The 113,049-nt window shown below is 38.6% G+C and overlaps 6 protein-coding genes across 11 annotated transcripts; 4 read left to right on the top strand and 2 right to left on the bottom strand.

Annotated features, from left to right (window-relative positions):
• The first annotated feature begins 19,569 nt into the window (after nucleotides 1-19,569).
• Nucleotides 19,570-40,280, top strand: LOC112570499. Its single transcript, XM_025248937.1, has 10 exons — nucleotides 19,570-19,851; nucleotides 23,408-23,574; nucleotides 24,901-24,956; nucleotides 28,779-28,868; nucleotides 30,115-30,297; nucleotides 32,987-33,201; nucleotides 33,745-33,851; nucleotides 35,208-35,367; nucleotides 35,605-37,526; nucleotides 37,975-40,280. The coding sequence occupies exons 1-10, from the start codon at nucleotides 19,805-19,807 to the stop codon at nucleotides 38,004-38,006; spliced, it is 2,979 nt and encodes a 992-aa protein (XP_025104722.1). The 5' UTR covers nucleotides 19,570-19,804; the 3' UTR covers nucleotides 38,007-40,280.
• Nucleotides 40,281-40,543: 263 nt separating this feature from the next.
• Nucleotides 40,544-61,299, bottom strand: LOC112570500 (transcriptional adapter 2-beta-like). Its single transcript, XM_025248938.1, has 17 exons — nucleotides 61,049-61,299; nucleotides 60,857-60,916; nucleotides 58,930-59,030; nucleotides 57,718-57,758; nucleotides 56,889-56,939; nucleotides 56,637-56,693; nucleotides 55,409-55,512; nucleotides 51,619-51,691; nucleotides 51,068-51,227; nucleotides 50,786-50,865; nucleotides 50,427-50,498; nucleotides 49,662-49,726; nucleotides 48,089-48,138; nucleotides 47,667-47,707; nucleotides 46,904-46,995; nucleotides 45,814-45,876; nucleotides 40,544-44,836 (listed from the first exon to the last, which is right to left on the bottom strand). The coding sequence occupies exons 1-17, from the start codon at nucleotides 61,139-61,141 to the stop codon at nucleotides 44,714-44,716; spliced, it is 1,326 nt and encodes a 441-aa protein (XP_025104723.1). The 5' UTR covers nucleotides 61,142-61,299; the 3' UTR covers nucleotides 40,544-44,713.
• A 2,360-nt stretch (nucleotides 61,300-63,659) lies between these two features.
• On the top strand, nucleotides 63,660-73,623 carry LOC112570498. Its single transcript, XM_025248936.1, has 6 exons — nucleotides 63,660-64,279; nucleotides 65,446-65,602; nucleotides 66,579-66,749; nucleotides 71,727-71,842; nucleotides 72,905-73,022; nucleotides 73,343-73,623. Exons 1-6 carry the CDS (start codon nucleotides 63,999-64,001, stop codon nucleotides 73,427-73,429), a joined length of 930 nt encoding a protein of 309 aa, XP_025104721.1. The 5' UTR covers nucleotides 63,660-63,998; the 3' UTR covers nucleotides 73,430-73,623.
• A 4,987-nt stretch (nucleotides 73,624-78,610) lies between these two features.
• LOC112570496 lies at nucleotides 78,611-87,202 on the top strand. Its single transcript, XM_025248935.1, has 6 exons — nucleotides 78,611-79,495; nucleotides 84,718-84,874; nucleotides 85,186-85,356; nucleotides 85,565-85,677; nucleotides 86,204-86,320; nucleotides 86,508-87,202. Exons 1-5 carry the CDS (start codon nucleotides 79,155-79,157, stop codon nucleotides 86,277-86,279), a joined length of 858 nt encoding a protein of 285 aa, XP_025104720.1. The 5' UTR covers nucleotides 78,611-79,154; the 3' UTR covers nucleotides 86,280-86,320; nucleotides 86,508-87,202.
• Nucleotides 87,203-88,120: 918 nt separating this feature from the next.
• Nucleotides 88,121-95,999, bottom strand: LOC112570495. 3 transcript variants are annotated; one of them, XM_025248932.1, is made up of 11 exons: nucleotides 95,864-95,999; nucleotides 95,007-95,334; nucleotides 94,228-94,403; nucleotides 93,101-93,131; nucleotides 92,651-92,737; nucleotides 92,177-92,297; nucleotides 91,861-91,891; nucleotides 91,443-91,551; nucleotides 90,925-91,059; nucleotides 90,671-90,748; nucleotides 88,121-89,884 (listed from the first exon to the last, which is right to left on the bottom strand). In XM_025248932.1, the coding sequence occupies exons 2-11, from the start codon at nucleotides 95,275-95,277 to the stop codon at nucleotides 89,682-89,684; spliced, it is 1,242 nt and encodes a 413-aa protein (XP_025104717.1). In that variant the 5' UTR covers nucleotides 95,278-95,334; nucleotides 95,864-95,999; the 3' UTR covers nucleotides 88,121-89,681. The 3 variants fall into 3 exon arrangements, with proteins under 3 accessions (XP_025104717.1, XP_025104719.1, XP_025104718.1); XM_025248934.1 differs by having other exon boundaries at nucleotides 94,228-94,344; XM_025248933.1 differs by lacking the exon at nucleotides 95,864-95,999 and adding an exon at nucleotides 95,714-95,826.
• On the top strand, nucleotides 95,977-110,762 carry LOC112570494 (phospholipase D3-like). Of its 4 annotated transcripts, none has more exons than XM_025248931.1 (10): nucleotides 95,977-96,006; nucleotides 97,122-97,344; nucleotides 99,329-99,512; nucleotides 99,864-99,972; nucleotides 100,131-100,264; nucleotides 105,274-105,474; nucleotides 105,881-106,017; nucleotides 106,479-106,641; nucleotides 108,165-108,267; nucleotides 108,526-110,762. In XM_025248931.1, exons 2-10 carry the CDS (start codon nucleotides 97,136-97,138, stop codon nucleotides 108,729-108,731), a joined length of 1,446 nt encoding a protein of 481 aa, XP_025104716.1. In that variant the 5' UTR covers nucleotides 95,977-96,006; nucleotides 97,122-97,135; the 3' UTR covers nucleotides 108,732-110,762. The 4 variants fall into 4 exon arrangements, with proteins under 4 accessions (XP_025104716.1, XP_025104713.1, XP_025104714.1 ...); XM_025248928.1 differs by lacking the exon at nucleotides 95,977-96,006 and adding an exon at nucleotides 96,116-96,283; XM_025248929.1 differs by lacking the exon at nucleotides 95,977-96,006 and adding an exon at nucleotides 96,165-96,283 and having other exon boundaries at nucleotides 97,025-97,344.
• Nucleotides 110,763-113,049: the final 2,287 nt, after the last annotated feature.

The following is a 113,049-nucleotide window of genomic DNA, read 5'->3' as shown; positions in this document are numbered from 1 at the left end:
ATCTGTTAAAAAAATTCGATGGTTAACTCGTTAACATCTTAATACTGTACATGCAAATTTTGAGTTTCACTTTTTATTAAAAAGTTGTCAGTGTGTTCGAACACGTGCGCTCAGCTTAATTTACTCCATTACGTTAATTGCAGTGTGTGTGAAATTTATTTTTAGAAAATTATATGCTATTAAACACTAGCTTCTTTTCTATACAACAGCACGTCCAAAATAAAAGTAGGAAATATGGGTTGCAGTTTCTAGTTTTCTTTAATTTCTTAAAAGAGTCAACGTGTTTAAAAGGGAGGTAATCTGAACACTCTCCCTGGCATTTTTTTTAATGTTTGCCAGGTTGATGGCTTTTACATGTTCTGCGTTGTGTCTTGGCTAGAAGGTGAGAAAACCTTTACCATGATTACTGATGACTGCAGGCAGCAATGGACAGATGTATCAAAACATTTGAAGATTTCGCGATTTAAACAAAAATGACAAATCGAGTTTAGAGAAATCTCTTTTTTGTCTAATCGCTTCTTTGTTAATGGAAGATTTCCCCATTTTCATAAGATTCGACTGATATTCTGCAGGGTTATTGTTCGGAGGGTGAGTGGACAGCCGAGTGATTAGAGCTCTAACCTCAGAACTGACAGGCGCGTAGATTCGATACCCGTGTAGCGCAGCTCACTGACCTCAGTCGACTGATTCTGTTTTACGCCGTGCCAGGAACTAAGGCGACTCGTCGACCCAGCTGACAAAAATGGGTACCTGACTCGAAAGAGGGTAGAGTAAGGTAAAGCAATGAGGGAGAGGAGCTGGCCCCGAGAAAAGGTCCCGAGAAAGCACTCTTATTGCCTGCACAGGTTCAATATACACTACCTTGAAACAGTTTTGTCAGATGCAGAAGATCAAATGTCGAGTGTCCCAAGATGTGTCCTTTGTGTTAGCCGATGATAATGAATAGATAATATTTTAAATTTTGTCCATGTGTGTGAGTGAAAAAAGTGGCTAATTTACAAAATGGATGTCTGCATACTGAGTTATTTACATACTTCTGTTTCTTCTTCTTTGGGCTCTTTATGTACGTATCGTAAAAAAATGTATTGTTTTACTCCTTACGGCTGGCCTAGAGAAACTTCTCGGTTCAGCGTTTGTCATTTGATGACCTTTTCACGGTGCTTCAAGGAAAACACAGAGCACAGGAGGGCAAAAACTAAAGGTTTGACATTCCTGTTTGAGAGTTTCCTAGAGTGCGAGATAAGACGATGACATTCAGGTGGTGTGACCAGACCTAACTAATTTCAACCAATTATACGACTGCAAGCTTGCTGGCATGCATGCATGTGTTTGCTAGTTTGTAGCGAGTGACGATTGCCTGAAGCAATGTCTCCTTCATGCACTACAGACCCTCGCGCTTGCACTGCTTCACGTGTGACCGTACTTCCCTCCCGGCAACGACGTCGATATTCTCAGAAAGGAAATGAAGAATAGTTAACTGTAACAGTCGCTGGATGAACTATACAAGAGTGACAAAGCAGACAGTTATGCTTATCAGGATACAGACAGTGGCTATATGGTATGGGTGTGGATAATTCCGTATATTTGTCAACATTTTGTATATCCTCTTCTCTCTCTCACACACTCACACAGAGCGCTGGCTTCTCTCTCTTGATCAAGTCTCGATCGATAGAGAGATAACAGCTTCTTGAATGTCATCATTCATACTGACGTCATCGATGTCAGTCAGGGGCTAGAGTCATCTATCTGTCTGAAGATATCTCATCATTAATGTCACATGAGACAATCCTGTGCGCGTTGTCTCTAAGAGTGCTATGAATAAAAAAAATGCTTTGGAAGAGATCAACATTTTGAGGCTATGGATTTTCCTCAGAAGTATGCACATATGTCACTTCTGATAGGTTATCAGTCAAGCTTTGGCCCTGGAAGACAAGAGCGGGTGACAAACTGCCTTATTTCCTATGGCAAAAGTAATATCCTTTTGTGTTGGGACCTAAAACACTGCGTGTTAGATGGAGTAACAGAGAAATAGATGTACACAACAAATAACATGACAGAAAAAACTTTATGTGAGGAAATACTTATGTTTGTTGGGGGTGTGTGGGGAGGTAGCGTTCTTAAGAAAGTATTTAATGCAACTAGTCCTGTCATGGTAGACAATACTGATGTTCAATAAGCTGCCTTTGTAGCTTAATTTTAGACTTAAACTTTTATAAATTCTGAAAACATTTAACTTCTATTTTTAAAGGGAGCAATCTGGTCTGAGAGGCTGGAATTAAAAGTCTGAGAAGTCTGTGTAATCTTGAGTGATGATTACAGATAACACATTAAGGGCTTTTAAAATGTGGCAATCAATCTAACCGATGGTTCTGATGTATGTGTAACAGTTAATCTACTATTTGCTAAGGTAAATATCCTCGAATACAAGAGTGTATGCGCGCGCGTGCGTGTGTGAGACATTGCTGACTAACTGCGCTGTGCAATCTTTTCATTCACCTGCCATGCAGCGCAGCTGTGAACTCCATTTGATAAGCATATGAATACATACAAACAGTAGTATGGTAAAGAATATTTCAGTCGATAATGCATTTGCTTGAATGTAAGTCTCGCACGAAATTTTCTGCCCTGAACACAGCTTACTGCTAATAACCTGTACCAGAAGGTTATTATTGTAAACATATTACTTGTAAACATGAAGAATTACACTGAGAACGCCCTAGTCATGCTAAAGGTAAGAAGCTACGTAAACACAAAAGAAAAAAATATCTATAATCTGAGAAAGTAAATTTCTTCTCTTTGAAATAAGATGAAAATATCGATTAACCATTTGGTCAGCCCGCTTTTGCGTCACAGAGGAAAGGTAACCGGAAAAAAAGTCTAAAGAAATATGCAGTTTTCGTTTATTTTGGTCGTTTCAGACCTTAGTTGTCATATCTTGCGGAGTGGTGTGTATCAGTTGTATGAGAAATCAACAGATAGATGGCAGGCTGTTGGTACCACGCCCATTTTCTAAGACCAGTAGAGTTGCAAGGCAAAATAGGTGAAGCCGCCAAGGCAGGGAGGTAGGTCACATCACAGTCTTGTGTGCCTCACTGCTTGACAGAGAGCTTTTCTAGAAACTTCCAAAGATTTTTTTTTTCTAAATGCCAAAGAGTTTCGGAAAGTGTGATTGTACGATTTGGCCTTTCTGTGTCGTTTTTCTGTTTTTAAATCAGACTGACATGGCGCTCTGCATTTCGATCTGATGCGGTCGTATCAGCCTTTAAACTTATATGTTCTTTATTAAGATAAAGAAAATCAAGAAATATATTCAATTCTTCTGCTTTTTTTTTTTTTTTTTTACTTTATAGTCGATGTCTTTTGGATTTAACGCTAAAGCGTTGGAGCTAGAACTAGGTGCTGTGATAAACCCCTTGGAGGTAAGACTTTCCAGGAAAATAAATTTTGAATCCTAACAAAATATGAGAAAAGACATGTTTTATTTACTAAATCAAGATACCAGACTGATTGTTTTGACTTTTATTTCTTTTTGTGAAAATAGGACAGTTAAACAGATCGGTCATTTTAAATCTCTTAATAGTACTTCTTGTTAATTTCAGAATGAAAGAAATATTGTTGTCAAGAATTTAGAAGGAAAATTTGTCACGTTAGTGTCTATGTCCATTTATATCTGTTCGTTTTAAGTATCATGATGGTTAAAATTCAAGTGTATTTCTTGAATTCGTCCTTCCATAGATCGCTGGATAACCACCTAGCGTCTGTTTCGTGCATCATGTCCCCCGTTTCTTGACTGATGCAAAAAATAAATAAATAAATAAAAATTAGAGTTTCTTCAATTTGTGTGGCTTCCCCTGACACAGAAGCTCCTAACTTCTACCAGCTTCTCAACATCGCTTTTCTACCAGGCGATCTCTTTACAAGGCTGGCTACTTGGCCATGATAATGATAGTTTTAATTGCTGGCTCGGCGTAAAACACCAGTCATCCCTTCCCACACCCACCAAACATCTTGTACCCGGCGTCCCTTTTGCTGGCAGAGTTCTACCTTTCAAAACAAATTCGACTCACGACTGGCGATTCAAAGAATTCTCGTTTTGCTTCATTGACTTATGCAAAAATCTTATAAACCTTGAAATCTGAAATGGATTATCGAAAAAGAGATGCTTTGTATAAACACTTGATTACAAGACAGGCATTCTGTAGTTGCACCTCACATAACTGTAACTACCTCAGCATTCTATAGTTACACCTTACATAACTGGACGAGGCTCAACAGCTTTACGCATTTGATTAAAATCTCGTGTTTTTTTGTTTTTTTTTTTTCTTTTTGGGCGAGACGATTGAGGAAGAAATCCCGTCAGCCATCGACAGGAGAGGAATTGTGTTGTTGTTGACAGAGCTAGGTGCTTGTAGACATTTGCATCCCATAGTCCACTGGGGATGCAGCACACATTGCAGATCGAGTTCAGAGCACCTTAGAGACAGGTTGTCAAGAAAGATGGCTAAATGTGGCTTTCGATATTTTGAACTGACCGCACGAATGGGATCCGATCATGCCAGGATGTCGCGCTGTAACAAGCATTAGACGAGCCGGTGACAGTGGCGCCCTCTTGCAGTGCGATCAAAGACAGTTATGAGAGGTAGACCATACAGAATGCTGTACGTGTGTGTGTGTTGAGGATGTTATGACTGTATTGACAGGAAAGCTTTGTGTGTGTGTTATATAAATGCGTTGTATTATTATGGTTATTTTTTTAGTAAACACAGCAGTTTCTGCCTCTCTTTTTCTCTGTAGGACGGTCTGGTGAAGGTTGGCTGTCCTGGGTTCAGCTCTCGTCTCGGGCACGTTGTTCTTTCTCTGCATATGGCATTTGTTTACAGGGCTGGCTGCCTTGCCATGATTTAGCCTTAGCTGCTGGCTCGGCGTAAAATACCAATCCCACCCTCCACTTCTCTGTCACTTGATCAGTCAGTCCTTCGTCTTTCGGTCAGTCGGCCAGTCAGTCAATGAGCCAGTCTTCCTATCTGCGTCCTTGCCTCTCTCTCTCTGACCTGAGAGCAACAATGGGAAAAGTTGCAGATGACCCTTCTGCCGTTGCCACTAGCAGCGACTGACGTCAAAGGGCGGTTGTACCTGTGCCACAGGAAACCTGCTTTTTTGCGCGAGCTCTGACGGCGACACATATCATTGATGAAACATTTGGGGTTTTTCTTTGTTTGTTTATTTGTTCGGTCATACTGGAGTATGTTGCATGAAATCCCTCTGACAGGGCAACATTTTTCCTTTTCCTGTTGTGAAAAATGTCAACTTTTAAAGATTTGTTAGTTTAAAGAGACTCATGTTTCCCACATGTCATCCATTTGCAAGAAAAAAAATGTTTGTGTGTGGTGCATGCATTTAACTGCCGGTTAGTGTGTAGTCTTTTGTGAGCAGTACATTAAGCTCTCATTCACACGGGGAAATGTGCTTTACAGATTCAGTTAATAATTCAGTTATTACTATTGAAAAAGGAACTTTCAATTCTCATTTTTAATTTGGCGTTTTGTTGCATACCAAATATACAAGCTATTTTCTATTGAATAAACATCAGCAAATGAGCGATCTTTGAGTATCTTTGAAAGTTTTCTTGCTTTCTTAATTAAGGACAGAAGATCAATACGTTTGCGTGTGGCATCAGTTATGGAAGGAAGGATATAACCGAGATCCGAATTCTTCTCAGAAATCTTTAAATGTCCTTAAATAAATGGGTTAGAGTGTTAAGTATCGAGCAGAACACATTGAGAAGGGAGCTTAGGAAGAGAAGAATAACTAACGCTTTTAATGCAACATTCAAGACTAGATAGACAGGAAAGGGTGTCATTAGTTTCAGGTCTGTACACTGGAGAAAGCAGGTTATATCTTCTTGTCTTTTGAAGGAAATCGTAAATATTCTTCTCTCTCCAAATCTCGTTCCTTCTGTCTCATTCTCTCTCTCTTTCACACAAACACACATACAGAGTGGAGTTGATGGGTAAACTTTTTTTTTAATTTCCCTTTGCGGTCCTGGAGAGTAGACATTATATTTAGCGAATTTTTATAAATATATATTATAGTGTATGTGTGTGTGTGAGTGAGAGAGAGAGAATGGCTGAATCAGAAATGAATGTGTTGATTAGACAAAGACATGCATACAGACATATTTCTTTTACTGCCACAACTTCCTGAGATTTTAAGGTTTCTTCCAAGTTAAGAGAGGGGCAATAAATAGTAGATGATGGTGATGATCCATTGACTGGTACCAGCTGACGACTAGCTGGTAGCAAAGGAATATTTCCAGTGTGCAAGTGTCTATCTCAGAAATACCTTGCTTTCTGTGAGAGCACACTGAGCTCAGAAGAAAAGATTAAACAGTTCAAATGTGCTATCGTATCCACACTAAAGCTGCTCGAATATACTATTTAAGATAAGAACATGTGACTAAAAATAAGGATGATAACCGATATGAGCAGCTAGCTATCAGAGCCAGCCCGACAGAATCTTGAATTCTGTTGGAATCATCTGGAAGACCGATGAGTTGGTCAATATTTTACTGTGATTATAGCTCTCTTTCCAATGCAAGAAAACAAAAGAAGGCATCCGAGTTTCGATTAAATTCACTCAATTTTTTTCTAAGTTTGCCAAGAAACTTTTTTTTTTTTTTTTGCATGCAGGATGCCCGAGTTGAAGGAACTTTCTAATGTTGCACTGATGTGCCAAAGAAGTACTCTCTAGCGTTCGGCTGCCACGGTGATGCTTTTGAAACCTTATTGAGGTGACAGTCAATTGATTGACATGTAAGGCAGAGAACTCTCAAACTTGCCGACATCCGTTTCCTGTTTACCGTGTCCTAGCATACCCCTCACTTCCGGCTTCATCACTAGACTGTTTTACTTGCTGGGCTCCAGCAAGTGTCTGCTATAGGAGATGACATGCTGAAAGGTGATGATGGAGTGGAAACTTTGCCCGTCTCAGAGAGGGTCTGAAAAGATGTCTGAAGAGCTTTCGGGTGGAACACCCAGACATTCTTCTGATAAATTCTCGCAGTAAGGTGCCGTGTTCTAGGCCATCTGATGCCGTTGGTGCAAGAATGATGAAAATGGGGGGAGGAAGGGCGATATTGACAACCAGTATTCCTCGGTTTGGATTCCTTTGAAGGGTATATTATTTTACTGAGCCGAAATATTATTTTATTGTGCAAAACTTAACTGGGAAAGTGCATACAGAATATAATTCTTTAAGTTAAAGTATAATTTAAAAAATACTTTATTATGTAAAACTTCATGTACTAGTCGTATACTTGTTCCTTCCTGTTTCTGCTTCTGTTGAGGTACTATTGGATTATTGTTTATTTATTGGAGAACTGTGGTGAAAATGTGGAGACGAAATTAGGCAATAAAAGGGAATCATTGTAAAGGCGGCGGTACAAAAAAGTATTAAAAGCCAAACCGGATTTATCTTTGGTGTTTAAAAAAAAAAAAACGAAATATGAAGTAAGCCGAGCGTAAACGATTGTGCATGAGTGTTTAACAGAATAACTTTCTAAATGTTTGCTCTTTCTTTTTAGTTGCTCCTTCTCTGTCTTTCTTTCTTTGGACAACACACAAACAGATGCATGCATTCATAAATGAGCAGAACAACGCGTAAAACGTTTTCATACACACGTGCGCGCACTCAACGTGAGAAAACAACAAAGAAATAGTAAAATAAATCAAAAGAACAATATAAGATTTGATCACAGCCTCCATGACTTGGGGTGAAAATCTAAATCAGTTTCCCGACATGGCCAGGTATGAATTTATGAGTCCAGATATACTGTTGGGTCTTCACAGAGCTACCGTAACACTCGAAGGTGAGAGCCACGGGAGGAATTTTATGCACGCACTTCTTTCTTATCCCACCGACCTCATCCTGTGTAGCAGCACAGAGTACAACCGACATTATTCACGATGCTGTTAGCTGTTGATTTATCGTGCAATAAATACAAGCTCTTTTGATCGGGAGTGGCTCGACATAGAGGATGTGCCCGAGTCCCTCAGTGCAACATAAGGCTGTAGACCATTCTTGGCTCTCTTTATGTAACGGTTTGCAGGTGTACCCTGTGAACCTGTAGACGTCATTCGTGGTACTGATGTTTACTACAGGGTTAGAGGTTGGAAGGAAAACGTTTGAAACGTTTAGCAGTCATAAAACTTGCGAAAATCTTTTGAGTGTTTTGAGACATATTCATTGTTAAGTCCAAGAAAAAAAAAATCAAGCACTAAGCATTCTTCATATAATGGTTATGGTTATCCGCGAAGACATCTATGGATATTACGTTCACATTTACCCCGCACTCCGGTCCATCTTCGCTCAAAATTTATACTTATTTTCTTATAAGGCAACAGAATTTAAGAAATTTAAAATTATTGAACATTCAGCTGTTCTGAAGCATAGAAATTGCCGTGTTCTACTGCTTTATGTCATTGATATTTACGTAACATCTATCTACCTTTCCTCTCATCCACCCACCTGAAAGTCCACCCACTTGCCCATCTACCAATTTATCTACCTACTTTTCGACCTATCTGTTTACTACCAAACCACCTGACTGTCAGTTCATTCTTTCGCACGTCTGCACGTATGTATACCTATGTTGATAAATCCGCTAACCTTACATTTGCCTTGGTTGGTTGATTGCTTTAGCGAAAAATCAGCAAAATGTGATTTCTCACTATTATAAGGAGAGAGGAGCCGGAAAAAACCCCGATGGTCGGCCCTGCGAGGTTGTACGAAGACTCGTCCTGCCAAGTAATCCACAACGGTAAACTCACTAAGCCTTTTGTAATGAAGACTGGCGTGAGACAGGGTTGCATATTATTTCCAAAAATGTCCCTGTTGATCATAGACTGGATTATGCGTAAGACGACCTAAACGACAACATCGGTATCCAATGGACCTTCACCAACAGCTAGAGGACCTCAAAAGCCTCATCAACAAGGCCAGGCATGCTTTCAACAGCCTACGACCCATGTGGAACTCCCGAGCATTATTCTTCCGCAGTAAGACCCGCATCTTCAACACCAATACGAAGGCAGTCCTACTGTAATGTTCTGAAACATAGGGATAGATAAACACCGTCAACAACAAGCTCCAGACCTTTACCAACCGATGCCTATGCCATATTCTGGGAACAAGGTGGCATGAAAAGATCTCCCACAGCAGCCTATGCCATATCCTGGGCATTAGGTGCCCCGAAAAGATCTCCAATATCAACCTGGGGGAAAAACCCAACTCAAATCCCACTAGTCAAGAACCCAAAAAGCGCAGATGTGGCTGGATACGACACACCCTGCGTAAGCCAGCTGACACCGTTGTCAAGCAGGCACTTGACTGGAATTTTCCCCAGGGAAAGAGGAGAGTTTGTAGGCCAAAGCCGACTTGGTAAAAAACACTAGAGAGGATGCCGGAACCACATGGACCCTCTGCCCCCAAAAAGGGTCTGCTGGAGAGACTTTGTTGCGGCCCTGTTTTTTGGGTAGTAGCAAGGAATAAACTCAAACTAAACGGCCCTGCGAACAGGTGTCACATAGAGTGAGTGTTCCGAGACGAGATCTGAACCCAAGGCCTCTATCTGCAGTGGTGACAAGGGAGTGTTTGAACCCCTACACCAACGCTTCCCACTTATTTGCTTCTCTGTGTCTGTTCATGTCAGTCTCTATACAGACTACGGATTTTATCCGACAAGTAGTTTCTGCTGCATAATTTTATTCTCAATACATTACTTTCAGGGCCGAACGATCACGCTAACTTTACTTTTTTTCTTAAATTAATTTCTTTCAAAGTGACAAACTTCTTGTTTCTACGAGCGCTTACATACATTTACCTAAATCCCTACAGCCAATTAGAAGGGAATAACACTTTCATCTTTGCCGTCTATTACACTCCCTTAGTGTGCCAGTGACTGAAACAGGATTTTTAAGGTATGGCGGTGATTGTGTATTAAATGCATTCATTTCATGAGTCATTATGCTTGATAACATCAGTGAACACCATGAACACAGTCGCCCGGACGTAATTTCATACTCGTTACCGCGATCACACCCCCTTGCGCGTGAGGTCATCCTCTACAACTGGTTTAGTCAATAGAATTTACCAGGTTACGCTGACGTTTCTTAATTTATATCCTATTTTGGCTTTCTGTTTCATTCAAGTTTTCTGCTGTGTAATTCATGTCTATACTTTAGCTCAGCAGCCTGGAATAAAGACTGTTAGGATTGTAAATTGGAGGACAGCTTCCTGTGCGTTCACATCAGTGATCATTAAAGACAGAAAATTTGTAGATGGGTGTAAATATACCCAGCTTTTTTGTGGTGTTTCGAAGGGGAAACTGGATTTTATTAAAATTTCTTTCGTCATTTATATCTTTAGATATCTTTTCACATAGGTCCCGACGTGTTTCTGTGATCAGCCATGGGAATGTGAATGTAGGTTCTCGAAACTCAAATGCCACTATAAATAAATTTCTGGACATTTCTTGAATTTTCCACCCAGTCGTTGTACTGTTTACCATTTTTGACATGTAATCCACACTTTCTTTCTCTCCACACTTTCTATTCACTGTTGAAATGTAGCATGTGCAGAACTTGTTTTTATTAGGGTATCATGATCGTGCTGACAAGTGCACAAATGATGGAATAGATAGCGTAGCAGATACTATCTTTAAATAAAAAGATAAACCAGGGTAAACATTTATCTTTCTTTTCCCGACATTCCTTATCCTGCCATTTCAGCCCCCACAGCACTCTAAATTATGAATCTGTCCATCATAAAACACAAAGCCTCAAAGATCATCACACATCGAGGTCCTTGTCGTCGTGGCGCCGTGATTAACACCTAAACACCCGACCAGGCTTTAATTTTACGAATGATCTCATCCGTCTGTCTCTTACAATTATTCACCACACATACACCCACAACTTTCATTTCTCATAAAAACTCGTCTTGTTTATATATATATATACACACAATGAAATAATAAATAGCAGCAGTCTTGTACAAAACGGCGTAACCTGTTACATATAAATTAATTTTTTTTAAATATCCTGTCCTGTTTTCATTGACTGATCGGCTTGACCAAAAAATATTAAAATATTCACCGTTGTTTTTAAATTAATAAATATTTTTGAACATTTCAAATAGATTACGCAAAGACATGACAAGTCTTTGGTGCTGGAATAGTTTATGAACTGGAAAGAGTAACGAAATATCCTTAAACAATTCTCTTCATTGCCTGGGTGACATATGTATGCAAATACACAAAGATTTATTTATTTCCGCCCTTTACGCGTGGATGTTCCGTAGTTACCATGTGGTACGTAATGTCAAAGCAAAATCGTCGTCAAGCTTTGTCGATCATTACGTGACGTAGCTCCCTGTGGCTTTCCTTATGTGAGATTCTGTCGATCATTACGTGACGTAGCTCCCTGTGACAATCCTTATATGAGATTCTGTCGATCATTACGTGACGTAGCTCCCTGTGGCTTTCCTTATGTGAGATTCTGTCGATCATTACGTGACGTAGCTCCCTGTGACAATCCTTATATGAGATTCTGTCGATCATTACGTGACGTAGCTCCCTGTGGCTTTCCTTATACGAGATTCTGTGCAGCTCATCGATGGTATCGTACAATTCATCTGTTTCTTAATATGAATTTTGTAATTCGGTAATTTTTTAACAATGTGTCTGCCTATCGAGCTCTGGTGGATTATTCTGTCGACCTCTTATAATATATCATGTTTATAAGAATTAGGAAGTTTTTATTCCCAAACCTTTTAAGTTAGAACTACTTTTTGCCGTGATATAGCCATAGTTGCTAGCACGACATAAAAAACAGTCAAACAAACAAACAAACAAACAAATGTCGACCTATTCGTTCCACTATACGTCTGTTACTTCTTTTTCATCCTTAAGGTCACCAGCCCCTTCCCTTCTCCCTTTTATCACCTGTCTCATTTCCTCCTTCTGTCTTGAGTGCCCCCTCCAACTGCTTCTCTTGCGCTTGATTTTACGGCAGCACGTAAGTTTACAGACGTATTTGTTTTCAAAACAGTCAACGTTGAGCCGTAGGCACTACGTGACCTAATCTTGAAGTTTGTTACTGACGTAAGGACTTGCGTCAGTTGGAGGTGGATATATGCTGGTCGTGGCTCGTTGGTATAACTCTTCTGTGAATACACCTATATCATTCTCAGTCTGCTGATGTCATGGCGTGAAGAGCCGCAAAGACAGATAAACAGGCAGCGCAAACAAACATACTACGTGACAACCAAACTAATGCAAACTGTCAACTGCTTGTTTGTTTTCTTGTCTGCTGTCTATTTATCTAAGGTCTCCCTCTGTCTGTCTGTCAGTCTGTCGGTCTGTTTGTTTGGTGGTGCACAAATGTTATTCTAGCTACAAATATACATTTTATTTTATATTAATGTTTATCTCAATTTCTAGGATAGTTTTAAGTCTGTTTTAGATACAAGTTCTAATCCTGACGAATAAGTTTACACTGATATAAGTGTTTATGATAAACTGAAAACCATCAAAGAACGAAAAACCAGCAGCTGCTATGTTGTCCAACGAAGAGAAGTGGCTCACAATGACTAGCCAGGTAGCAGGCAGGTTTGTGCTGATGGAAGCATCTACATGACTCAGTATGTGATGTTGCTGTGCAAGGAAGATACCCAGCCGCCACTTCCAAGACCTTCATGTATCGACCATAGGAAAGAAGACAGCACCCATGTTGGGTGTGGCCATTTCAGGGCTTCTGCACAACCTCTTCCCAGACGTAGCACAAATTTTCAAAGTGCAAATTAATTTCGCTGACTGTGTGCATCTTAAGCTGTTGCCTGTAGCATCGACTTTACCTTAGCTTCACGCGCCATTTCGCTGGAGGTTGGCTGGAGAATTCCTTCGTGCAGTTCGCCATTTATTGACATCGAGTGTGGGCTTTTTCTTGTTCAGATACAACGGGTAGGCAAGCAGGCAGAGAGAGAGAGACAGAGAGACCTGTATTACGAAACACAAAGAAACTGCAGAGCCAGAGAAACTTTGTCGTCGCTATTTTTCGTTTTACCTTAAAAGGCTTTCACCGGGAACATCCTTCTTTCTTAAAAAACCTTTTTCCTGTCGACCAAGATTTAAACTTCACTTAAGAAAGGTAGTTGAATTTACTATGAAACGATCTTTATAGATGGTAATAAATATGTGTGTGTTCAATTATTAGAGACATTCCCTCTAAAGGTCTAATTTGAACATAACAGTTTTGTTTCAACAATACTAAAAAAGAGAAGGAACATATATAACAAGCTATGTCAGAGGTCCGTTCGGAGAATTGAACTGAATGCATCTTCAAGTGCCATAGATTTTATGCTAAAATTTATCTGGATGCTGAACTTTTCATGAACCTCGATTTGTTTGTGGCGTCAAGTGGTAATCAGGTGTTACAGTTTCACCCACGTGTTTCTCGCCGTTTTTAACTTGCATCTTGAGGGCGGCTTTGTCATCCGAACACGAATATGCTATAAGTTTATATTAGCTGTTGTTGATGCCTATCGTAGTTTGAGTGGCTTTGCGTGCCTCTAAGGGCCTACATTCATTTATTTTTGCTTGCCTGTCTCAGCATTTTATCTAATCACAGTAGCAAACATTCGCAGGGCTGAGGATCTGTATTATATCTTCCTGAAAACTTAAAGGGTGACTCACTGGACCACAGAGATGCACGTGAGATTAGGTCAAGATTGGCCCAGGAATTGCGAATTCCTTGCGAGCTGCCTTTGCCGATGCTTGGACCAATCGTGTTGAATATTGCATGTTTTCTGGACAGCTTGACTTTAATTAGTTTGTTTCATAAACATTTACGTGTGGTTTTTCGAACTGTAAGGCTTTTATCCTCTCTTTCCGCGCAGATTATCAGTATTGTTCATCTGGACACCGGATTCTCCCGGCGGCTTGGGTCGCACGTGTGCAACTAAACGAGCATCGTCTATCTTTACAAGAATTTCTTCCGAGACTGATAGCATCTGATTCAAAACAGAAAAGTTAGGCTTGTCTACAAGTCGCACGACCCTCCATAACAGAAAAGTAAAAAGCCTGGGTTGTAAAGCAACCCTGCACAGTAACTGCACTCCTGATAGAGTTTTCAGTTCCGTTTCACATTTATAAAGCTGACAGAAGTTGTGTGAGGATTTTAGAGGACTTCTAGGTATGCTCACTGCCCCAAGTCGGATACATGATGCCTGCCTGTGGTGATAATGTCAAGTTTTGCAAACACAGGTTCTGTTGTATCTGGTGCTGAGGAGATTTCTCCGTTTCTCTTCAACTGCGTGGCTCTTGTTCATCTCAGCTTCACAGGTGGCGCGACAGTGCTTTCGTAACTGTCTCGATTTAGCTTTTTATGGCTGTAATGGATAAAATCTTGCTCAGGAGATTTTTTTTTCCTTTTCCAGACGTCACGAGCACGTGTACCTTCTTTAGCTTCTGTACAGAAGAGTGCTACGGCTACAGGTGCGGGTACACGTGTGTGTATGTGTGCATGCTTGCTTGCCTCAGTCATTTAGTCATTCAGTCAGTTCATCTATCAAGCCATGGCATGGCCAAGAACCGCACAGCTGTGCCATGCCGATTGTTCTGCTATTGCATAAAACAAGCAAGGACATTTTTCTCACTCCATGCACCATATCTAACAGCGTCTGCTTTTTGTTTGATAACAATGGTGGCTGACCTACGTACATCACGTGACTTACTTATATGAAGACTGTCGTTTCCTTTGGTACACATACAACGTCCAATGACTTTGTCTTTACACCTGTTTGCAGGGCTGCCCGTCAGAGCTTTTCTCCAGGTATTCCGCTATTCCACGTTCCTTAATCCTCCCTTTCCCCTTAGAATGCCAGTTCACCTGTAGGTGGAAGCACTTTCCCGCTAAAGTAACCAGAATATTAAATAGAAGAATGATCAAGTATCTGCGCATTGACATTTTGTAGAAGAAATGTCTGAAAATAAAAGTGAATGTTAATGCCGACAAAGTAACGCGTTTTGCTTGAGGCGCCCAATGTGTGATGAGAATTTTCACCTCCATTAGTCACAATATTTTTGTTTACTATATTTACTATATTTAAAATTCACGAGAAACGAGGTCGGGCATTTTAAACTGAGTTTGCATGTAGTATGCTCACAAATATTTCTGCAACACTTTATTTCGTAGTAGTCACAGACGTTTAGATACTTCACACGTATCGCGCATACATTACATCACAACCGGAAGAGGTCTACCCTACAAACTAGGGGGACGGTTACATGCATATATACCTCTTCGAAATCGTTCTTAGCGTCTATAACGAGCGAACTCGTTGAAACAGAGAGCTCTGAATCGAGGTAAATAGTGTTTTACGGCGAACAAACAACGAAAACTGTTTCATACAGCATAAAGTCAGCCATCCACCTATAAACGTCCGTGGTTTAACCGTTGTGCCACCTGAGCATCTCTCTCCTGTCAAAGGAGGAAAGGAAACTCAAACAGCAGTTAAAAAAAAAAAGAATTATCTATTTTTTTCCTTGTGAGTAATAGAAACAGGATTTCAAATAATTTAAAATTTCTTTCTTTCTTGTGCGTGCCACCAGGAATGTCACTAGGTTCACGGGAAAGGATCGCCATATAAAGAATCAATAACGCGTATAGAATAAATAGATCGACTCTAGATTAACAACCGAACTTAAAAAAAATTTTTTATATGGGGTCTTGTTTATAGGATCGTCAGATTAAGTAAAGCATAGTCTTCGAGCTCCACGGGTACACGTACCTCCACGACACCGCACTTGCTTTCACAAGTGATCGTCAAGACCAAAAGAGGTGTGAGACAGGAAAAAAAAACTTCTTCAGCAGATTGTAAAAAGATGAGGTGGTGCCGCCAGGTCTTTATGTTGGAATTTAAGGGTTAATCTCGAGAGAAAGTGCTTGAAGAGCCTACGAATTAGACGAAAGGACCTGGAGCCACCTGGACCAGGGCTAAAAAAAAAAAAGTCTTAACTAATATTGTGTATCTTCATAACAACCATGATTCTGAAGTCTGTGCAAATATTTTTCTCATTAAAGTTGCGATACTAAAAGTCCCCACATGTGTTATCGCCATTAACATCAAGTTTTCAAGACAGCCACGCAAGGAAATGGATATGGGAGGGAGGATACTGAAATGAAAGCTGCTGGAGAGACAGTGGCAAATGTCCACTTACTGACAATAAAAGAACACATCCAATGCTGGCTTTTTTCTTTCCAGGGGGACCGGAAAGGAAGATGTTAGTGATCCTCTCCGCTTGTATTTGTCATTTTAAACTCATTTGATTGAGTAAATCCATTTCCTGTTTAGTTAAATCAGCCTGTAGTGGGCTCTAAAGCAATGTGTTTTAGCTTTCTTCGGCTATGCGGGCACTCCTTAAAGAAATTGTTTTTCTTCTTTTGACGCAGGAGGCCTTTGTAATGTATGGGTTGGTGCTTTAACCAAGTAGACATCTTTCAAAAGTGCTCTGTGGGGTTTCCTTGTTATTTTTGTAAACATGTATAATAAATACTTTTAGGATAAGCATTATTATGGGCGTAGGTCCTGCCTCATCGTCTCTTGTTAATATTGCGAACGCCTGCGTAGAAAAAAAATGTCAGAAAATGACAGATGCTGCATTATAGTTGACATCTAATGGATGGCAAATGTTTTGAAGAAAACGAAAACACGGTGTATTTAACATTATTCTACTGTATACAAGCTTAAAAATAGTCACAGTTTTTTTTTAAATATTTGAAAACCGTTAACTGCTGAACACCATGGCAGAAACGGATCTCCTGCGGATACCTTGTTTAGTAATAGCTATTCACTTAGACGAAAAAATATTTCATTTCTCTTGCGCCAACAAAGGGGCTGAGTGGTGGAGCTGTTTGACTATTAGATAGACAGAAAATTGAAGCAGCCAGGCAGGAAGTTTGAAAAGGAAGAGGTGTTAGGTGTGTCTGAAATAACTGTATAAAGTATTGCTAGGGACTTGATTACCACCATCTACCGAGATAACAAGTCCGTGATTACAATCAACCAACAGCGCCAGTTGTTATCAACATATGCATTGTTCTCCGACTGCTGATTGCGTGGTTGGATAAACAATGATGTTGCTGATTAAGCCTTTCGTTTGTAAGCACAGAATATAATCTGACAAAAGAACACTATGAAATCCACCAATTTCTTTTTGCTGAAGTTTCATATATACTTTTGATGTCATGTCTGTTTTCTTGTGTGGTGTTTTATGATAATGCTTTAAAACTTCTTTTAAAAAAGTCCAAATATACAAGTACACTCGTACGAAACACATAATAAACACACTCACACTGACTGGTTTCCTTTCTGTAACCGAACCGCACATCAGAAAAATACAGAGAACTCTTTAATTTTCTTTAATTTCTTCTGGTATCAGAAACAGAAACTGATTAGAGAAGACTGATTCAAGCTCGGGACACTGTCACTGAAACTGCATTAGTAATACATCTGTGCAATTGATATAACTTTTTATCACGATGTGTAGTTTGTATCTCACCTGCGAAATATTCAGCACATAACTGTTCAGAATGTCCAGGTGTATTTTCGGTGATAATAACTAATAAATATAGATCAAGGAAGCCAGCTTGTAATTAATACTCTTAATTCCTACTTCCCAAGTTTTTTCCCCCACTACTGTTTATTTTCTTTGTATGAGGAGGGTGGGTGAGAAATCAAAGAATGGATTTACCAATCAAAATCCCTTATTGACGTTCGTCTGTATGTCTTTCTCTTCATCGTTTAAAGTTTTATATTAAAACAAAAAGGAGCGTTGTTCTCCATATATCTATCTTTCGTCTTCTGGGGCTTTCCCTAGTTCTCCATCGATAACCTTCGCCGTGATATAGCCGTAGTTGTTGACACGGTGTAAAACTTAACCAACCAATCTACTCTCGATAACGAATCCTGTCCAAACAAAACATTTTGCGTCATATTTTGCATAGTATGTGAACTGAAATGAGCTAAACACAGAACCAGAAAACCTTTCCATAAGAACTGACATTGTTTAAAGACAGTCACTGCGGTGACATCTGTTCTTGCTTCTAGGAAATAATTGATGGAATACCAATGTCAAGACATGCGATCAAGTCATAATAATTGTTTGTAGGGTTTCACTGACAGTGACCGTCAGTTTTGATAGGTGATACAGTGCATTCTGCTCATAATCACACAAATCTGAAGTTGTTGATAACCGCATGTTTGTACTAAAGCTTGCTGCGTAAAACGGAATTCAACAGGACCATAAGCTTGCTATGCTTGGAATTTGCAAGTAGTAATCAAAGTGCACATGAAGGAGTACAATGTATTCTTCTCGGCCTCTTCTGTCTGACATTATATCCTTTTGTGTCTGTAATTTGATTTCTTTTTTACCATTTAAGTTCTTATCTCGTTCTTCTTCCTTTTCTGACCTCTTTACATATCTCTCTGCCCCTTCTGCACTCAAGGATGAAAGGAATGGGTGGGGCACGAAAGGCGTCAACTATGAAACAATTTAGAATTCGAATTGTCTTGGTAATGTGTTTATAAACTTAACAAGTCTGGACTGGAAAGAACTGAAAGTAGAAAGCTTTATAATAGCATGTCAATGTAGCTGATTAAAGCTGATTGGTTGTGAAGATCCACAGTGAAACAGACTGGCGTTTAAATAACAGCGTATGCGAAAAGAGTTTAAAAAACCCCAAATACGTCTGTAGTAATGCGAGGACACTACTGATATTGCATCGTAGAAATGCCATGTGTATCTGGATGTGTTCATAATCCGTTACTCAGATGACACGGTTCTCTGACAAAATCGGTTAGTCATTACGAGACACGAACCTTGCAAGGCCAGCGGTTTTTTCTACAGGAAACCCTGAATACCCTCACCTACATCGGTCCTGCCACCCGAAATAATCAGCCCTGAGACAGATATTTGTTAAAGTTTGCCGACCCTCTGAGGGAACACACCCCGGGTAGATTTCACACTAGTGACGCAGATTGCATGTGACGCTGACGGCTGGCGCCGAGGAAGGAAACACTTGCGGTAACCGCTGGCTGGCTGGCTCAAACTTTCAGCGCTACTATCTCAGCATCACTAGCCCGTCTCGGTGCGCCTATACAGTTTTTTTTTTTTTAATCTTTCCATTTCTTACCGCCATTTTTATTATCGCTGTACGTCATCCTAAGCTTCCAAATATTTTTCTAAATCATTTCCTTCATCTGCCCCACAATGGCGTGAGGAATCAGCGCTACTCTTGTGGTGGACCTGAATATTGGCACAGAATAAAGAAGGCGACCATTTTTGTTCGAAGCGCCGCGCGCTAGCGCTTTCTGACGTCAGCTGTCACCATGGTAGAGCGCGCTGTCATCGTCCCCCTTGTTCGCCCGCGACACACGTCTGCTGGAGGCTGCCTCGACCTGGCTCAGCCAATCGGCGTCGACACGTGATCGGGCGGCGTTGAAATAGTGCAGGTAATGATGTCATAGTTCAGAAGCCGACTTTTCCCGTGGAAGCTCACACAAGGCGGCTGGTCCGTCTTGTTTTCCCCCCCAAAGGAATATACCTCCCTAGATTTGTAGACTTTCCCCAAATATTTTGTGTAACCCTTTTTCGCCGCCATCACGATTGATCACGAGAAGAATCATCTTTTGCCGCGTCTACAGCTACTGTCGCCACCACGATCGAGTGTCCTAGGTCCCAGAAAACATGCCGCCAAGTCCCGTGGAAGAGCTGGCTCTCTTGGATTTGGACAGGTATGTCTTGACATTTTCTTTGTATCGGAGGCTCACCTGTGCCTTCAGTCATTACAAGTAGTTGGTCATCTGTTGACTGTCAACACCTGTAACTTGTTTGTCTGTAGTGTAGAGCTGTGAGCGATGTGTCGCGGGTTGTTACCTTGTTGTCTCACCCAACAAGAAACGGAGTTTATTGATCTTTGTGCCTTAGAGTGATGTTGGTCTGGCGGAGCGGCCACGCCCACGGTTTTCCGCTTCTCGACATTGATTGCGGATGTGGACAGGCAATGGTGACAGCATCGTCTGTTCATACCGTTTTCAGAAGCCTTACTAGGAACTTTAGCGTAGAGAATACAATATCAAGCTGGCCAGGAAAACATTCAAGCAGACGGTTAGAAATTTAAAGAAAAACTTTTTTTACAAACTACAAAAAAACTTATCAAACAAAAACACTTTGTTTCTTTTGGTTTTTAATCAACATCTTTGCCGTCTGAAAGTTCTGTCTGGCTATTTCAGCATAGTCATTAAAATTTGGTATTACTTCTGCTTTGTTTCCTGTAGTACTTACGTTTGTTTTTTTTTTCTCTCTCTCTCACTTTCCGCCTTCCTGCCTCTGTGTGTGTAGAGAGGGAAGGCTGGAGGGGTAGAGGGCATCCAGGCTGACACGGACTTTCAAATGTGTACATGTATACTTCCTTGTCATCAGTTCCCAGCCAAGCCCGTAATCAGCGACGAGCTTATCAGTCATGCTGTCTATTTTAGGACTTGCAGCTCACTAGGTGTGTTCTGTGCTCGCGCTGCTCCATTTGCAAACTCCTGACAGCCTCGACTTGAAACTTGACACCACTGCAATACACAAACATCCTTTACTTCTGCTTTTCCTTTTTTATTGTAGCTACTGACTCGTCTCCTTGCGGGTGACTCCCTCGACATGTAGTTGCTGAAATGTGTGTGGGGAGAAAATAGGACATGAAAAGAATCAGCAGTGTACTATTTAACATGTACATAAATACACACAAACAAATCTGAAATAGGACTGTGGTGTTTACTTAATGTTGTGTACAGTAATATTGTATTATTTTCATCTACGGCGAAATCGCGTAGTGCCTGAGATGTCTGCCCTCAGCATTTTACTAGAAGGAGCCCTGAGGTAAAATTTAGTGAAGAATAAGCTGGGCGCCGCTTTTCATGTTTAAACCCCACTCTTGACAGGAGGCTCTGTCCTGCCTTGCAAAATGATCTTTTAAAACAAGATGTACCTGTCTCTCACTTTTTTTTTCTTTCGCCGCTCTGTGTATGTCACCTTGAGAAGTTGTTGGGCTGGTTCACACCAACACACGCATGAGTATGCTAACTAGTATTGGCTACAACCAGGCAAATATGCTTGAATTAGCCAAAACAGGTTTTAAAAGGTTTGTTTACTGTTAAAAGTATTATGTATGAGCAAAATGAAAATCAAGTAATTAAATAGGCGGAAGATTTGTTTACAATAAAACACACTGTTGTTATTCCGGATATTGGCAAAATGTGACCCATAACGCACAACACTGCCACACAGTTAATACAACGCCTGCTCAGAACTTGTCTATAAATTGTGATATATTTTAATCCAGAATTATCCATGCCAGTTCTGTTTATTCTTCTGCCAGCGCTTTCACCAATGGACCGAAAATAAATTTCAAATGCCATCATTATTTTTTTGTGAGGTATTCATAAATGATAGCGATTTAAAATAAAACAAACAGCGCTCCAGGTGAATGATTGTGGAAAGCAGAGTATAAACGCACACCTAAAGTGTCACAGATCTGTTGCTAGAGGTTTTAACGGGGCTTCACGGTGCCTCCCGTTGTGTGGTACGGACCCTGTAAACTTGATAGGCCTGATGGATTACTTCGATACAAAAAGTTTACTGGACCCTGCGTTTTCACCGCACGCACAAACACATATACATAGACTACAGACAGGTTTTCTTTAGCGCAGCTGTATAGATTGAAATCGTTCTTCAGGATGAGATTTGTACTAGCAGATAAGAGGGGAATAGGGCAGGACAGATGGAGTTGGTGCTGGGGGGAAAAAACAACAAACGGACGGCCACATAACACAGGTGTTTGCGACTGGCACCATTCCCACCATGATCTCGCCACCAGTGTGCGTCCTTGTGAGCGACATCTGTGGGACGTCCAGTGTCATCACCACTCTCTGCCATAAACGAAATAAACTGCTGAACTGGATAAATTTATAACTGACTTATTAGCTTGTATCATGCTTAACTTTCGCTCTCTGAAGTATTTCATCTCAAATACCCAAGCCTTTAGGCTGAATATCGTTAATTCCGAAAAGGTCTTGAAAGTAAGTTCCATTTATAAGAAATGATACAAACATTTCCAATCATATTTTTTACCTTCCAGTCTTTCTAAAGCCACGGTTCTCAAACTGTGGTACGAAGGTATGACGGGCGGTACACGAGCACCACGTATTAGACCAATAAATATATTTGTAGAGGGTAGGGTTGGGATGTGGTACTCGGTCAATTCGAATTTTCGAAAGTGGTTCTCGTCTGGAAAAGTTTGAAAACCGTCTTTGCGAGAACCAAAGGGTCGGTTTGTCTCATTCAGTTTTACGTCAGCTGAGACCGTTAATGTTGATGTTGTAGTGCAAATTCAAAAATGTCTATTGTTTACGATGATATGTCTTTTCTAACGTTGAATTTTAGTATCTAAAAGAAAATTGCGTGGGTCACAACAAACAATTTGTCGTACATGGCAAAATTTCTTTTACAACTATCTGGAATTACAAACGAAAAATTTTTAAATGACAATAAAGGCTTTCTGAATAATTAAATATATTTTATGTCCACACGGAAAACTAATGTTTAGTAGTCCTTTTCTTGTATTGCGCTGTCTAAAATCTGATTTAAACTGCTATAACCGACCACACAGAGAGACAAAATTGAATTATTTTATGAAGGAAATGTTTTATTATATGTGGTTGATTAATTTGCTCAGAAATGTTTCTCATATGTTTTTATTTTATGGCATACTTTGTCAAATATGTTTTAGGAAATAACAAATGTTTTAGACATTTCTTTTATCAATTTTTCCCGTGCTTGCTGAAATCTTTATGACATAAACTGCAGTCTACTACATAAAGCATTACATTCACAGTCACACATTTAACACAGTTGAACGAACAGACACACAGAATCACATTGCCAAATACGCACAGATGTGCACAATTCGCGTGAAAAGGGTATTGTACTTAAATTTATGTGTATCAAAAAAAAAAATTGAGCCACCTTTTGTAACCAAAGGGCGGTGCTGCTCAGGTGCTTTCTTCAAATTTCACCTAAAAAAGACATACCCGGTGACATTTGAGACTGCTTCATATCCACCGGTAGATGCTTCATATCCCCACAGGAGACAGCAAGAATAAAATAGTTTGTGGCCACATTAAAGAAGATAAGTAGGACGCCGTTTGAATAAAACAGAGGAGTGAGAGATTTTATGCGCCATAAAACCGCCCTTTGTGTGTAGGGAAGAGAAGACGATGTAAAGCAGGAGACATTTTGTTGCAGATCCAACAAAGGAGCATCCAAGCAGCGGCGGGATCAAATAAATGCTGAGATAGCCACCATGAGAGACCTCCTTCCTCTGGCTGAGTCCGCCCGTCAGCGGCTTTCGCAGTTGCAGATAATGTCGCTGTCTTGCGTCTACATCAGGAAATGCAACGTCTTGCAGAAACGTAGGTGTACATACGACAACATCGTCTTGTATACTTCTTCTAGCAAAACATCTCTATACAAATTAATAAAAAAAAACTAAGCAGTGTTGCTTTGGGGCAAAGGAAAACAAACTACAGTGTACCTGTACCTCTGCTACATTGTACGGGAGCAACATTGTAATTCAAGACGATACCAGTTAGAGAGAGGTGGAGCGAGCAAGTGGCAGTTATGTAGAGAGAGAGAGCGTTGAAGGAATGAGAGATCAAGTGAGCGAGAGAGCTAGTACAGTATTTTTTTTTTAATCTCCCCCAGCTCAGTCCTTTCACTAAAAATGTTTGTGCCCTCGTTGACAAACAGGAGCTTTTCAACCTGTCGGCCATCATGAGTACAGGTGTTTCAATATTTCCCTAGTCTGACGTCTCGCATTAATAAGCCTGACTCAAGAAAAAAAAAAAAAAAGACAAACGATGGCAATAACATCACAAGACACAGTGTAAAAATGAACCCACCCGGGCTAGTATTGTATATAAACAGGTATATAGGTTTCTGTACCCAGAACAGGCAGTGTGGTTTTGTCTCAAAAGAAACATTTTTACATTACATAAACCCTACTTGTTAATGTTTACACTGCTTACAAAACAGCTTTAGCTGTTAGCTTTGTTAACATTGGATAGGATATTTTAACTACATTGTTTATGTATTTATGAATTATTTGATAATATCATCTTTGAGTTTTTTTTTCTTCCTCGTCATCTCATTGCTTCTCTTTCTCTGAATAAAATGGGTCAACAACGTATCATAGGAAGAAAAAGAAAGAAAAAAAAGGACTAAAACCGTTTCCACAGAGAATACAATGATAAGTTCCTTTCAAGTTCCCGAGCAACTGTTGCTTATATATGATGGGATTGATTATTACTTTTCAGAATGCTCAATGCTGTTAAACATTTTCCGGTTGAAGTTGATAGCAGATATATTTTATGGACGAGCAATAGAAAGAGCAACAATTAATATATGATTGCAACTCGAGCTAGCCAGATTATTATCTTTTGCTGGGTGACAGACGGGGTGGAGCTGGGATGGGGGTGGAGGAAAACTCATTGCAACCAGATGATAAAAGCTGTACAGATTGATATAAAGCCAACTTGCTCGAGGCTTTGATATAGTGATAATAACCAGATCGAATGGTCAGACTCTTTGTGCGAACTGTGATAAGCTCGATTTTATGTTGTGTTAGCTTCTCGATCTCTTGCCATATCGCAACACCCTAGTATTTGCTATTGCAGTCATGCCTTATTATTTCTGTCACGATGAAATATTGATATCACAAACATGTATTTTTTTTCCAGTTTTCAGATCTGCTGCTACCAACAAAGACATCCCAAACACTTGTGACTTTTTTCAGGTGAGAGGATCTCCCCAAGCCCACCTCTCTCCATCTCTTCCACACACACTGTCTTTACTGTATCCACACTCCGCCAACAGAGACCGACAGAGATAGGGAGCGGAACTCGGACATGAACTCTAAACTAATCAGACAGTAAATCACTTGTCTTGTAAATCATGTTCGGGTCTTGTCCAACTGGTTTGTCCTTACACGCGCTCTTCATCCTGCTCTTTTCGCCATGTATTGTATTTGACCAGGAAAATGTTGCAGGACATTATTTAAAGGTTTTTGTGTTCATACATTTGAAAGAACAATACACATGGGATTATCATCTTTGATAAATATCTGATATAGTAACTAGTTTGTTTCGATTAGGTACAGAAATAGTGAAAGTAGAGGAAACAAAGCAAAGGCAAAAATAATTATTGTTTTTCAGCATATATCTCCTGCCTTTTTGTATGTCTTATCAAAGTCGTTCCTGGTAATAAAACTAAAGAAAATAATTAAGAAACACAAACGCACCTACTAACAGTAAACTATGCACAGTTGGGAGAAATAATACGCGCAGTTAATGCCAAACGAGCCTTTTTAAGTAGGATGGGAGGATAACAGATCTTATTTATGCATGAATAAGCATGCTGTGAGGACAGGCTTTTGCACCTGAGAACGGCTTGGGCATAAAATGTTATTGCAGCCGTTACCGCTATGTACTAGCCTGGAAGGGGTGAGGACATGGGAACTGAGCAGGTGACGAATAAGACTGACGGGAAGGGAAAGGGTAGAAGGCTTGGAGGATGGGGGTAGGGTGGGGTGAGGGTGGGGGATGACTTTTAGCCCTCGCAAAGGTAGGGAGAGGGCGCTCGCCATGGCAGCGGATCTAAATTTAACAGCAATTTGACGTCACAGTTTGCTCGACTGGCCTCGAGGGGTGTCAACCGAGGAAATTAAAGAGAGAAGGTGACGAGAATTTTGAAACAGTGAAAAAGGAAGGGGTTAGGACTAAGGAGGAAACAGCGTTTTAAACTACTACCTTTAACATTTGCAACTAGCCCTGTCGCCATATCCGTCAGGTGTGGCTTTCTTGCTTCTCTCATACCTTGCTCTCTCTCTCTCACTCACACACACGCACGCACATTGTAGATAAACCCTCCTGAAGAGTAAATACAGGACTTGCGTAGCTTTCCATACGAGTCCTTCCTTGTGTATACAGGGAAGCCGCACCATTCCACCAACAGTCTTCCAGCCTGTTAACGTTTGGCCATTTTGCAAAACGTTCAAATGTTGTTCACGTGTTAGTCGGGATACATTTAAATTACGGTCACAGGTTTGAGCGATTACCCTCTGACGTTTGTCCAGTAGATTAATCCCCCAACACTCTCCTCCCAGGCATCTTGTGTCCTCCTGTACACGGGTCACAGTGCTTTCCACTGCCTCCGGCGCATGCGCAGCATGTAAGGCTTCAGTCGCAGTGTTGCACCGTGAGATGGAAATTGTGGTTTAACAATAACATCTGACCGGCTGCAGGAAAAGTTTATTCATTTTCCCGTCTAAATTCGCTGCTGACGATTTTTTTTCTCCCACATCCTCTTCAACCTGTATGAGAAGCTGTGAGGAAAATATTTCGAACAAGATAAAATCACGTTTTTGTTGCAGGTGGTCAGGCTAGTAACTCGATCGCAACCTCTTTCGCTTTCCTAGGTATAACTGGCAAAGCACTCTAATATGCAGCTTTGTGCTCGAAAAGGCCTTCACACCTTCTAGGTTCCCAGTTATTCCCCACGTTTACAACATCTTGAACAACAACTTTCCCCCACACCTTCCCACCAACACACACGAGGAAACAGAACTGAGATATTACAAGACTGACGATTAGAAGACAGATACCCCAGACCCTCCGCCCGACCCACCCGACACGTGTATTTAAATCTTGGTGCCTGCTACAGTCTGTTTGGTGTATTACGATCGGGCTCCCTGCTGTCGCCTTCACCGAGATTTATCCTGTTCAGAAAATATAATGGGGTGATTTACTGTGACAGGGCATTGCGTTACTGTTTATTCATAGACCTGCGGTCGAAAGAAATGAAGGGATAGAGACTGAGAGAGGGAGCGGGAGAGATTCTAATTTTGTTCTATTTCTACCTAAATTTTATTCAACCTAAGAATTAGTGTAATGTAATGCTGCAACTTAAACCCGAGTGCTTAACAATTAAAGATTTTTTCCTTAGGAAATTCAGCCTCAGATATTTCCCCTTTTAGCCATCTTCTTTCTTCACAACATTGGTAATAAACTCTCTGTACAGGTGACAATGGTTAAGGTTGGTGTTTGAACACATTGTCCAAGTAACAGAAACTTTCTTTGTTTTTAAATGATGCTCGAGTTCTCACCTGTGTTTTGTGGTTTTAACCAACAGTTCTCAGAGACAATCACACACACTCCTGCACGCGCAAATAATGCCCCATAAAGACGAACACCTGTGTTGCGCAAAAAGCGACAAAGCGGTTTTGTCTGACGGTTTTCCCAACGCTTCGTCTGACGTCAGCACGGCGTGAGCAGTTGACGCCGTGTGTTAATGCATTTGTCCGCCAGCGCCGCCCATGAATGAGCAGCAAGGTGAATTGTGCAAGACACACCGTAACAGGATATACACGCTAGCTCCATGCTTTATGGAAGTTTCTTTTGTACATCATTGGTGATAAGACGCTTATTTATCCGTGGAAAGACTTGAGCTAGGAGAGGTTAGTTTTCTGGGAATCATCAAAGTTATTAGAGGATACGGGGTTATGGGATATCAAGCTTACCAGAAATACACAAAGCTTCAAAAATTACACGTTTGGTTTAGTTTTATCTCATTCCCCTGTCGCAAGCACACTGTCTCTCGCAAACACGCGTAGTGTGTATGTGGATTGCGTGGGTTTGAACCCAAACTTCTCGGAATCACGAGATCAGACGCGCGTGTTCGAGCGGACGTGAGTCGCTGTTTGTACATCACAACACTCGAAAGTAGGTCACCAGATAGGTCTGCTTATGAGTCATGAGTACTTTCAAGGTTTAGTCATAGTGCATCTTCAATACAAAGATGGCATTTTCCTTTCGAAGTCGGTGTGGGTTTGCCATATTCTAAAAAATTATACTTAATAAGATTTGACCCTTGATTATAATTCAAAAATCAAAACCATTCAGGACCTGGACACTGGCACGTATACACATGTCCTGAGATGGAGGAGAGAGAGAGTGTGTCCGTAAGTCCTGTAGTCCTCAAGGGTCAGCTGAATAACATCCTTATATATATATTATGGTCCCGAGCTATCGATGGCGTTAAACGGGCGAAACGGAGAACAATGCGAGACTTGATATACATAGAAGGGGGTTTCTTACAAGATTATAAAAAGAAAACATACTTAAGTACTGTTTTTAAAAAATGCTGTTTGAATGACTTGGTAGAATTCAGACAGAAGCCGGATGTGAACATTGTGTATGTGATAATGATGACATATGACTGTGGCTCCCTGTAAAGCTATGATGTGTCCACTATATGATATTTCTGATTTCGCAGTAGGATATTTTACTAGTAGTTGTAGTGCGTCTTCCTCTATCCTTCCTCAGACTTAAGTCTTGTTCTCTGCATATTCCTGCTTCTAATATGCTGATATGAGGTAACGTAGGTAAATATTAACGGCAGGTGTTTGTACTAGTATACTGAATAGATTGTCTTTACCTGCACAACTCTTCCAGAAAATAGCATCCTAATTCTTCTTCCATGCCACTGTTCATCTGTCAAATTTATAGTAACCTCTACCTTGTTCTGTTTCTTCTTTAACGTCTTCTGTCTCTTGTTGCAGGCGCTGACGGGATTTTTGTTGATAACCACTCGAGAGGGGAAGTTGGTTTACATTTCGGAAAATGTCACAGACTACCTGGGACACTCGATGGTACGCTGGGCTGCATTAATTTTTATTTACTTGTATTATCACTTCGCAGCACCCTATAACTACAGTGCAGGAGCCTGCGCCATGAAAAGTAGTCCCGCAATTTAAAAAAAAAAAGTTTTTCATCGCTGCTTTGAAAGCTGCTCTGCTGCAGGGGCGGGAGATGCGTGGCCTAGATAATGCACAGCTCACGCTAACAGAATTTACTGGCTTAGTAACTGTGGGTAGTCGCAATCTTTCTTTTGTTTTGCCTTAAAGTGCAGTGCTACAGTCAAGAGAAGAAAGAAATGTGTAGATACACAATAAAAATCAGGCACAATGTAACAGTGCGTTTTCATGGCCTCCGCACTATAGGCCTAGAACTAATCTGAAATAAAACGAAAGGGAATCGGGGGAGGGGGAGAACTAGAGAGACAGAGAGAGAGAGCGCTTGCACCGTTAACGCACACAAAACCGGTTTTATTCTAACAACGAAAGCCTTTCAGGCGAGCGCAGTGTTGGGTCTCGTACGATCTGGTTACGGCTGACATTTGCTGCTGTCACCCATCCGCCTGATGGCGGCAGCTAGCGGTTATTAACACCCTTAGAAACCTTTGTGTTCCAGCATCACGTAATTGTTCTAACATTTCGGGCACTCCGTCTATCGGGAAACGGCCCCAAGTATTTTTTTCTGCCCCAAATTGTTTATAGCACGCACGTTTAGAAGCAAAATTCGTGAGGACGTATTTTTCATCGCTGTTTGCCATGGTTTTTTTTTTTGACCGCCTGTAGCCCTAACTATATAATTGTACAAGCATCAAAGCAGGTCATCTTTCTTCTCCAGGCTGAAATATTTTTTCAGCAACTTTTTCATATCCTGTCATTTTCCCCCTTTTTGGTCCATTTTATCTGAGCAGTTGTCCGAAAGTTGGCGATGTTTGCTTTAGATTAAAGTGTACTTTAATTCAATGATGTATTAAACATGAAAATGTCTTATTTTAAGATGGAATTTTGAAAACGCGTACGTCTACCTATTCCGGAATAACTTATCTGTTTAATAGTTGATTTTCACTTATTTGATATTGAAACAAGAAAGTGAAAAAAAATCTTACCAATATACCCAGTATATTAACTGTAATAGAGTTAAAGAAAATGGTTGCAGAGTGGGTAATTTCTGCTTGTTATAAAGATATATTAGCGGACTAACACCGCCATGTTTGCTTTAGGAATAAGAGGCAATTGTCCAGATGTGCTTGGTGTACCTGTTCAGGTGGACATGAAGACTCAAGGCGACAGTCTGTACGACATAGTGGACAAGCGCGATCACGGCACTGTGCAGGCACAGCTGCTGCAAGGCGGGGCGGACTTGGATGTCACGCGGGACGTGGCCTTCTTCTGTCGCATGAACATGTCTCGCACTCTCAAGCGCCAGTCAGGCTTTGGAGACGTTAAGGTGAGTGAGATCCGATGCCTCAGTCTTGGTGTAACCCTTATTGCAAGCTTATCAGTCTTCGGAACGTTTAACACACAACTTTTAAAACAAAACTGCCGAAATAAGAGATTCGACTTCAGAAGGTGCAGTGTGCAGCTCTGAAAGGGATGCTTGTCTTTCAGTGTGCAAACATGCATGAAAAAAACGAAACACTTGTCTTAGACCTATGAAATGAAACAGTGGGTTTTAAAAACAAATGGATAGTGAATAAAAAGGAACGCTCATAAAACTGCTTCGTTAATGCCGTTAGTGATGGTGACATAGTACACATGTCTCATTGAATAAACTTTTTAGACGCAGTAAAATCAGGTATGTCTGGAGAGATTTTGTATTGCAAAAGTTTATTATCAATTAGCTTTCACTTGTCATGTCATTGACACTCTTTTGGTCTTGAGGAAAGTAAGTATTGTCTATGTAATGTTCTCATGAAAATTCTTTAGAATACCCAAGTAGTTCCTTAATCTTTTTTAAATATTTTATATATAAATCCATTCCCACCAGTCAGTGCACAATCTATGTGTGCAGCTAAGAGGTACGAGTGGACCCTCGCACGCACAACACACATGTTAAGCCTAAATAATAATAAAAAAGCAAGCCATGTATGTCAACTGTAGGTGTGTCCTCTCTCTACACTGCTGCCATACGCTGTTGCCCTTCACAAACAGCAATAAGAGCCTCCAAAAAGTCTACTGTCAACGATTCCCTCCTTTCAGTGAGTCAGCCTCTGTGTAGGTCACTCAGTGGAAACTCGTCCACACTAGGCACTGCCTATCACAAACCAACAAATCTGCCTTTTCGAATTATCTAAGTCAGTCTAATTAGGCTGGTGCTTTCACTTGTGTGCAATTCTTTCTGTCTTCGTTCTTTGCTTAAGAGTGAAAATAAGCACGTGATGCCTGATTAATTTCATTGCTATATCACGTTTTCTTTCCGTTGTACTTATTCTACATGTCAGCGTTCATTCAAATAAGATACTTTAAATAATAAACCAGTGCAAGAGAGAGCTTTGCTGTTACACGATTTATTTCATCCTTTGAAAAAAAGTGTGCCTCTTGGAGTGAAAAAAGGATAAAAGAAACGGGTGGGTATTGTAGCAGAATAACATACCCCAAAGTTTTGGAAACAACAGTCCCTCCTATATCCTGTTAAGGGGAAGATCTAGTCTTGTCAAGCTGTGACAGAGAAACCATTTACGGAGATTTACAGGTAGAAACATATGCAACAGTAAAAACTCAGTGTTGCCTATATTTTAGTACTTGTTTTTACAGAGACAATGGCTCATGAATTTGTAATGTCACACATGAAGACGGCAGAAGTCGGTGACATCTGTTTTAATGCTCCATGGTGGAGATAAAAAGGCGGACAGAATTTTAATGACTGGCGAAAAGCCAGACGAGTCTGACTCATTGCTCTGTCTCTCTTTCGCTCTTTCTCTCGTTCACACAAAAGAGCGCGCACACGCGCAAACACATCTCACACATGATGGTTAAAGTACACCTGTGTAGAGCAAGGGAGGTAAACTGCGGATAAACAGTCTCTTATTGACAGCCGCTGCCTAAATGTATTTTTGTGAGTGTGAAGGGTGCTCTGACCTGGGTCGTGGTTGTTTTTTGTTTTTTTAAAGAGTTCGTTTGTCTTCACTTTGGAATTGGACCTGGAGTTTCTCTGCCGCTCGTTACATTGTATCTGTTCTCTCCCTTGTGTGATGGGCTTTGCGAACAAAGAATAATTGTCCCGGCTTTGAATTCTAATACAATAGAGTGGAACAGCTAGCAGAACCCGGCCAACCTTAATTAACCCTTTTTGCACTGCGTGAAGAATCTTCAGCATCGCTAGAGGCAGGAGATATTTGCCTTTCAGATTCTGCAGCATGCCGTTCCCCCCTTCTTTGCTGTTCCTGTCTCTGTCACGGCGACTTTTCGGCCTTCCAATGAAATTTCAAAATCAAATCCGGAAATCTCTGCCATACAATTAATTCTTCACAAAGATGTCATTTTGTACAAAAATTCTTAGCACGCACGGTTAGGAACGGTGTTGATGCGGATTGGCCATTTGAGAGAGGGAGAACGGTTTTTGTCGTCATGAAATGATTTCGGATCATGAGCTGCCATAGGACTACTCCACATTTAAAGAAATGAGGGTGGGAGCAGAATCAAACGGGATTGACAGTGCAAGATCCAGGTCCACCGAACACGTGCCGTAGTTTGCAGGCTTCTCGCAAGAAAAGAAAACAAACCCCGAAGGCTGCTAACACACAATAGGAATCTAAACAGATACTACAAAACCGTGGGAAGGTTTTGCATCATGTAAACTTCCCCCTCCTTCGCTTGAGGACACGCGTGGCGATAATAATCGTTTGAACAAGAAAGTCCAAAATCTGAATTAAAGCAGCATTACCATAAAGACAGATGTTGAAACCCCTGTCTGCTATTATCCATGGAGGAACAAATGCACCATACTAAAAAGTTACAGCATCTTTTGGAATTTTTCATTCCTTCAATATTTAACTTGACTTACACATTTTTATTATTATTATAACATGAGAGGATGGTGTTTGAGAGACTTTTCACTTTTGTTTCGGAGGCTTGGTAATCATGCTGGGCTAAAAAAAAAACATGTCAGTGAGATTGTTCTCTTACTGTTCGATCAGGTTATACATGTGCGGGGTCACTTCATTCCACTTTCGGACCCCGACACTGACAGCAGCGACCAGCAGCAACAGCAACAACAGCAGAAATATGTCTTCATGGCGACCTGCTCTCCTCTCATCACACCAGAGATGAAGGAGAACCTGGTGCAGAGCAACACCATGGTCTTCAAGACCGTGCACCAGCTTGACATGACTTTTCTGGAGGTCACAAAAACGTAAGTTTAGTCTGGCATCCAATCGTCTTGACCTCTGAACTTGTTTTAGTTGCTTCGATCTGTTTATTATCTACATTGCTGTTTCACTTCACATTTTAAAAGTCTTCTTGCATAGAATTTATTATTTTTTTGTTTTTGTTGATGTCAGAATTATTTTTTTAATTTTCGTTTATTGGTCATTTAATCAATTATTTTAAAAAATTTTATCTGACTAAATACTAAGCACAGATTTTAAAGATCAAGGGGAGAAAACCTTTGTTGACATCAACGCCAGAGTTACTGTACTTGTCACGAAGGTCCATACAAAAGCACACATCACCCTCACATCGCATAGGAAAACAAAAGCACACATTTTGTAGAAAAGTATGAAAAACACTGACAAAACACACAGTCTTCCTTCTTTCTCCTGGAAAGTTATACACTCACTCATTATTGGAAATCGCATTTTTGGCTATTATTTGAGAAAGGGACTTATTTATACACTTGATAATATATTTGTTTACAAATGACGATTGTATTTGACGTTTCGCATTCCTTTTGCAGAGCCGAATACCACCTTGGATGCTCCACAGAGGAGATTTGCAGAAAATCTTGGTACTCCATGCTGCATCCAGAGGACATTCATAACGCCCGCGAGAAACACATCCTTCGTAAGTCTTATTTTCTCAGAAGGTTGGCATCTTGGTGATATTAGCGTTCGTCATTACAGGCGCGCTTTGTTTAAGTTTTATTAGTTTAATTTTAAAAAAAAAAGTAATGCAGCAGTGCAATAACCCCACTAAGTCTACCGAAAATGCCCGGCTGTAGAACATCCTTTTATGCTTTTCACCATTCGGGAATAAGCGTGAGGCTTGTTGGCATTACATAGTGCTCCTTTATTCATGCGGCTACATATCAACCTACATAATGTGCAACCAGAAACGAAAGAAGCTGGGCGCGATTGCACACCCACACTGTGGGAAGCAAACGATAAATTATTAATCACAAACGAATTAATTTTTTAAAAAAGATTAAAGTGCTAGCGGTTTTATTTCTCGATAGCTACATTTCTGTTTTAAAATATTTTTCGCGACGTCAGATTTTGAGAAGTTCAGGCTGGTGCCTTTAAGTGCATGCGTGCGTGCGTGTGTGGTGGCGATGCAGACGAGAAAAATGAAAGCTTCCGTTCCCAGCAATGTCACCATGTTCCATGTTACTAGTCAAAGCCGATGAGTAGGACCCGGTAGAAAAGCAGCACGCGCAAGAGTGTATCATATTCTGTCGCTTCACAACGGAGGGAGGTGTGTGTGTGGGGAGGGAGGGTAACACATGGGGTGGTTGAGGTGGGGGGAGCGTCAAAAGTTCCTGCGATCGCAACCGGATAACTCGTGGTCCTCAGGGGGTTATTAATGTCGCAAACCAAAGTGTCGGGTGCTTCAAGACAACATGAGACAGTGTTTGTTTAACTCCTATGAGGCTCGGTTCGGATATCATCTCTGTTCGTGACTGTAGGCTGCGTGGTCAGAATCGTCTGCTTCTGTATTTACTGCCCTTCCTGGTTGGCGGCCCGAGTTATTTTCACCTCTTGATGCCTAGGAAACATCGGTACCGGTTCTGTTGCCGCCAGTTCCGATGGAGCTTTTTCCGCTGTTTTGGATGATCCGTTTATTATCAGTTAAAGTACTTAGGAAGCTGAGGGAGATTGCAGGGATTTGTATGAGAGGGGGTGATATTTCCCGGGAAATGTCGAACTAGGTTATAAAAGACAGGTTACAAAAATCAGGTGGGCGTTTATGATTTAATAATGTAAGAATGCCTTCGGTTATACGATTTAAAAAGCCACCAAATCAGAATCCATGGGTTTTTCGTGTCTTAAGTAAAGTAGTTCGATGTAATATTCCTTATTTGTGCTAGACACAAGCACAAAGACTTTCTCTCTTCCCCATCTCTCTTAATACACACACTCACACGGTATATTGTCACTGCACTCGATTTTTCAGAATGTTTGACATTGAATGTGTGTGCAGTCATCCGGTCCAGTCACGAGATGGGATGTATGATCACAGTACGCATGCTCAATGCAGATGGTAATGTGTTCTGGGTCAACATCGTCATGCATGTTCGTCAGGCCACGGCATCAAGCCAGAGTGACGAACCTGTCATTGTTTGCATCAACCAAGTTATTAGGTAGGTCTCCGTGGAAAGTCATTTCAGGTATTAAAGCCCTACCTGCACCGGCGTCGTTGGCCGAATCAAAATAAATTTATTCCTTTAGTTTATTGTATCAGAGACATGGAATTAGTATTGTTACTGAAATTTAACTTTTTTTTATTATTATTAAAATTTTTCTAGTCGAGTATTAAAGGCTAGTTTGCATTTCCAAACATTGCTTTATGATACCCTATATTTCTGATTTATCTACAGCGAAGAAGAGGCGTTCCAGATAAAAGTTCAAAGTCACATGTTCACTCTTTACCCACCTCGCTCGGGCGACATGTGGGCAGCCGGTCTGCCTACTGCTCAAACCCCTGGCCACCACCACCCCCAGACTGAACATGGGACGCGCTGGATACCCGCCACCTGTAGTAGCACGCCTCCAAGTTCTAGCAGCAACTATCAGACACCTGCCGTGTCGTATTATGGAGGTGGACAGCAGCACCCTACCCCACCGGCCTGTACCTACCCTTCTGTCCCTGACCGCAGTACAGGGTATCAAGTGGCTGCCACGCAAGGAACAGTGGCCAGTCATGGACAGACTGAGAAGCTGAAAATGATGCTAAAGCGCAAGATCCAAGGCCCCTGTCGACCGGCCAAGGTGCCCAAGCTAGCGTGGAACGAACACAACGAAGGCGGTAACGGAGGACACGGATTTGAGTTTGCCGCCACTGGAGAGGCGATGCACTCACCCAATTCTGCTTCCTCGTTTCTCGAAGGAGGAGCGAACAGCGGTCATTTTAACTGGTCAGATTCCACCCAGGTGCTTTCACAAGCTCATTACCGTGTGGTTCACGCTTTGCCCACCTCCATGCATCAGCACAAAGTCAAATCTTTTCTGGGCCCAGCATCAAACTCATGCCCTCAGGCCATCTCCCCGCCACTTTCCACGTCGGGTGCTTGTACCATGACCGAACAGGTTGTACCCGAAAGTAATGGGGTATCTTTGCCAGAGTCTTACCTTACTCCGGATCCATCCCCGGCTTCTTCACCAGAACCACACATTCCTGGAATCACGAACCAGGTCAAATCGGAAATCGTGAACTACCATGCAGCCACCACGTCTGCTGCCATTCTGCAGAAGCTAGAGAAACTGGCCTCCCTAAGCCATGCTGAGACCTCCACCAGTCCTGCTACTGCCAACGCTGCTAACCCTGCGTCACCTGCAGTGCTACGTACGTTGGCCACGCCAGACTTGGCTGTCAGAAAGGTGAAGGAAGAGGTGCAAACCCGTCGCAATGCATGCATTCAGCGAGAACTTCCTCTCATGACTTCTTTCGACATCGAGTCATTCTTCGACACGCTCGACGCCCCTGAGAAGAGGCTAATTAGCATGCACGCTTCGCTTTTTGAGGACAAACGGGAACGCCAGGCCTTCAATATCAAGAATACCAAATCGACAGCAACGCCTTCAGTCAAACAGGAGCATTTGCAAGCAGTTACACAGTTTGAACACCAACCGTCTACTGACTCCTTGTTTCCAAGGCGAGAGTCTCAAAGTCGCCAGAAGAATGTCAAGCCATTCCAGCAGAATGACATGGATGCGGCAGAACTTGAAGAACTGCTGAGCTTCTTCTCCAGCGACATGAATGCGACCCAGCTTGACCTCAGTGACGTGCTGATCACGTCATCCCATAGCAACAGCGTAGGAGGGACATCAGCCGAAGGAGGCGTTGCACTGGTTCATTGCGTTAAAGAATATTCGGACAGCCTTCAGCAGACTGGACCACCCTGCGGTGCAGGTCACCTGGGTAACTATCTGCTACACTCTGCCTGTCTCGAAAGACCGCCGGAAGACTTCAGTCCGATGTCCACCACTGACGTCCCCAGCGATGCCAGCAGCGACATGTCCGGTGATGAGGAGAATGATGCGGAAGACCTCGCAGGCGAATCTCTCAATCTACTCCTACAACCATCACTCGGGCAGCTGCACAACTCACGCTGCAAGCAAGATCGAAGTTCGGCCGCACAGGGTCAAGAAGAGCAAGAGCAGGCTGGCCTCGCTCTCAGCTGTCTGCCCGGTGGCGGCCGCTACCCTCATAGCTACAGTTCCCGGGAAGTGCCTGGGCTCAGCGAAGAGGATGAGTTGTATCAACTCGATAGCCTTTTCTCGTCGCTTGTGCCTACCAGTGGTAAGCAACCAGATTTTACGCACGGACCCAGTATTAGCACTCAACTCGCGCCATTTTCTTACCATCCAAAACCTGAATCGCTGTTTTATGACAGTTTATGTATACATATGCTCCATAAAAAGGATAATCTGGGATATGGGAGGTTGTGGGGTAGCGGGAGGTGAAGAGGAAAAAAGCATCTTTTGAGAGTATATATATATAAATTGTTAAGTTCAAAAACAGTTTAAAAAATACGTACTCACACGCACGTGTGCATTCACAGTTTACTTCTTATTCTTGTAAACATATTTAAATCCAGTAATGTGCGTTAAAAAGTCAAATCAGTGTGGGAGGGAACAGTGAAAAATGTTGGTTTTGACCGCGATGTCCAATTTTTCCTGTAGACTTTCACTTGCATTTCATTTACTTTTCGGTTAACTTATTCGTGTCCTGCATGTGTGTGTTTCAGGCACGTTGCTTCTGTCTGAAGAAACCCAGTAGGCCGTAGTGTAAGCACGCTTGGCTGCGAGCAAGCTTACAGCAATCAAGTGTATGGCATATTGCCATCTGTGGACGGCCGTGGATGCACTAGGCTGCAGGCAGCCTCTGTCTCCAGCCGTCCCCTTCATGTACCTGCGGGCCGGGTTTCTTCTTGATGCCAGATCAACTAACTGCCACCTCATCGACAACCTGAGGCGCCGCTGTATTCGGCCAATCGTCGTCATCTCTGTCTCTCTCTTACAGTATGTCTGCCTGATGTTTCTACTTCTGTTATGTACATCATCGTCAAGCCGAACATCGTTTGCCTGGGCGCCACAGGCGTGACAGCGTTGCCATGACTACTCTATGAGAGCGAGTGGTATCCCTTCAGTAGTACCCTCTTGCCCTCATACCCCTGTGCCTGGTGTTTGCCAGGCTCTGCTGCTGGTCGATTCCTTGTACGGTTTATACTTGCATGCATATGAAGTGGAAACAGGTGAACAATTGGCATTTGAAGGGGAGAAAAAAACCCTTCATGATCCGACATTGGTTTAATACAGCTTGAGATGCTACAACAAATTTCGCTGGATTTGGTTTTAAGTTTATGCTTTTTATACTCTGACGTTGCTGCAGGACAGTTGTATGACGTCATCTAACAGTTGGTTTATCGCATTTACCTCCATTGTGGCATGTTTTGTCCTTATTTGCATACATACTCTGGCTTATGTGAAGCAGTAGAGATTCTATTTGTTGTGCTGCCTAACATAACAGTTCGTGAGATTTTTTTCTGAAAATGGTTCATGTGAGCTCGTACATTCCACTGGTTAGTGCTTAAAGTTTTTCCTATGTTTCTTCAGTGTTTTCTGTAACAGAGACCACAAATAACATACAAGAATTTTTATGGGCTGGCTACCAATGTTGTAGTTAGTTTTTCAAATGTTTAAATACTTACATAAATCTGCCTTATATTTCATAATTTTTTATCATAAAATGATTATGATACAAAACTTCCAGGATGGTATAATAAAACCCATGTTAATTTCTGGCATTTATATGGTGTTTTATTTCCTTTATTAGCCATGATTCTGGCATCCTGGAGTTCTGCCATTTAAGTAATACTAAATTAATGAAAATTCGTTCCTGTATAATAAAGGGCTTTTACCATTTTTACCCATTACTGTTACTGCTAGTTCTTTGTCTTGTTGTCAGGTTTACATGCTCAGATTGATATCATTGTCTTGCTTACCAGGAACTTTTAAGTGTACTCTCTTGAGCTGGTTGCCATGCAGTTGCATCCGAATGGTGTCAGATCCTCGACACGGCCGGTCCGTTCGAGGGTTAAACACCTGTTGTGCCTTTGATATTGTTGTTATTTCTGCAACTATTGTCTTTGATCTTTTGCACATTCGGGGGAAAATGGCATAGGAAGACGTGATAATAAATTTGAAATGCTTGTTTTGGACTATAATACGATTGTTATTGTGAACAGCCATAGTTTTTGAGCCAGCAATTGAATTACTAGAAATTTACTCGGGCCTTGGATGAGTTTGATAAGCGTTTATATCTCTCTTCCATTCATAGTTGTGCTCCTAAAGTGTAGTGACTAGAAAAGGTTATACGAGTGCATTGCAATGCACCCATTAAATGTACTTCTGGTGACTCCACGTGAGCTTCTCGTTACGACCGAAAAAAAAAAAAAAAAATTTGTCGATAACGAAACAAATTGGCTTGATGATGTTAGTGAAATTGAGAAAAGAGACGATAACGTCTCATTCACGTGGCTGTAGTTTTTTTTTTCCAGGCCGTTATCAATTGAGAAATGAATCGGCATCCTAACCCGTACTTGATAAACTTGTAGCTCTTTTTTTAAAGCTTTAATACAACATTTTCTCTAAACTGGGGAGGTGGGAGGGGTTTTGTGGCTGGACGATACAGACTTTCGCAAGATTGGATAAGACTTGAACCCTGATGCTTGCGCTTTAGCTCCTTTCAGCGGTGGCTAGAGGCAAAATCTGTTCTTGCTTAAGTGCTTCAGGGAAACGTTTCTTAAATCTTTGCCTGGAATTATTTTGTCCACATATATCAGATGTACTACGCTTAGAATTACCTTTTTTTTTCGTTTTCTTCTTAAAGTTGCGATGAATGGAAAGTTAAACTAGCATTACTTTTTCTGCTTAATGTGTAATAAATTTGAATATTTGGTGTCTCAAATTTCTTGAAATTTTTCGTTTGCAAGTATCAGTGTCCTGTTTGTACTGATTGTCACGAAGAATAAAATAAACTGTCGTCACTAGCGGTTTTTGTTTCTGTCTATTAAATCGTGCTCAGAGTATATCATCAGGTTTATCGGCGTAAACTGCTGTCATCAAATCAGTCCTTTTTTCCGAAATCATGACCTTACAGGTATGAGAGAGAGAGAGAGGTGGGGAAACGTTTCTCTTCTCACTTACACAATAGTTTTACTCTTGTCTTGATTTTGACTGCCTACAAAATCAAATGCAATACTAATTCAATATAATGTCTAATATAAAGGTAAAACGTGATTAATAACAAACACATTTTTAACAATAAAGAATTTTATTGGTCATGTTGAAAACTTGCGTTGGTATTCAAAGCATGTGCACCATCCATATATGTCCGCACATTGCCTGTCATCCCCCTTCTCTCACACACTTCTGCCACATACATATTCAGACCTCTCTCACAAACGCCTGTCACACACATCTATTCAGACCTCTCTCTCTCTCACTCAGACACACACAAAGTCCTGTACAGCAGCTGCCTCATCAGCCTTCCATGCAAAAGGACAGCCACGTAATCCATAAATACAGTTATTTTAAAATGAAACAGCAAACATTTATAATGAATTTTCTGGTAAGCTTCCTTTTCTGACAAGGCAATGAAAAACCGAACATAAAAAAGTTGCAGAATAGTGCTGACATAACATGATGCAAATGAAAATTTGTACTGTTTATAAATAATCAAAGAATGCTTCAGGGTTTTAGTATTATTAATGCTCATTTTTTTTAACTTGTTCTAAAAATTATTTAGATCCAGCTGACTAAACACTGAAATTAAAAACTTCTAGGGATCTCACAAGACAGCAGTTAATCTGAAGGTTGTGTTAAATATCTATTGTCTTGATCCACTGAATTTTAAATATCCCTCAAGCTTCTAAATTCACAAAAATATTAACACAGATTATGCATATCCCACAAAAAATGAGCTAGCTTTGCTCAAATTAGTGGTCACTTTTAAGATATTTTTGCCAGGCATAATATTTGCAATATCTTTGTAATAATTCAGTGAACTTTGGTCTCACTGAAATTCAAGGGGATCTGATAATTCTATAATCTGTTTCAACAAACTGCTTTTACTGTTAAAACTAGTAACTTAATTTTCCTTTAGCACAAATGACTGCTGGTGTTTACATGTTACTTTAAATTCTGGGCACTTAAATTATTTGTATGATATATCATTAGTGTGATCTCATCTGAAAACTAAGCATTTCTATACATACCAAAGGGTTTTTAAATTCTGCCTGCAAATGATGTTGAGAAATGCTAATGTAACGAAAACAGAAACACCAGTTTTGTAGTGAATAATGAATTGAATATATGACTCATGCATCTGTAATGCAAATTACTGACATTTTGCTGATGAACAACAAGCTTAATTTCGTTTCATCTTAAACTTGTCAGAAATACCTCCTATTCTGATATACAGTGATTATTATCTTCATAACATTTAACCTTTAACATAGCAAATAAAACATGCAAAAACCCCTTTCCCATTATTATAAACAAACTAAAAGCAACAGCTATTTTCACAAGATCTAAAGACAAGAAGAAATGTGGAAGATATTTAAATAATAATAAATAAGTCCTCTAATCTCATGGAAATACTGATTTTTTCCCCCAAACAAAAATATATCTTAAATTTGGTTTAATTTTCTACAGCCTGTAACAGTTATTTGCATAGGATCTTATGTTGTAAACAACCATAATTACGCAAAGCATGTCAATGAATCCTCGCCTACTACAGATGACAAGGACTGGGGAGAAAGACAATAACACAGACGTCTTTAACAAAGCTTAAATACAAAGTTGATAAGGAACTGACCAATCTGGTGGAGAAGCACACACCAAGGAACAAGTACAAACTTAACACAATCTAGATGCTTTGAAACATCAGGTTCGGAACACTACCTGCATCAAGTTGTATGTCAATGCATATTCATCTGTTTAGATGTGGGCATTACAATCAAGTGGCTTAGCTTAGAGTTAAGAATTAAAACTTCTTGCATAACGGAATATCACCTTTCTTTCTTTCTTTTTTTTTTTTGCTTTGCTTTGGTAATGTGTCTCATCCTACCTACATCTTATAATCATTGTTTAATGTTTTCCACTGGGCAATGAAGAACTTGAAAAGTATTCACCTTTTATGAAAGGTATTACTCATGTTGAATCATTACCTTCTATTTCAAGCCTGAAGTTGTTCTTCTAACCAAGGGAAAGAGGTGGGGAATGCAAGATGTGACATTTTACACCTGTCGTCAGGTGACCAAGTTACTACAGGCAGTCCTCGGGTTATGTCAGCCACGAGTTATGATGTTTCATGGTTACAACACATCTCCCATTTACTGGATAAAGCCTTGTTTTGACTTAAGTGGTTTTGCGTTGTAGACTTCGTAACGCAAATTTCGTATTTCATTATTAAACGTATTTTATATGTGTTTTTCATAATTACTGTGTTAGGATAGGTGTTAGGATAGGGTAAGTGTTTACAGTAAGTTATTTACGTACAGTATGTACGTATGTTCCGACTTACAGCAAAAATTCAGTTTACGATGCGACGTAGGAACGGAACAGCTTCGTAAGTTGAGGACTGCCTGTATTTGCAATTGCAGGCTCTTGCTGGCCCAGTATAGAGATTGGGTACTTGATGCAGAGCACCCTTGAGAACACACTGCATTCGTGTTTCTTTTTGGATTCCATGTATTCTGAGAAGCTTGGTTTCGAAGGGCAACATTAACACTGCATGGAGGAAAAGTCTTACCAACAACTTTAATTTTTTTGGTTAAATCTGTAAATTTTTTAAACTTGCATGCACATCTGATGGAGGTGACCTATTAATCATTCCTGGCCATCAACCCTTCAAAGATTTGCAAAAAGGGTAAACATATGTTATCATGTTCACTGTACAAGTTTCTACTAAACCATATTTAGTAAACCAAAGCTTTTCTAATTATTTTTTGATTCACTAATCTGACTACTTTAAGCCAACTGCTGCTTTCAGCTTGCATGAAAGCTGACTCAGAAAGCACAGTCTGCGAATGACAAGCCCCAACATTTTCACAAAAGTAACGTGATTTAAAATAACAAACTGGCAGTTTAATTTTTATGGAAGGGATTTTGTTATATTGAACATAAAACAACTACTACAAATTGCACTGAAATTTTCCACTAGAGGACAAGAAAAATGATGGATGTTGAGAGATGAATGCAACTATTTGTCAAAAAAAAAAACCTTCCCCCAAAGGCATTTGTTCTAACATGATTTAAAGTATTTCAGGAAGACTGTGATACAATTTAACGTTAGGGCTGTCAATAAAGAAGAGTTCCTTAACGCTCTATTTGTTTCTGTGAAAAAATGATTTAAAAAATCATTTTTGCCAAAAACTGTCTGAATTCTACTTGGAAAACTACTGACAATCACAATTAAATATTTCTCACTGACAACACTAATATCAAACAGCAGGTAATCATTTACTGTCTAGCTAACTAAAACGTTAGCATATACTAAGGCAGTCTGATCCACAACCTTTACAGAGGCAAATGATAATACCACTAAATACCATTTCTCATTGTATTATTACTGATCATTTGCAATTGTACCATTGCATAATTCCTGAGTAAGGTGAATACAATAAATGGAAAATGTACTATGGAGCCAAAAGCAAAAATATACTGGGTAGTTTATTAGTACAGATGATTCTCAAAATGCCCCATCCCCTAAACACTTTTCCAATGGAGTCAAACAAGCTCCCCTTGCCTAATGGCAATGCTTAATAACACAGATTTCACGTAAACATTTTAACCTTCTAGAGTTCTAAGACTTTAAAACAATCACAGTTTTATTTAAAAACTTGTTTAAAAGCAATCTTTCATCTTTTAAGCCCAATGAGTTGCCAAAGTGTAAATAATAGGCATAGACGAATACTAAATAACAAGAAGGCAGAAGTGATATTGGCAAATATTCAGACACAAGGGGGCTAGTGAGACAGATCAACAGATTGGTCAGAGAGTGGGAGTTTTAAAATCGCTGCCTTCACATCAAAGAGGTATTTTGTGACAGATAAGCTTACATTTCACATATCAATACTATATTTGCCTACATCACAATCAACCAAACATAACTGTTCTCTTATCTGCACTTGTAACAGATCGCTATCTCTGGAAATCAACCAAACAATTTTTAACTGAAGGATTTTGTTAATATTCATATGATGCACTTTTCAGGTCATCTGAATATCATGCCAAATGAAATATCACAATACCTTTCTGATAACTGACGAGGGCAAGATGCAACTGGGCAGTCCTGATTTCCAGTAAATGTCCAAACACCTTTTAAGAAGGTGATATCTGGGATTAAAATCTCTGAATTTGAGAGATCACACATATCAGCATGCAGCTGGTCTTGCACACTCTATACACATCTTCACACACTTATGCTACACCAATCCAGCCATTGTCTGAGAGGAAACTCATTATTTTGCGTCTGTGAGTTTTATCCATACCACTAGGGTATCTGATTTTGACTGGTAAACCTTGCCTTCGCTGAAGGTAATCCTGTGCATAAAGAAATTAATTTTGAAATTACATAATTTAGATTTAAGTAAAAGCACTGCAACTTTAATGATTTCATAAATAATGTCTAAATTAAGCCTTAGACATCCTTAACTTAGTCTCAAGGTCAGAAAGCTTGAAAGTACTGTAAAGGTTGAAAATTATTTAAGTTTAAAGAAGAATTAACCGTTAATACATTTCAATTCAATCAGTTTGTTTCTTATCTTGATTGATTGACACAGGCGAATTCATGCAAAATCTTGACCGCTAATGTGTTATGCAATGACCAAAAGCTGCATGATGACCATAGTCACATATTCGGCCCAGTATGTTTATCTGCCAAACTGGCTGCTTGACAGCAAGACTGGAAGGAACCCGGAGATGTCAGAATCATCTACTGTCATTTGCTGAGAAGCTAAAAAAATGGGCACTGAATACCAAGGACTTGATTAACAGTCAATTTTTCCTCTCTCATGCTGAGAATCAGCCACCCTACATGTACACAAAACAATGGTTTTAAGCAGAAAGTTGTGGCAGGCTGTAAACCCAAACCAGGTATAAAGCACCAGTAAAAGCAGACACCCGTGATAAATACCCACTCTCTTAATTGATAAATCTTAAACAATGCCTATATGATGTAGATTAAATGTTCCTTTGTGCAGAAGACTTGTTTCTGTGAAATACACCAGTTATGCTTGTGTGTTCATCTGTGTGTGCATATACAAAGACACAAGTACTCAAAAAAAAAAATCACACCAGCTGACTCCTATCACCTTTTAGTTAGTTAAACAAAGTGTACTTTTCAAAACCGGGAATCTAACCATACAGAGATATGGAATCATATCACTTCTCCATGGTTTTGGCCTTCTAAAAATATTTGATGATGTTCAAACTACCAAGTTATAATGTGCTTTCTCATTACACCCCTTTTCTAACTATAGAGTAATCAACTTGTTAGACATTAGCTAAGAAATACTCACTTTGATGATACAGGTTTTTATAGTGATGTAGTTTGCAGGAATCATTCTAATGGAATTGCACAGCTGGAATAACAAAAAGTAAATCTCAGCATGAAGCACTGAACCTGTCTAGCTGTTATTATTTAATAATAATTTTAACAAAATATAAGAATTATGCATATTATCAAGTGATAAAACCTGGATGGTTGCTGCAGTTTTCAGTGCAATTTAAAAATCTGTATCTGCTCAACCTCAACTGAAACCAACATAATTAAGCTAAGCTGGGTAGCATTTGTTAAACTAGCTAACATTTCTAGGAACATATTGTTCCATCATTTTCTTAAAGGAATTTTTGTGAGAGGGCAAATAGACAGATTTAAAAAGAGGTTAGACTACTGGCAAAAATAAGTCCACATCCACAAAATTAAAACATTTGTCAATCAACAGCTGATAAAGACACAATAATTAAATATAGCAGACAAGTACCAAAAAAGTTAACAAGCATAATATTCTTTTCTTAGTTAATTGTGTAAACTGACTATGAAAATAAAAAACTTGAAGGAATTCACATTGTTTTCCAAAGTTAAGGAAAGGCTTTACAATGCTTTTGGTGTCGAAAAGAAAGAAAGAGCAAAAGCACAAAACGTCTTTTGTAATCAATGGGAAGATCTCAGTCCAAAACATTTTTAAATCTGGGTGAAAAACACCCTTCCATTCTTGAGATACAGCATCATGCACAAAAAAAGTCAAACCTGTGATGTCCCTAATGTCTACATAGGAGGCCAAACCTGTGATGTCACCATGTCTATATAAAAGAGGCCAAACACAATGTCACAAATGACTATATAAATGTCTCTTTGGCACCAGTTACTTATTTCCTCGTGGATTTTCACAGCACCAAAAAAGCCACAACTGCATAAAATTCAAATATGTCTACTAAATTGAGGTGCTGCTGAGAGGTTTAAATCTTTTTTGTGAAAATCCAAGCTGCTGACCTCTATTTTGCTTAGATTTGAACCATGCTTCAAAGTCTTCCTTTGACTTATAATTCCCAGCTGCCTTTGTTTCACACTTCTCCTAAATATTAAAAAACCTGTTCCATTTAACTTACCCTTTTTTCCCTCTCAGATAACATTTCATAGCCAGGCATGCTGGCCATCTCCTTGCTATCCTCAGCCTCTGCCTCCTCGTCATCTTTTGTGTCTACGCAAATAATAAACATTTCTGTCACTGGACCAATATCAAAGTTCTCAATCAGAATAAGATTCAAAAACACAATTAGAATAACAACATAATCGATCTCAATGTGTCTGGCAAATACATTGTTTTTGTTTAAATAAGTGTGGATACACCTACGCCATATTCTGGGAATAAGATGGCCTAAAAAGATCTCCAACAGCCTGTGGAAAAGAACCAACCAGAATGCTACTAGTCAAGATATCAAAAAAGCGCAAATAGGGGTGGATAGGACACAGCCTGTGCAAATCAGCTGACACCATTGCCAAGCAGGCACTTGACTGGAATCCTCAGGGGAAGAGGAGAGTTGGGAGACCAAAGCAGGCTTGGAAAAGATCAGCAGAAAGCGAGGCAAAGGACGTCAAAACCACATGGGCCCAACTGAAGGAGGCTGCCCAAAACTGGGTTCCCTGGCGAAGTGTTGAGTAACACGGACTAAACTAAACAAATATGAAGCTTTTAAAATGCTGATAAAACTAAGAGAACACAATTAAATGATTGAACATAACATTACTGATCCAAGATGATTAAAATAATATAAAAAGAATATAATTATTTGAATGAACATACAAATGTAAAGCATTTAAAATTATGTTAAAAATGGGAGTATATAAAAAGAAGTGAAATCTATAATTTACCGTCGTCGTCGATGAGTATATCTAACTTTTCCACCTTTCCCCTGTAAAAAAACAATATGAATAAAAGAAATGGAAATTATTAAGAAAATAGTTTTCAAAATAAAAAGGACCTGTCATCTGATACTATTCTTTTGCAATAAAAATAATTGACTTCCACAAGTTAGAACAATTCTCTCTGGTCATTTATAAATATAAGCCTTGAATTTTAAAAAAACCCAAAAAAACACAGAAAAGATACAGTTAATCCCACTACACTGTCCATTACTCTTGTCTGCCACAGAGTTTATATAACAATTTATTCTTAGATTTAAAATTTCTACCATCACCATCTATCGATTTTGGTTAAATGTATGCAAGATACTTATTTATCTAAGGGAAAGGATAAAATATATGTGAATTGGAAAGGGTACAGAAAGACCTACTCTGCTTTCTTGGAAACTGATGAATTCCGCTTTGGCGTCTGCAAAGTGCTCTGTACAAATAAAATAAAAATAAATAAAATTAGAAGCCACAGCAAGAGCAGCAGACTCTTAAATGCAAATCAGATTGCTTGTGACATTCAAAGACATTCATCAGTCACTATTAACTAATGCATCAAAGCAGCTCAGCAGATTTGGTTCACTGTCCAAACAACCTCCTAAGAAATATCTTTGAAATAATACCTATCAGTTAAACTTACACTTGTTTAAAAAGATTAAAGATGGATAAGGCAAAATTATAGTGATACAAAATAACTGTTAAAAATCTAATATCTTAAAATTGTTGGCACATAAAATCCTCCATCCTATCATTTTCATAAAGCAGTGAGTTACAACAACCAAAAAAAAGGTTATGCTCTCCATCACATTATTACTAAATTCTGCATGTATAAAGAGTAGTAGAGTGTATCTGAAGATAACAATCTCTAGTTTCAAAAGATAAGAACAGCGTAAACAAATTAATCATGTAAGTTAATACTTTAACAAGACACAAAACACCAAATGCATAGCAAAAAAAAAAAAAAATCAGCCTAAATTTTGTGTTCATTTTTTTTTCCAAGCAGTAAAGTTTGAGTAGGTGCTTCTGTAATTGTGAGATATAGCCACTATAATAACCCATAAATATACATCTGATTGCCCATGCTACATGTACTGGCATGTACATGCATATTAACTCACCAGGTCCAGCTATTAACCATGGTCGATAAGTGACCATTGTTTTCTGTCAGATTTTAAATTATATCACTTATTAAACCCAAATTCTCTAGTTCCTTCGCTATGTAATCTACATTAACTTTGAAGCCACTGGGCAAAATATCAAAAATACACTGAACTCATTAGTAAGCATAGCAATTTATATCAAGGTTTTTCACACTTAATTTTGAATCTTTTCAAAAACATTTAGATGTAAGCACTAAAATATAACCACATTTAAACAAAATATGCTGCAGTTTATGCAAAGAAAACAGCAAAACGCAAACAAATAGTAACAAGCAGATACATACAGGCACAAATATGTGCATGCACACACAAATATTTATGCATGCACAAAAAAATGAATGCACATACATCCAAAAAGTACAATGCACATAAAATCAGTATATATATATATAAAAAAAAAAGAAGACAACTCAAACAAAACCACCAACAAACTCTTTCAAAAGTGGCCGTTTCCTTTTTCTGAAGAAGTAGACAGCATTTGAGCGAACCCTCTTTGACATAATAAACTGATGAGAACATTTAATATCTTTATGATGGACTATTTTCTCAGCCACCTTGAAGACTGGAGGATGGGTAAGAATTCTGCTTGAGCCTTAGAGATGCATGGTAGTTAAGAACTAAAGACGTACTTTTCAGTCCGTAACAAGTGAGACAAACTACCAGGATAAAGTGCAATTTTTATCAGGACAAGAAATATCCCAATGCCAATGGGGCGTCAAGAGGCATAAAGAGTAAAACCTTGAGATAACTTACTGTTTTGTGGTCTAAGCAAGCAGGAAGTGAACAGCAAACTCACCATCTTTTTCCTATTCTCCTTCCGTTTCTCCCTCTTGTATTTCTCCTCTTCATAATCCTCTACATCTGCAGGAAATCATACCACTAGTGACCAAACAGGAAAAAAAAAACCCTGCTTGTTCCCTAGACCAGAGATTTAACTTGTAAAACAACACTATAACTTTTGTTTCAGAAAGCTGAATCTACTTTTGTCTCATCAGAATCCAAATAAAATGCTGCAGCATTACATCCCACTAATAATGTTTTTTCTTTTCCTTGATTTAAATGTAATGAAAATGGTATATAAAAACCCCTAAACCCTAGTGTACTGTAATACTGAATGATGTGCTTAAGTTCACTTAAATGATTATTCCAGACAACAGGTGTAAAGAAATAAAAACCATTTTCTGTGTTGACAGAAGTAACACGATTTCATTGCACTCAGATTCAAATATTGGTAAAGAAAGGAACTGAGAAAGAAAAACCTCTTTTTGTCCCAGTCTCTAAATGCTCATTTCAGCAACTGTGTGCTATCTTCTATGATCTACTATTCAGTTAAAAACACTCCTATAGTACTTCTGATGTCCTGTTTAAACCATTCTGTAGTGTAAACATGCTGATCCATGACTGTCCTGAAGAATTTCCTTTGTTTAATTTTAGGTTATCTATAATGAGCAACTGCCACAACTGAAAGTTTTTGAATGAACAAACATGAAGCTCAAAATAACATGTAAGCAACATAATAAACATAATACAGATTACTAAAGAAGTTATAAAGGAACATTACCACTTAAAAGGGTGACACCCTGTTTCCGTAACTCCGACATTTCTTTGATCTTGGTTTTGTGCTCTTTTTCCTCTGTAAAATAGTACAAACTACTAATCATGCATGATTTTATGTTACTGATGTGGTAAAACTTAAAGCATCTCTCTTTAATCAGTTTACTGTATGATCATTTTAACTGAGCATCAAACACTTACTCCTCACAACCACACTATGCCTCTCCCCTCCAAAAAGAAAAAGATGTCATGAGTTTCTGTTTTATGTTCTAATTTAATCAATTTTATATTTACTGCCAGTATAACTCTGGAAAGAAAATGCTCAAATAACAACAGATGTAGACTAGCAGAGTTGTTGTAACTTACTGAGCAATGTCTCTTGCAGACGCTCAAGCTCTGCACTGGTTTGAAACTGTGTGTGAACCTTCATCTTCTCTAGAATCTCCCTGGTGATAAGGCAGACCACAAAACAGTTTTGGTTATACTTAGTTTTTCCACTGTAAAACTCATTATCTAAAAGAGCCATTACTGCCTTAAATGTCTTTAGCATATTAAACTGTGTTTAAGTGTTAAAATTCTTTTGCAGAGATATAAAATACTATTTTTTTTAGCAAAATGCGTTTTGGAGATGCAAATAAACATGCTCACCTTTCTTCTTTGGCAAACTTTCTCTTGGGATTTGGTGTCTTGGCATTTTTGTTCGGAATGAGACTTGTGGAAATAAGAGAATGAGAGCGGGCTATTCGTTTTCTGCGCTCACGTTCACGTAATCTTACACGATATTTGCTCACACATGACAGTTTCACATCTGCAAAATAAAAACTGCATGGATGAAGCTTTAAAAGAATGCACTGAGGTATTATGCCACAGGTTAAAAAAAAACAATGATATTCTTAGATTTAAAAAAATAACTGGAATATAAGTAGATTCAGACAATGTAAATGATTGTTGCACTTGTTGCACACAAAGAGATGATACATTTTAATAAGCATAACAAAATTCTCCACACTCTTATTTCACTGATTAAAGTGTAATTCTGAATAGCAAGTGATCTAATGGAAGACACCTACAGATTACCCATCTGACCATAATGCATACTCTGCAAACCTAAAAATAATGGCTCGAAAAAAAAAAACAAAAAAAATACAGATGCTTACACATATTCTCACATAGTAGAATGAGACCAAACGAGAACTTACTCAAATCTAAATCATCATCATCAGCACTAATTGCAAGACCACTGACAAGGGTCTCAGCTTGATTATCGTACTCCTGAAAAAAATAACAAAATATATAACACATAGTAGATCTTCACTATCATATATATTTTTAGTAATATATGAGGACAAACAGTTCTGAGCTATTTATCAAACTTGTTATTATCATACTATCCTTGGCTATGATGATAATGAAGATGCATTCTTATAACATGCAGGTATCCATCACAAAGATGCTCAGTGCACAGAAGAAACAACTGATAAACAGCCAGAATGACAGGACAGACTGTAAATGGGTAAAGGGGGCACCATCAGGAAATAAGGGCAGTGATGGTGGGGCTGATGGTTTAGCTGATAAACAGCTGTTTGAGGAAGATCGTCGCACACTCTGCATTAAGAAGAGGCTCCACAGCACAAAAATTGCATCCTAGAATGTCCTAGGCACCAACTGCTTTTCTTTTTGGTGCCTGCTGGACTAGGGGGGGGGGGGAAAATTGGTGTTTTACGCTGTGCCTGGTGGACTAGGAGGAAAAAACTGGGATTGTGATAATGTCACAGAGGGGTGACATGAGGTTAAATAGCTAGCACATCATGAGTGGCTGTGCCACACCTGTTGAAACAAGCATTAGGGGTTTTTTTTAGACAGGGGAAGAGATATGGGAAAACAGTATAATTACTGACCAGTGCTTCACTTCCCAAGAAACCATGGCAAATGGAGAGACTTAAGTAGAGGAGTGGAGGCTGCATCTTCCTAGAAAGGTGCAGTGTTCTTATTTTTGTATCAAGGATTTGTTTGCATAAGTTGAATTTTTCCTGTATTTTTTTAAATATATAGATATTTATTAGTAATTTGTTTTTGTTGTAACTGCCAATGCACGCGGTCTATGGGGTCAGGAGATGGGCCTTATAGGGATTGTAAAGGCAAAATAAAACTGTTCATAAAGTGAAGGGTCAGTTTGAATCTTATCTATTTTCATGTCTGTTCATATGGAAAAAGTTGAATGTTTTATAGGATGTTGTGTTTAATAAGAGAAATTACACGGGACTCTTTTGTTTGCTTCAACAAAGCCTCGTCCTCTAATGACGTCAACTAGATCCCAGTTTGAGCTAATGCAATGATATGGTTGGGCATTGCTCATAGCCATATTGATTGTTATCACTAATATATATGACTAATCCAACTAACGACACACCACCGATCACTTGAGTTCAAATCCTAACAATGACCGACACTTCCTCTCCCTCACTGATGTCACACAGCTTATCACTGCTGTTACAGCCTGTACTATACCTTTAAGTGTTTGGTCCTGGCTAATGCCATGGAGTGATGGGCCTGCCAGATGCCATGGAGTATTTGGATTAGAGAATATGATTTGGAGAATTTGGCCCTAGTAACCAGCTAGGAGCCACTAACATCAAAGGTGAAAATTTGCTAACCAAATGAAGCAAGACAAAAAGAAGAGGGTGCAGTTGCTTGTCCCTAAGAGGCAGAGCCAAGTTGTGTGTATAACGCCTGTTCCCCAAGAGGCGGCTGTAAAAGAAGAGTGTGTGGTTGCTCGTCCCCAAGAGGCAGTGCTGATGTGTTTTAATGTTTGTACCCTAGTAGAGGCGTTAGTGGGTTTTTTTTTTTAGATAGTTTGTGGAATATACATTCTTTGATCACACTGGTCAACAAGTTTTACAAAAGTCATATTACTGAAATAAAACAAGAAATTTCTTATAAATTTTTAGGTGCTCAACACAAATATGACAATTATAATGCAAAACTGATTCTAGTTTTTTGTAATCTGTAATTATTATTGTGTACATCACGAAATGCATACTAACAGTAACTGACCTATGGTTAATACCTGAAAAAAAATCACGTCATAGACTACGTTTTGGTTTCTTTTCCTGTCTCTTCGACAGCTGTTCGGAAGCATCTCTGTGAAGTGTCCAGCAGTAGTCAGCCAACATGGTATGGACAATTTTTTCCTGGTAGTCGTTTTTTCCATTGTTGCAATATTTTGATGAAAATGTTCACCCTGTTAATCACTAACCATACCACAGTTGTCAGGAAAGAAATCCAGATGGTAATGAAAGAAAATTAGATCTTTAGAGACTTATTGCAGCCAAGTTTCTGATACTGCATCAGCATGTCTTCTACTAGTTCCTTGTAGTTTTCTGCCCTAACAATCCTGAAAAAGTTTGTAGACACTAGGTGAAAAGCATTCCATGCTGGTTTGGAATCACCATGTGGCAAGTTGTTGAATCAGTCACTTTTTAAGAGCTCTCCAATCTGAGAACCCACAAAAACTCCCTCTTTAATCTTTCCCTCATTGAGTTGAGGGAATTCTTCATGCATATATTGGAAAACTGGTGAAGTCTGGTCCATGGCATTCACGAAGTTCTTCGTCTAACCTAGTTTGATGTGAAGGGGTGGTAGCAGGATTTTGTGAGCCTCGACCAGAGTTAGGTGCTGGATATTCTTCTCCCCAACTGCTACATTTTGTCTGCAAGTCCATTCCTTCCACAAGCAGTACAATTCCCTTGCATGGCTATCCCACTCATATAAGAAACATGTATATTTTGTCTATCCCTGCTACAGTCCTGTTAAAAAAAGCAACTATCTAGTGTTCTGTATTGTAACTAAATGGATAAAATAATACAGTTTTATGTAAAACTAGCTTAAACTGTATCCCAGGAAGTCTGAAGTATTTCAAATCCTCTGACTGGAGTATATATAGTACACTGCTGAAGCCAGCTTATTTCATTTTCTTCATTTATTAGGTATTCTTAATAGTTACTGTAGCATAAATTTAGTTAATATAATTAAATGCATACATGCCTGCAAAGAGGCAGAGTTCATTGTCTTGTTTTTCTGAGGTAAAATAACACACAAATGTCCAGGCATCTATGCGTACACAAGTGTCTGAGACAGGGGGGTTAGTGTTTTATGCCGAGCCAGGAGCTAAGGCAATACCACAGCAAGGCAGCAAGCGCTATAAACACATGCCACATGCAGAGAAAAAACAGCGTGCCTGAGACGAGAAAGCTGAACCCAGGACAGCCAACCCTCACTGTATTGGAGCTAAGCCACCAGACCAACCTTCGTGACAAAGGCTAAGCAGAGATAGTGAACTGTCTTATAAATGGACTGAACGAACCAAGATTACTCTAGAGCTGGTTTTCTCATGTACAAGCAAGAATGTGATATGATCTTACAATGCTTCCAAATTAGAAACCACTAAAGTGACATGATTGCAGAACAAGTGTGATAGGTTCAGATGCTTTTCTATGGGTAATGATGCTGGTTGTAGTCTTTTAAATCTTGTGAAGTCTGTCAATGTGTGTAGCAGGAACACCCCACAATAATCTATTGCAGTAATCTACTCTGGTCACAGAGTTTTGACAGCCATAGTGTGTGATGCACTGATAAGTGATGCACAATGGGATGAAGTTTCCCAAGACTGTGCAGAAGGTAATCACAGTTCCCGATGACTGTATTTGCATGCATAGACATGGAAAACGCTGCATCAAGAAGTCCAAAATCACATACAAAGTTGATGAAAGTGATGACGGCATCTCACGCTTGCACAATGTTGATACCAATCAGCCCATACCTAACTTTGGAGCCATATTACAACACTGCTGTCTTATTGTCATTCAGTTTCAGATGACGCCTTGTCGTTCACAACATTTACACATGCTTAAAATTTGTAACTTCTTTCACCACTACTAGGTCTAGGTATCCAGATATAGTATAAAATCTGTTTCTGTCATCTGCACTTACCCGCTCAAAATCATCTCGATGGGGCATGTACCCTAGCTCTTGCTGTTCTTGTGGTGGCAGATCTAACGGTGGAAGGGGCATAGTAATGCTTGGTGATAATGGTCCTGCAGTCAAAATAATTTTATATATATATCTTCCTATCTTTTCTCTCTCATATATACATATAAATACAGACACAAACATACTATATACACTTAAATGTACAAAACACATTTTAGTTAATAATGGTTCTTAATTTATCTTGGTCTATCTAAGTAAATGTGTAGATATACATACACATATATACACTAGAATTTACTCTTACATGTGCAAATACCTTAGTTAATAATGTTCTTCTTGGTCAATCTTAACTAAATAATCTTTGTCTGCCTCTTGTGGGGGTGAAGGGAAAAGTTCCCCCAATAAGGTGAGAAACTGCTTAACATGTGAAGTTCAAGAAAAGATTTTGACTTGATAAGCAAAAAATGTTGCACTTTTCAGATTCAATTTGATGAATAATAATAAACCCAATATTTGTATGGCTCATACATTTACATAGAACATGGTTAAGAACAAGAATGAGACAGAAGAACAAACAAACAATACATTAACGATGGAAGGATAAACAACAGCATTGATGACGATTAAAAGACAAATACTGAAAATGCAAAGAGGAACCAAGTAACAAGGACAGAGTAAATAAAAGGAAAATTATTAGGGAAGTATCAATAAGCAGAAAGGAAAAGGATGTGACAAAGGTCTAGCAATGTGTGGACTGTTGTTAGGAGTAATATTTAAGAGGTGCGTTTTCAGTGCACAATTACAGAATTTAGTTGTGGGTAAGTGGCGAATATAGAAAAGGGCGAGACTGTGCTAGACTTCTGTTTCTTCATCTGATTGGGCTTACGATGAAATATTAATAAATAACTTTCTATTTTGATGATATAAGCTTGTAAACATCACTATGCACAGATAAGAATATATCTAATTAACTCTTCCTACATAGTTCGCACCCACAAACACAAACATCTTCACAGCTAAATGAAGTCAATATACCCATATTGAATAAGTTAATAAATGATCCCAGCTCTCCTACTATTTGTAGCCTTGATGATTTAGCTGTTAAACAGTTCTTTGCATTTCATACTGACCTCCTGGTGACAAAGCTATTAAAACTAAGTTAATTATATAATCCTATTTTATGTATAAGAACCAAGAGATAAAGAGAAGACATTCAAAACAGAAGTACCTCCTGCTGGTGTGGTGTGGTCTGTAATCTTGCTTCCAGTGTCCGATGGAAAAGTCGCTGAAAGAAAATAAAACTAAGCATTGAAAACATGCTTTAAAAAGCTGTCTTTGCAGTATGCCTGAAGATGTTTACTTATATCCCCTTTATTCATTTTAGTAAATAAATAAATGAGAGAGGAACAAGTTAATGGAAAAAAAATGATATAACACATAAATCCTATCACGACTGGTACAGCAGTGTCTGAATGCTTACCTTTCCCAATGTTTCCCTGAATGTAAAACTTCACATAATGCTCTTCGCATTCTGAAAATTTATAAAATAAATTCAAATGTCAGAGAGTTCACTAGTATCCAGCTGCTTCAAACAACTGCCTCTTACAACGTTAAAAATTGAATTAAAATAACATTTACTGTCATGAATTGCCCTCCAACTACCCTTGCATTTTTACTGAGATGAGAAGATGCATCTTTTATATCCAATCTTAAAGTTTACAAAATAAATAAAAATGTTAGATAAATCAACTCCTAATAATGACGCTTAATCTTATGACACAATATGTTTGCCAAGTTTAATAACTAAATTGGCAACCACATAAGGGGTTCCTGGTAGTGTAAGGAAGTACAGTGGCACAATGGTTAGCGCCTGTCACCAATACAGTGAGGGTTGGCTGTCCTGGGTTCAGCTTTTGTCTCAGGCATGCTGTTTTTTGCATGCGGCATCTGTTTATAGAGCTGGCTGCCTTGCTGTGATATAGCCTTAGTTGCTAGCTTGATATAAAACAATATAACCCCCACCCCCTCTCCTGATAGTGTAACAGTGAAAACACTTGCTTGTCACCACTGCAGAGAGATACCCTTGGTTCAGATCTCGTCTTGGGACACTTTCTTTATGCAACACCTGTTCACAGGGTTTTTCTCTGGGTACACTGGTTTCCTCCCCCCTCCTTCTCCCCTCATAGTGTGAAATCACCCCTAGGTGGAAGCACTTCCCTGCCAAGGCAAGCAAAGCAAGTATATAAACTTTTCAAGAAAAAAGTTTAAAAAAAAAATTAAAAACAAAACAGTACTGGAAGAATACAAACCTAACTGTGTTCGTGTCTCTACATGACTGGAGACATCCTCCCTGCAAATAGAAAATGTTATTAATTGTAAGCACAAAAAAAATTATAAATACAGAAATCTAATTTATGATATTTGTAATAAAAATAAACCTTTAATTCTCATGTAGTTATGAATTTATGATTTCTTTTCTTTTCACCTTCAGTCTAATATCAGTTAAGGACATACCCGATTGGTAACACATCATGCTAAAAAAAAAAAATCCTCCTTTTGTACCACTTACTAATGCTTTGAACATGAAACTGCAAGAAGAAACAAAAATATCGAGAAATCAAATAAAAATGATTTCTTTGCTTGCTCAAATCTCCATTTGGGCCTCAAGCTGTGTATGACATCAGTACTGGTGAAATTACGGCTGACCACAGCATGGCTGATATAAGTTGCAAAAAAAAAATACCGACTTTCAAAAGCCCAAGCACAGATATGGAAACTATTGCTGTTGAATGCATAGGAAGACAGAATCAGAATAAGTGTGCATGTGTTCCCTCTTTAAGAAGATAAAGGATCAACTTCGTGTATGTAGAGCTGACTGACTTCACTTAAACAGTGCTGTGTCATATGTGAATGCCACTTTGCTCCAAAATATTACTCAGTAATGCCGAAAAAAGCAAGAGGGTTTTGAGGTACTCCAAGATAAATGGGAATAGGGCTATAGTGTTGGTGCTGCACTTCTGCTTCCTACACAAGTCAAGTGAACACACTGTTAAACAACCTTACTAAAAAGTGCATAGACCTGCTCTGTTGCAAAGTGCTCAACGTTTCATCATACCAGTAGCTGTCTGGTCCCAAACAGTAGAGGCCTGAGACTGATAAATAAGTGTTAGTCCCTCTTTAGGTGCTATTAAGTTCTAGACAGCAGTTACAGCCTAGTGATGGTTGAGACACGTGGTGATACAATGGACATGTCTAGTGCCTCCACGCTTGTATGTGGCAGTTACATTTCGACAAGGACAAAAGCAGATTCCATATGTGAAGGATCATCAGAGTGCCCTATGCATCACAAGAGACATTCACATGTTGAAATAAGTGACATGGGGGTGAAATTTATAAAATGTATTTACATTTTCTTTACCTACCAGAATCTGTTTATTGCTCAGACCAACCGGGTAGGTCTTTAACAGTTTTTATTTGAAAAACCACAGGCATTTTCTGAAAAATCAATTTTTAATGCTGACCAGTTTCCGAAACCATACTGCTCCACTGCATCCAGAAGCATGTTTTCTTCTGCTAGACACCATGGCGCTGGGATGTCAAATGCTGCTGCTCCAAGAGCTCGCTGGAGCAAAACCAATTCCACAATTTTACAAATTACTTTAGTCATTTTCACCAAATAATGCTTTTTTAAAAAGTAAAATCAATGACTTATCTCCTGTAGAATTAACCATAAAAAGTAAGTGTGGTGCATTGATGTCTTTTTATGATTATAGGCAATACCTGTACAGTCCACACAATACAGAAATCCCAAAACCTATAAAAATAAGGGACTAGTTAAAAAAAAAATCCATGTTTATGTTTACAGAAATCTTTAACACAATAAAATAACACCATCACCCAGCAAACCTTGCTCTCTAATCTGGATAGTCATACTTTAGTGGGTGTATAATTCTGTTTTTCTCCTTAAATTTTTTTTCGCAAAATTTGAAATCCATAATACTGAGAAGAAGATATCACATCCTACTGAGATTACAAAAACAAACAAACTATGAGTTTCTTTTAAAAATTTCTTGTAGGAGGTTAAATAGTGTGGACAGGCACCATCTTTCTTTGTTTTTTTAAATTGACATTTGTTGCTAGCAGTGGCTAAAGTGGATCAAATGAGATGCACTACTAAATACTGGAGCTGAAGAGCTGCTCAGACACTTTATATAATATAGTTATGGCTTGTATCATGAGAGATCACTGTAGTAGAATGCATGTTCAATTTATGTCAAATTTAGCTAATGAAAGTGTAAGCATTTCTTTTAAAAAGATTTTAAAATACAAAATCAGGAACAAATCTGATATGGCAGCGATTAGCAGATGATGTTGTGTTCAAATAATCTGCTGCAGCAAAACTGAGATAAGCTTCAAATTCAATGTGACTTTACAAGGTCCAGACACAATTTTAACTGATGTAGAAAAAGCCCCTAAAAATTGTCACTTTCATCAGATCTATTAAAGGAAGCTCATTAACAGCTCCATGCCTCACTCCTTCTGCTCAGTGGGATAATACCTGATACCTCTGCTCAATTGCTTTCACTCACTTTTCTGTAATGTTTTCTCAATACCACACAAATCACATGCAACTGCCCTTAAACACTCCTACAACTGCCCTTAAACACTTGCAAAGTAACTAAAAAAAATAATACCTCCAGGATCTAAGTCTGCTCCATAACAGTAAGAATTGTTTCATTGCCCTTTCATCCAAAATAAACCCTTCAGGCGGTAACATACAATGAATTCGCTTTCTTCTTGCAATGTATTATTACAGCTTCTATGCATCTGCATCTTTGACAAGAGCAGATGACTTTATATTACCCGATCAAAGCAAGCTGACATAATAAAACCACAGGACAGGAGTGATCCCATGGTGTACATTACTAAGTAATCATTGTGCACATTCCCTAAGCCCTGCTAGAACTATTATAATGCATTGTAGGCCAATTGTGCCCTCTGCTTCTGGCCCTGCCCTCCATGTTGTACTTTTTGCCTATTTTCATTTTCTGTACACTAGACAGACAAAAAGCCCTTTACCACAAATTGGATTTCCCTATCAGCACAATATGCCTCTATTTTTGAATAGTATAAATATCCTAAAATCCATATAGTTATAGATCATTAAACTATGTTTATTTACTTCAGGACAGCTATTCACAAGATAATATAAACTTTTATTTGTTAGCATAACGCCACAAAAAAAGAGCATTAAAACTATATATTTTAATGCCCAAGACCAAGAATTCCACGTGCTCTTGGAGTTGATGACTATTTATAACCTCCCAACGGTCTCATTGGCTAGCCGCGAATATCGCTAGATACAATTGGCTGGAAATGCAATGGCCGGGCAACTAGCTTCATGAGGGGAGACAGGATTATGCACACTGATCCATCAGCCGGTCTTACCCCAACTCGATATTGATGATCCTTCTTGTGGGGTCCGCTTTCCACACCACATGCAAAGCACTGTAAAAGTAAGATCAAAACATACTTATTTGTTGATCTGATCGAATGCAATTAAGAAATGCATACATGCAAACACCAAGCCGGAAAAGTATAATCACGCCAAAATAGACAGTAATGTGACGTCATACGTGCCTGTAAACAAAGGTCAAACTCCGTGCATTCCGCACACCGTATTCGTAGGCCTGAAATATCACGCTGGCAGTAGCCACACAGGTACTTGGCCATCACCTATGGGCACTTAAAACCTTACTAAAAGTGATGCTTTGTTTTCTGGCACTTGAAATAATGAAGCAAGGGAAGAAATAGACGCCTTTTTTACAACACCATCTCCCATCTCTCCTAGCCAGACGATTTGACGTCACAATTTCCCATAAGCCACTCGGTATCCGGCGTCCTAATATCACGATTGGGGAGGACGGCGTCTATTCCATATTCGAGCGAAAAGGCAGCGTACTTGCTCTAACATGTTCGGAACAGATCTTCCTCAAACTTTTTAACAGATAATACGCTTCTCGCCATTGACTGTTAAAATTAATCTGGAATTTCAGGTTATCTCCATTTTTTTCAACGATCTGAATGTTGGCAAGATGCATTAGTGTACGCGAACATTCCGCCCTTTTGCCTCTTGTCAGTCGTTTCTCTTGTCCATGCACTGACTTTATTTGTGAAGCGTTTTAAGCAAACGTGTATTATGTCGGGATTGCAGGAAACAAATGTAACAAGTGAAGCTCCGAGAGCGAAACAAATGCTCACCCGCACTTTTTACATAGCATGTCATTGTGGTAACTATATAGGCATTCAGCTCTCTCTCTCTGGGTTAAAGGGTCAGTGATTCCCTCGAGCAGCTGTAGACAAGCCACAAAAGATCTTAAATCACTGAAGTCGATATTGACCTAACCCTTTCCCTTTTCAATATGACTCAGATTTCCCCGTAATGCACACAAATTAATCCCCCAGACCTGCTTTTCTCGTACAAGTCATTACCGCTTGGCTCTGAGAGGCAAAAACTTAAATTTCGTACGTACATGTGCACACACACACAGAGATTAACATGCAACAAAAATCAATTCAGTTTATCTTTGAGGTGGCAATTAAGTATTCTTTCCAATTAGATAAGTGTTTTATAGATATTGGGCAATTATTGTGATTATCATCTTTATGAAACTGAATCTACTACAACTGCTCCCTCCGTCGACACCACCAACAAGAAAAGTACACAAATGCGATCTTTATTAATAATTAACATGTATATATATTTATAAATCAATGCTACAAAAGAGTCTGAAAAGGTATTATTCTCATACTGAGTATAGTGGCGAACATCAATAGTTGGGCTACATGATATACCAGTTTTCAAAAAAAAAAAAAAAAAAAAATAGGGCGCACGTGCTTTGCTGACCTAAAGCATTCACAATTAATGCACGTCAGAACCAAGTTTTGATTGCCACTGTTTTTCATTAACTTTGCTAACCTATAGTTCGCGCGCGCGCCACATTGTGTCATAGCGCAACATCTGTGCGGTTCAAACGCCATATGATGGCGTTTTCAGGACGGTCATCCCTGTGACAGAACAAATGTCACATCCACTAAAGTGGACTGAGACAAGATCTGACTCCCTGGCATTACGACTGAACTTTTCTTCCGCAGTCACCACCTGCAGGGTCTTTTCTTATTCGATGTTAAAAGAGGACGTTGGGAAAGAACACGGGAAGATCGTTATTTTCCTTCATGAGCAAACTATCGTTTAAAAAGAATGCAGCTGGTAAATACAATAATCTTCGCTGGTTTGCTGCCGCTTGAATCTTATTGTGCCGTGCACCATTTTAAATGTTGGACTCGTTATAGTTAAAATTCATATAGCTTGACCTCGTGGTCCGCCTTTTGCTTTCTTCTTTTCTTTAACTAGAGTAATAATATGTCTATATGGTGATGTTAAAAAAATCTATCATTAATAGATATATAGCTCGATCTGATCCTATGCTCCTTCTCCCAGTGAGACTATAATTGAGGTTAACGTCGCAAACTGAACAAATAAGTTGCATCTAAAGCCATAAAATAAATTCCAGAAGTGAAATGCGTACGTGCACACACGTTTTTCGATCAAGCAAAAGACGGAACTATACAAACCAGGCAGGTCTTTGTCGGTAATTATATTTTACGTCTTTCATAGGTCCTCCAATCTAAATCACAGAAATTAAAAAGAATCCTGAGGTTCACAATTGGTACACACTCCCATCAATAAATAATCCAACCCAACCAAGACCAAAAAGAGAGGAGGGGGGGGGGTGAAAAAAAAAGAAGAGAATATTGTCGTAGTAATCACACGAGGCCTGACGAAAGTAGGGGGGAATGGGACCGGCGGGTCTGATGTAACCGGGCCCACGGTTGTGAAGGGGGTCCGGCCTTAGTGGATTTTTTTCTTCTTTTCCTTTTCTTTGTCTTTTAAAGAAACTTCTGAGAAAAGAACACCTAAGTATTACGCATGTTAAGTTATATATAGTTTCTTAGCAAACGTATTAGACGTATAGGATGCACGTCGATATAAGCCATATGTAAATTACCAGTATGTACGTAAAAGGTAGTTACTTGAATAACGTTAATGAATGCTAACCCTAACCCTAACGGTCACCGATCACAAATCACACAAACTATAATCGAGCGATGGAGTCGTTGCATTGAAGTGGTCGAGTTTGCAAATGGTCAAGTCGACCCTCTTTAAACTGCATGATGGTCGATGGGGCATTGCAACGAGAGGTTCGATCTGAGCTTACGTGCAATAGCGGTATGGTTGATGCCACCTCAAGAAACTGCGTTATTTGTCACCATGTGCGTTTGGCCTTAGAGGTCGGTTAATCAGGAGTGGTTAATACAGCGAATAAAAGTCCTTATAAGTGGCAAAAACGACCCGGAGATGATAGACCGGATGCACTTGTGACTAATTCTACCAGTAACAATAGAGTTATGTTTCCTGATATTTCACAAAGTTGTGCAAGGCTTGGAGGGTATAAATATGTTTAAATGTTCCAATCCCACATTGATTATATACACAACACCGTCTAAACCATGATATAAGAGATATAAAATGACTTCGAAATTATCATGTCTGTATGAAGGTGATGCAGGTAAAGATGGAGAAATAAAGTTAGAAGAGGGAGTACTTAAAGCCATTCCAGCATTACCAGAAATCATATTCCATCCATCAACAACTGTAACAAAAAGTGACATTCTGGATTTTAAGGAGGAAGGATTTTTATTACACAATCTTCTCTCAACATCAGAGTGTAGTCATTTTATTACCGAAGGTGAAAAGGCTGGATTTGAAGCGATCCCTGGCGTTAGGGATGATTACAGGAGTTCACAGCGGTAAGCAGGCCACGATGTAAACAATGTCCTCTTCACCTCTCACTCTATTTTGTTCTATCAACATAGGTATTATTTTTTTATTAGTCTGAAAGTTCATTATCAATACATTTAGGTTATGTTAGAATTCCCTCCAAGAGTACAAACGGAGTAACCAAATTTATGAATGAATTCACGAATACTGAAGCTATGTTGAGAGTGACTCCGCACAAGATATGGAGTGATCGTTCTTCGTCTCTTGTCGTCTGCATTGTGTCTGTTGTTGGTTTGTACTTCTGTTATACACATGCTATGTTCTGGGTTGTTTTTCTTTCTGCTTCATGCTTTCAGTGTTTATACCAACATTTCTTTGTTGTATTAAATTTGACAATGAGAGAGTTGCATAGCAGATAGCATCATCGTAGGTTTAATCTCCTTCATTCATAATGCCATACCCTTATTGCTGAACATAAGCTGTCATCATTTAAACTTTGGAAAGGGACATCAAGAGTACAAGTGTTTCACAAATATGGACATGTTACAGCATTTCTGCACACTCTTTGCTGACTACCAATCAAAGCAAAAATTTAGTAGAAACTCTTGTCTCTGCTATGGATTATTTACTGGCTCCTTACCAGTATATTCTGGTCTTTTGTCTGTCCACATTCCTGCTGGAAACCTCTGCTCTTCATCATGCTCTTGTATTCTATACATACCACCTACACAGTCACATATGGACAGCATATGTTTTCCATTAGTACTTCTAAACAGTGAAAGTCTCTTCTATACCATATTTTAGGTCCTCAGAGAGAATGCAATTTGCTTTGGTTTTGATGCTGTATGATAAAAGTACTCGATGATGATGATGATGATGATGATTGTTATTTCACTCCATTGATGTTGTGCAAGAATAAGTTTGACTCAAAATCTTAGTCAATGCAAGAGATCAAATGTGGCTATTCATGACTAAAAATTTTCTGCAGACATCAGTTTCTGATGCATTTGAAGTTTGGCTTTGACAAACTAATCTGTATTTATTTTATCCTAAATGATTTACATGTTCATACCTATATGTGCATGCACATTAAGAGAATGCATTATGTGACAGTAGCACAGGCATAATAAAAGAAAGAAAGAAAAACAAAAATGCAACCTGTATTCATGGTTTTTTTTTTCCTTAATCTAAACAGGATAACATTTGATAGTCCAGCACTTGCTAATCTTCTCTGGGAAAGAATCAAAGCCTGGGTGCCAGTCATCAATATTAGTGGAGATCCCCATGAAAAGCATATTCATGGAGTTACTTTTCTTATGCAGGGTACATGGCAACCCCTGGGACTCAACAGTGTATGTATTTTTTAAAAATTATCTGATTCTTTTTTTCTTTAAATTCATACATGTGTCTTGTTCATGCACACTTTCTTTCTACATGCTTATGGTCAGGACAAGGTCACCGTCATTCTAAAAAACGAACAAAAAAAATATGCCTTAAGTTTAGACTTAAAAGTTATAAAAGAATCTGAAGTCAAAGGCTGATGGGTTATCCATTCCAACTTGATGGGGCTTGGTAGGAGAAAGACCTCTGTCCATGCATCTTCGTCTTGGCTAGTGGGACTCACAGAAGCTTGGTGTCAGAAGATGAGTGAAGAAGCCATGCAGGAGGGAGTTTGGAGAAGCATCAAGGAACAGTGCCAGAAATGGTGGAATAAGTCCAAATGGAAAGTTTGTAGGCTATACAATCTGGCAGCTAGTGAAGAGAGTAAATGATAGGTGATATATGTTCACATCTAGATGGTCTGATGAAGCGAACAGCATTATTCTAGATCCTTTGAAGTCTGTCAAGAAGATTCTTGGGAATTCCAGCTAAAAGAGAATTACAATATTTCCATCCTTGAGGCAGAGAGTTTTAGTTGCATCAGTGGTGAGATAATGAGGAATGGTACTAATCCTGTGAAGTTCAAGATAAGCAGTTCTTCAGACAGAAATATGCTGATGAAAAGTCAAACTCTGAGAATAACTCCCAAGCTGTGGACAGAGGTGGAGAAAAGAATGGTTTATTTGTTTATAGACAGAAACTGAGGAAGAGAAGGATGACTCACAAATACCCTAGAATAGCAGAATACCATAGAACACTATAATTTGAAAAAAAAAAGATTGAAGAATTCATTTCTATGGCACTTACTTAAATTCTAAATGTAATTGCCCACTGGGAATTACCCATTTATAATGGTTGTGAAAATGGTTTTAGATTTGATTTAAAGAAGTTGTTGATGTTGCTGTTAAATATAAAATATGATAAAAATTTGACATAATTTCTTTGTAGATGTTCCGGTTGTGTCGCTATTTGCCTGGAGGCCATTTTGCTCCACACTTTGATGGCCACTTTGTACGCAGTGCTCAGGAACGATCATTGCAAACATTTATGCTGTACCTGAATGGTAACTTTGAAGGGGGTAGCACTAACTTCATCCATGAAGATCAACATTTGTTCAAGGTAGAACATAACTGTTAACAAACTGGTTCATACATACACTGGTTCACTTGAACTTGAAAAGTTGCTAAATGATAGTATGCTAAATAATAGTATTGATAGTATTTTTCTTGTCTGGTCACATACAAACAGTTATGGTAAACTATTTTACAAAAGATTTTTATGTTTGTAGCACTCTAGAAGTGTACGATGAAATTGTTTAGTGTAAGGTTCGCGTCAGGGTTAGTGTCAGGAGACGCGTCACGAATTAGCCTAATTCGAGGCCAGGTAATTATAGGTAGGCGGGGATCAGTAACAGCGGACAGTGGGGGAAACCTTTTCTGTCCGTTTTTACGACCTGACAGGGCGCCGTGACTTATAGAGGGGATCGAGAACTAGAGCCGGGGGTGGCAGATGTAGTAGGTACGGGATTAGCGCAGTAGGCAGTAGTAGCGTTAGTATTAGAGCGATAGCGTTAGGCACAGGTAGATTGGGTGACGAGTAGTCACGTGTCTGCTTAGTATATAGTTAGAGGTAGATGTTTAGTCGGGGCCTTTTCTTCCAAAACACATCACAGTAGCAAGTCGGTGGGGGGCCAGAGAGGAGGCAGGCCAGCAACCGAGAAAAGAGTTGAATAAAGAAATTTCAACGTGAGAAACCATCTTGTGTTTTTCCTGTTCAACGTAGCCCAACCCTACGTAGCCATTGACGTATTGGTTACATTTCTGGCGCCCAATGTGGGGCTAGTTGTACAGGAGCAACTTTAATTCCTCGGCAGAACACCATGGCTGACTGCAGCACAAACAGCACCGGAGCAGCAGATAAAGACAGCATCATCGAAGAACTTCGCCGCCAGCTAGAAGAGCTCCGGTCTGAAAGTGCTAGGAACGAAGTGACAAAGGCAATACATGTGCAATTACTACCGCCCGTTCCTCTCCCAGAATTAAAAACATTTACAGGGCTTCCGCCTACATCGCCCCAAGAGGTCACCTTCGAGAAGTGGAAAGTGCAGGCGCTCGAAATACAAGACGATGCACTGATCGAGGAGAAGTTCGCGTTCCTGAGACGAAGTCTGAAAGGAGCGGCACATCTCCACACCAAAGACAAACAGTATGGCACCGTCAGCGAATTGGTTGCAGACTTGCAGGCGCTGTTCGGGGAGCTACGAAGTGCAGACGACATCTATATCGAATTGTGTCAGATGAGACCGACCAGAGAGCAGTGCCTGTCACAATTCCTTCTGCAACTCTCCACGAAGATGTCGGTGCTAAAAACATTAGGTGGCCTGACGGAGGAGGAATGCAACCGCAGGCTGTATTATATATTCTCCAAGGGAATCTCCGAACCGATGGTCGCCATGGACATTCGAAATAAATTTGGGATTCCTGGGGAAGGTAGACCCACCTTCCCAGAGTTATACTGCCATGTGCGGCAGATTGAGAGTTTGATCTCAAAATGTGATTCATCAAGTGAGAGGGGCGAGAGATGCACCAAAGCCCGTACAGAGGTGCGTGTCACCCATGTACAACAGGACAGACCGACCAGTAAGGTGAGAAGAGGCAAGTACTGTTTCAAGTGCGGGGAAGAGGGACATTTTTATCGTGAGTGCAACAATCCGGTGAATGCAGCGCTGGTGGTGCAGAGAGAGAGAGGGCGGAGGAGGCAGGATAACAAGTGGCGGAAGAAACAGGGCCTCCCCGAACTGAAAGGGACCACCACAGAGGGGCGAGTGCTGGTCCAAGAAGGCGACCGTGAGACCCCAGCCGAGAAGGTGAGAAAGCATCATCATCTCCTTTCAACCGCCGCCAACACCATCGAACAGGGCCTTTTAGAACTACGGCCAGTTCGGTTAAACAGTGCAGTGCTGGATATTCCTCCGCAGCAAACTGTGGAACTGTGTGGTACCCTGACAAACACTCTGAACGCACCTGTTACAATCACCGCGCGTTCACAAGAATGGTTACCGGAAAATATCACGGTAGTGTCAGCCAGTGTCACAGGGTCGAGAGTGCAGGTGGCAGTGAGAAACTCCTCTTCCAGACGACATGTGACGCTGACCAGTCGAGTGGTGCTCGCGGAATTACACTCACCCGGCACAGACCAAACAAACCTCGAGGCGTTGGTGGGACCGAGCTGCGAATCACCCATCCGCATCGACGGCGTGACGTCACGCTGTTTGATAGACAGCGGCTCGCAGGTGTCTATTGTGTCGGAGTCTTTTTTCCGCAGAAATATGCGACATCGACAGCTGGAAAACCTGGATTCTACACTGCAAGTGATAGGAGCAGGCGGTCATTCTGTGCCCTATATTGGTGTTGTGCGTGTGTCGGTGTGGTTGCCTAAAGATGTCGTTGGTGTGGACAGTATAGTAGACACAGTGTTACTTGTCTGTCCAGACACAGAGTATTCGTCACGTGTACCAGTGATAGCGGGCACCAACATCCTGAGAGCCTACGCCCGGCAGTGCGAACGTATGGCGGGGCGGAACTTTACCACAAGACTACCGCTGTGTGGCATGATCGCTCACGCCTACAGGGAGGCGACTAGTGCACCAAATGGACGCCTGTGCCCGGTGCGACTGTTGACACCGGACATAACACTGCCACCCCGCTCGGTGACCGATGTCCGAGGGATTGTGCGGCATGGTGCAATCATCAACAAGGACGCTGTGCTGATCCAAGAGCCGACAGTGGAGGCGTTACCGGACGGGGTGTGCGTGCTGAGTGGCAAGGTGTCAACAAACACTCTTCCCCGGATTAGGGTGACGTTGTTAAACACCACCGATTCACCAGTCATTATCAGAAGGAAAAGTGTGATAGCGGACCTGTTCACCATACAGAGTGAATATTCACTCCCCAGTGTGTTACAAGACTTGAACTGCGACTTACAAAACGACAGCCAGGGCTCTGTGGAACGAGTTCTTCATGACTTATGGATTCCCCGGCAGAATTCTGTCTGATCAAGGTCGGGATTTTGAGTCAAAACTCATCCAAGAACTGTGTAGCCTGGCGGGAATCCAGAAATGCAGGACCACGCCCTATCACCCCTGCGGAAACCCTGTGGAAAGGTGGAATAGAACGCTGATCGGTATGCTGCGAACTCTAGAGACTGAACAGAAGAAAGACTGGAGGAAACACCTGAAGTCTGTGGTACATGCCTACAACTCGTGCATACACAGCAGCACGGGATTCTCACCCTCCTACCTGTTCTACGGACGGCACCCAAGACTGCCAGTCGACCTGGCATTTGGCCTGGACATAGGAAAGCGACAAGGGAAGAGTTGCAGGCAGTATGTGCAGGACCTGAAAGAGAGCCTCCGTAGTGCATACAGAATGGCCACAGAGCAAATGAAAAAGGCCTCTCTTAAAGAACAAGATAAGGTATGATGCAGGAGCTTTGGCAGCTACCTTAGAAGTGGGAGACAGAGTCCTGGTAAAGAAGATGGGGCCACGAATTACATCCAAAGTGGATGACCGCTGGGAGGAAGGAGTTTTTATCGTGATGGACAAAATGAACAATATACCGGTGTATGTAGTTCAACGAGAGGACGGCTCCGGACCAAAACGGACACTCCATCGCAATCTATTACTCCCAGTGGGTGCATTAGGCTGGGCACCACCTTTGGCCCAGGAAAGAACCACCAGAAACAACAATCCCAGACAGCGCACAGACGAGGTAGCAGCCACACCCCCCGACTGTGGAAATGGTGAGGAGGACGAACCGGTGCAATTTCCAGACATCGAAGTGGGCCTAGAGTTGAGGCCAGAGGCACCAGAGTTTATTCCAGCAGCGGTACCTGCAGAAAACCGGCAGGAGGAAGTAGAGCAGGAAGATGAAACTGAGGAGATAGCAGAGAGCGACAGTGAAGAGGAAGATGAAACAGAGGAGATGGCAGAGAGCGACAGTGAAGAGCAGCAACCTCTACGCCGCTCTGACAGAATCCGCCGACCGGTGGACAGATTAAATCTTATGCACCGATGTGCAAGTGGTAATCAGTCGGACAGGGCGAAGTTGCATGGTGTCCGACAAGAGATGGCAAATCTTTTAGCTTCTAGTCAGAAAGCTCCCCACCAGGTGATGCAGTCTGTATGGTTGGCCATAAACGACGTAATGGAGGTGTTGGACAGGTGGTTCAGCTTACCTGTAATTGAAACTGATGTGTGATCGGTCGAACCTTTTTCTTCAGCAGCTTTATTTTGACAGACACCTTTAGGGGAGTTCTGAAATTTTGTTGTATTGAATTGATGTACATGGATGTGTAATACTTGTTACGCTATGGTAATTAGGTATATATGCTGCAGTTTGACTGTAGAGATTTGTTCACGGGGAAATCTTGTTTATGTTCGGGTTGATGTTTCCGCTTTTTCAAATGTAATTGAAAGGAAACATTTTTTTTTCTTTCCCCGGGTAAGTGTAGCACTCTAGAAGTGTACGATGAAATTGTTTAGTGTAAGGTTCGCGTCAGGGTTAGTGTCAGGAGACGCGTCACGAATTAGCCTAATTCGAGGCCAGGTAATTATAGGTAGGCGGGGATCAGTAACAGCGGACAGTGGGGGAAACCTTTTCTGTCCGTTTTTACGACCTGACAGGGCGCCGTGACTTATAGAGGGGATCGAGAACTAGAGCCGGGGGTGGCAGATGTAGGTACGGGATTAGCGCAGTAGGCAGTAGTAGCGTTAGTATTAGAGCGATAGCGTTAGGCACAGGTAGATTGGGTGACGAGTAGTCACGTGTCTGCTTAGTATATAGTTAGAGGTAGATGTTTAGTCGGGGCCTTTTCTTCCAAAACACATCACAGTAGCAAGTCGGTGGGGGGCCAGAGAGGAGGCAGGCCAGCAACCGAGAAAAGAGTTGAATAAAGAAATTTCAACGTGAGAAACCATCTTGTGTTTTTCCTGTTCAACGTAGCCCAACCCTACGTAGCCATTGACGTATTGGTTACATGTTAATAAAGTTAAACATATTTTTTGTGCTTGATTTGTATGTTGTACATTATACAAGAATGAAGATGGGAAATACTGTGCTGAAGAGAAAAACATTATCTGCAGTATCCAACCTGAAGCAGGACTTGCAATTATTTTCAACCATCATCGACTCCACGAAGGCCAGCAATTGAAGTGAGTTGTTGGTTATCATTCTCACAGATCAGCCTTGGATTAACCAACATGTAAAATAAAGAGGTTCTTAGAGCAGAAAGAGAAGGGTTTACCAGTCCAGCTTAGTTCCTTTGCTGCAAACTATAATTCCTTGGCATGTGTTCGTGCCCTATTCAGTGGTCATTGCAATGCATGGGGCACATTTTTGTCAGCTGGATTACAATAATTAGTTTGAATAGATTGTATTCTGGGAAAATGATGAAGGAAAGGAAGCAAAGCAAATGATCCAGGGCAATGTTTTTGGATATGAGTTCTATTTCTTTGACCACAAGTCTGAAGTATTTTATGTAAAGGCAGATTTAAAAACTGGCATGTAAAAGTTAGCTCAGATCATCTTCAGTACTTTGAATCTTAAGTGTTTGGGCTGTGCTTTGGACATCAGCAAGTGACCTTAATCATGCAGTGTTAAGATTATCTTACAGTTTTGCACAAAAATGGATTCAATCATGTTTAAGTGACAGTTACTATTGAAACTCTTACTGGTTAGATGAAATATATTTTTTTTGAATTATTGTCTTATAATATAAATAAATCAGCTGTCAAAATGGGCCTTTCAAAGGAGATATAAAGTGTTCACCCTTATAGTTCATATTTGGAGTATTATAAAAATCAGTGTACACTGCATATTTTGGTATTCACATGCAAATTACCACATGCAAATTACTTGTGAACAATGTAGAAAAATGAGCAAAGATTCACCAGACTAAAGTTGATAGGTTTTGGTGGTTTTAACCCTTGTCAAATCCAAGTCAGTGCATTGATGAATCTTGTTAAGCAGAGCAAATAAATTTGCAAGCATTAGTAGGCAGCAATCTATATAAGGGAGGCAACCCTGCTAGGAGATCCAACCCTTGTAAAGACTGGATAACTATCAAAGCAAATTTCATTGCAAGAGGTAATGATTTATAAGGAACTTATTAAACATTAAGAGTAGATTGATTTCTGTACAATGTCTAAAGAACTCATAGCATGTAACAGACATGTTCAGATCTATATTTAAACAAAATATTTTGGGGGTTTCAGAGATGGAGTTAAATATATTTTGAGAACGGACATTATGTTTCACAATATAAGCCAAGGAATCAAAACACCTTCTCAAGACAAAGCTCTTGAATTACTTCAAGAAGCAGAAAGAAAAGAGGTGAGCTTTATTTTTTGTAATAAAATTTTACATAAACATAATTTGTGATTTAATAAATACATTGAAAGTAGCTTCATTCAAGTTTCAGGTTTAAAAATAAAGGGCAAAATGTGTGTATTATTCAAAGTAATAAAGCTATAAAGATGTTTTAACAGAATTTACTGAGGGTGGTAGTAAGAATGGGTAAATGTGCTCCATGAATATAAATCCAACACAATAGCAACTAATTCTTTTTGTGATTAAAATATTGAATGATTGATTAACAAGACATATAAATCCTCCAAATGGTGGAACTGATACACTGTTATTTCTTTTTCTAGGCATCAGGTGATTGTTTGGAAGCAGCAGAACTTTACCGAAAAGCATTTAAGCTGTCACCTGAACTTGCAGCTTCCTATGGAAACTAACATGGATTTCTTTTGTTGTTGTTGTTGATCATGCTCACAAAATCGATCTATAAACATTGTTGTTCAGTATTTTGAAAAACTGAAGAATTGAATGAAATTTTTTTTACTAAAGGCTTGTGAAATTCTCTTGATAACATCTGAAGTGTTCATTGTAGTAAAGTGTATTTGGGAGATAAGATTATTTCAAAACAATGGAGGACATGAACATTTGTTTAATTTTTGAGATTGATGCATTTGGGCATAGTATTCTGGAGTAAAATGAGGGTCCACTTCATAAATGCATTCTTTTAGCTTTTTTTTTTTTTTTCATTCAATGCATTTTCTTTGATTTTCCCTGTTTGTCTTTACATTCAAATGTGCTTATTGAGTTACCCAAAGCTCTTACCTCCCCTTCTTTGTAATGCCACTAAAAAATATGCCTTTTGACACTTAAATATTTATTCTTTAAAGATAATCCATTCTTGATTATGCCATACCCGACTAATTTTACATGAAGATTTTTAAAACATGGTAAAATATTTAAATTATTTTATTAAAGGTGTTGTTTAAAAACTTGTTTCCAATAAATAGTAAATTGTGAAACAGTCGATCTAAAATGTATGAGGTTAAGAGATTAACAAGCTCAAGTAAATATGAAGAAATGAAATTAGGAAAACATTTACATTTTTCAAGTGTTTGGCCATGGAGTAGTTTCCAAACACTTCATTTTTCCAGTGTAACAAGGAATAAACTAAAACTAATTCTTCTATTGTTCAGCGGTTGCCTGGCCTTTAGTCACATGTGATGACATTTACTTTCAATCCGATATCTAATTTTTTTTTCCTGACATTAGGACCAATATGAATTAAATTAATAACGAGGAAATACAGTTTATTCACATTTATTCATCTCTCAGAAAAGAGAAAAACCAAAAACCTTAGTTCCAGAGTTTTGACAACTCGGTGAAGCTCACCATTAATCACATGACAACCTCGCGTGAAAGCATATAGTCGGTGAAGTGGGGCGTGGCCACGGTCACACCCGGGACAGGGTCGTCAGGGTGGCTTCACTTTCTCGCCTCAGTGTGTTCTCTTGTTGACACTCTTTGATGTAACTTTTTACGAAGTATCATTATAGCATCTTTCTCCAGCTATTGTTGTCGAAACCTTGATAGTTTTAAAACTTTCATATTGGTCCTAATGTCAGGTATATGCCAATGCCCCCATGTTAAATATTTTGAATGTATACTTTCCTGCTAATTGTATTATTTAAAAAAATTTCCAACAAACAAAACATGTCTACTTCAGAGTATCGTCAACAATATCTGGAGGGTGCTGCAGCAGTAAGAGCAGATCGACGTGTGCCAATTAAGTCGTAGCTCACTGACGTACGTGGTACGTGGCTATGCGTGCACGAGAGTGTGTGAACTGTAATAGGCCCCTAGCTGTTCATGACGATCACGAAATGTCAAATGAGTTAAAATGACTAAATAGAACTGGGGCTAACATTCAATTGTTTAAAAATATTCTTAGAGAAGGATGCCTTCCGATCGAGTTTGGTGTCACAGTGCCCCAGACTCTTCCATTTAGAACCTATACTGATCGACTCGACCCAGCCACCGATGGCAAAAACGGTTTGATGATGCGCACATCAACCAGTTATTGTAACTGAAATGAGCATTAGAAATATAGATATATCTACTTTTTATATAGGTGCATATGTCACTGTGATGTCTAAAGCACGAATATATATATAATCTCATTGCACTTCTTTCTCTCTGCAGCTATATAGACCCGTTCACACACAGGGATGGGCAAGCTACTTTTAATTTGTAGCCGGCTAGGCTACAGCTACTTTTTTTCAAAATGTAGCCGGCTACACTACAGCTACAATTTTCCAAAAAGTAGCCAGCTACTTTGGGCTACTTTTAAAATGTAGCCAGCTTCTTTTGGCTTCTTTTGGCTACTTTTAAAAGCGTGATGTTATAACAAGTTAGCTGTAGCAATATACACAAACATCAAACATGCACACAAAACACTATTACTTGCTTTACAAAGTTTTTATTATAATAATGAAACGGAGAACTGCGATATACCGACAATTTTATTTAGTGAATCGATAAATGCTTTCATTCATTCCTTGCCCCCTTCCTCCCCCGGCCTTTTTCACACAATAAGTACACGTATTTTACGATTATATTAAACATTTCTGGATCTTTTTCCTCATCCTGTTTTAGTGACAAAAGAAATTATATAAGTTTTCCGATAAACATTTGTTTTCTATAACTATTTGTTCCCTATTACTTAGAAATGAAAACTAAACAGATGCTTAAGTATCAGGTACCTGGTGGAATTTTCAATAAGTTAGGTTATGTGGTGATGAAAAATGTCAACCTCTTATCAATACTGTGACAATGAACAACAGACCATTGAAATAAATGAGTTTGCATGGAATATAAGTAAACACTGCTTAATCTAAAGTAGGCAAGCAGATCATAAGGCATTTTTTTTTCTAACACTGACACTGAAAACAAAGAAAGGAACACAAACTAATTGTTTCCAAAAGCTGATAGGGTGAAAAGTATAGTCCTGGCATACTAGAATAGGCTTTAATTATATAGTAGGATGTCAAATGTAGCATATAAACACTGAAATATATTTTTCAAAAATGATCTGATACAAGATATATTTATTTTAAATCTTTAAGCTTGAATTTCTCTGTTTGTCGTTTTTGACATCCAGTCCTAAACTATAAAAACATATTTCTCAAGATTGGCTTGTTCTACAGCAGTAAAATTTTGCAATTTTGTTTAGAAATGCATAAGCTACAAAGTGATGCATTTGAGAATATGGTATAAACATTACTTTTGATAAAATTAACATTTTTCTAAATATTTTCTAAATATTTAATTGCCACATTCACACTGAGTCGGGGGGTACCATGTCTGATTTTTTATATCTCCTAGCAGGGCCGCCGAGAGCCAGCCCGGGCCCCGGGACAGACGACCTCTCCGGGCCCCTTGTACTTGTAATCGTAAATTATTTCCCCAGTATATAATGTATGTTTACAATTCGAATCTCAATATCTACACTTCATTCAGTGTCACGACCGGTAGTCGGACATTGCGCATTCTTTACGAAGAACGACAAGAGATCACTTGAGATTGAGACGTTTTGTTATTTATTATACACCAAAAAGAAAAAATACTAAAAAAACTAATTGTAATACAAGAATTTCCAGCAGGTCAAATTAAACCATACAGCACAAGTTCACTGTTATCCGTTCTAAATCAGAAAGTATACATCCTAGGTTGGTTCAACACCGACACTACGGCAGCGAGCAGGCTGCTACAACAGTTCTCATACATATGTCCGTTTCAATCCACATCTAACGATACGCCTCTCCGAGCACCTTTCTAGCCACCAGCAATGTCCGTGTGCTCATAAATGTTCATCAAACACATACACACAGTCCGTGTAAACCGTCTTATTCTCCCTCTAACGTTGACGGTGGAGATAAACAATGGGGGGTACGACCTTCCCCCTCTCTCTCTCTCTCTGGAGGTAAACTCAAAAGGCAAAAGTCTTACTTTGAGTTGTCGGCATCAGCGGACAATCAAATCGTCAGTGTCCTCAACACTCCATTGCACGACTTTTTAAAGACGACAGCGACGGCCCTCCACGCGGTCGGTGTGTCGTCGTCGTTGTCAGGTACGAGAGTGGAGCCCACTTGCTCAACACTCCCCAGCTGTGATGAGATGCTGCCCGCCTATAGTCGTCGGCTCGGGTTGTTCTTCTCTGGAACTTCTCAGCTCGGCGATGTCCACCGCTCCCAGTAGCAGATTCGGCGAGGAACCTTCAGCAGCAGTTCTACTGAAGTTGCGATCCCCAAAACACAGCAACAGCAGCGGCTCAGTAGCAAACACGGTACAGCAAGTCCGTCATCAATACACTCCACTCACAATTAACACAATTAACAGCCGCCGCTGTATCAATCAGCTTCTCGATGTCTCTCTCCCCCCCCCCCCTCAACTCGCTGCTCGATACTTCCTCTTGTTACTCGTTTCTCCCTCCCCCCCCCCCCGACCGACGCTACACCCCAGTCCCCTAGACCAGGTGTCGCATTCTTTCAGCCGCACGTGAGGTCCGAAACTCACGTGGGGTTCACGACCTCTATATCCGTCAACTAATTACGCCGTTGACTGTCCATCGCAGAGGGGCAACACACACACACACAGGGCTGGCTACGCCACCCCGCTCCCCCCTCCATTTCCTTTCACCAAACTCAGGCGCAATTGCCACAAAAAAAACCAAAAAAAAAAAAAACAAAGGAGGCACGGACTGATCCGTGACATTCAGTAACGAAATATAGACTGCAAACAGTAGGACAAGCGCAGCTTTGTCATGATAAGTCCTGCCAGACTGAACTATCTCTCAACAATTCTTGCATTTGAAACTATACCCACATTTTGTGGCTTGGCAAAATGTAAAAAATTTCAAATAAAGCTGGAAATTGATGGGTACGTCCATCTTCGTTTTTCAAATCGCTCCCGCCACATGGACGACACAGTATTTCCGGTTACTGAGCGTTCGAGACACGTGGGTGTCTGGCTGTCACAACACCGAGCAGTGAGAGCAGTGGCTGTCGTCGTCTTGCTGACACGCTGTCGACGAATGGTCGTGAAAGTAGCCAACATGTAGCCAAGCTACAGCTACTTTCTAAAATGTAGCTACGGCTAAAAGCTACTTTTTTTAAATTTGTAGCCGGCTAAGCTACAAGCTACAAAATTTGTAGCCAGCTACAGTAGCTGTAGCTCGGCTACAGCTACTCCCCATCCCTGTTCACACATCGACTAGCTATTATCTCAATTATTTTTTTTAAAGATGGGTATATAATTCACTGCAAGTAAAATATAGGATGTAAACAGAAAAATATGTGCAAAGGGAAGCTGGTCTATGTACCGACGTCTGTGGTGGTTGTGGCATTATAACTGGTCTATTAGCCGGCGCCTGTCGAATACGTTAAATTTCGGCCTACATGCATATATAATCTACGGTTTTTGTAGCAGGATTGTTTTACAGGGTGGGTTAATTTGCTAGCCCCACGCCCAATTAACCCTCCTCCTTCATCCGGGCCTGGGACCGGTAGGCTACCCGGGGGGTTTCCAGGTGCAGTTACGTGTGTATATAATTAACATCGATACGTCGATCGGCTTATTTTAATTTTTCGATGTGCTCCATATGTTAAAGTGTTAATTGCCAACGTTGTGACAGTGTTATTTTACTGTTCACAGTTTAAAATCAAAGCCGAAAACGAGACGAAATGCATGCAGCTTTCAAGTTGTAATGAATGTATATTTGCGGTGTATAAACCAGTTTGGCGTATTTGGGAAAAAAGTAGAGATTAAAAAAAAAATTAGTGGGTGCGGCTTAAATATACAAGGTGTGCTCAACAGACCGAAAATATAACGGTGCGCATGAAACTGCCGGAGGGCCTGGCAACGCGCGGGACACCGTTGAGTCGACTAAAGCTGACGCGACTTTAATTCATACACAGTACGTGACGTTCTGCATGACTGGTGGGAGTCATGGTCAAACATCACGGATGTACACGAAAATAAACCTCCGAGGCTTACGGATCGTGAACCGGTTGCATATATATATATTCTGTGTCTAGTAATTATAACAGTTCCATACGCGCTTTATTGTTCCCTATATATATATATCCTTCTCAACGTACGGCTATAATGCAGACCCGGGGTTTCAATATCATATATAGTATGTACAGGAAACCTTCATATTTACGTTCTGTACAGCATATAATGACTGCCAGTGTGTCCAAAGGTGATGCAGCAAAGGTTGGAAAAATTACAACGTACGAAGAGAGAGAATTTAGAGTCATCACACCACTGCCAGAGGTCGCACCTACAGCTGTGACAAAAAGTGACATTCTCGATTTTGGGGAGGAAGGATTTTTATTACACAATCTTCTCACAGAATCAGAGTGTAATCATTTTATTACCGAAGGTGAAAATGCTGGCTTTGAGGTGCTTCCTATTGTGAAGGAGAGGTACAGGAGTTCAAAGCGGTAGGTATGGAGCTATAATTAGTCTTTTACACATCTGCCGCTTTAAATTCACTGATTTGATTAGTTTAATTACACAGTACATCGTTGATTTAGTCAGTTTGTTAAAGGTGCCTTTAAGAGTGCAAACATAGTGAACAGATTTTGGCTTAAAGAAGTAGTACAACAATAGGCATTTCACTACTTGGCTGTGAACTTGGCGAGCTTGAATTAAAGAGCTGCACGAGAAACGCAGTTTGTAAACTACACAAACAGAGATGGAGAGATATATAAAGATGAAAAATGAAGATCACTACAGCCACTGGAGGTATTCATAAAAATGGCTAGCTGACCTTGAAAGCCTCATAGATGGTCACTGTGGGAAGCAAGGAAGACACAGGTAAAGGAAGTCCCATATATGCCACACAGACTTATTGGAGCAGGGAGTTAGAACCATCACTTATCCTGGGACCAGTTTGTGTGAGGGTGTTGCTCATCTCTTCTCCCTTACTGCCTTATATACCTTCGCCAAAGTACCCAATCCATAGCTGGGTCAGCTAGGTGAAATACTTTGGATCACGTATAGTTAGTGTTAGTTATAGTCAGGGCTTCTGCTTATGCAAAAAATTGCGTACAGTATGCATTAAAAGTTCGGAGGACCCCTTCAATTCTCGCCAATGGGGTCCCCTCCAAAGTTGGGCGAAGAACAGGGACCCCTTAAAAATCTGAAGGTGTCCCTGGGACCCCAAAGAATTTAGCCTTAGCAGAAGCCCTGATCGAGTTATAGTATACTGGTTAGTGCATGTACCATTGAGTGTTCAAGGGAAAGACATTCCAGACACTGTACCCAGAAAAGGAAAATGAGCGGCACTCAGATTTGTCTCATCTGATGTGAGCAACATAAAGAGGTCTGTACAGGCAGACTAGAGCTAGGTGCAGTTGTGCTAGTGGCAATAAACTGTCAGCTAAACTATGAACAATAAACTGTCAGCTAATATTTTATAAGCATTTTAGATGACTGTACATCTAGCCCATGAAGTGATCAACTTAGCTGGTAGGGTGTCAGCATCACAGACAAGTGTTCTGAGCAGAGGCGGCGTTAGGAACCGTTAAGAAGACGCGGGGCCTGGGGCCGACCATCCGCGCGGGGCCGGGTAATGGAGTACATGTATCAATATCCCTATTGATATGATGCCGGAAGCACTGATTTATATACAGTTAGATAAGCTGGATCCATTTCACGAAATAACGCACGAAATTTAGTGTTTTAATTGTTCGTAACCTTTCCCACCGTTTGTGACAGAAGCGGTTTTTTCTTAAAGCGAAATAATATGGTGACGATAACTTAATAATACTTGTTATTATTGTCGGGTTTAACGTGAAGATATGGGTTCAATAATTTGATTAATTAGAACTAAGATGTGTTTTCTGAACGTCAATTTTTTGTCACAACTTGTTTAACACAGCTAGCAATAAGTCAGAAAGATGACCTCGGGGCTGAAGCGCGGGGCCCCTTCGAGAGCGGGGCCTGGGGCGGCCACCCCATTTGCCACCCCCTAACGCCGCCGCTGGTTCTGAGACTAGATGATATAGGCAACAATAGCACAACGTGGCAACTTTCTAGTTATGGCAACCAGTCCAGCTCACAGAAGAAAAGACAGTGCAAAGTGTTGTTTAAAGCATTTTGAGTCTTTTTAAGGGATGCCAACAAACAGGACATAGAAGATTTGCATACCACTGACATCACCCATATATCATTGTTATATGCAATACATGCTTGAAACAACAAAGACTGAACATTTAGTTAGAACTGGTGAATTGTGAAAATAAACTGCAAACATCAGTTAAAACACTATAATTGTGTGAAGTTTGTGTTTAGCCAAAATATACTGCGTAGTGATCCCTTGGAAAAAAAGGAAAACATATGCATATATCTATCTACATATGCACATATTGCAAATGCTATGCATGCACGTAAACACAAATGCCTACATAAAGTAAACTGCAAACATCAGTTGAAACATTATAATCATGCAAAGTTTGTGTCTAGCCAAAATACACTGTGTAGCTATCCCCTGAAAAAATGCATATGTATATCTGCGTATGCAGGGATGGGGAGTAGCTGTAGCCGAGCTACAGCTACTGTAGCTGGCTACAAATTTTGTAGCTTGTAGCTTAGCCGGCTACAAATTTAAAAAAAGTAGCTTTTAGCCGTAGCTACATTTTAGAAAGTAGCTGTAGCTTGGCTACATGTTGGCTACTTTCACGACCATTCGTCGACAGCGTGTCAGCAAGACGACGACAGCCACTGCTCTCACTGCTCGGTGTTGTGACAGCCAGACACCCACGTGTCTCGAACGCTCAGTAACCGGAAATACTGTGTCGTCCATGTGGCGGGAGCGATTTGAAAAACGAAGATGGACGTACCCATCAATTTCCAGCTTTATTTGAAATTTTTTACATTTTGCCAAGCCACAAAATGTGGGTATAGTTTCAAATGCAAGAATTGTTGAGAGATAGTTCAGTCTGGCAGGACTTATCATGACAAAGCTGCGCTTGTCCTACTGTTTGCAGTCTATATTTCGTTACTGAATGTCACGGATCAGTCCGTGCCTCCTTTGTTTTTTTTTTTTTTGGTTTTTTTTGTGGCAATTGCGCCTGAGTTTGGTGAAAGGAAATGGAGGGGGAGCGGGGTGGCGTAGCCAGCCCTGTGTGTGTGTGTGTTGCCCCTCTGCGATGGACAGTCAACGGCGTAATTAGTTGACGGATATAGAGGTCGTGAACCCCACGTGAGTTTCGGACCTCACGTGCGGCTGAAAGAATGCGACACCTGGTCTAGGGGACTGGGGTGTAGCGTCGGTCGGGGGGGGGGGAGGGAGAAACGAGTAACAAGAGGAAGTATCGAGCAGCGAGTTGAGGGGGGGGGGGGGAGAGAGACATCGAGAAGCTGATTGATACAGCGGCGGCTGTTAATTGTGTTAATTGTGAGTGGAGTGTATTGATGACGGACTTGCTGTACCGTGTTTGCTACTGAGCCGCTGCTGTTGCTGTGTTTTGGGGATCGCAACTTCAGTAGAACTGCTGCTGAAGGTTCCTCGCCGAATCTGCTACTGGGAGCGGTGGACATCGCCGAGCTGAGAAGTTCCAGAGAAGAACAACCCGAGCCGACGACTATAGGCGGGCAGCATCTCATCACAGCTGGGGAGTGTTGAGCAAGTGGGCTCCACTCTCGTACCTGACAACGACGACGACACACCGACCGCGTGGAGGGCCGTCGCTGTCGTCTTTAAAAAGTCGTGCAATGGAGTGTTGAGGACACTGACGATTTGATTGTCCGCTGATGCCGACAACTCAAAGTAAGACTTTTGCCTTTTGAGTTTACCTCCAGAGAGAGAGAGAGAGAGGGGGAAGGTCGTACCCCCCATTGTTTATCTCCACCGTCAACGTTAGAGGGAGAATAAGACGGTTTACACGGACTGTGTGTATGTGTTCGATGAACATTTATGAGCACACGGACATTGCTGGTGGCTAGAAAGGTGCTCGGAGAGGCGTATCGTTAGATGTGGATTGAAACGGACATATGTATGAGAACTGTTGTAGCAGCCTGCTCGCTGCCGTAGTGTCGGTGTTGAACCAACCTAGGATGTATACTTTCTGATTTAGAACGGATAACAGTGAACTTGTGCTGTATGGTTTAATTTGACCTGCTGGAAATTCTTGTATTACAATTAGTTTTTTTAGTATTTTTTCTTTTTGGTGTATAATAAATAACAAAACGTCTCAATCTCAAGTGATCTCTTGTCGTTCTTCGTAAAGAATGCGCAATGTCCGACTACCGGTCGTGACACTGAATGAAGTGTAGATATTGAGATTCGAATTGTAAACATACATTATATACTGGGGAAATAATTTACGATTACAAGTACAAGGGGCCCGGAGAGGTCGTCTGTCCCGGGGCCCGGGCTGGCTCTCGGCGGCCCTGCTAGGAGATATAAAAAATCAGACATGGTACCCCCCGACTCAGTGTGAATGTGGCAATTAAATATTTAGAAAATATTTAGAAAAATGTTAATTTTATCAAAAGTAATGTTTATACCATATTCTCAAATGCATCACTTTGTAGCTTATGCATTTCTAAACAAAATTGCAAAATTTTACTGCTGTAGAACAAGCCAATCTTGAGAAATATGTTTTTATAGTTTAGGACTGGATGTCAAAAACGACAAACAGAGAAATTCAAGCTTAAAGATTTAAAATAAATATATCTTGTATCAGATCATTTTTGAAAAATATATTTCAGTGTTTATATGCTACATTTGACATCCTACTATATAATTAAAGCCTATTCTAGTATGCCAGGACTATACTTTTCACCCTATCAGCTTTTGGAAACAATTAGTTTGTGCTCCTTTCTTTGTTTTCAGTGTCAGTGTTAGAAAAAAATGCCTTATGATCTGCTTGCCTAAATTAGATTAAGCAGTGTTTACTTATATTCCATGCAAACTCATTTATTTCAATGGTCTGTTGTTCATTGTCACAGTATTGATAAGAGGTTGACATTTTTCATCACCACATAACCTAACTTATTGAAAATTCCACCAGGTACCTGATACTTAAGCATCTGTTTAGTTTTCATTTCTAAGTAATAGGGAACAAATAGTTATAGAAAACAAATGTTTATCGGAAAACTTATATAATTTCTTTTGTCACTAAAACAGGATGAGGAAAAAGATCCAGAAATGTTTAATATAATCGTAAAATACGTGTACTTATTGTGTGAAAAAGGCCGGGGGAGGAAGGGGGCAAGGAATGAATGAAAGCATTTATCGATTCACTAAATAAAATTGTCGGTATATCGCAGTTCTCCGTTTCATTATTATAATAAAAACTTTGTAAAGCAAGTAATAGTGTTTTGTGTGCATGTTTGATGTTTGTGTATATTGCTACAGCTAACTTGTTATAACATCACGCTTTTAAAAGTAGCCAAAAGAAGCCAAAAGAAGCTGGCTACATTTTAAAAGTAGCCCAAAGTAGCTGGCTACTTTTTGGAAAATTGTAGCTGTAGTGTAGCCGGCTACATTTTGAAAAAAAGTAGCTGTAGCCTAGCCGGCTACAAATTAAAAGTAGCTTGCCCATCCCTGTGCGTATGCATATACTGCAAATGCTATGGAAGCAAATAAACACAAATACCTCACAAGTGAGATAGAATAAAGAGTGTTAACAGATTTTTTTCCTAATCCAAACAGGATTGTATTTGACAGTCCAGAACTAGCAGGTATTCTCTGGGAAAGAATCAAACCTTGGGTGCCAGTTATCACTATTAATGGAAATCCTCATGAAAAACATATTAATGGAGTCCGTGATCTCATGCAGGGCACCTGGCAACCCCTTGGGCTCAATAATGTAGGTCATTATTATATGATTTTGTTCTTGATATTCATGGGTGTATGTATATGTGTGAGAGAGAGAGAGCTTTGGGTACAGAATATAGTTTTGCATGTATACACAAGGACTGTCAGTACAGTATGTTTGCATATTTGTTCACATCTCATGAATACTTCAAAATAATGTCATTTAAATGAAGATTAATAGAAATCATTATTGTTAATATTATTTTTACCTTAACATTTGCTTTGAAAATTCATGGAATTTGATTAAAATAAGATATAATAAATATGCATGAAGTATAATCTCAGTTCAACATCACTTTGTAGATATTCCGACTATGTCGTTACATGCCTGGAGGACATTTTTGTCCACACTTTGATGGCTACTTTGAACACAGCTCTCAGGAACGATCGTTGCAAACTTTTATGCTGTACTTGAACAGCAACTTTGAAGGGGGCAACACTAATTTTATCCATCAAAATCAACGTCCATTCAGGGTAGGAATGTTACGGCTTTTCATTTTATTTTTTAATTACTTTTTTTAAAAAAGAACTAAATACTAGTTTAATGTCAGAATTAGCACTTCAATGCCAAGAACTTGTTAACTGGTCCTAATACTATCTGCTTTACTATATTAGTATTACAAAAGAATTTTATGTGAGTCAATATTTTTATCTTCCTGTTTGAGTTATGCTTATGTTCTAGAAAGATGGAAAGTACTGTGCTGAAGAGCAAAATATTCTCTGCAGTATCCAACCTGAAGCAGGACTTGCAATTATTTTCAACCACCGTAGACTCCATGAAGGTCAACAAGTCAAGTAAGAAGTTGTTCATTTTTGTTACAGATTGCATGACAGGTATTTCTGCACAAGTACATTTCATCATGTTTTTGCTGCATACAGCATTTCACAATCTTCATTATAATTGATTGTCATGATGTCTACATTGTTAAAGTGAGACATATATTTCCTGTAAACTGACTAAACTATTGCTTTTATTATTTTTCATAATAAAATGAAAGGAACAGTTATTTAAATAATGGACACATTGAGTAAGTTACGCTTACAGTTTGTAGTTGGAGTACTTGGCTTGAAAAGTTTCATATGTGTGTGTTTGAGTTTGTATGTGTTTGTGTTACTAAAAAATCTGGAAAGATGATCGATGTTGAGTTATCTGATTGTGGTTAATAGGCTGATGGTGTTCGATGTGTTTCGACCCTCAACTTGCTGATCAATGGCTGTAGTAGAGAGAAGCCATTATAATATGTGTAGTTATCATAACAAATTTTATTTTTTACAGATTTAAGTTTAAAAAATAATAAATATAAATTTGATTGGCTTTCAGGAATGGTGTAAAATACATTTTGAGATCGGACATCATGTTTCGCAATATGGGTCAAAGCACCAGAACGCTTGGCTAAGGAATAGCTCTTGGATTATTTAAGAGGCAGAAAGAAAACAGGTTAACTTTTTTTTTTTCAAAATAAACATTTAAACTCTATTGCATGTTGGATAAATATATATGCCATTTTGAACAAATATATAACTTGGGCTTATGTGTGTGATTATTCAATAATTTTAACAATGTTGGCAAAAGTTATGAAATTAATTTTTTCTAAGTGATTTCTAATTCTTCCTCTGTTTTTCAGATCATGGAGGCAGCACACTTTTATGAAAAGACATTTGAGCTTTTCTTAGATTCATGTGGAAATCAACCTTGGTTTATCTGGTATACAGAGGTGCACACAAAATGGATCTATAAATATGCTGTTCAGAGTAATGCACAACAAAAGCATAGCTTTGCTAGAAAATTTAAAAAGGAGCCAAAATGAGTTTCTTTTGCAGATCTGGTACCTGCAGATTTACTGGAACGTATTTTATAAGCTTATTGTTGTAATGTACAGGTGGGAGATAAGATCTCTTCAATAGAACTAAAACAATGGAAGATAAAAGACATTTGTGTGGTTTCATTTTTAAGATTGAGGTGTAATATTTGGGTGTAAAATTCTTACCGTTCATAGAAACATTAGTGACCCACTTGTACTGTGATGGTAACTTTATTTCCTTGTATATTTGCTTTTTCTCATTGTGTAATCTAAATCATTTGAAACAGAAGTGGAGTGAGGTTTTTGGTGCTCTGGTTGTTTTTTCTTCATAATATTGAACTTTTCATTATAATTTTTACAAACTATGGTGAAAATTATATATATTATTATTATAAGAAATGTACCTGTAATGTGGAGGCAGAGTTAGGCAGCATTAATATAAAATGTAAATCTGTCAGATTAAGTGGGAGAAATTTTATGAAACCTAACAAACTTTTGCATCAAAATCTTCAATCATATTTTAATTCCAGAGATGCTTCTTGTAATTGTTTTATGTGTGTGTGTGTGCAAGCACAGCTGCATTTTTACTTCGAGCTTTGTGGGCCTGCAAGCTGCCAGCACTTTCATGCACATACAGGGTTTATGGCCCAAGATGGAGTAATTTACCAACTGATTTTTTAAGTAGAACTGGTGATACAATGAGACGGATGTTACAACAAATTCCTGGTGCATTAATGTAAGTAAAAGAGTGTAATTGCCATACGAGTAGAAATTATTAACACCATTTGGTGGATGATGGAATTCTTTCACCCCTGTTTTGTTTCTTATGCCAAAGAGCTCGTCTTTGTGCATCGTGCAGTAATCTCAGGCACTTTAACAAAAGAGTAGAGGGTGGGGTGGGCACTAGAGACAGAAGAAAAGAAAAGGGGAGAAAGAAAAGGCTTTACCAAGTACCAGTCAGCTTATTAGATTTACTAGCACTGACCTCTATACCATGCATCAGATTAGAGAAATTTAACAGCTGCTCCCTCTAATGTTTGCCTCTGTTATATGTATGCAGTTTTCCATAGCTGAGGCTAATGAGACTGGGAAATAACATTTGGCAAATCAAGAGATTTTAGATAGAACAAGTTTTATCTTCATGCAGTCAGCTAGTTGATGACACGACTGAATTTGGACCTGAATTGGCAAATCAGCTGAGCCAGGCAATATTTATATATACTTTCTCTGCAATGGATGGCAACATCACTAGATAGAGACATGAAGCATATATAGGCCTAAAAAATATCCAAATATCTCCACACATAAACTTGCATTGATCTTTATAAGAAGTGATGTGATGGATGGATTAGAAGTGCAATAACTGAAGTTTTGCTGTCACTTAGATCCAATCAAGAAAGACTGCTAAAAATACACATGTAGTGATCAAAGCAATATTTTGTTTACTTACATGTGTAAGTCTTTATTATTTTCATGCTTTTTAAGATACACAAAATTAAAGACAAAACAGACTATACTGAAAACATATATTTTGTATAGTGTGTTCACTGCACATTTCATTGTGTACCCTGCATTCAAACTTTATGCTATTCTCAACAATAATAAAATATTAATTACATAAAAAATTTAAATCATCCAAAAAATTTAAAGGCAAGAAAGAGTAAATAAAAAAGGTCACTCATGCCTTATTGTCTGATTTTAATTCAAACAAAACTCTGGATGCATTATTTCTTATGGATTCCACTATTTCAAGCCCACCCAAACTGCATACACAATATCTCAAGATGATGTCAGAAAAAGAAACTTATAAAGAGTTTATAAATGGAGAAAATACTGACAACATAAACAAGTTCACATTTTCCTTCAATTGCTATGGCAAAATACCATCAATTTTGTTTTTCTCTGAGAGCTCGAGATACACTCTCATTGCACACAAATTGCTCATATTTAAATTAATCACAGATAAAGCATTTATATGGAAAAGATGGAAAAAACCTTGCAAACTGCTCATGATTTAAATTAAATTTTAAACATTAAAATAGTTCTGACTTGTTATCTTGGTGTCATCATTCAAGTGTTAGGTGAGGGTGGCAACAAAGAGAGGGTATGACCCATAACATTTTTTCAGTCTTTCATTTATAGCACACTGGACTCACCTCCACAATGGGAAACTACAAATTCACCACCATCATCATTATATTATTATAAGCATGGGATATTCTGCTTGCTTAAAAAAGTTATTTAATATTACTATTTCTAAAAAAGAGCTAAAGTGTTAATTCTATTATTATAGTATTAAATGCTATTAAAAGGTTAAGTTTATAAGATTAATAATGTTAAAAAATAAAATGATTTGTATTTTCACTCTGAGATGAGTAACACTTTTAAAAGAAATGATACACAGCAAGACTTATGCATCCAAACCCTGGTAATCAGTCATTCTAAACATTTAAAACTTTTTGACATTAAACAGAAATCACAATTTAGCTTGTAAAATATATATAAGAACAGTGGGGCTTTATGAACTGAAGTATGATAGGATAATGATGGGATTATTAGCACAATAATGAGTGGAAAGTTATCATAAATAACAAGTCTTTTCAATCAAATACTGATAAATAGATGTTCTTCCTTTAAATTAACAGAATCTGTATCAATTTTATCTTCACATCTGCATTTTACTCCTTGTACCAGCTAGCATTACATTTGTGAATAGCACTTAACCAACATAAAATAGTCTGTAAAGTTTACAAAAATACAATTATTATAAAACAAACAGAAAATATAAAAATATACAAGTGCAGTACTCAACTAATTACCTACAAACTGGTCTAAAATGGCCACTCGTGGAAATAATAAAAAGAAAACATACAAACTGTCTCAGCAACCTATGCTTTTAATCTATGCTAATTTCTGCTTATGAAATAAAATTCAAAAAGTCATAGGCTGTATAGCATTTTTGCTTATTCTGTTCTTGGATGTGTTTATTAAAGTAACTCATGCAAACTTTACATGCTTTGTAGATGTATATTTATAGTATTGATAACGTATCTGCATGTATGTATCCTGAAGCAAATCTGTCATGGTATGGCAGAGATGCGAGTCTATAACTCGGCAGTAAAGCACAATTCCAAGTATGCTCAGCAGAATGCAGCAGATAAAAAGGAGCACTGACAGCAGTTTCCGAGGAAGCATTTCATCTGGAAAAAGTGGAAAAAAAAAGGCTACAAATTACATGGCACGATGGTAGAGGACCAAACTTATAAATTTGTTAATATTGTAATAAGAAGAACCTAGCAAATTTACCTTCAGATGATGTAGAAAGCATGATGCTTTTCCAAAAAAAGTTTTGCAACTCAAAATATTTTTCAGCAAGTGATTATTAGCATAGTCCTATGACTGCCAAGATATTCACAAACGAGGGTATGGGGGGAAACTACAGGAAATAAATAGCTGTCTTTGATGCAAATTGCTGCACAAAGTGTTGGATTCCAACAAATCAGTTTTCAAAAAAAATTGCAAAACAAACATCATGTTTCATATGACTACAATGAAAAAGTCTGAAAAAAAATTATAGGATGACTTGAATACCAAAAGAGAGCATTATTAATATTTGAAGAATACTCTCACATCAAATGTGTCTACAACCCTTGGGACAGCGTTATAAATGAGGTTATACAAAGCAAACTCTTTGTTCCTGACTTTAAAAACAAAAATCAGTTGAAAAGCATGCCAGGAATTATAATTAATACAGCTGAGTTTTAAGGAAGTTTGAATGTCAAACTGGGGATTTATAGAAAAATAAAGCTGATTTACAATTAAACCAAGATCTTCTGGAATAAAAGCAATGCAGAAAAACGTAACCAAAATTTTTTCTGTTAGTTACACAAAAGATTTGAAGGTATGCAAATATTTTAGTTTCCCTGAGGTGAATTTTTTTCATAAGTAAAAATTAAAGTTGAAAGTAATTTATAAAATGTAGCTACTTTGTATGTTGCTGCCTTGCTGCCTATGTGTGGGATCCACCACTGACTCATGGAATCTGACTTGTTTCTTCTCTCGGTCTGAGAATCATAAAAATTATTGTGAAAATTACACTTCATGTAGGAACACCTTTGGGAGACGTTTCTTGCAGACACTCTTTTCTCTCAAATTAAATAAACTTAATAGTTAAAATCAAATAGTTAAATCAAAGAAATCTTTAAGCCAAATTGTAAAACAATTAAAATGTTAAGGTCACCTGAATTTTTGCGATGTCGCAGAATAGAGACAGGTGACCCCTCCAGGGTTGGTGTGACTGGAGCTAATTCTTCAGAGTCTTGGGTCTCAGGTGATGAGCCATCCTCCCCACCATTGCTGAATGCTTCCAATGAATCTTTAGAATAAAAATTTGTAGCTTTTTGCTTTTGTAATTTCATACACCTTTAAATAAATGATGGAACCAGAGACAAAATGGAGGAAAAGAGCTTCTATAGAACAGTGATCACCAGCAGAATATGAATGTGTGGAAAAATGAATCATTTATAAATGACCACAAGTTTTTGAATCTATACAAGACACATGCATGGCATAACAAACCTGATCACAAATCACATAAAGATGCATTACTTGAGCTTTTGGCTTAGAAGCTGTACAGAAAGTCTCAATGACACAGAGTTTTGTAAGTTTTTATCATATTTTTTCCCTTTTGCTCTTTTTGACTTCCCTCTTTAGACACACTTTAAGGTGAAGAGGAGAATAAAAAGTGAGAGTATATACCTATATACTGTTGCTTTCCAGCTTCTGCATACAAAGATGCAAACAAGTCTAAACTCTCTTTAGTCTTAGGATGATGTTCTCCCAGCACTTGTTGTCTCATCTGAGAGCACTGCAAGACATAGTTTGATGCAGAAATATGAAACTTTGCAGCTATAGTCAAGGGATTTAAGGAAACACTGTTAAAAGCTAGTGCGATAATAGCTCGCACTAATATTTTTACTGTTATTTGAGTCTTTCCCTTCATCTGGGGCAAAAAACAGCTAGAAAGAATATAAATTATACAAAAATACATTAGAAAATTAAAAAGAAACTATCAAAAGTAAGATAAAAATAGCTCTTGAAATTATCCACTTTGAATCTGTAAAGGGTTTAAAAATAAAACACCAAAAACATCTACTGTAACACAAATGCGTTTTACCTTTCCAGCATATTCCATAGCCAGTTGGGGTCTGAAATTGTCCAAGCAAATAAGAAAAAAGATAAACACGCATTCCAAGGTTTTTTTGGTACTTTATTATGTATTAAAAATTTTTATATAAACTTTCAGAGACATGCAGCATCATATATTTAAAAAACCAAAATCATAGTCTCACAAATTCTGCATGATCTGGAAAAACGTTTCAAACAATATTAAAAATGTCAGTAAAATGTAATAGTGATACTTTTCTTGCCTCATCATCCACACTTTTTTTCACTTGACTTCAGACATCAGTAAAAGATTTAGCAAAACACACTGTTTGTGATCCATGCAAAGTTTGGCCAAGTGCTCAAACTCCTCTGCTCTTAGAACTTCAGCTGTCAGATCATGCACTTCTGTAGTTGGTTCTTCCTTCCTTTTCGTCAACTGCATCTCATCTGAAAGGGTTACAAAGTAAGTAATAATGATGATTTATTTCTGAATATGGAGATTTCCCCCCACCCAAGTTTTGTTTTTGTATTCTGTCCCACACATTCATTTTCAGTGTCAATATAATGAGATCTATAATGTTTAACAATTTCATTTACTCAACTTTAATCCTCAATCCAATGTTTTTATAATACTGTTTTCAATTTGTTTGGAATAGTTAAGTATTTGCATATATGTGTGTGTGTGGTAGCATGTGTTGTATGCACCTGAATGCTTGTAAAGAATCCTTAAAGCAAGATACATTTAGTTATTATAAAAAGACCATGAAAGCATTACATGCACAGCAAAAACACGTTTGTACCTAATTTCTTTTGAATCTCTTCTGTATTGATCAAAGCATTCTCATAGTATAACTTTTCTGCTTGGATGAAATGGATAGCTTTATCATCTAGAAAGCTGTAAAGGAAACATCTTTGTACAAGTCAATGCTATCTTCTAATTAAAGATACTGACCCTTTTCAACTACATTAAAAGCTAGAAAAAAAGTTTTTATTTCCACACCTTCCCACCCCCCCCCCCCAACCAACAAAAATATTTTAAGCATCAATGATGATTTGTAAACTTCAGCCACAGCTGAAATAAAAAAGAAAAATTAAAAAGGGATTTCTTTACAGAATAAGCATTTTTAAGTTAAGGTCCTTATTTACGAATGTTAAAAAATGTGAGAAAACATATTACTGCTTATACAGTTTAATCATTCTCTTCCTTACATTTAACAGCACCAAAAATTAAACAAATTATGGCAGGATACATTCTTGCATTTCATAGTAGATTTCAGCAATCTGAAAAACAGAAAGAAAAGAAAAACTTACAAAAACAATTGCAAAAAGATAAGACAGAGGTGTAATATTTAATATTTTGTTAAAAGACATAGGAGGAATAATGATAATAAACTTTGCAATTTATATAGTGCATTCTGGTATAGGACATGCTTAGAGCTTGGCACAAAAAACTAGGGCAAGTTAAGAATCAAGGAAAATATAGAGATATGTGAGATGTGTTACTCTTCTGTGGAGCTTCCATGCTATTCACAAGTATAGGAGTAATGACAGGGCTTAGATAAAAAAAAAGAAAAAAAAGATAGACAAAGTTGTGAGTGTAATAATACATGAAAATTATGGTAAAATGTAATAATAATAAGGATGCATGAATAGCATAAAGTCCCAGTATGGCCAGGCAGCCATGTTTCACACTACCAGTCCATGAATATAGAATACAGCTATAGGACAAGGGGGTAAAATAAAAGCACTTTCTCACTCTTGTTGAAAATGCAAACAGACACAAGCAGCACACATATCTCAACCATGGATAACATAGAACTGCAGCAAAAATAGAGTTACTGCAAAGCCCTCTTCAAACCTGGAACAGGCTAAATGGTTCAAACTAAAAATGATAGGAAGTTCTGCTGGCTGTGTCCAGCAAAAGAGAAGGATCACTCATCAAAATTTTTGGTGCAAACTTTTGGCAGGTGTGGGATAGTGTGGTCTACTTAGGAATGATTAAGATGTCTCAGTGGTGAGCAGACAGTGAGTAAGATATGGAGAGAACCTCCATTGCAAATTACACTAATACCATTTTTTATCAACGTGGATTAATGTATTCCACGCTTGTTTAAAGAAAATGCAATGATGAGATGTATGCCTCCAAGAAAACACCTAGCTATTAACTTGAAACAGCACTATTCCTCTCTCTGTACACTCTAGAGAACTATGTGTTAAATATAAGAGGCAAATAAATTTTCAACTTTTGGTGATCTCTGACAGAGAGAGGATGATGTATATATGTGACGAGAGAGATGAATGTATATGTATACCTGTACTCATATATGTGTGTGTGACAACTGTATTATTTAAGTGTACACCTCTGTTTATAACTCACATTTCTCAGGCATTGAGGAAGTAGTACAAATCTGGTTTCCCTGGATAATCCAAACAAGCAGTTGAGGTAGTGCTTTAAAGCTTCCTCTTTTTTGCCCTGTCTGTCCAACATCACACCCTGTGCAAAAAGTTGATTTCGACCTTCTGCATCCAATGCTGATTTGTCTCCCAAGCTTGCTTTTAAATGATTACAATTCAAGAAACATACATTATGAAACAAATCAAATAATTTAAAGATATTTACTATGCCACAGTGATTCAGAATTACTGATGGCTAGCTTCCTATTTTTTAAAATAGCAAAACTTAAATTACTGGAGTGTTCATGCTTACACTTGCATGATTGCTTATGCACACACATATATGCAATGATTTGTTAATGTTTATTGGATAATAAGTTCATTCCTCCAATAATTATACATGAATTGTAATATTTATTTATAAGATTTTAGTTGGTGACTTTTTTCAACAATCATTTTCTGAAGCTAAGGCTTTCAATTCTCCTAATAATTACATTTAATGCTCCATGAGTTTTTTGTTGTTTTTTTAAAGTATAGTGAGACTCTGTATTGTTTACTGGACTTGCTTTCTTCTATTTCTTTCTTCAGATTGTCTCTTGTCTAAACAAAGCTTCATGTGTGAAGCTGTGCAGTCCCAACCCATATTATTTCTATTATGCTACTGCTGAAAATTAAAGAATTAAAAAGCTACACACTTTGGCATAGTATCTTGAAAAGGACAACAATTCATTTATACCACAAGAATTAAAAAAAAAATCATACTTTTTGTGCCTTTGATCACAGATTCCTCTGATACATGTTCATTTCCTGCTTTAGGACACTCCAAATCTGACAATGTCTCTTGTAAATCACATGCTTCACCTGGTTCTAATGGGCATTTCTTCTCATTATTCAACTCTTGTACTGTGCAGTTTGAAGAATTATAATCACCAACTTTTATCACATTTGCTGAATTCACATTTTCATCTCTGTGTGAAAGTTCAAATGCACCATCCATGTTTGCATGAAGTGACATCAATTTACAACGTAGCATAGATACTGTCTATGAGAAAGGGTCACATCTTTATACAGATGAAGTTTTAATATAACCCTGCAAACAACAGCAAAATAGACAATTTGAATAAATCGTTCAATAACTGCTTTACAGGTTATACTGTTTAATATTACTATTTATCTTAGTGTTATTTCTTATCGGCTTTTACAATGCACAACATCTTTATTAATCTCTTTTAGGAAATTAATTAATCTGCCATGCGAATATGATATCAGACATTACATGATGGTTATGTCTAAAAAAACAAAACAACAAAAAACAAAATCGGGGGCGAGTGCAGGATGTATAAAAACCTAATTATCTAACATTATATTACGAAAGCAAAGATCGTCTTTAATCTTCAAGAATTCAGTATTGTTTTAGAAATTCCACCTTTACTTTCCTAGTTTCCTACAATAGTAGTAATAAATCATACTCGCACACTGTTCACACTCAAAAAAGTGTCGATTGTACTGCATGCATATGTCCCATAAGATTGCAAATAAAGCGAGAAGATAGTATGATCGTCACACGGGTGCTTTAGTGTATCTTAAATAAGCTTCAAATTAAATCAAGCGTGACGTACCTGACTTGTGTTACCTGTTATATTCATGCCGAAGCTAAGTGTGTAAACAAAAATAGCCGAAAACCATATAAGAAGAATACACTATGAAAATACGTCCTTCTGAAGATAACAAGTTTAGGTGTAGCTTCGTTTAGAGGATTTGGGTCAGTAAATTCCCCAAATATAGTTTCATATTGACTTTCACAAATTGATATTTTGTTTTTAACAGAATACATTTAGATATACATTTGTTTTAACGTGAATACTGTCTCTGTACGTATTTCCTCATAAACCTAGCGGTTATCGAAACTACGTCACCGAAGAACAATAACTCTTGTCAGGTGGGAAGAAACAAACGCGGACGTACTTCGGGATGTTCGTCGAACAATGAAATGAAAACAAACATCCTGGAGACGCGCCCAAGACAGTTAAGACTGCCAGGTCGTGGTGGTCATATTTTACTCTTCATTAGTTTATTTTAAAAAATATATCAATTTTTTGTGATACAATTTCGTTTATAAATTCAATTTGAAAATAACTGCAGTACAGATGGGAGAAAAAGCCGAGATTAGTAAGACTAAGAACCAGGAAACAAAACATAAGATTATAACGGACATAGCCTTCCAGGAAGTCTTAGTTGAGAAACACTGCGTATCAGAGGAAGATTTTTGCTTCACCACATTAAGCTTATTACATTTATTCGTATCACCGATGTTGAGTATTTGTAGATAATGTCTTTACAACTATGCCAAATATTACTAACTGTATGTGAAAACATATATATATACTAGTTAATGTGATTTTAATATTTTGATGTTCACTTTGCTGATCAAGTTTCTTAATTTAATATATAATAAAACTAAACATATACTGCCTATTTCATTATCTGGAGAAAAAAAAAATGGTGAACTTATAATCAGAGAAGAATGATTTTTAGGGTAATGGAACCATTAAAGTGAAAAGCTGATCGAATTGAAAGATGATTAATCAATAGTTAAAATTGTTCTTGTGTTTCTCAGAGTTTGTTTTTAGATACACTGTAGTCACTTTCACCCATTTTTAGTTTTGTTTGTATCTGTTACTGTGATGTGTTGAAAGTTCTTTATCTCTGATGCTGTATACTTTCAGGGTAAAAAATTTACTATCATTTAAATGGCTTATTGGTTATGCATTTAATTGTAGACCCATCTGCTGATGAGTCTTCAACCAGTTCAGTGTATTGCAAAGTACAACATCCACAGGATTACATAACCAGCCAAATGATATATTTTTTCAATAGAAATCATTGATGACATGCAAGTCCAGCGTTATCTTGCCATGTTCAGTGCTGTTCTTCTCTGGCTTGGTCTTCTTACGTTGATTACATGTAACACTGCGAATAGGCAGTTCTTACATGAAAATGATGAGTTTGTTGCCACCAAAAATGTTGACAGTGATACACTTTACTTTGAAAGCGCGAGAAAAGACAAAGGATTAAAAGAGGCTGCTAATAATAATTGCACGTAAGTACAAATAATTAGTTGCCTTTCTTAAAATAGTGTTCTTTGCTTTTTTTTGCAATTCTGAGTATAGAAACATTTCTGGCTTGTGCTAATGATATTTAGACTTAAAAATACATTTCTAACCAATTTTTGTTTGTGGACTTCTTGTTAAACCTATTTTCATCACTAAAAAGGTTACACAAAGTCACAAATCTGTGCTGCATTCAGTAACAGATGAATTAGTGTATGAAGTAGTAATCTCATCTTTTTGTGAGTTTATGGTGTGGTTACTTTTGTGTGTTAGTTGTTTGAAAGCTAATTTAAGACCAAAATTATTTTCAAATTAGCTTAAATCATTACAGCATAGTTTTATTAATTTCCAAAACATGAGGGAAATACTCATCTACATTCACAAAATAAATCCTTAAATAAAATTTCTCCCCTACTTTGAGATGAGATTAAAAGCCTAATTTCCATATTGACCTTAAATTATTAATATGTGCTTTTAAGCTGTTGCATCATTTGTGACCTTCAGTGCTGTCATATTTAAGTTTAAGTCTAATTGTTCTTTTCCCTTAAAAAGATAGCATCCTGTCAACTTGAAGAAAGTAAGAATAACTTTTGACATTGAAAGACTCTTTTTTTTTTTTTTATATTTTATGACCTGTTGTTCTCAAATACACTGCTTCAATACTGAGATCATTTCTGCTGCATAGTTTTTTGTTTGTGAGAATAAGAGAGAGGGCATTGCTATGGGAAGTTTCTGTAGCTGTATTATTGTTGTAGACTTTATTTCTTATAATGCAACAAAATCTATTCTTTGGGTTTACAAATTTTTTTAAATAAGTTTATTATTTAGTGTAAGAGGTAAATGGGGAGTGTCTTTTTATGTTCTAATCATGGTCTTTTTACACATGATATATTGAAGCATTCTTGCTGGAAAGCTATATTTTAGTTGATACATATTCTACTACAGAAATTTTTCTTCTAATTATTTTTTTTTATACTTGGTGTTCGTGACATGAATAGGGTTGTAGAGTCTCCAGAGGCTTTTAATTTGTGGTTGTGGGTCTTGGCCATTGTGTAAAAATTTAAGGCTTTTACAGTCCTGCAGGATGTGTTCTACAATGAGCAAGTCTATTTGGGATTTTTTTTTAACCCCTTTGTAGTTGGTAGTCTGTTGAGTCTAACGAATTCTTTGAAAGGAAAAAAGTTTCCACTGCATCTTTGGTGACTGTCAGTGTAGGATATCATGTTTCATGAGACTTTACATGCATCTCTTACTGCAATTCTCATTTCAAACATTACATTCCACCTCTACTTTTATTTCCTTAGCTATATTCAATTTCACAACAGCTTAGAGAAAGTGCAGGAATATAATTCTTAGAAACAATGAGTAAATAGGGAAACAGAGAATGAAATACACATAGAGACTTTCTGACAGGAAGAAGACAGGAAAGAGTGCACACATACTAAAGTATACACAGGTTGTAAAATACGTACATCAGAGAGAAAAAATGGAGGCGAAAAGGAAACATTTATTTAGAAATCGGTACTAAAATTTGACAAATGAATATTGGACAGATTGCATGTGAAGATGTAGTGGTCTTTTATAATATAATTTGATGGGAAAATAGTCTTTTGTAAAGTGATATGTCTGAACTGATGAGTTGATTAGATCTTTGCACCATAAAATTCTCTCCATATCAGGGAGAGGGTGTTATATAGGGAAAGATGCATGAAAATAATGTGGTGGTTTATTATGGAGGTATTTTAGTAATTAGGCAGTTATATTGTTTTTGTTGACTTTTTAAAAGTTTTGTCATCAGAACTTCCTCTCTCTAATAATGCACTTAGTAACAATCACTTCTTCATGTGACAATTTCTTTTACATTTTTGTTCTTACTATTTAGGAGTTATCTTTCTTAGCTTTCTTAGTTACTGTTTATTCAGAATGAGAAGTGTCAGATTCTGCTTTTGAATTACATCTTTGTATCACTTACAGAATCTCTATTGTGGAATCAATACCTCAGAACCTGACATATAAACCAGATGAATATATCCACCCCTCAACATACTCTGGTCTGAAGGCCTTACTTGAATTAGCAAAAGAGTCAGTTCATATTGCCTCTTATTACTGGACTTTGAGAGGAAAGGATGTCGATTTCTATGATGAGACAGCTGATGAAGTAAATAATAATTACTTTTAAAATATTTTTTAGTGCAGTATGGATAAAGTGGTTGTGTATATACTGTAGTACATTTTGTTTTGTTTTTTTAAAATCTGATTTATTAAGACGATTTTTATTTAAATTGTGATTGTTAATGTTGGTAGTTTTCCTTAAATTTAAAAAAAAAAGTAGTGCCATTTTTAACTTTTGTATATTTCATAAGGTTGAAAATAGACTTGTTGCTCAATGATTTTAGACTCATTTTATCTGAAGATTTCATATTTTGTAATTTTTGAACAGTTATTACATACCTCTTATTTTAAAGAGGATTTAAAATTTTAAACATTCTTTTATTTTTGGCATTTGCAGGGAGAAGATATTTTCAATACTCTTATGGATCTAGGGATGTCAAAAAAGATTTCCATAAAAATTGTTCAGAATGAAGAAAACAACGACACAGCCCTTTTAGCTGAGAAAGGTAAAAATACTTAAGGTGTTAGCTGTGAAATACAGCGGGAGAAGGAACTCAGCAGGTGTAGGGTGATTCTTTTTTTGTCTTCTGACATTAACATTTAGAAAATATAAATAATGAGAAGTATAATTTTTGATGAATTTCTCATTTGTTGTACATTTCAGCCTTTGCAGAGGTACAGACATTAAATGTGACACGGTTGTTAAATTCTGGAATACTGCACACAAAGTTCTGGGTGATCGATGGTCAGCATTTCTACATAGGTAGCGCAAACCTTGACTGGCGGTCTCTCACACAGGTTTGAGCAACGAATTTTGTTTTTAGATTACCTGTTAAAGATGAGCAAAATTTTATGGTCACACACAGGTTTGCATCACTCTTTCTTTGTTTAAGATTTCCTTTTATTTTAAATTTAACCCAAAATATTAGATTCCACTTAAAATGAGAAAAAACGGGGATACACCACCTCACAAGTGTTTCATTAAGTAACATCAATTTAAACATAACCCTAGAGTGCTTTACGGTTTAGATATTGGTATTCCTGTATTGTATCACAACCAATACTGGAATTTATGTCATCCCTGTGATCCATGTGTAGATTGGTCAGGCTGATAGCCTCAGTCTGCATACTGTAACACGTGTCCATGGGTGCATAAAAGTTGGGGTTCATCCTGCTGAACTTGTCCATGACAAATGTACATATTGTATGCAGGCTTTCTGCTTGACCCGCCTGTAAGTGAATTATGGCCCAAAATAACTTTCATCTCAGAACTTTAAACCCTTCTTATTCTGCTATTTTAGATCAATTTAAAAAAAAAATCTGGAACTGAGTGAGAGGTAAAAAAATACAATGTGTCTCTCTGTGTGTGTGCATGCTTATGCATGTATGCAGGCATTTTATGTTTGTTTACATGTATTTATTCTGTAAATGTTTATTTTTGTAATAGGGAAGCTGTTCAGTGGCACATAAAAAACCAGCGCAACAGTGGCATGTGTTTTGGACTCTGTGTTTTAGTAGGCAATCCCCAAATCTGCTCAAAATTGTTTGAATGGCCTAGATGCTATTGTTTATTCTGTAGGTGCAACACATGCTGACAAGACTTGCAAGAAACATTTGTTTGCTGCAACAATTTAATTAAGCGACTTTGTAGGGGTTTCTGGGCATTCATGCTTGAATATCCACAATGACTGAAGATTCTTTTTTGCATTTGCACATGACCCTGTGGTTTGCCACTTTCTCACTTTTCTTTGCTGCTAGGCCAACACCAGAAAACATGCCTGCAGAAATGTCCCTCGTTTTCTTAAGGGAACCAATACACATGTATGCTTCTTCTGTTGGGAAGAAATTCTATACTGATATAGACGGTGCCCTTACTGAACAAAGATAGGATTCTGGCCGCCCTGAAAATCATTCCGCTTCTAAGGACATTAACCCCAACGAAGATAGACAAAGACAAAAGAGAGTTACATCCCTTGATTGTGGAAATGGAAGCAGTGATGATGATTCAAGTGCTCGCATAAACAATAAACTTTCTTTTCTACATTGGAATGTATGTGGACTGCAAGGTAAACTAACGAACAACGATTTCCTATCCTTCATAATGGCATTTGACCTTATTTGCCTTGTAGAAACATTTATGGAAAACTTTACTTCTACAATATTTTCAAATTTTCACTGTTTCTACAAACCGGCTATTAAATTTAATAACCAAGGTCGTCGTTCGGGAGGTCTGTTATGTCTAATTAACAATAATCTGATACCATATATTACAAAAATAGACACAAATTTTCATAATTTGATTGTTTTTCGAATTAACAAAATCTTATTTAATCTTGATAAAGATATTATCTATATATGTGCATATGTACCACCTGAAGGCTCTCCCTTTTACCCATACTTTGGTATTATCAATGGTTTTTCCATTATTGAAGAATGCCTGGTGGAGTGTATGCAAAAAAATGGGGATATGTATGTCATTATAGCTGGAGATTTGAATGGTCGGACTGGGTGCTTGAACAATAATGATTCTACTGATGCTGACTTTGTCACAGAGTTACTTGTACCTGATAGCCATTCTGTCAAGTCAGATAGACTTTCACATGACCCAGTGGTCAATCAGTATGGGAAGCTTTTACTTAATCTATGTGCCTCTTTTGAGCTTTATATTTTGAATGGTGTATGTCATGGCGACCGTGATGGTTGCTACACCTACATTGCTGATTCAGGACATAGTGTTAATGATTACTTTTTAATGTCAAAAGAACTATTTTACACTCATAATGAAGCTATCTCATTGTTTGTTAAACAGAGATTTGATTCTGATCATATGCCTGTAAATTTGCAGTTAAACATGACAGATAGGGAACTGACAGGGAAGTCATGTGAAGTAACAAAAAAGAAACATACACTAAAAACATTCTTTGCCTGGGATAATAATAATGCCTCTAAATTTATAACTAATATGAATAAAGAAGAGACTATATATAGTTTAAATCAGGCAATCCAATTGATAGACACAGACATAAATGGGGCTCTAGACCTATTTAATGGCTGTATTAAGGAAAATGCTAAGTGTATGGAGAAATGTATCAATATTTGTAAAAAAGAAGAAACAGACAATTGGTTTGATCATGAATGTAAAAAAGAAAGACAGTTAGTATGGAAAGCCCTTAAAACATTTAGAAAAACACTTCATGAGGATGACAGACATACATATTGTAAAAGAAGAAGAGAATATAAAAACTTATTGAAAAGAAAAAAGAAGTTATTTAATGAATCAATAATACAAAAGTTAAAGTCTGCCATAAAAAACCAACAAATGTTTTGGACCACACTACATAATATGTCTGCAAAGCGTAGTAATTACAACAACAAGATTTCCCTTGATACCTGGTATCAACACTTCAAAAAACTACTTGAGAAAGACATTGGCTGCTCTAATAATGATACACCAGAAGTTAATGACAACATTTTTGACCGACCAATTTCAAAAGAAGAAGTATTGCATGCTCTACGAAGAATTAAGAATAATAAAGCTGCCGGCCCAGATATGATAATTGGTGAACTCTTAAAACATTCATGCTCTATTGTAGTTGATTTTTTCCATAAATTTTTCAACGAATTATTTAACAAGGGTGTTTTTCCAGAAAAATGGACAGAGTCAATAATGATAACTTTATTTAAAAAAGGAGATAGGAGTAACCCTAACAACTATAGGGGTATTTCCATTTGTGATGTAGCTAGCAAAGTGTATGGTTTCATAATTAACAACAGACTACATGAGTGGATGGATGAAAAACAGGTTGTGGGGGAATACCAAGCAGGTTTTAGGAAGGGATACTCAACTGTGGATCATATGTTTACTCTATTGGGTTTGATTCAAAAACAGTTTGCTCTCAATCGTAAGTTATACGTAGCATTTATTGACTTTGAAAAAGCGTTCGACTCAGTTAACAGACATTTACTATGGCATGTTTTGTTAAAAAACGGGATCCCAAGTAAGCTGTTTAAATCTATTAAAGCCATGTATAATAATGTAAAAGTAAGAATCAGCTGTGGAGCACAGCTAACTGACTACATAAACTGTACAAAGGGGGTCAAGCAAGGGGATGTGTGTAGTCCTGTATTATTCTCTCTCTTTATCAACGAAATGGCAATCAAGATAATCCAGAACGGAAAGCATGGAGCCTCCTTATCTCTAGATTACTTAGAACTGTTTATATTACTATTTGCAGATGATGTTGTCTTGATAGCTGAAACAGTGATTGGGCTGCAAAACCAGTTAAATAACTTAAGTATAGCTGCATCTACCTTGGACCTAAATGTGAATCTAGATAAAAGTAACATTGTAGTCTTTCGCAAAGGAGGGTTTTTAGGAACTAGAGAACGTTGGACTTATAACAGCACTGTAATGCCTGTTGTTAATGTATACAAATATCTTGGATTGTTGTTCACTACTAAGCTTAGCTTCTCGGCTGCATGTCAAGATTTGGCAAACAGAGGAAAAAAGGGCTTACTTTTAATAATGAAAACTCTTAGATCATATAATAACACAAGTGTAGATGTATTTTTGAAACTTTTTGACGCCCAAGTTCAACCTATCTTGCAGTATGGTGCAGAACTATGGGGATTAGACAAGGCATCTCATTATTGTGAAGAAGTCCACCTTTTTGCCTTAAAACTCTTCCTAGGGCTAGATGGCCGAACCCCAAATGATTTAGTGTATGGTGAACTGCATAGACACCCAATTACAATAAACTCAGTTAATAAATGTGTTCGATATTGGCTGAAATTAGTCAGAATGAACGATGAAAGACTGCCCCGTAAAATCTACAAAATGTTATTTGATTTAGATACAAAAGGAAAATCTAACTGGGTATCTAATATTAAAAGAAAGTTATTTTCATTGGGGTTTGGTTTTGTGTGGTTAAATCAAGGGGTACAATGTGAAAGAATGTTTATAAATAAATTTAAAGAACGACAAGTTTTGTGTAGATGGCAAGAGTGGGAGGACCATATCACTAGTAGTGAGAGATTTTCCTTTTATGCTACTTATGGGATTTCAGGAGCTGTCAAGAAATATTTACAATTAGACCTTGATTATTATTTGTTGACAATTCTTGCTAAATTTCGGATGGGTGTATCTAATATTGCTGTTCATTATTTTAGATATAGAAGAAATAATCCACTTGACCTTTTATGTCCATTATGTAAATTAAGTGAGGAAGATGAAGTTCATTTTGTTTTGTGTTGTGAAGCCCTACATCATTTTAGAATAAGATACTTACATAAAAAATGGTATACTAGTCCAAATAAATTTAAAATGAGTTTGCTACTAGCCTCATCAAATGAAAAAGTTGTTAAAAATCTGGCATTGTTTCTCCTCCATGCCTTCCAGTTTAGAAAATCTACAATTGAAGGCAAATAAGCAATTATGAATGTATTTTCCTTCTTTTCGCAACCATGTACTGATGTATGAAATATTGTATTATTTTGAGGTTACTCCCCCTTCAAAAAGGGCAATGGCCCATTGAATAAATTACTTATGACTTATGACTTATGACTTCTTCTGTTATGATTCTTCTGCAAAAAAATAGGTTTTATGAGCTCCTTCACACACAGCTCTAGCCGCTCTTGCAAAGCTTTCCTACTGACCCAACCATTGAGACAGTCTTCCAGACTCCATCACAACAGTGAGCTGTCTGTATACTTCTTCATGGTGGATGGTTAAAGATAGGCTAGTATTTTTTGTGCACCACTCTGTAGTTCAAAGATGTACCCTAAACTGTACCTTTTTACCCTCCTAGGTGAAGGAGTTAGGAGTTCTTGTATGGAACTGTTCATGCCTTGCGAAAGATGTGGAAAAGCTGTTTGACGTCTACTGGTACCTTTCAAAGCCAGACTCTTCTATTCCTCCTGTATGGCCACCTAATTACGCTACTTCCATCAACATGTCTAATCCTGCTGTTGTTTCCCTTAATAATACAAAAGCAAGGATATACATATCGGTAAGCAGTAAGTGTGATAACCATGTAGATGTTATTTTTCAGCTTACTACAAACTTGTTTTAACGACCGTTCTAGAAATATTAGTTTTTAACTTTAAACAATTTTAGTTGGAAGTCTGGTACTATATCCAACATTTTAAACAAGGATTTTCACTTGTGATTTCAGGCTTAAGGATAATGAAGAATGTGAAGAATTTGTAGTAACAGTAAAGCAATTTTTAAAAAATCTATCAGGTAAATATAAACCAAATTTGTTAAGCTGTAACATGTTGAGCTTGTCATGGAAAATATTGTAGAGCCTGAAGAAATTAATTGATTTTAGAAGTGGCATTATTTTATTTTAAAATCACGATTGACATGTTTATTTGTTTCAGTTTAAATTTTGCCATTTGCTGTTTATTTTCTAGAGCTCTCCACCTCAGTTTTGTGCCCCAGGAAGAACAAAAGATCTTGAAGCAATTACCCATGTCATTGAACAAGCTGAGCTCTTCATAAATATTGCTGTTATGGACTACTTACCTGTTAGACTTTATTCTGATCCAGGGTAAGTAGATCATCTGTCTTATATCTTTAGCTGTCTATGTAGCCTTGACACCAAGGGCAAACTGGGGGTGGTTCACCTCGTAAGAGGTATAGGTGTGTCCTATGGTTACTCTAATAAGGACTACTTCCTCTACGCAGGATGGCACAAAGGCAGGCTGTCAGAAAGACAGGGAAGGGTGACCTGTAACTTATTTTGGCTCAGAGTGTCCCAATGGTGCTGCCACAGGAACTGAGCATAGGCCGAGAAGATAGATTTAGTCTGTCTGTCTCTTTCAGGCCCTTTGTTGATAATATATCTCAGCAAATCTCTGTTGCATGTGAGTCTTGTGAGTGATCTGATGCAATACAATCAAGATTTTGCATTAATATTCTGTTTACTTTGGCAAGGAAGAATGTGGCTGTCTACAATACAAAAGATGTTTAGCTCTAAGTTTAGATAAACCTTGATGTTTTTAATGTCAGATATTGGTCTACAATTGATGATGCCCTACGACAGGCTGCCTCCAGTTCCCGTTTTAACATCACTGTGAGACTTCTTGCAAGCAAGTGGAACCATACTATGCATGACATGTATGCCTACCTCTGTTCTTTAGCAGTTTTACGAAGTGCACTTCGTATTTCAGTGGTAAGTACTCCATAGAAGAATGCAAACACATTTCTTTTTAAGATATTACCACTGATTGTAAGGGAAAATTTGATGAGACGTGTATGAGTGCAAACACATTTTAAAACAAAAATTGTTCTAAGATAAAAAAATTTAGAAAAAGCATTTTTCATGTGTTTGTTTAGTTGACTTCAGTATTCTAGTAAAAAGAGGAAAAATGTAAAATTGTCTACCACTGTATCAGTTCAGAAGAAAGCTTAAGCTCAGCGTCTTAACAACTATAGCCTTATCACTGTTGGTCATGAGAGTACTGAAGGGAAGCATTGATTGCTGCTGAAAAATGTCCTCTGCAATATGCAAACCAGAACAAAAGAAGCATTGATGATGCCAAAGTGTTAATCCTCCATAATCCATACTATGTATAAACACCTATGCAAAACTGCTGTTTGCTGATTAGTCGTCAGATTTTAACACCATCCAACCATCTCTCCTAGCTAGATGAGTCCTTAATGATTTTTCCTTGATCATCAGCTAGTGTCATGGACCATTCCCTTTCTGGTTGTTAGGTAACAGTGAGTTCTTGTCAATGGCACTCCATCCCAACGTGCTGTTCCTCACCCAAAGGCTGTGTTTTATCCCTGCTTTAAACCTGTATACCAACAGCTGTGACGCTAACCACAAAGGACAGTATCCTGTCAAATTCTTTGATCAGACTGCACTAGTGGGCCAGTTGACGCCCATTTTGTTTCTTTGGTTGAAGTTATCTTAGACTTTAATGTCAGTAAAACCTTATAGATTGTCTTTTATTTTTGTTGAAATTCTCCACCAAGTCCCATAACTGTTGTCCATGATGAGGAAGTGGAAATTTGTCGACACATTTAAGTACCTAGTCACCATCTTTGGCAGGAGACATCACTGAGATACCAGCACTTACGCTATTTTGAAGACAGTTCAACAGCACCCTTTCCTTCTCTGGAAGCTGAAATCTTTCTGTCTCCCATGGATTTCTTCAGCTATTTATAAATTTCATAGATTGTGCTATGTCCTTCTTGTTCATCTGTTTTTAAAACAAATTACAAATGAAGTACAAGAGCAGCTTGAATTGTGTTGTATCCACTTGCTCCACAGTTGTTGGAACAGTTCAGACAGACCTTCAGACTTTGTGTAACAGGCAGACATATTTGAAGGTGTCTGCGATTCTGTGTGATGTTAAATATGTTTTGTCAGAAGATTTCTGTCAACTTTGGTCGGCCTCCATTCTATGTACCTGCATGTAGGACCAACAGAGTGAGACTGTTTTTCGTTGTTTTGGCTGTGACTTCTGAATGCTACTGTGTGCAAATGAATGTAGGTCATATGCGAGTCTGAATCATGATTGTATGGCAGTCTGTCTAGTGGACCAAGTATGAGTGTGTATTGGTGTTGATTGTTATTGTGCTATGTGGTACTAACCCTTGCTTTGCTAGATAGCTGCTACTTATTTCCCTCTGGGATAAATAGTTGTATCTTGTCTAACAAGAACACCTTTTTGTTTATTGTTTCAGAAACTGTTCGAAGTTCCCGTGTACTCAGAAGATCAAGAGAAAATACCCTATTCTCGTGTGAATCACAACAAGTACATGGTCACAGACAAGCATGCTTATATAGGTAAGTATCTTGTCATTCTAGTGAAATTCTTCCATTTCAGCAACAGCATCTCAGTTATGGACTAGACTTCATATCAGCATTTATGCTTATATGCAAAATGGTAAACAATCTTTACAATACTATTTAGCAGAAAATCACTTTTGTGCACGCAAATGTAAGCAGACATTTTCACTCACACACACACATGTATATACACGCACGCATACATTTTTGAGGATGCCACTAGAGATGTTTCATTTTCTTTTGTCAAACTTTCAGGAACATCCAACTGGGTAGGAGATTACTTCATCACTACAGCAGGTGTAGCCGTTGTGGTAGACCAGCCACAATATAACACCACACGGGGAAACTTGAGGAAACAGCTTGAGGATGTCTTCATGAGAGACTGGCATTCCCCTTACAGCCATTTTGTGAACTGCTCCCATTGTCCTCACCTAGAGCAAGATGGCCATGCTGAGCTGTAGCTGCATAGAGAGTGATAAGCCTTGTCTGTCAGAAAACATTTTTTTAAACTGTTTTTTCTTTGCCATATGAGACATTCCATCAGACATGAGACAGAATAATGTGTGGACCTCCCTAGCATTTGCTGTAAAATTGCAATGTACCGGCCACATTATAACACAACATGTGTATTCACCTGCATTGTAAAAGAAAACAGTGCATTGAAAATGTAAGAAATTGCTATTAAAAATGTGACTGAATAATATTAATAAGATATAATCATAGACTCAGGCAGCTATGTATATAAATTTAAGCCCAGGCTTGTCAAACGTAGTATCACAAAGTTCACTTTTCTAATGTTCAAGATTATAGTAGTACACATAGTACACACAGCAATATGATAGTAGCATAATCACAATAGCAGAACAGCTTCCGCCAGGTTCTGTTCAGTGGTGCAGACGTCATCAGCTGGACGAGGCAGCAGGAGGACGAGGTACACTTGATTGATGAGTCCAGGTTCGCACAATGATGGCAGATAGCGAGTGACAATGCTCTCCACTCGCATGGTGACCCGACCTTGCAGCAGCAGTAGATTCAGCTGCTCGATTGACCACCGTGCTTACCAGACTTGGATCCCATCGAGTAGGTTGGCAACATCCTGGGGCGTCAGCAGCTCACAAGCAGCAAACGTGGCCCAAGTGTTCCAGGTCTTGCAGCAGACCATCTCCTAAGCAATTCTAGTCACATTTGTTATTCTCCATGAGAAAGATACACTAAATGATTGGCACAAATGGCGGCCACACACGAATTTGGCTGTGTCAAAGTGCACTGACAGTTCCCAACTAAAGTGGGGTTGTATGACTGCCCTTATCTTGCAATTGGTTTACAAAAGAAATTATGCTCACATTTCAATGTTAAATGATGGAATTCAAATACGTCACAACAGAAACAGTTACACTAGTTGGTTACACAAGTTTTCAAATGCGGTATTCACAGGAACACAAGTAAACGCTGACTGAAGTGCAAATCATGACGGAACTCTGTCGGCTCTGGTGCCGCTCACAAAGAAGTTTCTGGATCGTTCCCAAGATTACGAAGTGAAAACCTTTTTTTGTCCAGAACAGACCACTCTGGCAAATTTATTGTCACCCTTCTCACTTAACTACGTACTGGCCACAACTGCCCGTAGGTGGTCAAGCGTTTTCTTGCCTGCATTTCGAATACTTGTTTTCTACAAAAACAAGTCGCAAGTAGTATGTTTAAAAATACGTGGCTATTCGGTAGCTACATATAAAATATAGTGAGCTAAGCAGAATTACACAACAAAATGTAAAATGTTGGCAATTGGTGGTAGTTTGCTGCATTCACTGTTAGCCCAAGAATAATGAGAGAGTAAATATGTCCACAAGACAAAGTTTAGGACTTGAGGAGCGGAATGCTTGGAATTTAGGAGCGAACGGTTGTTTACTAATGTGTGTTACTAAGGCGGATGTCAGCATTACGCAGGGAGTGTGGAGCTAATGTCAAACTTTGTAAAGATCAATCAGTTCTACTGCCAATAAGAAAGCCATAATTTTTATGTCTCATTTTTGATTGCTGCGAATATACAATAGATTTCTAATTCAGTTTTTTTTTCAACTGAGTGTTGTTCCTGTCACATACATTGAAATATACTTTTTCATCCTTATTTTATTGACTGCTACCAGGATCAGCATTTAAAAGCTTAGCACGTTTTGTTAATTTATACTGGTGTTGCACTGTCAGTTGTAAATGCTAATGCTTCAGATTAATTAAATTTGAGTTACCATGAATGAGAGAAATACTTTTATTTGCTTATAGCTTACATTGTATGCTGCATTTTAAGTGCAAGATTTGTCACTTTTATTGTGAACACCTCACACCATGCCGTCCTTCTTGTGTGGATGTACTGGTGGATAGTGGGAGGGGGAATGGCTTTGATGCAGAATGTTCTCATCTTTTTAATGCGAGACATATAAATATATTGTAGCGCCTAAACTGCTGTTTGATTAAACATTTTAAATGCTTTTTAACGATTTAGCTCTTCCTGTTGTTTTTTTAAATCAGAGTAAGAGGCATTTATTTGAGTGTACAAACAGGATAAAAATCTCAATTCGTGCCACAATGATACTGTCTTTTGCAGCTACTCACTGGGGAGGAGGGAAGCAAACGAAAAAGAATATGTGGCCACCGAAATCATTCTAAAGAGGGCTTCAAACCCTCCCTCTCTATAAAATAGACATACATGTATCTCAATTTTTTGTGGGTTTTTTTTCAGTGAGATACCGATTACATGCACTTTTTCCTATATCCCGTCTTAACCAGTTTCGGGTGTGATAACCTGGGTATCAGAGAGTCCAAATCTGCAACAAATGGCGAATGAAAGTAGCGAATACTCGACGAAGTGCTGAACTTCTCAAACGCACTTACAGTATCCGTTATGCATTTTATACGTTAAAGTTGCGGCTCTTCATGTTACGCGAAAGCAACTGAAAAATTAAGAATTCGCACTTAAAACATTCCAACAGCAAATAGTTCCTGTAGGTCCATTCTAATTTATTTCAAAAGACCTCTGTCATTTGCAAGAGTAGTGGGGAGCAAAGGTTTTTCTTCTAATGATTGGATAGTGTGACGAAACTGCGGGTAGAAGTTACCACTGTAAGATCGTGCGGTTAGCTCATAGCAGCTAACACTTTCTCAAGTGTGGGGAAATCCTGCTGGGGTGGGCACAGTTTTTTCTTCGTGGGCCTGTCTCAAAATCCTAAACTTTGCGGCGGGCCGGTAAGGTACCAAACACTCGCCGTGACTACACAACAAATCTAGTGAAAGAATGCGTACATAATGATTTCTACCTTCCGAATTTAAGGTGAAAAGTGAAGCTATTTAAATTCGCTCACAATAAACATTTATATCGTCTTTCCTTTGAAGGCAGCTGCCGCCGATGATCTCTCACAGCTCCATCAGAAACGTCAGACGCGTTGTTTGTTATTTTTGTACTTTTTCTGTTACACTATTACGGACTGATGATTCCTCACAATAAGTCGTATTTGATAAATTAGTTTCCAACCAAATTAATCTAAGTTAAATTTTAAAAAGTTATTAAAACAAGTTCAGTCGGCGGGTATACTTTGCCCCCCCATGCTCTAGTCCAGAGAGCCCGAGCTCGTCTTCTTTCGGTCGGTTAAACAGAATTCTTTCTCCATCGTTAACCTGACTAGTAAACTAAAGCTACTACTTTCGACGATTCTGCTTTCGCTACCAGGTATTGATGCTCGCATGACTGTTTACAATGGCACTGATGCCTATACTGTGCAACAACAATCGGTGTTCACTGATGCACAACCAGATTACATAAACAGCAATTAGCATACATTCAGAAAAGAAATGAACCTGTCAACAAGTCCATTAGTGATAATAAAAAACCAAATTGCAAAATACATCGATGCAAATCAAGCACTCACTCTCATGCTTTCTACTCACTCGCATGCAACACAGCTGGACAAGTAATATAAATTATTATTAAAACACAGAAAGAAAAACTTTGTCGAGCACAATAGAATCAAATATAGATATATAAGACAGATAAAAGGAAATGAAAACAGACCAGTAAAATATTCGAATATTATGCATAAAAATACTCCTTTCCCCCATTCAGGTATTCTCTGTAGCTCTGAGTTTGGAATCAGGGAGAATGAATCCATCCTCACGTTCCCGGGACATAAATACTTGCCCAGCCTCGCCTACAAACATTGCAAAGAACAACAACAGGTCAAAACTGCGACTTGATTATATATAAATATAGAGATATATGTTATACATATAGCTGCCCCTGGGCCATCATGGGTAAGTACAGTATAAGTTGCAAGCTGTCAATACCTGACTGCCTTACTGCGGTCTGGGTGTTGCTGTTCACTAAGACACTGACTAAGGTGTTGCTGTTCACTAAGACACTAAGGTGTTGTTGTTCACGAAGTCTGGCAGTGAAAGGGTAAATAAAACCCACACACGTGCATACATACTACGGCATATGGTATGGAGGGCTGACGAGAGCCATCACAGACAGACGACTTCTCCAGCTCCCTTGTAATTATAAATTATTTTGCCAGTAGATAATAATATTATGTTTACAATTCAATTGTCAATATCTACATTTCATTTAGTAACGTAATATAGACTGCAAACATTAGGACAAGTGCACTAGGATCTACATCACAACTTGAATATAGAGTTGTTTACACATGACTGTTTAGTAAACGAGGAAACACGACGGTAAAAGCTCAAACTTTAAGTATCCTGCTTTACAGGAAAAAAAAATCCCTAGAG

This window comes from Pomacea canaliculata, linkage group LG8 (genome assembly GCF_003073045.1).
Source record: "Pomacea canaliculata isolate SZHN2017 linkage group LG8, ASM307304v1, whole genome shotgun sequence".
NCBI lineage: Eukaryota > Metazoa > Mollusca > Gastropoda > Architaenioglossa > Ampullariidae > Pomacea > Pomacea canaliculata.
Note: the sequence above shows the minus strand (reverse complement) of the source record. Positions and strands in the feature narration are given on the sequence as shown.

Bases quoted from the DNA above. Each gene is read 5' to 3' on its own strand.
- LOC112570498 (XM_025248936.1), top strand. From the start codon at position 63,999: ATGACTTCGAAATTATCATGTCTGTATGAAGGTGATGCAGGTAAAGAT. The intron at 65,603-66,578 runs GTATGTATTTTT...ATTTCTTTGTAG, and splicing joins AACCCCTGGGACTCAACAGT to ATGTTCCGGTTGTGTCGCTA. The intron at 66,750-71,726 runs GTAGAACATAAC...ACATTATACAAG, and splicing joins AAGATCAACATTTGTTCAAG to AATGAAGATGGGAAATACTG.
- LOC112570499 (XM_025248937.1), top strand. From the start codon at position 19,805: ATGCCGCCAAGTCCCGTGGAAGAGCTGGCTCTCTTGGATTTGGACAG. The intron at 23,575-24,900 runs GTAGGTGTACAT...TTTTTTTTCCAG, and splicing joins ATGCAACGTCTTGCAGAAAC to TTTTCAGATCTGCTGCTACC. The intron at 30,298-32,986 runs GTGAGTGAGATC...CTGTTCGATCAG, and splicing joins CAGGCTTTGGAGACGTTAAG to GTTATACATGTGCGGGGTCA.
- LOC112570495 (XM_025248932.1), bottom strand. From the start codon at position 95,277: ATGCTACGTTGTAAATTGATGTCACTTCATGCAAACATGGATGGTGCA. The intron at 92,298-92,650 runs GTACAAACGTGT...TAACCCTTTCAG, and splicing joins AGAGATTCAAAAGAAATTAG to ATGAGATGCAGTTGACGAAA. The intron at 91,060-91,442 runs GTATATACTCTC...TTTATTCTAAAG, and splicing joins TGGAAAGCAACAGTATATAG to ATTCATTGGAAGCATTCAGC.
- LOC112570494 (XM_025248928.1), top strand. From the start codon at position 96,235: ATGAAAACAAACATCCTGGAGACGCGCCCAAGACAGTTAAGACTGCCA. The intron at 106,018-106,478 runs GTAAGTAGATCA...TTTTAATGTCAG, and splicing joins AGACTTTATTCTGATCCAGG to ATATTGGTCTACAATTGATG. The intron at 108,268-108,525 runs GTAAGTATCTTG...TCAAACTTTCAG, and splicing joins AGACAAGCATGCTTATATAG to GAACATCCAACTGGGTAGGA.
- LOC112570496 (XM_025248935.1), top strand. From the start codon at position 79,155: ATGCAGACCCGGGGTTTCAATATCATATATAGTATGTACAGGAAACCT. The intron at 84,875-85,185 runs GTAGGTCATTAT...ATCACTTTGTAG, and splicing joins AACCCCTTGGGCTCAATAAT to ATATTCCGACTATGTCGTTA. The intron at 85,357-85,564 runs GTAGGAATGTTA...CTTATGTTCTAG, and splicing joins AAAATCAACGTCCATTCAGG to AAAGATGGAAAGTACTGTGC.
- LOC112570500 (XM_025248938.1), bottom strand. From the start codon at position 61,141: ATGGCCAAGTACCTGTGTGGCTACTGCCAGCGTGATATTTCAGGCCTA. The intron at 56,940-57,717 runs GTTTGTATTCTT...ATAAATTTTCAG, and splicing joins AGAGACACGAACACAGTTAG to AATGCGAAGAGCATTATGTG. The intron at 55,513-56,636 runs GTACTTCTGTTT...TTTTGACTGCAG, and splicing joins CCACACCACACCAGCAGGAG to GACCATTATCACCAAGCATT.